This window comes from Desmodus rotundus, chromosome 12 (assembly GCF_022682495.2).
Source record: "Desmodus rotundus isolate HL8 chromosome 12, HLdesRot8A.1, whole genome shotgun sequence".
Taxonomy (NCBI): domain Eukaryota; kingdom Metazoa; phylum Chordata; class Mammalia; order Chiroptera; family Phyllostomidae; genus Desmodus; species Desmodus rotundus.
Window position 1 is genome coordinate 90,608,562 of NC_071398.1, and position 142,444 is coordinate 90,751,005.

At 46.1% G+C, this 142,444-nt stretch overlaps 6 protein-coding genes across 17 annotated transcripts; 4 read left to right on the top strand and 2 right to left on the bottom strand.

Moving 5' to 3' along the window:
- Positions 1 to 698: 698 nt before the first annotated feature.
- Positions 699 to 16,875, top strand: RNASEL (ribonuclease L). The gene is made up of 7 exons (XM_024551577.3): positions 699 to 801; positions 2,490 to 4,148; positions 9,569 to 9,654; positions 10,821 to 11,026; positions 11,853 to 11,985; positions 14,302 to 14,435; positions 15,113 to 16,875. Exons 2-7 carry the CDS (start codon positions 2,666 to 2,668, stop codon positions 15,270 to 15,272), a joined length of 2,202 nt encoding a protein of 733 aa, XP_024407345.2. The 5' UTR covers positions 699 to 801; positions 2,490 to 2,665; the 3' UTR covers positions 15,273 to 16,875.
- A 1,848-nt stretch (positions 16,876 to 18,723) lies between these two features.
- On the bottom strand, positions 18,724 to 109,288 carry RGSL1 (regulator of G protein signaling like 1). 11 transcript variants are annotated; one of them, XM_053916098.1, is made up of 24 exons: positions 109,124 to 109,288; positions 108,220 to 108,306; positions 97,630 to 97,761; positions 60,932 to 61,014; positions 57,563 to 57,637; positions 56,190 to 56,319; positions 54,576 to 54,680; positions 53,406 to 53,567; positions 51,317 to 52,284; positions 49,225 to 49,287; positions 48,578 to 48,800; positions 46,450 to 46,557; positions 43,385 to 43,493; positions 40,786 to 40,979; positions 39,282 to 39,399; positions 38,748 to 38,862; positions 36,360 to 36,489; positions 34,002 to 34,176; positions 29,395 to 29,533; positions 29,046 to 29,170; positions 26,700 to 26,809; positions 25,113 to 25,205; positions 23,982 to 24,048; positions 18,724 to 20,464 (listed from the first exon to the last, which is right to left on the bottom strand). In XM_053916098.1, exons 2-24 carry the CDS (start codon positions 108,233 to 108,235, stop codon positions 20,431 to 20,433), a joined length of 3,474 nt encoding a protein of 1,157 aa, XP_053772073.1. In that variant the 5' UTR covers positions 108,236 to 108,306; positions 109,124 to 109,288; the 3' UTR covers positions 18,724 to 20,430. The 11 variants fall into 11 exon arrangements, 7 of the variants coding, with proteins under 7 accessions (XP_053772073.1, XP_053772075.1, XP_053772074.1 ...); XM_053916099.1 differs by lacking the exon at positions 18,724 to 20,464 and adding an exon at positions 22,236 to 23,078 and having other exon boundaries at positions 39,282 to 39,396; XM_053916097.1 differs by lacking the exon at positions 18,724 to 20,464 and adding an exon at positions 22,236 to 23,078.
- LOC112297968 (transmembrane epididymal protein 1-like) lies at positions 70,908 to 71,681 on the bottom strand. Its single transcript, XM_024552898.2, has one exon. It carries the CDS (start codon positions 71,679 to 71,681, stop codon positions 70,908 to 70,910), a length of 774 nt encoding a protein of 257 aa, XP_024408666.2.
- Positions 90,032 to 91,022, top strand: LOC112297963 (transmembrane epididymal protein 1-like). The gene has a single exon (XM_024552883.3). The coding sequence runs from the start codon at positions 90,111 to 90,113 to the stop codon at positions 91,020 to 91,022; it is 912 nt and encodes a 303-aa protein (XP_024408651.2). The 5' UTR covers positions 90,032 to 90,110.
- Positions 101,405 to 102,428, top strand: LOC112296825 (transmembrane epididymal protein 1-like). Its single transcript, XM_024551586.3, has one exon. The coding sequence runs from the start codon at positions 101,517 to 101,519 to the stop codon at positions 102,426 to 102,428; it is 912 nt and encodes a 303-aa protein (XP_024407354.2). The 5' UTR covers positions 101,405 to 101,516.
- GLUL (glutamate-ammonia ligase) lies at positions 109,273 to 118,241 on the top strand. 2 transcript variants are annotated; one of them, XM_053916103.1, is made up of 8 exons: positions 109,317 to 109,429; positions 110,438 to 110,605; positions 112,012 to 112,190; positions 113,553 to 113,714; positions 114,952 to 115,098; positions 115,477 to 115,604; positions 115,803 to 116,002; positions 116,544 to 118,241. In XM_053916103.1, the coding sequence occupies exons 2-8, from the start codon at positions 110,520 to 110,522 to the stop codon at positions 116,860 to 116,862; spliced, it is 1,221 nt and encodes a 406-aa protein (XP_053772078.1). In that variant the 5' UTR covers positions 109,317 to 109,429; positions 110,438 to 110,519; the 3' UTR covers positions 116,863 to 118,241. The 2 variants fall into 2 exon arrangements, with proteins under 2 accessions (XP_053772079.1, XP_053772078.1); XM_053916104.1 differs by lacking the exon at positions 110,438 to 110,605 and having other exon boundaries at positions 109,273 to 109,429.
- Positions 118,242 to 142,444: the final 24,203 nt, after the last annotated feature.

The window sequence follows — 142,444 nt, forward strand, 5'->3', positions numbered from 1 at the left end:
AGTGCTAGGAACGTGATCAAGAGCAGAACTTCGAGAGCAGAAAAGAAACTTAAAAATCATATTACACGAGAGCACTGAGGCCCAGCATTGTTAAACAACCCGCCTGAGGGCACTCAGTTGAATAGCCACAGCTCTATAAATGATAAATTATAAATAGCCGCTGCTCTGGCTGGAGAACCAGGTCTCCAGAATGCCAGCAAAATGTCCTTTGAGGACAGTGAGTTGAGTGTGCCCAGACGGGTGAGGGAGCTTTGACTTCGGGCTTACTTCGCTTCACGGAGCCTCAATTTCATCCTCTGCAGGACTGTGACAGAGTAACTGGGACCATGTCATTTGTGAAGCAATGAGCATAGCGCCAGGTCACCAAGTCAGTGCTCAATAAATGTTTATTTTCCATTCGTTTCCTTCAAGGAAATAGGGGATTTGCAAAAATGTGGTAAGGATAGAGCTGGCTGCTGTGACCTGAAAGGCTGAGAGGTGAGCAGCGTGACCTCGGACATCAAGTTGGTCACAACCAGTCCCAGAAGGGCCACCACATTTTTCCTAGGAGTGTAAAAGTTCCATCTGCTTTTATACCCTCTAACCCGCGCCCCCCCCCCCCCCCCCAAAAGCATCTTCTGCACTGGCTGAGCCTGCTGGCGTGGGCGTGTGTATTTACTTTGCTCGTTGGTCACTCCTTTCTTGGCTCCGCCCCCCTTGGCTCGGGCGACTGTTACTGGAAGGAAGCTTTTACAGTCTGGCAACAGTGTCTGAAGATCAGGTGTGACAAAAAGCAACAGAGGAGGCATCTGAGTTTAAAAGGTAATTGAGGCAAAAGGAGGAGAGCTGGAAACAGCTGATAAGTTCTTTTCTTTGAAGGATTCCTTGGGCTTTGGGGACTGGAGGGGAAAGAGGCTGTGGGACTCCGGGAAAGGAAGGAAAGGCAGAGCTGCCCAGGACCCTTGGGTCCTGAGACTTCCGGAAGACACCAAGTTTCTGCCACAACCCACCCATTATTTATTCAAGTTGGCTCTGTTTACCAGCACCTCTGGTCCTACGGGGAAAATGAAACTGAAAGCAGGATAATGCCTTATGGTGCTTTTCCTGGGAAGTCTTTATTCTGTGCTCTGATATTTTTCCTTCCTTCTCTGCTCCTTTACTTAGACTTGCTGATCTCGGTTGTAACAGAAACATTTGGTTCAAAGCGTTCATTGCTGGGTGATTGTGCTTATGGGGCACCATTGAGTTAGACCGCAGAGGGTGGGGACTCTGGGACAGAGAGGCGAGGCAGCAGAGAAGAGGTTGTTCTGTGAATTTTGTAGCAGGTGCAGTGATGCTTACACTGTATCTAAATTGCTCGGGTCTGCTTGAGGACAGTTGCACTAAACTGATGCTCCCGGGTTCCCTGGTGTGCAGTGTGTCTACGCACATGCGTGGGGAGAACAGGACTTGCTAACGGCTTTTAATAAAGGGACAAAACTAGCCCTACCATTTACTGAAAGCCTAATACCTGCCACACCCCCTGTTTTAATGCACTTTATAAAGTTGACTGTGCTTATTGTTGTCCCCACTTGAGGGAACAGAAAACGGAGATGCAGTAAAGCTAAAGTTACACAATTGGGATGTGATAGTCTACAGTTATACGGCCAGGGGCTCAAACTTAGATCCTCCTGAGGTTGAGTCTCCACTCTTTACTCTAAACTAGTGTGGATAGGAGCACACCTGTGCAAAGCAGACACGCACAAGCCAGGGAGCGGTCTGAGAGCGGCCGGCCTTCCTGTGGCTCGAGAAACGTAAGTGGACAAAGCTACATTATTTTTTAATTAAATGAGCGTTCTTTTTCTTTCTTTTTTTTAATGAGGTTCTCCACATCTAGTCAGAGTATGTTTAAATAACATGAAAAGAAATTTATTAATATAGGTTGAGAATCCTAAAAACAGGCATATTCTTTGACTAGTCATTTAATTCTTTGAAATCTGTCATAAGAAATCTATTTTAAGATCTAGCATAAGAAAGCAAACTAAAATGAGATAAATTTGCTGCAGCAGCATTATTTAAGATTGTTTAAAAATTCTCATTTAAAGAAATTGTTTAAAAATTATTTTAAAAAACCGCTCAGTAATGGGGAAATAAAACAACAGAATGATGGCATATTACACAGCCATTAAAATGTTTGAAAAGACTTTATAATAAAATAACATAGGAAATTATGCATAATATGGCATTCAACGAAAACGAAGGATACACAGTTACTTACACAGCATAATCCCAAATGTTTTTTAAAAATCTATAGAAATATTCTTAAATATGAATGATGTTTCTGGGCAGTGGGGTTACAGAGTAATAATTTTCATAATTTTAATTAATATATATATCCATGATATTATGTAATACAAAGTTCTATAATAAATGAGTAGATGTATTTTGAGAACATTGCTAGTAAAATTCATTTCTCCAGGTCAAACGTTTCTGACTATTGTAAAATTACAAAGGACCTCTTTTGTCTCCAGGTGTAATGTCAGAAGACTCCAAAAGTATTGTCCTTCCTCATACTGCTGATCTGGAGCCAGATAATCCCTATTTAGGAGTTTTTAGAGCTCTGTGTTTCTTTGATCGAGCCTCAAGAAGATAACTTTTCCTTTTTTTAAAGAAAGGCAAAAAGTTGTAACCAGTGGTACTTACCGTCATGGAGACCAACAGCCTTCCCGACCCCCAGGAGAGACCCACACCCTCCAGCAATGGGAGGCCTTCAGGAGACAACAATCATTTGCTGATAAAAGCTGTTAGAAAAGGAGACATAAAGCGGGTCCAGCAATTGCTGGAAGAAGGGGCTGATGTCAATTTCCACGGAGAGGAAGGGGGCTGGTCCCCTTTGCACAATGCAGTAAAGGTCGAAAGGGAGGACATTGTGCGTCTCCTGCTTCAGTATGGTGCGGACCCCTGTCTGAGGAAGAGGAACGGGGCCACTCCCTTCATCGTTGCTGGGATTGTGGGACATGTGGGGCTGCTGAAACTCCTCCTTTCGAAAGGTTCCCAGGTCAACGAGTGTGATCACCACGGCTTCACAGCGTTCATGGAAGCCGCTTGGTATGGAAAGGTCGAAGCCTTGCGATTCCTGTATGAAAACGGAGCAGAGGTAAATTTGGGGCGAGAGACAATGGAGGATCAAAAGAAGCTTAAAAAGGGCGGGGCTACAGCTCTCATGGATGCTGCTAAAAGGGGACATGTAGAGGTGTTGAAGATCCTCCTTGATGAGATGGGGGCTGATGTGAACGCTTGTGACAATATGGGCAGAAATGCTCTGATCCACGCTCTCTCGAACCTTAAGAAGAGTGACGTAGTGATGAACATTACTCACATTCTCTTGGCCCATGGGGCTAATGTCAACGGGAGGGGGGAAGAAGGAAAGACGCCCCTGATTCTGGCAGTGGAACACGATCACTTGAATGTGGTGAAGATGCTTCTGGAACAAGAACACATAGAGATCAATGACACAGACAGGGAGGGCAAAACGGCACTGCTGTGGGCGGTGGAACTCCAGCTAATGGAAATTGCCGAGCTGCTGTGTAACAAAGGAGCCAGCACGGATTGCAGGGACCTTATTCAGGTAGCGAGGCGCCTTTACAACAGTTCCCTTGAAAAGCTTCTCCTCGACCACGGAGCCAGAGAAGATGATTGCCCCTCTGCTGAGGACTGGGAGCCTCAGAGCGCACACTGGGGGCGGGCCCTGAAACATCTCCACAAGATATACCGCCCTATGATTGGCAAACTCAAGATCTTCATCGACGAAGAATATAAAATTGCTGACACTTCGGAAGGGGGCATCTACTTGGGGTTGTACGAAAAGCAAGAGGTAGCTGTGAAACGATTCCACGAAGACAGCACTCGTGGCCAAAATGAAGTCTCCTGTCTGCGGAGCATCCGCGCGACCAGTCACTTGGTGACGTTCTACGGGAGTGAGCACCACGGGGGCCTTCTGTACGTGTGCGTGTTGCTCTGCGAGCAGACACTGGAGATGCACTTGGCCAAGCACAGAGAGGAAGCTGTCGAAAGTGAGGAAGATGAGTTTTCGCGAGACATCCTCTCATGTATATTTAAGGCTGTTGCTGAGCTACACGTGTTTTGTGGGTACACTCACCAGGATCTGCAGCCGCAAAACATCTTAATAGGTGAGTCCCCCATCGTCTCTTAGAAATGATGGGATCTTTATTGACAAAAGGAAAGTATTTCCGTGGCATATAGGGAAGGACTAGAGTAAATGTAAAGTATCCAGTGTGAGGGTTAATGCAACAAAGTCTTAATTAGAGTGCAGTCTCTCCTGCTTCCAGTTATAACCTTTCCTCCTCATGGAGGTCGCAGGTGCTGACGGAATACCAGCTCACCTCATATTCCTTTGGCAAATACAAACACAAAGCTATGTCTTCGATGGAGCCAGCTCCAGAAATTTGGATTCCTAGAGGGGTCTTTAAGTTAGAGAACCCTGAAGGTGTATTCCTTCAGACCAGGTGGCAGTTACTGTGAAACTTAATGGCAAGACTGAAGTCAAAACTGGGGACGCCAAGACAAGATTTGACACAGTGAAACAGACTCCAAGGGCAGAATAGCTAGCATCTACTGGTTTAAACCCAAAACGAACTACCATATTTTGCTGTGTATAAGGCACACCCACAATTTTGGCCCAAACTTGAAGAGAAAAAAATCTTCTGTTTTAATTCAATTTTTATTTATTTATATTTAGATGCTTGATTTTTTGTATCTAAATGAATTTTAGATACAAATTCATTTAGTATATAAATTCATTTAGTTATTTTGTATATAAATGAATTTTAGCTTTTATTTTTGAACATATTATGGTACAAGAAATTTTATGTGAGAAATAATTACAAAACACAAGAACAGATACAAGGTACAAGAAAATTTACGTACCGATATATGATATAAATATGATATAAATATCATAACAAATTTATGATATTTATGCATCATAGAAGGTAGAGACGTCTTCGTCACTGTCAATATCAGAAGTATGTCTTCTTCATTTTCTACATTACTATCCTCTTCTGAAGAGTCACTTTCCCCATCCCAGTAAATTTCATCCTCCTCAGTTCCATCCATAGCTTGCTGATGCAGCACTTTTTAAAACAACTTCACAACCACTTCCTCCTTGACACCATTCCAGGATCTTAGGACCCAGTCACAAACCTGGGCGATGGATGCTTTCTTGATGCTGCCTGTAGGTGTTAAATCATTACCAACTGACTGTATCCACTATGGCCTTTAAGGGCTTGTTTTCTGATATATCAAGAGTTTGCAGTTGGCTGGTTAGCCCAATAGTATCACAGCAAGTTGGGTTTCGAGTCTGCTCCAATTGCTTTTGCACTTTGTGTAACATGGGCTTTGAAGTGATCAAAAACGAGCAAAGCTGTTGTTCTTTAAGTAACCCTCCAGGCCTTCATGACCAGGCTTTGTTAAACCAGATTTTCGTGCCTTCTTCATTTGTCCATCCTTTTTCATGCACATGCACAATAACTCCACTTGGAATCTCTTCTGTTGGAAATGTTTTTCTTTTAAAGATGATCATAGGTGGTAGCTTTGTCCCATCTGCACAATAGGACAGAACACAGCGAAACGTGTTTTCTAATGATTGATGGTTTTAACGGCCACATTTTGCTCCTTTGGCACCCACAGTTCTGTTGGATGGCACATAAAACGTGAGTGGGACCTCATCCATGTTGGCGATTTGGGACAACTCAAAGTTGTAAGCCTTTCAAAGATTGATAACATGAGAATGAAATTCCAAAACTTGATTCTCATAGGCTGCTGGAAGTTTTGGGGCAACTTTCGTTCATGTCCTCATGCTCAAACCTTCTCTCTTCATAAAGTTAAAGCACCATTTAGGTGTTCTTGAGAAATCATCAATTTTTTTTAAGATTTTATTTATTTTTAGAGAGCAGGAGAAAGAGAGGGACAGAAACATCAATGTGTGGTTGCCTCTTGCTCTTCCCTAAATGGGGACCTAGCCCACAACCCAGGCATGTGCCGTGACTGGGAATCGAACTGGTGATGCTTTGGTTCATAGGCCAGTGCTCAATCCGGTGAGCCACACCAGCCAGGGCTCATCGATGTTTCTCCTTGTGCAATCCTTTTACCTTCTTCTTATATCCAACTTGGTTGAAACAGAGATCCCAGTTTGACGCTGCTCTGGAATCCAGGTCTTCACCTCCCGCTCCACCTCCGGCCACTTTGGAGGTTTCCCTCACATTGCCTTCTTCTGTCTTGGCATCTGAAGAAGCTTTTCCTCCTGTTGCCTCCACGATCTGATCACATTCTCTGTGGGAGGAGGTCCAAAGTGTCTCTCGGCACCTCTGTCACCATGCTTTTTAGCATATTTAATAACTTGTAGCTTACCGTTTGCAGTGTATGAAACCATTTTGACATTTTCCAGGGGGTTTTCCCGTAATTTCTCCCACCTACAGTGTCTGAGGAGGAATGTCACGCTGCTTACCATACAGTAATAAGCTAGGCCTCACCTGTCTTATCAAGTAATGACAATCAGCATCATCTGTCTTTCCCTGAGTCATGGGCCGAAACATCTTTCATTACAAGCTCACTGTAAGTTCAACAAAACCAATGATCATATTCCAGGGTATTATTTTGCATACAGACATCATTATTGCTTTCTGGAGTTACAATTCTAACACATAAGCATAAATAAAAGAATTAAAAACATTTATATTGATACAGAATTAGTACTACCCAAGCATAATGCACATCCCTATTTTTCCCTTAAGAATTTGGGCAAAAATATGTGCATTATACATGGCAAAATACGGTAAATGAAAGCAACATTGAAGGAAACAAGCAGAGCTGAATATAAAGTCCCAGGAGGCCATGTGGTGCCCTAGAAAGTGCCTTGGCTTTAGCCACTTTTAGGGAGGTTTGTAGCCTAATCCTGCTACTTTGTAGCTTAACCTCAGACAAGTCACTTAATTTTGTGAGCCTTGGTTTCCTCATTTTTTGAGCCTGATAATATCTCCTTCATATGGTTGTTATGAGGTCGAAGTGCAGTGTGTTAAGTAGGCAAGGCACCTGCATATTGTAGGTACGATCAAAGATGAGATACTTATCTAAAGGGTTAAGCAGACACCTAACCAACAGATATGCATTGAGATTTAAACTCAGTGTAAGGGAACAGGGCAAAAAGTGGGCTCGGATATGGAGAAGCAAGAATAGTATTTAAGGTTCTAAGAGAGAATTAGGTATACATAGGAATAAAAGTTAGGCTTGGCTTTTAGTTTTAAACTCCTTCCTAGTTTTAAGCAGCGTTGCCTGGGAGACTGACAAGGGCCAGAAACATGTGCAGTCCTAACAAGTGAGTCAGAGTCGGCCAAGGGTGAGGGCCTTCCTCGCTCTCGCCACCGATCTCGATGTGAAAGAGCCCTATATCACGCCCTAAAGAAAAATAACTTGTGGCTGCTTATTCTTTGGAATTTGTAGACCACCTCTTCTTCCATTCTTAAACTTGAACAATAAAGAATTGCTTGTATTTCTGACTCAAGGTGAACCTAACCTATACCACAGACTATTCCCTGTATGTAATCCTAAAATTGATTTAAAAAAGATGTTTAAATGAATTCATAGCTGAGATCAAAATAAAACAAGAATTTTTTTCAGAACAAAATTGTTGAAGAATCATAGAGAGGTCAAGCATGGACAGGGTGGGGTTGAAGATCACAGGAGCCCAGGTCAAATGCAGGAAGCTTTCGCTAAATACTACTCCTCAGAGTGGGAGCAGTGCAACACAGCACCACTCGAGAGTATGGAAGCCAGGAGCAAGAGAGGACAAAGGACCAGCTAAAAGACAGGTTGATGCATCAGTGGAAACTGGGAAGATCAAACCCTGTGCACTCCCTCTTCCCCTGGGACCAAGCCTCTATGACAGGCATGTCTATCTGCAGACAGGGGTACTACTGGAGGCACTGGGTGGTGGGTGATCTCAAGAGAAACAGAGAGCGATTAAACCCATAAGATTTCTGCTAAAGATCACTAAGTGGCATGTCCTAAGTTTCACTGTATCAAATGCAAAGCAGAAGCTCTGACAACTGCCTCCGTCCCTCCCCTCTGTTGTGTGGAATTAACAGAAGCAGCTCACAGGGTGCCAGGGATTCTCAACTGCATCCCTTAAATGACTTTTGACTGTAGGGTTTACAGTCAAAAATCACTTAAGATATTTGAGTGCCAATAGCATGAAAGAGATGCATGAAATGGAAAAATTTACAGGAACTACTATAAAGGACACATGGACAAAATCAAGGGGTAGGGTGGAGGTGGGGGAGGGAAGTGGGTTCAGCTGGGGTGGAGTAGAGGGATGGGGAGAAAAGGCATACAACTGTAATTGAATAACAATAAAAATTTTAAAAAAAGAAAGCAATGAACTGAATTTCAGAAATGATAAGATCAGGCCCACTCAAAACTAATTAAACAACTATTGCTCATTTGTACTCCAATGAAAACATGCATGATCTTCATGGATTTGTATATTCTCTAGGGACTCAGAAAATTCATGATCAATGTACTTAATAAAGAGTAATTAATGTGTAAGAGGCAGAAAACAATGACCTACCTGATTCTGAAATAAAACATATCAATTACTCCAAAAAAAAAAAAAAAAAGGAAAAATTTATGCCCAAAGAGACATAGCTAGCTGAGTATGTTAGGTTCCTATGGCTGCTGAAATGAATAATCACAAACTGGGTGGCTTAAAACAATAGAAACTGATTCTCCCACAGTTCTGGGGATGAAAAGTTTGAAAGCAGTTCTACTGGCCTCAGGTCAGGTGTCAGCAGAGCCGAATTCCCTCTGGCACCTGTAAGGAGAATTTGCTCCTCTCCTCTCCCAGCTCCTAGTGGTTGCTTGCTTTCCTTGGCTTATGGACACATCACTCTAATCCCTGCCTCTGTAGTCATATTATCTTATCATGTCATCCTTCTCAGACTCCATTAAGCAAGAAGCAGGAGCCACCTCTTGGGGGACAAATCACTGCCTTGCCCTCCTATCATCTTGTTCCTCACCACCCTCATCCACACCTCCCTCTTTCTGAGGACTCAGTGGCTTCCTCCAAGGAAGACAGGTTCTGAAGAGAGCAAGGAAGCAGAGACTCGTTACAAGCAGAGGGTGGACGCACGATGACTAATGACAATGTCATGGTGGGCTGTGGCGAGCGGGCTCCATTTGGTGAAGAATTATGCTAAGGCAGTCTTGGGTTTGGAGCCTCGTTGACTTGTTGTTCTTTGGCCATAGGGTGTCACCTTAATTCTGCTGATAGCTCCTTTATGAATCTGTGCCCTTTGCCCCTACCCTCTGGCTTGGAAAAATACATATGTAAGACCTGCTATTGGTGGATACTGGATAGGTCAAATGGCACAGTGTACCTAAGTGTTTCGAGGAGTAAATAGCAATGCAGATATAAGCCTTATTATTGCCTTCTTTAGAGATGAGATGGATTGCATATTGTGTTACATATTTATTTAAATGAATTATGACATGAAGAACGAGGATTTTCAATGCACCTCGACAAACTATCCCTTAGATTCCAAGAATGCTGTTCGCCTGGCAGATTTTGATAAAAGCAGCAAGTGGGCTGGAGAGCCAGAGAAAATCAAGAACGATCTAGAGGTAATTTCTGTAGTGTTTTCTATCTTTCTGCTTCTTTATTCCTTCATTATCTCATTTCCTGTGGCCAATGAGAGGGCGTTCCTATTTGAACCAGGAAGGAAAGAACTTTGAAGTCATTCCCCTGGTGCTTACTACCGTCACTCCCTTGCAGACAAGGGCATTTCTGTGGGTTGGTGTGGACTGCTTGTCGCTGTGGCTTCTTTCTTTGTCTCTTTGGGTCTCTTTTCTTTCTCCACTAGTTACACAAGTAAATAAATTGAATATTCCATACCCTTTCTCAAATGACCTCTAGGAGGTACCCCCAACACATCTCCAGAATTCCTGCAGGAGGCATTTTCTGCCTAAGGGCAAAGTAAACAGGACTTCTTTTCCCATCCCATTCAAACTCCAAAGAGGGCCGACACTAAGGCCCTCTGAAACACCCTGGAGGGATCCCCAGCTCGAAAGAGTCTAAGCTTGGCCAAAACACTGGAGACTCTGAAATAACTTTCCCCTGAGAAGAGACAGGGCCCAGCCTCTGCAGACTAAAGCTCCCCATTGATTCTAACCCGGTCAGGGCAGATTGCCTCTGGAGAATTCTCCACAGTGTTGAACTTTCAACCCACTGGACCAGAATAGCCATCACTGGGTCTGGCCTTGGTGGTTTGGTGACTCCAGATTTCTTGTCTGATTCAGGCATTCCTATGCTGGCTTTCTTCTCAGCCTTTCCTCCCTGCCATGGCCTAACCCTTGGGGCCATCACTGTGTCCTATTTGTCCTGGACTGGCTCCTTTACCTGCTGCCTGATGCAGCCCCAACCCAAAGTCCCGGTTCCCAGCTCCTGGCATTCCTCTTATTTAGGACCTTCTCTCCTTCCCCTGGTTATCTAACTTCCACCCATACTTTGAGGTCCAGCTCAAACCCCTCTTCCTTGAGGCAGGCTGCCCTGACAACGCTGGCCCAGGATTACCTTTTGCTCCTTATAAGCTGGAGCTGTGAGGACTACACACACCTTGACGAGTTCTCTATGCACAAACCTGTGTCTTCTCTCTCTAACCAGCCTGTGGGCTCTTCGAGATTCCCACATTTTCCACTTGCCCCTACCCTGCACCACACACTCCAAGGTTACCCAGTGGAGCGGTCATCATTCCTAAGCACCTTTGGCTTGATTGGCGGCTTTTGTGCAGGCCCTTGGGCGGCTGGTCCTGTATGTGGTAAAGAAGGGAGATGTCCCTTTTGAGACCCTGAAGACTCAAAGTAATGAAGAGGTGATTCAACATTCTCCAAATGAAGAAATTCAGAACCTCATTCAGCACCTGTTCTGCCCTGGGGAGAATGTGAAGGACCATCTGAGAGACCTGTTGGGTCATCCTTTCTTTTGGAGTTGGAAGAAGTAAGTAAAAGTTAAGCGTGTGTCACAGAGCCCCGGAATGGTGATAGTGAGTGTATTGGTGAGGCTTCCCTAGAGGAACAGAACCAACAGGAAATACATATACAACACTGGAGAGGGCAATCCGCTTCACTGGGCCCACTGATTCAAATGCCAATCTCACCTGGAAACACCCTCACAGACACAGCCAGAATAATGTTTAATCTGGGCACCCTGTGATCGGTCAAGTTAACGTGTAAATTACTCATCACAGTGAGGTGGCGTAGGCAGGAGTCAGGGTGAGAATCTGCAGACTCAGCTTTCCTCTTAGCTGGGCATTTCCTGGCTGTGTGTCCTTGGATTGGTGACTTAACCTCTCTGGGTTCTGCTTCTGTCTTTTGAAAGAGAGAGAGAGAGAGAGAGAGAGGGAGAGAGGGAGAGAGAGGTGCTCATCTCTTCTCATCACACAGAAATTTAATTTATTTTTTAAAAAATAAGTTTTTGTTCTATGAAACAGTTTCTTTTTAAAGATTTTATTTATTTATTTATTTTTAGAGAAAGAGGAAAGGAGGGAGAAAGATAAGGAGAGAAACATCAATGTGTGGTTGCCTCTCACACATACCCCCCTGGGGACCTGGCCCACAACCCAGGCTTGTGCCCTGACTGGGAATCGAACCAGCAACCCTTTGGTTTGCAGGCCGGCGCTCAGTCCGCTGAGCCACGTCATTCAGGGCAGAAATTTTAAAGACATAGTTTTACTACTTTTATGAAAAACCAAAATCTATCAGTGTTCTCTTTCTGGAAAGAGTGGAAAGGGTTGGAATGACCATGATAATTCTGTCATCCTCAGCCGCTATAGGACCCTTAAGGATGTGGGGAATGAATCTGACATCAAAACTCGGAATCGGAAGAGCAGGATCCTCCAACTCTTGCAACCTGGACCACCAGATCGTTCCAAAAGTTTTTACCAGTGGACCTCTAAGGTATGGACAGTTCCCAAGGTCTGAGAGTGATTTCAGAAATAAGAAGCTATGTCATGTTTTATGATAGCTTTTCTAAACTTTTTTTTATTCCATTGGCCTGGCCCAACCAACAGATGAAAGAGGGAATTTCCCTTCCCTTCCTCCCCATCTGGGTCCCCTCTTCCCTTTTGGGTCTCTGCCCTTCCTTTTAGAGGTCAAGTGTTCTAGATAGACTCCCATCTAGACTCTTCAGGGTAATCTAGTCCCAGCCCCTTTTTGCTTCTTTCCCTCAAGGCTTGTTCTGTGAAAAGGGGCCTGGCTAATGATCCTATTACCATGGTAACAAGAGCAGCTGATTAAATGGGGCTTAGCCCAGAGGAGGTGCTCCACAGAGGCCTTTCAGTCCAGGGCCTCTGCTGCCCAGCTCTGAGGACCAACACAACACACCTCCATTCTGCTGGACAGAACAGAGTACGAAGAAGAGATGATCTTCCAAATCCCTCTCCTTTTCCAGAAAAGGTCCACCTAACTTGAACTAAATATAGTGGAACATCAGAATTAGTCACCATCTTGGTCTAGGCAAGAAGCTACATTAGTATTAATTAGCACACATCTGTCAAGTACCAGGTATGTGCTAGGCCCACGGGAGGTCAGGGGTATACCTAGAGTATGACCTGGTCCATGTGGGGCCAGGAGTCACACAGAAACAGTGGTGTGTGATACCTGCTGGGTGCCCAGAGACAGGGGCACAACACTATGGGCGAATCCATAATCCTGAAGTCATCGAGACCAACCGCTTCCCTATCTTAGGCGACCTCGGACTGTGTTATTCACATACTTTGTTGTTGGGTCTCATTTTGCTTTCCTTCCCTCATTTGACTCCAGGCTCCACATCGCACTCATAATTGCTGGCTTAATGTTCATCTTCCTGCTCTCCCATAAATTCCATGAGGCAGAGACCACCCGTTATCCTCTCCGTTATTCTCTTCCTGACACGGAGTAGGTGTGCCGTGACTCTTTTTCACGTGAATGTCTATAAAACTTCAGCTGGAACTTAAACTTGTAGAGACAGAGAAATTCGAAGCCGGAGCAGGGGATAGCAGTGCAAGCTACAGGGCAGCTAGAGTTCTGAGGACGTTATGGGCGTCACCACAATTAATCCCTAAAACAACCTCGGAGGCCACTATCTCTGTTTTGTAGGTGGGCAAAGACAATTTTTCCAAAGGCACAGAGCCAGTAAGGGGCACAGCAGGACTGAAGCTGGGCAGTCTGGCTGCTGAGTTCATGCTAGAGGCACTCACTGCACCAAACTCTGACGCCATTGGGCCGACCAAGTCATGATTGCTGAGGACATTGAGGCTCAGAGATGCAACCCCAAACACCGGGGACTGGAAACCCGGAGATGAGCAGGCTTGGGAAGACTTTTCTGTTCTTTTATTCCTCAATTCATGAGTTATTCCCCCTAAACTGCATTGACTTATATTCAATTTTGATGAACTTCAAGACTTATATTTTTAAATTCCCATTTAGACTTTTTTCTGTTGGCTTTAGTGACTTGCCCATTTTCATGGTGGTATAATCAGTTTGAGGCAGCTCAGGTCCAGAGCCAAGTTCTCCGGAGTATTTCCTGCCTCCCTTCACTGGGCTGCCCCGCTGCCCACATACACATTGCTCAGCATTTCCCACTTGTGCTCTGCACACAGAACACGTGGGCAGTCTCAGCGGGTCTCCTCTAGTCTTGGTCCAGTCACTGGACACTCTTCCTAAGGGACCTATGGCTTCGTGGTTGCGGCATCTCGTTCCCTTACTCCAAACTCTTTCTAAACATGAAGCCACCTACAAAGCTGCTGGCACAAAGAGGAAGGCATTCATGTGACAGCAGTTGCCCCGGGGACACCTAGAGGCAAGGAGAAACCTGTAACCCCTTTGGAAATATAATTTTAAAGAAAAGAAAGCAGAAACCAACCACAGTCACTTCGGCAGCAGCTGCCAGTCCCGGGGGCAGCCTGGAGGAAGTGGAATCAAGTATGAACTTGGAAGGGGGGCTTCATGGATAAAAAGACGGGGTAGTGTGATAAGCACATTTCCTAGTAGGGTGGCCAAAGATTTTCTAAACCATGTTTTAATATATTTAATTTCTTATGAAAACAATTCACTTGGAAACCAGAGAGACAAATTTCAAGTTACCGACAGCACCACATCCAACACCACTGCAGTTAGCACTGCTTGTTGGATTAGTAATGTTAACACATGGTCAAATTTGCATTTTGCCTTTTTGTTTTCCACTAGGATTTATTTTGCATTGCTACCACATTTTTTTCTTGTTTTCTTGTTTAGATTGACAAATATGTTATGGAAAAAATGAATGAGTTTTATAAAAAAAACGGCAATTTTTATCAAGACACTGTGGGGGATCTGCTGAAGTTCATCCGGAATTTGGGGGAACACATTGATGAACAAAAGAATAGAATGTAAGCATTGTTTTCATTCTTGTAAGTCATATATGTAACGAGGAAGATTTAAAAATCCAGTTCTAAATTCGTATCTGCTATTTGATGGGAAGAACAAAATTAATTTTGATGAAAGAAAAGGAACTCCTCCCCTCTGCCTGGAAAAGGGTCCTCATCAGGGTCTTAAAATGAACGATGGACATAACCAGCAGGCTCTCGTCTTCCTTTTCGACTTGTACTGAGTCCCCTTGAACAGAAGGGTAGTGACTCCCTTGTGTGAAGAGACACAGGGACGGGACAGCTGGGTAGAATGAATGTAACATTATAAAAGTCTGCAAAGTAGTCCCATGTTAGTTAAATCAGCTTTTGCTGCCAAAAATGTTAGCTGCAAACTCATTTAAAAAAAAGTTGCAGTGTCTAGGGCTCTTTTTGATTTTTGGAAATGTAGATGAGGGATTGTAGAATTGTAGTAAGTCCATTTTATGGATAGCTGATACAACCGCGGTTCACAATTATCATGTTGCCAAAGTTTGCACAATTAGTTGAAGAGTCAGGAGATGACTCTTGCTCTGTCAGATCCCCAAGTCCTCATTCATTCTGCCACAGAAATCAAGGGGCACAGTGATCTCCAGGCCATATGCTATAAAGGGGGAAAGGATGTGGGGCATGGATGTCAAAATATTTACATTTCATTTCAGAATGAAGTCGAAAATTCAAGACCCTTCCCAGTATTTTCAGAAGAACTTCCCCGATCTGATCATCTACATCTACACAAAACTACAGAACACAGAGTACAAAAAGCATTTCCCCAAAACTCACAACGGGGGCGATGGTGGCCAGCAGGCTAGCCAGCTCTGAGTGCTGACCAAGCCTTCTGAGTTCAGCGGGGTCCTTATTAGCCATGTGGTCCTGGGCAAGTCCCAGATCTCTGGGCTTCTTAACCTACCTGGTTGCTTGTGAGGGATGACTTGGATGGCTGGTGTCAGTTCCTGGCAATGTGCCCAGCATTTCCTCCATTTTATAATTTTAAAAAAAGTATATGCCCAAATTACCCTGGTGCTTTTTTGGGGAAAGTTAGAGACAGGAGCTGGAAGAGCATCCTGCCAAGATTCCTCTTGTCTATTGCACTGAAGGAGTCAGTGCTTAAACCTCTGATACTGTGTTTTACACCAATTATCTCATGTAATTATCCCAATGATCTTGCAACATGGGTCAATATCCCCATTTAAGAACTGATGAACTTGAGACTCGGTTTGAACTACTCGCCCCAGACCATACGACTTGTACAGAGCGCCGTATGAGTGGAGGTGGTGTTCTTACCTCTCAGGAACGCACCTTAGAACTTAATTACTAGTCCAGGGATAGTTTGGATGAAACCTAAAAGGAATCTGTCAGAAAGGCTCCCGGTGGCTTCTTCACTCATTCATTCATTTACTCACTCATTCATTCATTCATTCTTTATTGAGCACAAGTCGAGGCACTAATTTTTTATGAATTTCGTTCCTTCTAGAATGACCTACACTGGTTTTCTATGGACTTAAGGCAGTAGCACTCAACCGGGGGCAATTTTTCCTCTCAGGGGCCATTTGGTAGTGTCTCTGGATGTTTTTGGTTGTCAAAGCTGGAGGGTAGGGGGGTCATTGGCACCTAGTACATAGAGGTCAGTGATACTGCCAAACATTCTACAATGCACAGGCGAGCTCCCCCACATCAAAGAATTACCCAGCCTGAAATACCAGTAGTATTGAGGTTGAGAAACTGCCTTAAGGGCCTGGGATACTTTTGAACTGGCTCGGGGCCCAGGCCCATGGAGTGTGCGGGCCATCTCACGTGGGACTTGGACTTGCTGTTTTGTTTTTGGATCAGTAGTGAGCCAATTCCAGGGTTGCCCCTCAGAAGTCCTCTGAACACCCTCACTTTCCACACACCAGTCTGGGGGCTTTTCTGACTCCTTGGCACCCAAAGCCACATCAGAGCTTGCTTCTCTGGCATATTAAGAAATATATTAAGAAGACATATATTAAGGATATAAGAAGATATAATAGAAGTGTCTTGTTAAAAATCTAATTTATATTATTTGATAAATAATACTGTGGAAGTATCAGAAGTCAAACAGCCATACTCTCATTACAATGATAAATGTTACAATTTCCATATTCTATCTCAGACTTTGTTCACATGAATAGGAGAGTTTTGAACAATGGACAGCCTAGTGTATTATTTCATTCTGATGCTGCTTTTTAAACTTACTATATTAAAAACATAACATCATATTGATTTATTGTAATTATTTTAAATGACTGGATCATGCTCTATCAAGTTAAGATGTCCAAGATTGTTTAAACATTTCCTTTTGGCTTATTTTAGCTTGTTTCCTCTTAGCAATCTGAATAACACTCCAAGGAGCTACTTTAAGCATGTAAGTTCTTCCCTTTATAAATAAAAAATTGTAGTTGGTACTTGAAATATATGAGATTTGTATGTGTTTGTATATTTAATTTTGGTTCATTGCAGGAAAGTTAATTTTAGAAAAGAAAATAAACGCCACCTAGTAATTCCAACTTGGAACAATTGCGGTTAAACTTTTGGTTTTTAAAGATGCATGTTCATGACATAATTATCTTAAAAATCATTGGGAGCTGTATACGATATTATTAATAGTAAATAAGTAATAAGTAATAGTAAATAGTAACTCATTGGGATATTTAAATATATATTATCAATAGTAAATAGAAAAATAGAAAAAGAAGAACAAATTAAATCCAGGGTAAGCAGAAAATTATAAATAAGAAGACTCAGAGCAGAAGTCAATGAAACTAAAAACAGAAAGTCAATAGAGAAAATCAATGAAACCGAAAGCTGGTTCTTTGAAAAGATCCATAAGCCATGGACATTCAAAGGATAGTAAAGGAATACTATGGACGACTCGATGCCACAAATTTGATAACCAGGAGCAGTTCCTTGAAAGATGCAATTTTCAAGCATTCACAAAGAGAACACAGACAATCTATATAGGCCTATATCTGCTCAAGAAATTTAATTAATGAGGAATAACTTTCCAAAACGGAAATCATCAGGCCCACATGGTTCACGGTTAATTCTGCCACGCATTTAAGGAATGTGGTTTTCTTTCCTTACAATGCCTTTGTCTGGGTTCGGTGTTACAGTAACACTGGCCCCACTGGATGAGTTAAGAAGCATTTCCTCTGCTTTTATCCTCTGACAGAGATTGTAGAGAACTGCTACATTGGGTGGAATTCAAAAGGGAAACCATCTGGCCTCCCGAGTTCTGTTTTGGAAGGTTATTAATTATTGGGAAAACCAGAAAGAAAGGAAGAAAAGAAATATTTGAAGCAATAATGACTGAAAATTTCCTTAAATTAATGCTTGGCACCAACCCACAGATCAGGGCGCTTAGAGAACACCAAGAAGAGTAACTGCCACATCATAGTCACACTGCGGAGTATCAGAGATAAAGAAAAAGCCCCTGCCGGTGTGGCTTCGTTGGGTGATGTCCCACAAACCGGAAGGACACCGGTTCAATTCCCGGTCAGGGCCCACGCCAGGGCTGCAGGTTCAGTCTCCAGCTGGGTTGTGTACAGAAGGCAGCCAATCAACGTTTCTCCCTCACATTGATGTTTCTCTCCTATTTCTCCCTCCCTTCCCCTCTCTAAAATCAAAAATCAAAATATTTTTCCTCAGATTAGGGAAATTTTCCATCATTACTTTTTCAAACAGGTTTTCTATCCCTTGCTCTTCTTCTTCTCCTTCTGGTATTCCTATTATATGGATATTGTTACGTTTAATGTTGTCCTGCATTTCCCTTATTACCTCTTCATTCTTTCTGAGCCTCTTTTCCTTTTCTTGCTCTTTCTGGGTGTTTTTTTCTACTTTGTCCTCCAGCTCGCTGATCCGATCCTCTGCTTCATCAAGTCTGCTTTTCATTCCTTCTACTGTGTTCTTCAATTCAGAAATTGTATTCTTCATTTCCTCTTGGCCCTTGTCGATAGTTTCTATTTCCTTTTTCATGTTGATATAGTTTGCAGTGAGTTCATTGTAGTTTCCCTGTAGTTTCTGGTAGTTCTCTTTGAGCTCAGAGAGCTCAGTGAGCTTCCTGATGACCATTGCTTTGAACTCAGTATCTGATAGTTGACTTGCCTCTTTTTCAGTTAGCATTGTTTCTGAGGCTTCCTCCTTTCCTTTCATTTGGGAATTGTTTCTTTGTCTTCCCATTGTTTGTGAGACTCTTCTTGTTAGCCTCTGCTTGTTAAATTGCTCTATTCTGACTCCCTGGGTTTATGGTATGAACTTCTATGGTAGAATGCCAATGGGATTCAGTGGTGCTGTCTCCTTAATCTCCTGTGCTCACTGGTCTTGAGCTGACGTTTATGGGTGTAACACAGTCTAACTCTGGTCTTTTCAGCACTCCAGGTTTTCTTGTCTCACCAGTTGGTGACTGCAGAGGAATCTGACCCAGGAACGCACATGGCAGTTTTGAAACTCTGGATTCAACCCTTTCTCAGGATTTTACTCGGTGGTTTGGCTGCCACCTGTGTCCTCTGATCCAAAAATCAAAATATTTTTAAACAATAAAAAAAAAGGATAAAGAAAAATCTTGAAAGAAGCCAGAGGAATGAATGCCTTATCTATGGAGGAGCCCAGATAAGAATTCCGTTTGATTTCTCTCAGAACACGCAAGCAGGAATCAAGGAGCAACCTGACCTGTCTATACCTCCCCTAGCTCACGTGTAAAACAAGTCTCCCAACTCCTCTCCCTTTTTGTCACAGTCAGTGCTCAACAAGGGGTCGCAAATACTTTAAAGCGTCTGCTCAGGAAGTGCATGTGATGGCACCGGAAGAAACTTTTCCACCTCCTATTAATTGTAAACATATAACTCCTCCAATGGCTACAGAGATGTGAGGAATTAAATAGGTCTGTGGACGTCCTGGCCACTCCCCACCTCCCCCCCATGAATCACGTGTCTTGTTGGAGGAAACTCGATCAGAATTTCCCCCAGAATTAACTATTCAACTCTACCACAACCGGTCTAGCACTTCCTTTATGTTCTGGGACGTTCAGGGAAAGGGTGGAAAGGACAGCAACCAGTGCCCCTGCCCCCAACTCCGTGCATTCGGCCTGTGGCATCTCTTGGGTCTCCAAACAGCCCTGAGGTAGTTAGTTTCTTCTGCATTTGAGACACAAGGGGGTTTGGACTCAGGGAGGTTAACTAATTCTCTGATGATCAGATCACATCGTTACTAAGGAGTGAAGATGGGCTTTCGCACCAACCTGCCTCAAGGAACTCTCGGCTGAAGGAAAGGCCTCCCAGCCTGGACTTTGTTGATCAGGGCAGGTTGGTCTTTTTTTTTTTAATCCTCACCTGACGATGTGTTTATTGATTTTAGAGCGGGCAGGGGGCAGGGGAGAGAGAAACAAAAACATCAGTGTGAGAAAGAAGCATTCATCAGTTGCCTCCCACATACACCCTGACTGGAGATCAAGCACACAACCTAGGTATATGTCCCGACTGGGAATCGAACCCCCAACCTTTTGGTGTAGGGGATGATGCTCCAACCAACTGAGCCACCAGGCCAGGTCTGGCCCTTGGTCTCGATCCAGAATAGGAAGGAATATTTCCGATAATCTCTTAAGTTGGAAATGACTTTTGGATTCCTCTGGGGAGCGACATAGTGTTTCTTGTGCCCTTATCTTTAAGAAGAGGATGGGAGGCCCACAGATTGTGAATGTGGACACTTTATTCTGGTTAATGATCTGCAGCCCTGGCTGAGGTGTGGGGGCAGGGACGGGTGCCCCAAGGTGCTGCATGCCGCCCTTCTCTGTGGTGACACTTGGACCAGTTGGAAGTACTCAACACGAGGGACACGTCCTTTTATACTTCTGTAGGAACAGGGGAGATTTCACGTCGCTCCCTGTCACACGTAACAGAAAAGGCTCCTCGAGGGGGAAGGCACCTCTCGCTCAGTCTCTCGTTTTGTTTTCCTCTGCCTCCTTCTGTCACTCTTTAGTCTGAATGGGTTGTATGAGCTTCCTAAAAAAAAAAAAAAAAGACCAGAAAGCTCTCTGAGCATCAAGAAAGATGAACAAAAAAGAAAATTCATAAGGACAATTAGATATTTCTTCTGTATTGTGCCAGCTACAACTGTAATTGATTACTGATTTGATCTCCTGGCAAACGAAACTCTTTCATTGACTGTGAAGTCAGCGTAACGGACAGACATACGCGGCAAATTCTGTTTCCTTCACTACACCCCCTAAGCCTCGCACAGTTCGTTTACTCACGCTGTCACTGCATACTGATGGGGCAGCCCTTACCTGCAGGGCACTGTGGCCCGTGTTGGAGGCGCAAAGAAAACTAGGATGTGCTCTCTGTCCCACAGAAGCACATGTTCTGGTAGGGGATGCACGTACACAAACAGGTGTCTCCAAAGAGGGAAAAAGCATGTTGCAGAGACAAAGAGTGGACGGTGAGAGGAGAGAGGAGACAACCAGGAGGTGTCACCACTGTGATACCTTTTGTCACCAGGTGGAGAGCAAAGGGCAGGGCATTTTAGACGCTCGTGATGCCGGAGGATGGGATGCATGAGTGGGAGAGGCGAGAGAGGAGCCTGGAAGCCTAGACTGGCGTCAGATTGTCAATGGGCCTGTATATGCCACTAAGGAGTTGAGGCATTTTCCAATCAGGGAAAGAAAGGCTGACAGCCCGTGAGGAAACTGACCTCAGTGCTGTATGTAATTCAAGACTTAATTCCGCCACCAACCTGTTGAGCAAGGAAAGGGGCCCACCCCTAGAGCCTCCTGAAAGGAGTGCCGTCCTGCCAACAACATTAGCCCCACGCGCCCGGGTCAGACTTCTGACCTTCAACACCGCCAGTCGGTCCTTCTGTGTTGTTTAAAGCCACCAAGATGCTGGTAGTTGCTTAGGGTACCAACTGAAAATGAACAGAGGGCCCAGGCTAGGCCAGCTTCCTTCGCCCCTCCCGTAGCCTTTTCTTTACAAGTCTGTGGCCTCTATGGGCCCATCGTTGGAGCTTTTCTTTCCCCCTCCTGTGTTTTCTGTCCAAGGTAGACCCAGGACCCAAACATAATTTCAAGGGGAAAAAGCTCAAAGCAAAGATTGCAAGTTTTGCTTGACCTGCATAGTAATACAAATATTTTAAACTTCTCATTCTTCTTTCTTCTTCCTTTTCCTTCCATCCTCTCCTCCCTCCCTCCTTTCTTTTCTTTCTTTTTTTTCCCTAAGTAAGCTGTCGCTGTCCCCCCCGTGAGATGTGTTCTGCGGTTCACCACACCCTACCACTCCGCTCTCTCTCATGCACTACTTTTCTCTCTGGTATTACCTGTCTGCCTTTGAGGGGTGACTGGTTCTGAGACACTAGTCTAAATCTTGCGTTAGAACATGCTCGACCTGGGATCGTTGAGGTGAGATGGTGAGGAAAGCAAAGGGAACGATCAGCAAGATAGCTGATCAAAGAGCGGGACTTGTTGCTGTTCGGGGTGGTCCTACTAAGTATCGTGAGGCCTCCAGCCAGCTTTCCCATGGTCTCCCTGACCTGTCACGGCCACAGGCGCACCCAGGTGATCTCAGTCTCTGTCTGTGAGCCCTGTCCTGACATCACACCACTTTTCATCCTTGGGAGCCTAGGAAATAAAGGACATCAGCACAGCAGGGAACGTTGGCTGGAAGTGGGACAGGGCTCCCCAACAAGCTCTCCAGCCTTTCCCCGTTCTGCGACAGCCCCTCAGTCAGCTCAGGTGGGGAGCTCGCTGATGACACTCTATCATTTTTCTCCTGATTTTCCTCAAAGGACAGAAAAATGGGCCTGATCACTCTAAATTATGAGAATAAGTTAGGCCTTCAGGCCAGAATTTTTCCAAAGAGTCTCTTTATCTAGTAATTGGCAAATGAACAGAACTCCTGGGAATAATGATTTCTTTGTGCATGAGAAGTTGCAGAGATGGTGACCACGGAATGAGGAGCAGCCAAAGAATCAGAAGTGGATGTTCTAGTTCAGGCTCTGCATTTACCACCCAGTGATCACAGGAAAACCATTTCCCTCCTGTGTGGGTCAGTTTCTTCAGCTGTATAAACATTCATGACTTTGGACGTGGTTACTCATGGGATTCTGAGCATTTGCTGAGACAATGGGTGGGAGTCGTTGTCCAAATGGGAGATCCTGGCGTGAAAAGACCCCATCTGTCATTGCTAACAAAACCAGCACCTTGCTTCCTAGGGTGTTTAATGCCATGTCCACACATCTGTTTCGGGATTCTTCAACCCGGAGCCAGGGATGGTCAAGGCCGTGCTGCTGCAGAATGAGACCGACACCCAGGTCTCCTGACCGCAGAGTAGGGCTCTGCCACGTGTCCACTGTGGGAAGACCACCTGCCAGGACCCCCCGGATCAGCGAGGGCACAGGTGCGTCTGCTTCTGCTCTCTGCCCACGTCTCACCCTCTGCGATCCGGTCCTGTCACATCCGGGCGGTCACCCCATTGGTCTTTTCGGGGAAGCTGGCGCCAGGGCATTGCATTTCTGACCAGAAGAGGTTCTGTCAGTGTCAGGAGGCTTCTGAGAGATCATGTGCCTCTGTGGGGGCCCTGACTAGATTATTTCTTCTCCTTTTTGGGGCCGGGTAATTTTTGTCTGAAGGAAGAGAGAAGGGCCAGTTCGCACAATGGTGATAAGGTGTTGTATTCTCTGCCAGTTTGTGGCTGTCACTCCCTTTAGGAATGGCGATGGTCTAAACCAAAACCCTTAGCCTTCAGGACAGGGCCCCTCCTTATTCTCACCTTCCTCCCCACGAGCTTGTAACCTGTGAAGATATACATTGCCTGTCTGAGCAAAGAGCTCCAAAGCACCTGGCTTGTTTGCCAGGCCCCAGCACTGGCCATTGGTAGCAGGGAAGCGCCAAACTCCTGTTGGACTTGCAGCAGGTCTGAGAAGGTAGGAGAGCTGGTGAGGAGACAAGGCCTACCGTTCATAGAGCCTGCTTCTGTCACCTTGATCTTCAAACAGTTCTCTGGCACTGGTTTCTACGATCCCCTGGGGATTCTCCCAGAACCCTCACAGAGCATCAGTCTCATTTCGATGCTTTTGCAGAAGTGAGGCTGAACCAGATTGTGACAGGCTCAAACCCTTTCTGTTCATATCATCAACACACTACTGAGCACAAGAACAGCTCCTCTTTCCTTCCCACCTTAGGCCCGTCCTAAGAGGGTGGAGTACTGGGGAAGCCGGCAGTAAAAGGCCATCTGGGACACTGGTCCTCCAGCAATAGTGTTCTGCTGGAGGAAGAAGGGTTAGGGGATGCAGCTCCCTGAAGTGGCTGTCCTAATGGGGGTGGGTGAGGGCACCGCAGGTCTCTCTGGAAGCAGCAAGCTCAATGTCTTGGTTCTATATGCCAAGGAGGGTCAGGAGGTGGAGCTAGGTCTCCGGGAAGTTTCACCGCGCGCCCCGCCCCGCGCCACCCCCCCACCCCGGTCTCCCATCGTGCACTTGGACAAAAGGGCTCTGCCCTGGAGAAGAGAACTTCTGGTGCGTGCCTACCCTGGGGCAGGACCCAGCTGCAAGGTGGAGAAGGCAGGTTTTGGCTGGGTCAGGTTGCTCGATGAAGCTGAAGACAAATACAGAGAAAAAACTGCATCAGAACTCGGGGCACAGACCCTTCCTGGAGGCCCTCCAGCCCAGGAGGCCGTCCCGGGACTGTTGCCGGCCGAGGAGCTGGGAAAACGCAGGAGCAGCAGCAATGCTCCAGGACAGTTGGGAGACCTGGGCTGGAGGCTGCGGTATATTTTTTTGCCCTAGGAGACATTTCGTCTGGGTGCCCAGGTCATGATGCCAACCCCGCTGACCCAGGGGAGTAAAATAAGGATATGAGGCCAGATGAGCCCTAGAAACACTGAACTTTAGGGCTCTTTGCACCCTATGGACCATGGGCAGTGTTCCTTAATGCCCCCCCCCCCCCCCACAGAGCAGGGAGAGGACACATGCAAGTGGGGAGGCTGGGCAAGCTGGCATCACCGAGAAGCAGAATCTCCATCATGGAAATAGAAGCTGACGATGGACATAAAGGTTCGTTGGGAGAGACCATGGGGCAACCAAGGCAGCTTTTGCGTTTCGGAGGGGGACTGACTCCCAGTGGCTGAAGGTGGGGAAGAAAAAGGATGTAGCATGGCCCTCAGATGGGAGGGTAGGACCAGAGTGTTTATTACGGGGGTGAGATGATCGGGAGCAGGAGCCTCCAGGAAGCAGGAGGTATGAGACGAAGGTCCTACTGAAGCAGCAGGTGATCTCAGAGGGAGGGGAAAGTCACCGCTGGGATGTCATGATTGCCTCTTAAGAGAGATGACACTCCATGCGTGGGAATGGGCAGATGAGCCTGAAGTAATATCCAGAAGCTTGAGTTACCCACCTTCAAGGGGCTATAACAGACTCAAGAAGATATGATTATTCTAACAAGGGCTGGGCACAGGGCCCTGAAGGACAGTCAGTCAGGAGACCCACTTCCCACCCCATCCCTGCCACTCACAGGCTGTGTGACCCTGAGCCAGTCACTTCATATTTTGGAGATTTCCGTCTCCTCCTGGCCAATAAGGAGGCTGGCCGAGCTGGCCTTGGGGTGGCCCTCTCATTGAGTAGTGGATTTTTGGTATTAGTGGGATTCCGAGCCCAACTCACAGTTCTGGACTGAACTTGCCAATATATCTCGCTGCTGAATCCGCAACCATTCAAAACCTCTGAGCAAGGAGAATCTTAAGGTGGTATACTCTCCTGGGGAGAGAAGAGGGGACGCATTAAAAGCCTTTAGAGCAGGGGCTAGGGACTCTTTGGCTGCCTCTGGGGGCATTTTCTTGCTCCCTGGAGTGTCATTTACCTGCCCTGACTGCCCACCTCCCTCTCTTTTCCCTCTTACTGTTCCTCTCCTCTGTGCCTGCCCCCAACTCTCATCCTCAATCAGCCCTTGCACCTGCAGGGACACTGTGGCCCACACGGTGAAAAGATGACTGATTTCTGTCTGCTGATGTGACATTTCCTAAGCAGAGACAAGGTTAAGAAGCCACGTTCCTGGACCATAGGAATGGTTGCAACCCGGGGGGTGGGGCTGATGTGTTTCCTACTGAGGTAAGGACCCTCTTGGGGAGCTCGAGGGGTAGGAGCCGGGCTCCAGAGCCACAGTTGCTTCCCAGAGATGGATTTAGGTCTCCAGAGCCCCAAAGAAGGGGGTGGCATGCTTGTTTGTGGGGGCTGGAGTGGGGGCAGGAGTGGGCATCTGGGGAAAAGGACAAGAGCCTGGGCCAAGTGCTCAGCTCCATCGTGGGACAGTTGGCTGCTGCTTTTAAAACTCTTGTCCTTTGTCCACATTTTGTTCTGATACTGAGGCTGTTCCCAGGGGCACAGATCTGTTCTCTTTGGTTCCTAGAACTTTCCACTGTTGAGACACCCAGCCTCGCCCTTGCTGGGCATTGTCCTGAGCACCCTCCCTCTCTTTAAAGTTCCCTTTTGTCCCCCTTATAAAAAATCCAATAAAAAATAAACTATTGTTAAAAATTAAAAAAATAAAATAAAATTCCCTTTTGCTGAAGTACTGGTCTCAGTGCAGGAACTGGAAAAGGGACTGAGTGTAACGTAACCGCTCTGTGCAAAGGAAACATATATATGTATGTCTTCAAACACAAGCTGTTCGAAAATGTATAATATGTAATGTAAGTAATATATATTGGTAATATATGATTAACCATACCGTTGATCACATATCTCTCAAAATCACATCACCCAGAGGTAATCCTATAAACACTCTATATTTCTAAGTGTTTCCCCCCCTGCTTTCATAAAATTATACCTCTGCATAAAGATCTATATGCAAGTATAGGTATTTACCACAGTTAAATCATACTCTACACCCACTTTTTGATTTTCTCACTGAACAGTATAATATGGATGCTATTCAGATGGTGGGCTTTGTGGAGCCAGTTGGAGTGGGGGCTTCTTAAATGGGGTAGAGCGGGGCCCCTCCACAGAAACTGTGACCCGCGTGCCCAGAGGTACCCTGGGGAGCTGCCTATGAGGAGGGGGCACCTTTTTGCCGGCACTGAGAGCCTCAGATAAAATAGACTTTAACACTTCTCCCAGGGCCCAGTGACCAAGATGCCTGGCCTGCCTGCAAAGGGCCCCCCTCTGAGTCCCACGGGGGTGCTGGGAGCCTGCACCTTCTCTTCATGAGTCCCGTTGGCTAGAGTACGGGGCTGTGGGTCACATGGAGCTTACCTCCACTCCAAGAAGGGTACTGGTACGGGGACTTAGGAGGAGTTTTTCTGTCCTTGAACGTCTTCCCCCTGTGCTGTAAGTAAGAGCGGGTTGCCCTCCAGAAACAAAACCTGTGAGAAGAATGGCTTTGGTCACAGGGAGAAAGCCATCAGCGAGGGGCCCGCAACATGGAGCACGGGGAGCTGGGGAGCCGGCAGAGCCAGTCCTCATGGAGCAGGGCTTCCCGCAGAGGAGAGGAGGGCCCTTCCTGGCTCCAGCGAGTGCCTGGGACAAGCAGTGTGTGGGGGCTTCTTCCTGGATCACCAGCGAATGGGGCCTATGAAGAATCTGCCACACACCCCCTGGTGGGCTCGCTTGAGCCCAGACTCTGAGGTCCCTAGCCAGCCCAACCTGGTGCAGCCAGAGCATCTGGCTGGCCTCCCTCGGTCCCGACGACCCCTGGCTTACATCCTGCCCCTTACTGAGACCTCCTTCCCAACAGTCCTTTCCCTGGACCGAAACCTGGCTCCATGCACGAACTCAGTGGCACAAACTCACTCCAACCTGCCAATTGCCACACCCCTGAGACCCACACCATGCTCTCCATCTCTTCCTCCTCTGCTGCTAGCCCTGTGCTCTCCCTCAGTGTGCCCTTAGACTGGCTGGACCCCTCGGACGCTCGTCTTGGCTTTATTTTCTATTCTGCCTTGACTCTGGTGGTCTTTACCGCTGGCCTCTTTCCTTCTCCCCAAGGGATACCCTAACCCAATCATGTTGGTTTCTCCCATTCCACCTGCTAAGCGGGCGTCCCCGCCGTCATGGACCTCCCACTATGCCACAGATGCATTCTGTATGGTGTTTGAGAGACCAGGAGACCTGGTTTGTAATCCACTTACCAAGTGGTGCCACTTAGCTAGGCATGCCCCTTAACCACCCTGAGCCTCAGTTCCCTCGTCTCTAAAACAGGGGTTATCATACTTGGCACCACCCACCTCAGAGGGTTGTTGAGAAGTTCACCAGAGATAACAGAGGTGGACACAGTTTGCACAATATAAAACTCTCCATAAGGACATAGGAAAGCAAGTAGAGAACCAGTTGTATGAGGATTAGCATCCAAAGCCTCCCGGAAGCACCCCTAGACAGGGATGAGCCCTGGCTGACTCCAGCCGGGAGGAACCTATCTTTCCCAGGGACCTCTGGTCCTCCGGAAAGTTTCAGGAGGAACTGCTGTTTAGTCGTGGTCACTAGAAGTAGGATCAAGTCTAGAATCAAGTGCTAGATAACGCATGTTTAAAAGGCTCAACTGGTTATCTTAAACTTAGATTTGTGTTTAATTTCTGTCAATCCTGTATTAAATAATTTGTCTTAGGGATTTAAAAAACAAAGGTTGGTGATTGGCAAGCAACCTTTACACTTGTATATTAAGAAAGTTAACTTAATATATTATTATTATTTGTGGGAGGGGAAACCCCCTTAGAACTGGAATCACAGTAATAATCTCAACATCCCAACTCGCCTGGCCTGGGACCCTTTCAGCCAGTTGGCCTGTGGTCACTGTCACCCAGGGCACTGCCATTCATCATGTGGAAGGTGTGAGCCGGAGCCACAGTGGACCACAGGCATGGATGACCAACTGGGAGGATGCAGGCGAGTCTCTCAGCCCACACCCTGACAGGACAGCTTAGGAACCAGTGGGCCCTAGCTGCACTCGCCCTGCGGGTATGTTCTTTCCTTTTTCTTTTCTTTTTCTTGTTGTCGTTTAATTACAGTTGTCTGAGTTTCCCCCCCTGCCACTTGCAGGTCTTTTCTTTGCTTCAGTTTTGGTTTTGGCCCTCACAATCTCCTTACCATGTTGTAGGTTTGAGTTGCTTGTCACATTTTGCTACTTCAACCTTTGGAGACAGGACAAAAATCTGAATTTCTAGCTCCTCTTGAAAATAGAAGTATCTAGCAACTGCGCCCCTCCTTGGAGTTGCGGAATGTGGGCCTCACAGAGCAAAACTCTTCTGGCTTAACTGCCCCCATGAGGGTCCTTGAACAGGAGCACAGCTGTGTCAGCCTTGACAGAACTGCCCCCAAGTAGCTGTGGTCCACTGTCACCCTTAGGTGAGGAACCTGTGCCTAACACCAACCAACATCCTTGTTTCAAGCCAACGCAGGGAGAGTTGGGGGCCGGACCCTCTGATCCCCCATCTTCCTTGGCCTTCTGTCCTCTGAAACTGTGTCCAGTGTGAGCGTGTGAGGGAGGAAGTGCAGTGAGTAGAAGAATACACCAGCATGGTTCCCATGAACATGGAGACTGGAAGAGAGAGCTACAGGAAGATAAAAGTGTTTTCCCCACCTGGTGAGCGCAGAGGAGAGAGTTACCTTTTCCAGAAGTACATAATGATGGGGAAGAGAGACATGATGGCCCCGTGGAAAATGCTCCGGTCGAGGTGGCCCTCTGAAATGGCAGCAAGGATGGAATCCTTCTGGGCCTCTGAGATGTTCACCTACCCACGGAGTGGGAGCCTGTCACTGGCAGAGGCTCCAGGGAAGGCCCCCACAACCTTTCAGACCACCCCCTCCCCAGATCGCAGAAGCCTTTGGTGGGGCTTTAGGGAAGGACATTCAGCTGACCCAGGACTTAGGAGGTGCCTGACAATTAGCTTTTGGGGCTCTTGTGGGGAAAATGGTCCCTGGTACAACACCAGAGAGGAGTGGAAGTGCCCCTCACCCTCAGCTTTGGAGGGACCTCCGACTGCAGGTAGAGGTTTAAGATGATGCTAAGTTTCGACCTCATCAGGATCACATCATTCTCGTTGTAGGCCCGGTTGACTTGCAGCACATGAGCTGAACTCACCAAATCGTTAAATCTGAAAGAGGCAGTAAAGACGAGGTGAGCTCTTTGCCAGGAAAGCAGGGACTAACTGGTGCAGCCAGGCCAGACCTATTTCTGGCCTGATAAAGACAGGGCCAAATCCCGGGCTGGCTGTGACTTCATTCATTCAATCGTAATTCATCTATCAGCAAATACTGCTTGAGTGCCTACCACATGTCAGATAATACACCAAGTGCTTCTCCAGGTGTATTTCTTCATCTCCCACCCCCTTATTTATCCCATCCTCTCTTTCTCACCCATCCTGGCTCTCTGAGTGCTTCAAGGGCTAAGGGCTCTCCTGTGCTTTCTTTCTCACCTGTGCTGCCCCTCTCACAATCACCACCATTCTCTGAAGCAACATACTCCTTTTATTAAATGTTTTTGGGAGAACCAAGATGGCGGCGTAGGTAGACACACTGCGCCTCCTCGCACAACCAGAACTGACAGAGAATCGAACAGCAAGGGGGACCAACACCAAGAAAATAGAAAATAACCATTCATCCAGACTGGTAGGAGGGGCGGAGACGGGCACCGGGGTGGAGAGGACTCGCGTGGCTGTGGCGGGACTGAGACTGGCGGAGTGTGGGACAAATGGCGCAGGCAGTCCGAGCACTAACAGACCCTGCGGCCCCACATCTGCGCAGATAAACCGAGAGGGCCGGACTCAGAGTGGCGGAGAGTGGGGCAGGCAGAGCAGCGGGTAGCACCCCGCGGCACCAAATTTGCCCACAGATAAACCTGACGAACGGCGGGGAGCAGACCGCGTAACCCAGGGCTCCAGCTCCAGGAAATAAAGCCTGAAACCTCTGATTGAAAGCGCCCCTGGGGGTTGGGGCGGCAGCAGGAGAGACTCCCAGCCTCACAGAAGAGGTTGTTGGAGAGACCCACAGGGGCCTAGAGTGAGCACAGGCCCACTTACTCGGGAACCAGCACCAGAGGGGCCCAGTTTGATTGTGGGTAGCAGAGTGAAGGATTGAAATCCGGAGGAGAGTGAGGCGGGCGCCATTGCTCCCACTCGGCCTCTCCCCCTCGTACAGCGTCACAGCTCAGCGACCAGCGTTACCCCGCCCTGGTGAACACCTAAGGCTCCGCCCCTTAAAGTAACAGACGCGCCAAGACAAAAAAAAAAAAAAAAAAATGGCCCAAATGACAGAACACTTCAAAGCTCCAGAAAAAATACAACTAAGCGACGAAGAGATAGCCAACCTATCGGATGCACAGTTCAAAGCACTGGTTATCAATATGCTCACAGACTTGGTTGAATCTATTCGAAAAACAGATGAAAAAATGAAGCCTATGCTAGGAGAAACAAAGGAAAATGCACAGGGAACCAATAGTGATGAGAAAGAAACTGGGACTCAAATCAATGGTGTGGACCAGAAGGAAGAAACAAACATCCAAACAGAAAAGAATGAAGAAACAAGAACTTGGAAAAATGAGGAGAGGCTTAGGAACCTTCCGGACGCCTTGAAACGTTCCCACATCCGAATTATAGGGGTGCCAGAAGGAGAAGAGGAAGAACAAAAAATTGAAAACTTATTTGAACAAATAATGAAGGAGAACTTCCCTCATCTGGCAAAGGAAATAGACTTCCGGGAAGTCCAGGAAGCTCAGAGAGTCCCAAAGAAGCTGGACCCAAGGAGGAACACACCAAGGCACATCATAATTACATTACCCAAGATTAAACGCAAGGACCTACATCCAAGATTACTGTATCCAGCAAAGCTATCACTTAGAATGGAAGGGAAGATAAAGTGCTTCTCAGATAAGGTCAAGTTAAAGAAGCTCATCATCACCAAGCCCTTATTATATGAAATGTTAAAGGGAGTTACCTAAGAAAAAGAAGATCAAAAATTGGAACAGTAAAAATGACAGCAAACTCACAGTTATTAACGGCCACACATAAAACAAAAACGAGAGCAAACTAGGCAAACAACTAGAACATGAGGGTTGTCATTAAGGGAGTGGGAGGGGGAGAGAGGGGGGAAGGTACAGAGAATAAGTAGCATAGATGATAGGTGGAAAATAGACAGGGGGAGGGTAAAAATAGTGTAGGAAATGTAGAAGCCAAAGAACTTATAAGTATGACCTATGGACATGAACTATAGGGGGGGAATGTGGGAGGGAGGGGAATGGGCAGGATGGAGTGGAGTGGGGGGGGAAATGGGACAACTGTAATAGCATAATCAATAAATATATTAAAAAAAAAAAGAAAAAAAAATGTTTTTACCATCACAAAGTATACATAACATAAAATGTACCAGTTTTGAAGTGTACAGCTCAGTGGCACTATGTCCACATTGTTGTGCAATCCTCTCCACCATCATCGCCAGAACTTTTTTGTGTGCCCAAACTAAAACCCCATTCCCACGAACCACTCATTCCCAATCCCCACCTCCCCCAGCCCTGGCAGTGAACTTTCTGCTTTCTGTCTCCTAGCAACATACTCTTTCAGTAACCATCAACTGTCTGTCAGCTAGACCTTATCTTGATGTATGCACACAGCTGACTTTTCTCAGGCTACTTAAAATCATAACAATTGAAAGTCTTCCTAATAGTAGAACACCAGGTTTTCCCACATCCATTCATGTATTCAATCATCAAACATTTATTAAGGGTTTCCTCCGTGCCAGGCACAGTTCCAGGAGCAGGGAGTGCAGCAGCAAACAAAGTCCAGCTTTCCAGGAGCTCAAGTCAAAGTGGAGAGAAGAGGCATAAGACAATAGGAGAATAATTAAATATCTGGCAGAGGCTAGGAAGACAACAAAAGGACACGATGGAATTGGGAAGGGGGTGGGCGCTGAGGAGAAAAATGAGAAAAGAGACAGTCATCTGAAGCCAGCTCCATGGGCGGAGAGAGCAGAGTACGGAGCCACAGCGCTGGAGCCTGGGGCGAGTGGCCAGGGGCAGGGGCTGGGCTCCGTGACGCAGGTAGGTCCTGCTCGTGTTGGCAGTGGGAGGAGGTTTGGACTTGATTCCAGTGGGGAGGGAAGCCACTGGGACGTTTCAGGCAGGAGAGTGCTTTAACCTGGCAGATACTGTTAAAAGGTTCCTGGGCAGCTGTTCAGAGAACGGTTTGTAGGGAGCAAGTGAGAAAGCAGTGACGAAGGTAACAGAACTGGAGCGGCAGTGGCAGGCTCTTCACCCCAGCTGGTATTCCTTCCTGTTCCCCACCCGCCTCCCCCTCACACTGTTTAAAAGACAAAATCTCACCAACCCCTCCTCACTCTTCAAAATTCAGCCTAGGTGACCTGTCTCCCGAGGAACCACACCTGAGGACTCAGTTGTCTAAATGCACTTCTGGACTCCCCCATAGCACCCAGCACCCCACTTCCTACCTTTATTTGTGTCTTTTCTGCCATCCCCATTTCGGTGGGATCTTGGCGGATAGAGAGCATGTCTTTTGGCATTTTTGGTGTATCCAGTGCCAAAGCCAGTGCCAAGGACAATCAAGCAATCCATAGTGTCTGTGGGACTGAGCTAAGTCCCTCACCGACGCGCACAGGAATGCCCTCGACCCTAACTGAAGTGCTGAGTGACCAGGGCTCTGCACCTTCCGCCACACACACCGGCAGGGCGACTCTCTCTGCACTGGCGGTATCTTCCTTAGTCCACGCTCACGTGTTTACAACTGGCTGAAGCAGACACTCACTGAGAGTTCTTCACGTTTCTTCCCAAATATTTCTGCCTGTTGTACTTGTTACTGTAACTCGTTATTTGGGAAAACTAACAAAATACAAACATGAAAATAAAGGTATTTGTTGCTTCTGTGAAAACCAGTTGGAATGCTTCGGAATGTTCTAATAAAGGCAAGTTGCTTTCTTAAAATCTGTTATTGAGTTAGACGGGGCGAGGCAATTTCAAACATTGCGAAGACAAATATAAAAATCCAGAATGATTACGTTGGTTTGCAGTAACCTCTAAGTTCTGGCCCCACATGAACGAGAGAAAAATTATAGTTAGTAGATAGCACTATAGGGGTAATACGTACAAGAAAAGCATGTGGACCCCCAATTAGTAGAATGGCTTTGGCTTTACATCAGAAGTTTGACAGGTGAGTGAATGCACATTAATGTTTTAACTTAAAAATATCTGTTTAATGGCATGCCTGCGTGTGTACACACACACACACACACAAACTTGGTCATTGTAATTCCTTGCTTTAACTGAACAACTGTTGGTCCACCGGTGCTACAGAAGAGGACTTCTACCGTATGAATAAACGAGCAAGAGGGCTCCCCGTCCTGGGTAGGGGTACGTGCGTTTTGATATTGGGAGCTCCAGAACCACGAACAGCTCCTGGGGCCCCCCGAGGACAGAACGCTGGAGACTGCCGCCGCAGTGACAGCACGCAGTGAGCTCTTCAGACACCACTCTGTGCCACCTCCCTCTGGCCACCCTGGCATCGGCTGGGAGGTCCTAAGCGAGGAAAGCCATGGGGGAAGGTGAGATGGGTGACTTACTTCTGTATTTCAGAAAAGAAATATAAATCATTCATGGCAAAGTTGACAGTGACAATCCTGTGGCCAAATATGCGGCGCTTCATGAGGGGTATGTCTCCGTTCTCATCTGCACTCCGGATGTTTGGGTGATGCCCAGGTGGGCGTCCCGGTGTGTCTTTGGGTGGCGGAGAGAAATCTGAGGGAGAGAGAGGGAGGAATTAGCAATCTGGCTTGGGCAAGGCACACTAACGCCTGAAGCCACCGATTTGGGCACACCTAAAATAAGGAGACTGTGGACCCACCTTTGGGCCCATTGAAATAGCGATTCCCTCCCAGGGCTCAACCTTGTCCTTGGACTTGAAGGACTTCCGGAAAAGCCAACTGCTCAGATGGTATGACAATGTCAGTACCAAGAAAAACAATCAGCTGTGTATTGAAATGTGTCTTCCTGGGGCTTGTCTAGTAGAGACAGAAGCACACTGTAGTTATGCCAACCCCTAATATTGCTGCAGGAATTAATATGCAGAGGTGACCTTCAAAATAGAGTGTGTGGTTCTAGTGATGCTTCTTCAAGGTTTATCAGGGAAGTAATTTAAAAGTAAACTGGGAAAGCAGTGCAAAGAAAAAGCCAAAACATGAAGAGTAAAGAAGTTAATTAAGACACAGAGGGTAGGAAGCTAGAGTAGAAACGAGATGGGAACGAGTAAAGAAGAGCATAGAAGCTTCTAGGAGGTTTGGGTTGTGTGTAAGAAAACTAAGACAGTTGTTTTAGAAAATTTCTTGACTAAGGTACATTCAAAGCAGTCCATTCAGAGGGCTTCAGGGCTGAGAAGAGAACAATTTTGGGCTGGATAGGACAAGTATACGCTAGCTCATTGCCTGGCTGGGTTTAAGAAGCTGTGTAATGCAGTTCTAGAATTTACTATCCCTCCCATAAATCCTTTACTCTGGATATCTGGGCAGGAATAATTGATGTGGGTGCGGCGCTCCCTATGGGGTGGGTGGGATCCTTTTTGATGGGAGGGTAACTACAACATTCAATGAGCACCTGGCACCATTGTGCCCCAGACCCTGTACTGGTCCTCGGGTTACAAAGCATCAGGCCCGTCCCGACTATCTGACAGTCTCTATTTATCTGTGAGACTTGAGTTTGAGGGTGAAAAAAACCCATCTCAACAACAGTGGAAATTGATATGATAGGGATTTTAGGAAAGAGGGTGCTAAACCCCTCCAAGAAACCTAGATGAGCGATATGTTTATAAATCTTCTCTGATAGGGGTGGGGGAGGCCTGATTTGTATTATTTGCCAATTTCTAGAGCAAATACTCCTACCACGATTGATTTCAATCTATTAAATGGCTTGTCGGCTGGCTCATAAAATACCTGAATGTTTAACAATTGCCTCTCAGTTGGACTAAGGTCATCAGGGTGGACTTTTTTTTTTTTTTTTTTTTTTTTAAGAAAGACCCATTCATATGCTGGCTACAGGAATTAGGGCCTCCCTGCTGTTATCTTTGGGATCACTCATCACAATGATGCTGTAACAGCAACAATGCTGGCTCACCCATTTGCAGCACTTACTGCTGCCAGGGGTAGTGCTGAGAGTCTTTACATATATTAACTCGCTTAATCCTCACGACGACTCTACGAGATGGGCGCAATGATTTCCACGCTACAGATGAGGAAACAGAGGCACTGAGGCACTTTCACAAGGTCCTTCAGTTAGAAAGTGCCAGACTCAAACCCAGAAAATCTGGCTCCAACACCCGTGGCTCATTCTCTGCCTTTCCCTCAAAACTGGAGATGCCTTGAGAGCCGGCCTTATGCTGCATGTTCACTACTGTGTCACCGGCACCCTGCAAAGTGCCTGGCACAGCCTCAAAAAGTGTGCTGAATGAGTGAATGAAATAATTTAATAAATCTCTCCTGCAACTAAGCAACATAAGGACATAGTTTTGTAAAGATCTGCCCTGACTGGTATAGTTCAGTTGGTTGGAGCATCATCCCACAAACCAAAAGATCGTGGGTTCAATTCACAGTCAGAGCACATGCCTGGGTTTCAGGTTCAGCCCCTAGTCAGGGCTGGTATGAAAGGCAACCAATTGATGTTTTTCTCTCACATCAACATTTCTTTCCCTCTTTCTCTCCTTCCTTCTCCCTCTCTCTAAAATCAATGAGCATGTCCGCAGATGAGGATAAAAAAACAGTGAGTTCTCACATTGCTTTGGACTGGTCATTGTCCACCTGGGCTTCTTTGCTGGACCCCAGGCTACTGCAGGCATGAATGACACAGAGCCACAGCCCTGCAGCTTGTTATCTGGGCTACCCCTGTTGCCGAAATGTCAACAGGGAAGGGGAGGAAATAGAGATGTGACTTACTTTCCTTGCTATTGTGTATTTCCAGGTGAAGAAATTCTTCAAATTCCGGACGTAGGCTGACATCAGATATAAATCTGCGGTACTTGCAAAAGCTCTTGATAAAGCTGACCATTTTCAGCCAGCATCTCTTCTGGGGAAAGAGAGAGGGTATGACATATTCTTTAGCACAGCTGCTGTCACTGAGAGTCAACTATTTGCCTGAACTTGACATTCGTTACATGCAATTGTCAGCTGTTAATTGCATACAATACCTGATTTAAAAGGAATAATTTTACACAATACAAAACAATACCTGATTTAAAAGGAATAATTTTTTTGTAATCCCCACCCAAGGATATATTTATTGATTTTAGAGAGATAGGAAGGGGGAGGGGGAGAGAGAGAGAGAAAGAGAGAGAGAGAGAGAGAGAGAGAAAGATTGATGTGACAGAGAAACATTGATGGGTTGCCTCCTATACATGCCCCTCCTGGGGATTGAACTCGCAACCTAAGTATGTGCCCTGACCAGAGATTGAACCCAGAACCTTTGGGTGTATGGGACAATGCTCCAACCAATTAAGCCACCCAGCCAGGGCTAAAAGGAATAATTTTAAGCTTTAAAAGCACAGGAAACTCAGGTCAGAGAACTTCTATAACCTTCCCCAGATTAAGCAGCTGCTAGGTGGAAGATTCCAGCTTCATCCAGGTGTACCTGGGGCCACGGGCAATGTTCTTTCTACCACAGGTTTTCGACAGTGGGGATTTGGGACGCAGGGATTGGGAGGGGAGGTGTGAGAGCTACAAACAGGAAGAAACACCGCACAGAGATGAGCACGACTCACAAGAAGGGGGTTATGGCTCAGGCAGATTTTGCCAAGTTGAGGAAATAAGGAAATGAGTAAAACCATTTCTAAGCAATAACAAATGAAAAGTATCATTAGATGCACACACTCATACACACACACGCACGTACACACACATTCATTTTGAGTTTCTTCATCCATTTCTCCACAGATACCGAGTGACCCTTCTCCAGTTCATTTACCCCTTGAGAAACTGATGTTGAGAGCCACAAAGCGTCCTGTTGGTCTAGGTTAGTTGTCTCATTCTGCAGTCAGGAACCTCAGTAGAAGCACGGCTTCCGAGAGCCAGTGGTGAAGTGCAAAACCAGTGGATTTCAGATCAGAAACTTTCACTACGGAGCCTGGCTTCCCCCTAATTGTGTAGTTTGGGTCAATTTAAGCTGTGTGTCCATGTCTCCACGTGTAAGACAGAAACCAGAGCTGTCCTGGTTGTGGTGAGGGTTGGTGATGACAGGTGAAAACCCTAATACAGTGCTCGGTGCAAAGTAGGCATATGTACATGTTGGTTTCTTTATGTCTTTTTCTTATCTAAGAGCAACAGAAAGACCTGAAGTTAAAACGAAGTGTCCTGGCTCTGGGTGCAGGACCCTTTCCAGTGTCCTACCTGATCACTCCTGGGACCTTGACATGGAGTTGATTTACGTGTGGAGGAAATGAAAAGAAGAAAGGCCGGGGAAGCCCATTTTTATATCTGGAGTGTTGGATCAATGGGCATGGGTGTTATTCTCAGACATACCTGTGCCTGATCTTTGGGGTCAGAACTGGGCTCGAGTTTTTCTAATACAAAGTAACTCCATAATACATCGAGCAAGTGGTTACATAAGAGATTATTTAACATGATCTATATTTTCTCCAACCCTATGAAGACTTTCCTGAATAACAAACCCTTCTTCTCCTTCTTCCCTTTTTATCTCCTCCAATGGGAGAAAGACTTGAGCAAGGTGACTGATGAGTTTGGAAGAAGGGAGCGACACTCCCTGTCTGCACCGTGCCCTTGTGTTCTCTCTCTGGGGGGTGCTCGTCTGCAGGACACATGTTCGGCCTTGCCTTCCCCATCCAGGAAGGGGCTCACCCAGGTAAGTGGGGAACTACCTTATTCCATGATTCCATAGTGACTGGATGAATAAATTTAATTTGGGTGCAGAGAGAGTATTATCATCCCCATTTGGCTTTATGGTCAATCCATGACCTTGAGTAGCTTTCAGCAATAGAATAGAACGGAATGCAATGCAATGCAATGCATTATAGAATAGAAATAAATGAAATAGAAATGTAATAAAATAAAATGCGAAAAACCCTGACATTTTGACCTCCAGGGGTCCCTGTATCTGTCACAAAGAGAGTGAAGAGAGGGGCTTCCTTAAATTCCCACTGTAACAACTTCTCTGAGACTCAGATTCCTCCTTTGTCAAATGGGGTTTTAAAAACCTACCCCAGTTGTTTTAGGGATTGAAACAGCTAACAGTGAAACTTTTTTATGGTGGACAACGCCTAGGCCGTGATTTTCCTGTCCCTAGTGTCTTGTCTTCATGGCTTCCTCACTGACCTGGGATGCCTGTAGTTGAGTTGCTGTCGGCTTCGAGGGCTTCCTAGGCAAAGTTCGTACTTTGGTTTGCACTTCTTGCGGATAAGCTGGGAACAGCTCTTGGTATTCTTTAAACCTGCCAGATGGAGGCCAAGAGTATCAAAGAAGGCCAAAGTCTGGCACATCAAAGCAACAGTCAAGGTAAACCTACCTCTCCTTTGGAAGAAGTGGAAATTGGGGGATGTTGAGATATTCAAAAATATTCTTCTTACCATTTCAATCCTTTGCTAACGTCAGTCTGTCCTTCCCAATTATACTATGTTGTGCCTTGTTCAGGCAAATGGACAACAGTGTGTGTGTATGTATGTGAGAGAGTGTGTGTGTGGCAGGTAGGTAGGTAGGAAGAGGGTTCAGGGTGTGTTTGGCTTTCCTTTTGTAGGGAGGCTCTGACAATAAACTCTGTGAGTGGATTATGGGACTCCTTGAGTCACGTGACTCTGAGGAACCAATGAGCAGCTCCAGAAAGGCTCACCGCCTTCACCAAGCAATACTCACCACTTTTCTTCCAGAGATTTCATGACATAGTCCTGAAGCGCTAACAACGGGATTGTGCTGACGCGGCGCATCTGAGCAATTTCTCTGACGATAGGCGCATCGCACTGCAGCATTTCTTCTAGAAAATGACAGAGGAAGGGAGGGAGGGAGGGGGAGAAAGGGGGCGGCAGAGACAGACAGAGAGGGAAGCCATCATTTCCTTGTCTACCATTTCCAAGGTAGCTGGTGTTTTTTCATCTTAGAGTCTTATAGGTCCTTATTTGCAATCTGGTTGGACTCTGAGCCCTCCATAATTTGTTTGAAAATCTCAAATGCATTTTTGGAATGTTATGTGCCAGTGTATTTGTAGAGAAAATACTGTCCTATCCACTCAAATATCAGATACTTGTGCAAGGGAAATAAATGTTTAAAAGACTCATTTCTGCTGCTAGTTTGAAGTTTGGGGTTTAGGAAGATAGCAGAAGAATAAAAGATTGAAGTTAACGGCTGGGGCAGATGGGATTTCCAAGATTACAAATACGTACTGGAAGGGCAATAGGGTTTTTGTTCAAAGACTGCGGCGTTCATCAGCAAGAGTCGACAGCTTGCCAAGGGCAGTATGTGCTCACGCTTATTTCTCTTCCAGTTCATTCAGAACAATGCACAGAACTTGATATCCCGAGACTTAACCGATATTTCTTACAAGATTTGCCAATGTTACCTCTTTCTCCATTTTTATAAAATCTATAACCTTATCTTGGTTTAAGGACAAGCAAAACACACCCACAAACACCATCTGTGTATCTGTGTCAAAACAGGAGGCTTTATCTTCATCCCTTTGCTGTAGATTTGTTTACCTCCAAGGTGGGATCAAGCTCACCCCACCTTTCGTTTGCCTCCAGACTTAGAGGTCAGTGCTTCACGTGCAACCTCTGCTTCCGGCGAAATGCATTTACATGGACCAGATGTACCCTCCCACCTCAGACAAGAAAACGACACAAAATTTATGAGGATTTTCAGGGAGTCAGTCCTGCTTCATGGCACAACTATCTTTCTGCCCTAAGAGGGGTGGACACTCCTATATTGTCCACAGAAAACTCTCACTTTTGGATCGAACTCCGGTCTAGTGGATTTGAAGGTCAAACAACTTGAGTTTGAATTCAAGTTCCACCAATTGGATACGTTAGGCCCTCTGTTTCATTTTCCTCATTAGTCAAGTAGAGCTATTTATCCCTACTTTATAGGGATTACATAAAGTCCTATTTTCAGGGTGGAATACAATTAAATAAGAGTATGTATTTCACACATGAGGGCAAGTGTCTTGCACTTGGCTTTTTTTACTAGTAATATACTTCGGATTTATTATCGTCCTCTGCTTTCACGGTCCCTCTGTCTCAGTACTGCCCTGTGTGGCCACTCCCTTATTAGGCTCTCTCAGGGGACTCACTTAAGACGGGCTCTTTTCCAGACCCTTCTAAGATACTAAAGGGAGAGGCAAGCAGTATCAGCAGAAGAGGCTGCGTACCAGGAGGGAGTTTGCCGTGGAAGAAGGTCTTCATTATACTCTCAATGATAGATTTGCAAATCTTCTCATCTGCCTCAGTGCTCATCTTCTGTACAGCTACCAGGAACTGGAGAGCACTGTCGGCCTTCCGTTCTTTCAGGAACTCCGCGAAGAACTCCAGCTGCTGTGTGTTTAGGAGGACTTCTGTCAGGTTTCTGGAAAACATGAAAGCTTCGTGGGTGGAGAGAATGGCATGGTACCCTGGATTCTGGTCCAGTAAAGGAGTGGGCAAGGGCTTCCCCCAGGCTGCGGGGCCTTTGACCATGTGTGAGGATCAGGGCGAATGAATTGGTTACTCTGTTTCTTTGGAGATAAATTTTTATGTACCCATCCTAAGATTGTTTCAATCATTTGACAACCCCCATGGAGGAGGAGGAGAGGTATTTTAAATCAAATAATTGTTTTTCTAGAAAAACCTCTTTCTACATTATGGATATAAAATAACCCCTAATGGGAGTCACTTCAGTGAGGTGGAGCATGAGTGACCTGCAGTTATTGATCAATATTTCTAAATTCCTCTGCTGATTTCCTTTTTCAGAATTTCTTAAATATAGGTGCCCCTAATGTTTCATCCTCAATCCTTATGCTTTCCCACGCCCTGGGTAATCTGCCTCCTCCCTGATTTCCATTTTTAGTGAGATGAAGAAGTGGATTTAATGATCATTGATAATGGTGAAACTATATTTCTGGTTCACATGGGCTCCACCTCAAATTTCACTGCCCATGGAATGTCATCTTTGTGTGGTAGCTATTTTTTAAACTTCTCCACACATACCTATGAGTTGTTCATCTTGTTCTTCCTCCTTTCTATACCTAACTCATTCAGTATGATGTCAGCCACAAATTTTAGAGATATCTGTTACCAGACTGAGACAGTTCCCTTCTATTCTAATTGTAGTGAAAAAATTTTTATCCTAAATGGGACCTGGATTTGTATTGAGATAATCATGTGGACTTCTCCCCTTATTTGATTAATGTCATATTATATTAATTGATTTTTAGATATTAAATCAATCCTGCATCTTGGGATAAATCCCACTTAGACATGCTGTATATTCTTATTTGTATGTTGCTGGATCTGTTTTGCTAATGTTTTGTTCAGGAGCTGTATATGTATGTGTGTATATATATATATATATATATATATATATCTTCTCTCAACTATTCTTTTTTTTAATTCCAAGATATTTTATTTTTTTATTAGTTTTTTTATTGTTGTTCAAGTACAGTTGTCTCCATTTTCCTCCTACCACTCCCCCCGCACCCCAGCTATCCCCACCTCCCTCCCCTGATCCCACCCCACCTTGGTTTTGTCCACGTGTCCCTCATAGTTGTTCCTGAGAACCCCTCACCCTTCCCCTTTCCCCCCATTATCCCCTCCCACCTCCCCTCTGGTTACTATTAGTTTGTTCTTAATTTCACTGTCTCTTATATTTTGCTTGCTCATTTGTTTTGTTGATTAGGTTCCACTTATAGGTGAGATCATACAGTATTTGTCTTTCACAGCCTGGCTTATTTCACTTAGCATAATGCTCTCCAGTTCCATCCACGCTGTTGTGAAGGGTAGGAGCTCCTTCTTTCAGTTGCTTGAAAGGGAGGAAAACCCTCTCTATTTACTCGTAGAAGAGAAAGAGGATTTATTGCCCCCTACGAATGTTACTAGTCACTGAAAACATTCTTCTGGGAACTTTACGCAAATATTCTGCCAGTGACTTCTGACTACCAAATTGGTGTGTGCTAACGCATGCTTATCCTCTACGAGAGAACTTCCCATGTAGCCAGTGATTAAGAGATACTTACTGAATTAACAAAAAATTAATGACTGAAGGAATGGCATGGCTTACAAGAAAATTATAGTCAAGAAGGTAGAAAACATACCTAAAAAACTAAAGACCAGTACAAGATAGTCCATGGTAAGTGCCTGGGGCTGAATTTTAGGGACTGAGTGTTTCAGAGGAGAGGGCAGTCATACATGCGGAGGACCTTTTGTGGAGAGGTGGCATTTGTACCAAGGCAAGTGGAATAAAGGTGAGTGGGCACTCCCGACAAAAGGGGCCACAGAGTCCTTGTTTAGTAGGGTGACTTTACCGGAGGCTGACTCCCGCATTGATTAAAGGGGCAGAGACATGCAGCAGGAAGCAGGTAGGAGGACTGTGCACTGTAGAACACAATCCAGGAAACACAAATACGCGAGGATCCGCACACACAGACGTCTATTACGGCACTACCGATGGCAATGAAACATTGCAGATGATGTCAGTGTCCGTGACAAACAGTTAAATAAGTCGTGCTACCTCCAAGCTGTGGAAGGAGGTAGACCTATACATACGGACACGAAAGGATGTCCATGATAGCTTATGTTGAAAAAGTTATTGGATAATATATACTGCATGGTGCCAGGGGTAGAAAATAAACAAGGATTTAAAATACTAAGTATGCCTGTGCCTGTAAGTGTGATATATGGGGAGGAGTCTGGAAACTAACCCACAGGAAAGTAAGGTCCTGCAGAACTCCGGGACTGTGCCTGGAGATGCCGTTGCAGCCAGATCTCACGTCTTACCTGGGTCTTAGCGACGGCTTCCTCACAACAGTGGCCTTTTTCAAGAAGGAGATTTTCCTTTGTGTGGATGAATGTACCCTTGGTTGTCTCAAAATCTGCACTGTAAGATCTAATAAAAAGTCACAAAGTTGGGCAACACCCCGAACATTGCAGAGAAGAAGGAGGGACAAAGTAGCAAGGACATTTCCCAGACACTGAGTGGAAAAGCCAAGTCCCCACCATTGCTGCCCTCTTAGGCCACTGGTGCTAGGGATGCAAAGGACATTAGGGCACGAGAGACTTAGGGATGATTTTACTCCGAAGCTAGTATCAGTCTGGGCTCTGTTCTTTAAGCCTCTTGGCTATCAGGCCTAGGGCCCACCTTCCTCAGAAGACTGCTGAGACCTAGTACATTACACTTCTTATTTGAACACCGAATGCCCCGCGCCCCTGATCAGCCATTTAGACCAGACCACACTCTACATGAAGGTCTTCCCAGGCACCTCTGCTACCCCATCCTAAACCTTCCACCTGCCCTCTGGAACGCCTCCTTTGTGGTTGGCAAAATTCTCACAGATCCTTTCTTGACCTCTTCATTAAGAGTCGCCCCGCCCCCCACCTTCTTGCTTTAATAGAAACCATTCCCTTTCCTGGGAATGGTTCCACAGCAAGCTTCTCAAGCGGCCCTGTCACACCATACACAACCTGGGCTGGGTGTCTGGTCCCCTACTGCCATTTAGAAACCATTCTTTCTAAACACATGTTAAAACGTGACTATTAAATAAGATAGACTCCAAGAATTTTAGTATTCAAAGAGCCTTTTGAGGTTGTTAATACTGTAGAAAAAAAACATTGGCTTTTTCAAAGGCAGGGATAGTATATTACTTGTCTCACCCCTCCAGAAATTAGAATGTGGCCTGGTTACAATCAATCCTTTAAACCATTTATTAAACAGAACATACTCCCCCCGCCCCCAACCCCCACCCCCCGCCACACACCACCACAGGACACTTTCGTGTGGTTGGTATTACTTTCAGTGACAGCTTACAAAAGGACTGAAAACAACAGAAACACATACTGGATTTAATATGTAACTGAGAAGGTGAAAAAGTAAAATCCAGACTATGGAGGACCAGATATTGGAAAAAAGTCAAAAGAAACCCAAGAAACCTCCCAGTAAAAGATACCTAGAAATGCTGGATAAAAAATAATGCACTTTTCCACTCATAAGTAAGTTTGTAAGAAATTAATACAAGACACAACAAAAACGTTGAGATGCGAAGCAAAGAGAAGGTTGCACCAGAAGGGCGAGCTGCCCCCAAATCTTCGGCTGCCCTAGAGGCATCTGCAGTGTTAAAGCCGCCATAGGACGGAAGACAAAGCCACGGGCCTTTAGAAAATGGGCAAAAAAACCTTTTGTCACTGCTTTTACTTCCAATACATTTGACAATTAGGACAATTGCCACTGAGAAATACAGCAAAGCTTTTTGGCAGACTCTCAGGACAGAAGATGACAAAACCTACAAAGCATCAAAGGAGAGGAAGCCCTAAAAAGCACCCCAGGCTTTTAATTGGGACCCCCCAAAGCAAGGAAGATCAGAACTAGCTCATCCATCAAAAGGAATGAAATTAGCTCTGAACCAGCTCTGTCCCTAATGGATTAAGGTTATCTGGGTGTGCTAGTTCAGTGCATGTCTAAACTAAAAGCAACCTTCTCTGGAGGAAAATAATGTCACCCAGAGCCTCAAATTATCTCTACAAATTTGTACCAACAATGTTTGCAAATAAAGCAGACATAACAAGGTATTTAAAAAGACAACCAGCCCTAGCTGGTGTGGCTCAGTGGTTGAGGTCCAGCCTGCAAACCAAAGGGTCATTGGTTCAATTCCCAGTCAGGGCACATCCCTGGGTTGTGGGCCAGGTCCCCAGTAGGGGGTGCTCGAGAGGCAACCACACATGTTTTTCTCTCTCTCTTTCTCCATCCCTTTCCCTCTATCTAAAAATAAATAAATAAAATCTTTAAAAAATAAAAATAAAAATAAAAAGATGACCAAAAACCAAGGAGAAAAATGGTATTTGAAATAGACAAGGGAAATCCAAATATGGACTTTAAAATTACTATTATTAATTTAGATTAACTAATTAAAAGAGAAAATGTCAACATAGGCTGACTATTACAAAAAGAAAAAACAGAAATTCTAAAAACAAAATGTTTAATGACTGAAATGTAGAAAATTAAGAATTAATGAATGAATAGAATGATAAATTATAGATAGCTGAAGTAAGAACTACTGAAGTGGGGTAAGAGCGAAAGAAAATATCCAGACAGAAACATATAGAGAACAATATGGGAAATACAGAATAAAGCATATGAGACACAGGGCATGTGGCTGAAATGTCAAAAATATGTGTAATAAGATCACCGGAAGGAAGAAGAAAATAGAACGAGGCAGGACAGATATTTGAAGAGATAATAACTGACATTTTCCTAAAACTGGCAAAGGACATCAAGTCAGAAATGCAAAATGTTCTAAAACTCATTCTGTCACCGAAGGGCATGGCCTGACTCAAGGTTACGTCCTCCCTAGGGGCAGCCACATGCCCTATGAGTCAATGCAGATGTACAAAAGTCCCCTGACTCAGTGAGGGACAACCCTGAAGGGTTGCCTGGCTTTTGAGCCTCCTAGGGGATCGGCCCAGGTCCAGTGTCACTGCCTGGAAGTTCAGCATCTAGCCCCGCCCACCTGTGCTGCCCTCATTCCCTTACAGGAGCTGTGCCTAAGCACACCCCCAACCAAGCTCCTTCCACACATCTCTGACTCCAGGGGACTTCACAGAGGACACATCTGCATTATTTAAAACCCCAGAGTAATACCCAGGCAAGGAGGTGGGAATAATTTATAATTTCCTCTCATTTATGATTTTTCATGATGCCCTCCTATGGCTTTGTAGGAGGGAAAAAATTACAACAATAAAGTCTGACCACCCCTCATTTCAAGCAAAGCATGGTTCCTGTTTTGGCCTGTGGCCTATTGGGATTTTTCCTTATCTGTCTGTCTCCAATCTAACTAAGTTTACACACCTACCGATCTTAGGCGCCTTTTCACAATATATTTTGTAGTCTTCGCTGATCTTCTTTATGGCCACCTTTGGAAACTTACAGCAGAGCTCCTCAAAGGACATTTTCTCTATGTCTGTCAAGTAGAGAAAAACAGGGGAGAGTCTAGTGGACCGCTCTGGCTTCAAAGATTCATGTACTTTTGTTGACGGTATTGCCTTTAAAATGTTATTTAAGCACAACAATAGTGTTTTATAGGAACGTTTACACACAAGGAACACAAGTTCCGGAGGCCAAATCGGAAGGAAGGAAATACAGCCTCCCCTCCCCTCCAGGATGGGAGGGCTCTGCCCTTCTCAGAGACACCTGACCCATGGAGATGTTCTGCCTCATCACACATACACGTCCTGGAACTCTCCAGGGTAGCCTAGTGCTTTCTGAGTTATGCTGCTGGAGTCCTGAAGGAATCCTAGAGGGACTCACAAGTGCCAGTTGCCCTTAAGTCAAATGCCAACGTCATCACTATCACCTCTCAGCCAGGGGTACTGGCTGGAAGTTGTAAGAGAAGTGGGCTATCTCTGCAAGGGATCCAGGTTTCTAGTCGTCCCGTGCTGAGCCAGCTCGGGCATGCTTTTCACCTCTCTGGCATTCCTGTTCTCGTAGGAAAGCTGAGAGCATTCTAGTTCTGGTGCTCTGGACGTAGCCCGAGTGGAGGTGTCCACCTACCTGGCAGCCAGGGCCCCAGATAACGCACAGGAGGCCCGGAGCAGGTCAGGCTGTGTTCCAGAACAGCAGTGGTGGGTGAGCTAATCACGTGTGCTGGGGGGCAGGGGGCGTCTCTAGGGAGGATGGTTCCTATTCTCTCCAGCCATCCCTGACCCTCCACAGCCACTAAAGAAATGCCTGTTGCCCTGTATATGTGTGGTGAATTTACCAGCTACCCACCCTTTCTTCCACTTCTCTCTTGATTTCTGGGAAAGGTTCTGGAGTGTTCAGGATTTGGAGAGAAGGTGAAACCCTGAGGTAAAACAGAAGGCCAGCAGGTGATGGATTTAAATAACTCAGGTTCAAGCACGGCTCCAAGGGGCCCGTGTCCAAGGTGTCTTGTTTTGTACCTGGGGTGCACTGTGCAGTATAAGGATTTCAAGAGTTGAATGTTACATTTTTTTAATATAATCGAGCAAGTATTAATTACTGAACAGCTGTTTGCTGTGTAAATGCATTACCTCCAACCCTCTCAACAGCTCTGCAGAGTAGGGGCCACAGTCTCCATCCCATAAATGAGGAAATCAGAAGCAAGGAAGTACAGATTCTATTGCCTCAGCTCAAGGAGACAAGGTAACTTGCCCAGGCTCACAGAGCAAGGAGTGGTGGAAATGAATTTTCAAAGCCTTTGTTCACTCCTACTCTATCTGCATTTTCCAAAGTGTAGGTCACGACTCACTAGTATGTCAAAAACGAAATAGAACATGACAGAGAAGATTAGAGTCCATCTTTGGTTTGTGAAAATATTTTTCTATCTATAGGCACACACACATATACTGAAGTCAAATGTATTTATTGTGCCTCCAAGTTTGAGAAATACTGCATTACTCTGACTGCCTCAGCATAGAAAATTAAAGCAATTTGCTCAATTTGAGTAATGATGGCTGACATTTATTGGACTTGAACTACTGCCAAATGTTGCCCTGACAGCTTTCATAGATGACCTCAGGTCATCTTCACAATGAGCCTATTATTATTCCAAAATGACAGATGAGAAAACTGGGGCCTAAAGAGAGGTTAAATCCTTGCTCAAGTTTACAGAGCTCAGGCTTGGACATGACCCCAGACCTGGTGGAGAGCAGAGCCTGGTGCTCCTTAGCACTTCTTCCCACCACCCAGGTGGGCTGGGGTGTTATGTTGGGGAAGGAGGGTAGCTGTTAAAAACAGACCCACAGAAATGCATCAGACTGGACTCTGGGGGAGGGCCACTTACCCTCTCTGAGCCTCAGTTACTCGGTACTCACCTCAGGTTAGTTTGAAGAGCAAATGAGGTCATCTTTGCCCTGCCCAGCACTGACACACAGCACATGATCAGTAAGCGTTACATATTAATATTTCCCAGTTGCCTATATGTAATAGCCAAAAAAAAAAATTGTGGTGACTGCCCTCACCTGCCAGAAACACCGGAGACTGCAGTTCTACCCGGAGAGACCCGCCTTGCCTCAGGTCCTCAGAAGCTAGTCTGTGCCACTGCAGAGAATCCATCTCTTCCATGTTAGCCAAGCCCTGGCTTAATGCCAGGGATTCCTCAAACCTCTTATAGAGAAGGATGTTCTCTTTTTTGCTTACGGATTCTCTCTTATGCCACCTGGGGCTGATGAACTTGGCCTGCGTCTAAGAAAAAGGGGGTGAGGGACAGACAACATTTGCTACAGGAACTAGACAAGGACCAAGATTTCTCAAACAGCCCGTCCTCCTGTGTCTCCGTGTCACTCGGACTTAGGCTGAGGGTTTTCCGTCTGATCGGAACCATTGCTCCTTGACACACCAACCCCCTCGCTTTCCTCATCAAACCCACTTTCTAGAAGGGGGAGATTCTACATGAAGGTGACTTCTTCAAAGTCAGCTTCTGCACTTGAGTCTTTTTCCTTGAGCGGTTTATGTTCAGAACATCAGGGATCCTGTCAGCCCCCAGCTGCCTCAAGGGGGAAAAAACCACACTTCCATGTACTTTCACAAATAAGGCTTCCAAAAGAGCAGTTTCTCTCTCGTCTTCCCTCCACCTCCTGATCCCTCCCCAACTCAAAGCCCCTCCTACTGAGAAAGTGAGGAACCAGTAGTCCTCTTCATCCAGGAATTCGTCGTACCAGCAGCTGAGCATCTGAAACCCAAACACGACAGAGTGTCAGGAGGCGGTGCTCAGCTTGCAGCATCTCCCCCGCCAGTGTTTCCGTGGGACAGAACAGGCTGCCGCACCTGGACTCTAATTTGGAGACACAGTGGAACAGCAACCATTGGTCGTGACCCATCAGGAGACAGTCCTTCGCCTTCCTAAATATGGCAGCTCATACAGCCTCTCTCTGAATCTCAGAGGATAGTAACCGACATCCGCTTAAGAAGAGGTGCAACACACAGTTTACTGGACAGTTGTTTGACATCTGGTATATTTTTGTTTCTTTCCAAAGTACTATCAGATTTGATTCTCAAAATGGTCTTGAAAACCAACCATCTCCTTTTGGAGTGTCTACTTTTAATACGTCCGACTTGAAGACCTTAGCCACTCGTGAAGAATATTTCATCATTACATTGAAATAAACAAACAAAGAAAACCCAACAACAGTAACATCAGAAACCTATGAGCTAGGGCTTAGCTAGGCTTATACATCTATACTCCCATGTTCGTTCATGTATGTATTTGACAAATATTTCCTGAGTGCCTCCCACGTGCCAGCCACTGGGCCACTGCTGGGAATACACAGGTAAATACGCTATGAGCCTGGCTCTCAAGGAGCTCACTTTCTAGCATGATGAGCAGCAGTGTGATGCATGTCACCACAGAGGTGTGAGCAAAGTCCTCAGGGAGCAGGGAGCAGGGAGGAGGGAGGAGGGAACACTTCTTTCATAAAGCGCAGGGGGCCTCTGGGCTTCCGGCGCTGAAGAATTGCGCACAGGAGAGCTTGGGCTGTGGATCCACTGGACCTGCCTCACCCAGATTGGCAGCCCTGGGTAATTATGGTGTACTGGAAATTGTGCTGGACTGAGAGCCAAGAACTCCTGGGTTCTGACCCTGATTCCTCCACTAGTCTCCTGTGTGCCTTGGGCTAATCCACTTACCCTCTCTGAGTCTCATTTTCCTCCTTGTACAAGTGACCACAATACTACCCTATCTGCCTCACGGAGGTGTGAGGAAGCCTCAGGGAGGTAATGTGCTTTACAAGGTAAGTACATTACAATGCACTAAGTAATTTGCTATTTTTATCTACCTGCCCCTCCAAACCTACTGTCTACCCTTTGCCACCTGGCTTGAGCCTTGGGAAATTAAACTGTACACACCACATCCACAGGCTCCCTGACCTCTGGTTGGGTTCATCCAGCCCGGAGTCCCGACAGGAGATGGGAAAGCAGGAGTAGAGTGCGCTTGGGGTGTCGACTCCCCCTCGTCCCTTCTAGCCAGGTCACTGCGGACTGGCTACACCCCCCTACTGACCATCACAGCTCCTGCCAGTTGTTCCATTCCGTTTGCTCTTTCTCTCTTGGTTCCAGTAACTACTCCCTCTCCTCCACTCTTCAGGCCTAGGAGTGACAAAGGTGACCCACCCTTCTGGCCCTGGGGTATCGCACTATCCTTGGTGGTTTCCCTACCCTCATGCCCACTCCCTGGTAATCAGTCCCTTTTATTGGATGCTCATTTACTCCCCAACTGACTCTGCCATTTGTTTTCTGCCAAGATCTTGACCACAGAATAGTCCAGCAATGGGCCGTACTTCCTGTGAGGCTTCAGGACGGTCTCCCGCTTTTATCTAAGGTTTTGGGATTGGCCATTTCCTTGATGGCTAATCTAGGAAAGAAAGACCCTACATTTCAATGCATGATGTTCAGAACAGTTATTCAAACTTCCCTCAGTGACACACTCTGAGGTTCATGGCTTGGGGAGACTCCACCTAAGGGGGAATTGAAGAAGGAATAAAAGGTGGATATTGACCACTCCCCCACTTCCGTTCTACTTTGGAGTTTTGGCTGGATCTTGGGAATTTGTACAGCCTACTCCTCAAAAGTTAACCAACTCTTCAATAGGTGAAGGGTTATATGGGTAATTATGCCCTTAACTTAGTATAGATGACCAGGTAGGATTTTAGGTCAGTCAACCTAATCTTCCAGATACTGACCCATCACTGTAAAGTGTGACTTACCTGGCAGATCTCCTCCTGGGCTCTGAGTATCCAGGGGTTCATATCCCCAGAAGGGAGCAGCTCCTTCAGGCCTTTGATGGTTTGGCATTTGAGTGGCAGGCACGGACCAATCTGCTCATTCAGATAGAGCTCACAGATTCGGTTGCCCAGCATGTGCCAAAAGAAGGAATTCCCAGTCTTCCTGTTGGTCATCTGGACACTGAGCAAATGATGCAGGTCATGCCAGAGGTCCAGGAGCCGGAGCTCCACTTCCAAATTCAGCTTCTTCAGGTGGTCCCGGAAGGGGCCCCCTGCACAGGCATCAGCGCACAAGGCCCAGTGGGTGTACCCCAAGGAGAGTCTTTGCTTGATGGCCTTCTTGATTGTCATCCGGGGGTAGTGACTGATGATGGGAGTGAGAGTTCTCAGGTGGGCAGAGAACTTTGTCTCAAAGAGGCCCTCCATGTGGGGGCGGCTCTTGGCTCTCTTCTTCATCTTGGACTTCCTGGCACAGAGAATATCTTTTTCCAGGGACCTGGTTATTCTCTCTGTCGAAGAGGACTTTTTCAGGGGAGGCATTTGTATAACTATCTCTTCCTGAGGGCAGATCTCCTGGGAGAACATACAGTTGGTGTCCGGCTTCGTATCCAATTCTAGAGACCAAGAGGCGTGACCTATCAACCGCCACATCTTCCGCTTGGTCTTCCTGCTCGAGTACTGCTTCGGGGGGTGGTGGGAGTTCTTGATGCTCATGTTCTCAGGGAGCCCCCCTTCATGGGTGCAGCAAACACTGCACAGGCGAGTCTCATATTCTTGCATCAGTCCCTGGCACGACTCCTCCTTAGCTATGATGGTCCTGGCATGGGTGTAAAAGTTGGGGAGCCAATAGCTCTGGATTTTGAACAGAGCCACTTTCTGCATCTTGCTCAAGGTCTCCCTCCTGGTGGTTGACTGGTTGGGATGCCAGATGGAGAGGTTCAGGAAGGACTCTGGAAAGAAGACAGAGAGAAAATGATCTGGCAATGGTGAGATTTTAAAAATTTTTCCAAGGTTTTTTTTTTTGTGTGTGTGTGTATAGAATTTCATTTGTTCCTCATGTAATTCAGGGTTGGGAACAGGTCAAATGTAGCGTGGATATGTGTTTAGGGTTTGCTCAGCACAGTGACCCCTTTCTCTGATCACCTTCTTTCTTTCCCAAATAAAGAAGTCATTCTATGGGATTCATCAGGTTATTTTTTGGACCATTTTGTGTTATTACAGAGAAAAGTAAAAGTCACATGAAAACATGTCTAAGAACGAGAGATGTATACCTCTGAATGGGATTTCTCAGGCTCCCATCTGACAGGAGGAAAGTCTTTGGACTGGATAATTTGAAAAAGTCCTTACTAGCCCTGATTTTAACGCCATCAATTCTCAATGATCTCTATGAATAAAGAGCAGTGTGACTAATCCCAAACGGCAAGTCTTCTGGAGCACATTTGTGTTTGGGTGAGCAATGCCGCCTCATTAAATGCATGCATACACACAAACATACATAATACATGTATACACACAAACATACATACATGCAAGCATGCATACATACATAATAAAACGGATGAAGGTCTAGAGAAGAAGTTGGCGGACTTTTTCTGTGAAGGACCAGCTACTAACTAATTTAGGTTTTGTGGGCCCCTAGAGTCTCTGTTGCACACTTGTCTTCTTTAACCCTTTAAAGAGATGAAAACAGTCTTAGCTCAAAGGCCATGTGTACTTCGTTTGGCTTGTGGGCTGTAGTTTGTTCTAGAGAATCCCAATTCAAAAAAAGAAGTCAAGCCCTGCAGGCTCAGAAGGTGGAGGAGCTGTTCAATAACCTTGTTCCAATTTCTCTTCACTCCATGCCACCAACTGTCACTGGCAAGTAATATCTCAGCCTCAGGACAGTTGGTCTCTCTCATTCTGCTCCCCTCCCGCCAGTTAAGGGTTGGGTTTCCCACTGGGGTCCCTGAAACACAGAAGGTGCAAAGGGTGGCTGTCTGCAAAGCGGGAGACTGAGGGCTATCAGACACAGACAGATTTTTTGGCTCCATCTCCCAGGGATTTCACTTCAGATACGCTTCATAGTTCTTACTGATGTTCACGTTGCAGAGAGTCACCACCCGTGAGCCCTCCTGAAGATGGGTGGCCCTCAGCACAAGGAGGAGAGACAGGTAGTAGTCTCTCAATCCCAGGTCCATCTCATCTATGCTCAGGATCTTCTCAGCAAGGATCCAGAAATCCACCAGCTCTTCACCTACAGAGCAGACAAGGGAGACACAGAGCTGCACCCCAATCCTGCCCCGTTGGCGCTTGCACCGGGGTGTGGCAGCTGATAACCCCACCTCCAGCCTGCTCTACTGCCTCCAACATCACCATTAGCCACTCCTGTGGGTTAAAGCACCATCTCCAGAAATGTCCTAATATGGGGGCAGATGGGAGTCATGGGGAGAAGGGACTTAATGGATAGGGATCTTTTGTGACATTTTTATTGTTAGAAAGACTGTCACTTTAGGGCAATCTGCAGAAAGGATCGTAAGACATTTGAGTCTGGTCCCAAAAATAAAGATCAGAGGGAAAAAAACATTTCCTAGGCAGCAGACCCAGAGTAGCCAGCAGGAGGACCCTGGGGCCAAAAGGTGCCAAAGGCCACATTCCCTGCTTCACAACTTTGCCAGAGCTGAAGTCACTGTGACAGACTGAACAATAGCCTGCCCAGTTCTTTCCTCCCTGTTACCTGCAGATCCAAGAGGTCACCCTTTAACTAGAGCTCGTCCCTGGGTAAAATGTAACGTTACGGAACCGAGTGTCAGCCAGTGCAGACTGGGCACCTCTTCGCACTCATCAACTGCTGGGCCCCATAGGGCAGAAGGCAGTGCATCCCAACACTTTTGCTCCAGAGGCTTATTTATTTGCTTGCTCCTTGTCTGCCTCCCCACCATTGTGGCAGCTTTAGGAAGGGGACTTATGGCTCTTGTTCACCTTTGTACCCCAACTACCAGCACAGTGGCTGCCATACAGTGGCGCTCAATACCATTGGTGAATGAATGAACGAATGAATGAATGAAAGGGACTCTGATTGTGTTTGCCCTAAACTATGGATCCCAATTTTTAAAGACTACCCAAACTGCATTAAAAATCATTTTTTATATTCCCCACAAACATATCAGTAAGCAACTCTCAGTAACTGTCAGTAAGTGCTCTGGGGCTCCCTGGAAGCTGTTAAGAACTTGCAAAGGCCCTGGGAAGGACTACAGGAACCCACCTGCACTGCCCTTGAGGTAGGTACAGAAGCGCCACATCCCTCTGACCCCGCCAATGCATTTCTGCAGTAGCCACTGGTCTGCTTTTTTCCACCTCATCATGTGGGCTGCCAGGAGAAATTCACGGTAAGAGAGAGCGAGCGAGCTCTGACCCCGGCCCCTCTTCCAGCCTTGCGCATGGTCAGACCCCCAATTTGCTCAGTATGAGTGAGGAGAAATGGTGGACAGGCAGATGAGTTGGGCCCTCACTGTGTGGTGCTTTTGAAACTTGGCACCAGACCCTCTAGGGACATGCATCAAGTGACACATGAGGGACCCACAAGCACACATACAATCCAAGATCAAAAGCACACCCCAGCCAAGGCCCCTTGTCTTCCACGGTCCCCAGGTGACAGTGATTCTGTCCATCCAACTTTCCCAATAGATATATTACAGGAGGGAGATGAGCATAGCAGGGTTTTTATTTTTACAACATTTTACTCAGTGGATCCCCTGAATCTTAACCTTCCCCAGAAGGAACATGTTCAGTTACCTTTGGTTAGTTGAGTTGGTTAGTTAAAGTTACCAATTCAATCTTAGATGGAGATTTCACTCATTCATTCTTCCAACAAATATTTATTACATATCTACTAAGTACTAAGTACCATTCCAGGTGTTTGGGATACACTAGCAAACGGAACAAACATCTCTGCCCTCAAGGAGCTTATATTCTAGTGAATGAGACAATGAACAATCAGTATAATAAGTACAGTATCCAGAAAGGTTGAAGGTTATAAGCACTACAGGAAAAAAATGAAAAAGTAGAGCCGGGTAAACAGGGTTGGGAATGCTAGCGCAGGAGTTGGATGAGTGGGCACTGTGGTCTTCATGGAATAGGAAAGATCTTTATAGAGATTTAAGGAGGTGAAAGAGAGCCTGTGTGGATATGGAGGAAGAGCGTTCCAGGCAGAATGAAGAGCTAGTGCACAGCCTTGAAATGGGAATGTGGCAAGAATACTTGAGGAACTGCAAGGAGGCCAGTGTGGTGAAAATGGAGTGAATGGGGAGGGGAGTAGGAGGAGATGAGGTCAGAAAGGAAATGAAGCCAGGGCTCTGGGACCTTAAAGGCCCTTGTAGGGGTGTTGGATTTCATACTGAGAAAGAAGCCACTGGTGCAGGGGTTGGGGACAGCCAACAAGGGGAGTGACATGGTCTGAATTCAATGTTGAAGGGCTCACTCTGGTTGCTATGAGTAGCAGAACAAGAGCAGAAACTAGGCGTCAAAAATTATTTCAGTGGTCAGGTGAGAAACGATGGTGGCTTTGACAATGTGGTACAATGCGGGTGGCGAGATGTGTTTGATTCCGAATATATTTCAGACAACTTTGTTATTAACTTCCTCGTTTATAGATGCAGTGAGACAGAGAGCCCAGCCCATTTAACTTCTGCTTATTGCTCTAGGTACCAATTTTCCAGCCTAAGATTTCACCTATTGCCACACAACACAGGCTGAGCCACCTGCATGCCTAAGGCCACAGAGGTGGCCGCTATTTGTACCTCACTGTGGGACTAACAGGCACAGCACCACTATGCAGCCTGGCTTTCCATATTCCCCCCACATATACCCCGGAGCTTACCTCCTTCTGGGGAATTAATGAAACTGATGAGCTCTTGACAGAGAATGTAATGGAAACATAAGTTGGTTTTACAGAAGAAAGGTAACCGGTATTTTTCCAGCCAGGTCAATAATCCTGAGTACTTTGAAATCTAGAATCCAAACAGAATAGTAACAGAAAAGAGAAATGGAACTGAACTGCTAAGAAATGCAGCTTAGCAAGGGCAACAAATAACTTCACGTTTGCCATAGCTGGTCCAGAGGAGAGGCGTGTTGATTAAAAATAGAACCTGAGGGGACTGGAGGTTTGGGCTGAGGTTCCCAAAGGAGTGAATGGATTGGTAGGAAAGTAAAGGTTTGGGCTTTCATCAAAAAAGAATTCTTTCTTATATCTGGGTGAAGTTGTTTTTAAAAAGATCTAAGTCTCACCGGTGGAAGAGAAGCAGAAAGGACTTTGGTCTGTGGTGCTGAGTCATAAACCCTACTCAACTCGCTTCTTTGTAAACACGTTTATAATTCTGTACGGGCTCCCAGCCCGCATCAACTGCACAACATGTACAGAAACACACAAAGACTCACATGTGACATCATCGAAAGTGTGGCATGGATCCCTGAGAGGTTGAGCCCCCAGAGAAGTGAGAAAAAAACTAAAATGTGTAAGTTTCGGAGTTCTGCTAGGAACACCAAATATAAGAATTAGAGTGGCATGTCTCTCTCAGTTCTCCAGTTGCCAGAGAAAAACAGAACCTTTATTGTGAGCATGACTTAGTGTGGTCTTTCTGACCCCACCTGCTGCTGGGAGGGCACACGGAAGCCACCGGCAAGTCTAAGGTCAATTCGGTGGAAAAGGGTAACAGGAAGGGGGTGAGGAGTAAAAGACAATGGACAAGGGCAAAGGAAAAAGATATAAAGAGGGAGACAATCTCTGGAGGAGAGTGGTCAAGCAGTTATTAGGAATTGCAAAGTGGCATCTTACCTTGAGCTACACTTTATAATGCAAATAAGTACTATGCCACCCAGGTGGGCTGTGACTTCCTTTCCCAAGCCCATGGCAGGCAATGCCAATCAATTCCCAGACTCCTCTGGCTCAGGTGTGGCCTCAGTGTTCTTCCCAAGGCAGCGCGCTTCAAGCATCCACTACCCAACAGGCACAGTGAGCATGAGAGGTGCATCCCATTTGCTACCCAAGGATTAGAATATAAAGGAAAGGACTCACCAGCATCTCTTGCCCAAGTGGTAAGAATGCACAAAGGAGAAATGTCTACCTGGCTTGACACTGCTCTCTACTCACCTGTTCTACAGTTTTTCCTTCTTGGTTTCCCAATCGCATTGCCAGTTCATCTCCCTCTTCCCCCACTCCAAGCCCTTAGCCACGGAAGTAAGATCCTTACTCACCAAGTCATGAGGGATTTCTGGCCACAAGCTCCACTCTGCGTTTTCAACTGTATAAAAAGGTGTCTGACCAAAGACCTGCAAAAGAAAGCCAGGAGACAGCCAAAGCGGTAGAGCTTCTCTTCACGAACACATCACGGTCCGTCTGTGGCCACGGGGGCAGAGAGGGTCCATTGCTTTCCTACTTCAGGGCACATTCATTCTTAAATGTATTTCACTGAATCCACTTTTCTTGCACAAAAATACCCAAAGTAGACTAAATTGGAAGGTTTGTCTATCTTTTGGCTCTGCCCTGCTCTGAACTGGGAATTAGTATCTTGCCTGTATGCAAAGCACTCGATGTTAAAAGGTGTTGACTTTTGTTTATTTTGTGTATTCATTGGCTAAAACAGAGACCTAACCCTTTCATAAAGAGAAACCACTTCGGGATGGCCTGAACTCAAGCTGGAGAAAGTGGAGAGGACTGAGGCTATGAAGATTAGGGGTATAAGTTACTTACAGGGGCATTAAGAGTGTCCAAAATTGATAGATAATTCTAGGCTACTGTTGTCCTTTGTCATGAAGCCGAGACTGTGACTAGGCAACGGGCTCTGAGATGGATGGATAGGGCTTCTGTGCTAAGCTCAGCAGTCTCACCATAGGCACCAAAAATGTCTCAAAGTGTCCCCAAAGTATTTGTGATAAACTGGAGGGACTGAGGCCCCAACTTCTGGCTGAGCTCTCAGCACATCACGTCAGTCTGACCATCTCCCAAGACTGGCGGTCCCAAACTTTTTGTCCGTCTCAAACTTTTGTCCGTCTGTGGTCCTTCCTCCTCTCCCCTTTGTCCTCAGCTGTGAGGTGTCAGAGGGAGGGGACAGTGCTGCCTGCACTGCACAAGTCTCAGTCTATAATAGAGACCCTGTTCTCGGTGAGCCCTCCTCACTCTGCACCGGTGTGCGTCACAGCAACACGCCCTGCCTGGAGTGCGAAGCTGCCTTTATGGGATGTGTGGTGGGGCCGGTGAGAGCACGTGGGAGGAATGCGTGGGAGCAGTGTCACCACGTGACATTTGTACCCAGAACCACAGACCTGATCGGCCCCATGTGACCTCAGGCAGGTCATTTAACGTCTCAGATCCATCTGTCAGAAGCAAATGATGTGGACCTCACGGGGCAATTTACCTAGACATGGGTAAAATGACAGCCGTGTTCAATATGAAATACTATTGTCTACATGTAGGACTCAGCTACCTACCTGGCCAGGACTTTCTTATATTCTTGGCTGCATTCCACTTCCCACATCACTCTCTCCATTTCTAGAACATTATTATGGGCTTCTTTAATTCCAGAACTCACTAACTAAAATGTCTTAAGATTACTTCTGAGACCTTTCATTAAGACACTGGCAGGGGCAACAGAATGTGTGAGGATCACCCAAAGAGTGGCTCTCGGACGCCCCTTCCTCCTTCCTCTTTGTTCCGTGTGCTGGGTGGCATCCCCATCCTCCCAGGCATCCAAGCCTGTGACCCCAGCCCCTCCCTCTCTTACCACCTCTCCCCAACATTCAGACAGTGCCAAGGTCCTGCATTTTGCTTTGTAAGAAATCTCTCCTATCTGTCTTATCCCTTTGCCTTTCGATCCTTCACCCTTCCCACCTGCACTGTTGAGAGCATCTCCTGACTGGTCTCTCTGCTTCCACGGTGGTCCTGACAACCCTACCCACTCCCAGACTTCTGTAGCAATAATTGTCTCAAAGGAAAGTCTGAGCGTGTCACTCTGTTGCTTATGAGCCCTTAATGGCTCTCTGTGGCCTTCGGGGTGACGTCCACACTGCCGAGCACGGCCTGCCTGCTCTCGCAGCCCCAGCTCGGCCCAGTGGTGCTGCCTTAGCTCTTGCTCTCACAGCAACAACAGCCTCTCACCACTTTCCCTCCAGCCTTCCTGAGCCACCTAGGGCCGTAGCCTTGGGCTCCTCGATGATTTGACTTACTCTGTTCAGCCTGCAACGCCTTTGCTTCTCTTGCTACTCAATCCCCCAGACTTCCCTCCCAGTTCTTTAACCGTCACCCTCTCTCCAATTCTTAAATACCACATCTTCTTTCAAGACTTGGCCTGTCTCACCCTCTCGTAAGCCTTTCCTGACTCTTTCAGGTAGGAGCAGTCTCTCCCACCTTGTACCCCTCTGCCTCCTGGAGACTTCTACCGTGTCACGCACCTTAAATTTCTCCCATTAGACTGGGAATTCCTTGAGGGTAGAAATGGTACCATTAATTATCTGTGTCCCAATATTAAGCCCATTGACTGGCACAAAGCAACCACCCAAGAAGTGTTTGTGGGGTAACACAGAGTGTTTTTTCCCAGTTAAATAACATTTTCCCTTTTAATGGGCAGCATTCCACAGGAAACAGTGCACTGAGATAAGCCACAGTTTATAAGGCACCAGGGTTACGATATAGCCAAAGACGTCAACCGAAAGGGATGCAGGATTAGTCTAGGTTTGGGTTTAAGAATATTTTGATGGCCCTGACTGGTGTAGCTCAGTTGGTTGTGCATCGTTCCACCAAGCTAGAGGTTGCCAGTTCAATTCCCGGTCAGGGCACATGCCTGGGTTGCGGGTCAGTCCCTGGTCAGGGGCATGTGTGCAAGGCAATTGATCGATGCTTTTCTATCACATCGATGTTTCTCTCCCTCTCTTTCTCCCTCCCTTCCCCTCTCTCTAAAAATAAATAAAACTTTTAAAAAGAGACTATGTTGACATTTGACATTCATTTTAGTTGCATAGATTGAGAAAATATTATACATAGGTTGGGTTTCTGTGTACAGAACAACTCAGTAATTTTTGCGTGCCAAACACCTGGTAAGGGGAGTAGAGCACAATGAATAACCCACAGTCCTGGCCCTGCAGGGCTTCACAATCTCACCATTCAGCGGGGAGACACACCTGTTAAACAGAGGAGAGCTGCCAAGTGCTAAGGGGCATAGAGGCAGGGAAAAACGAGCTCCTTAAGAAGAACAGGTTTAAACAGATTTGAAAAAATGGTTAAGACGTTGGTAGGTGGAAATATGCAAGCTAAGAACACAGTGAAGGAGAGGGGCAAAGGAGGGGGATTGCCAGGTACTCCCGAGGGTAGGGCCCTGGTTCCAGCAGAAGGTGTGATGGGCAGGCAAGGGCAAATTAATCAGGAGGCTGAGGATTTGGGTTTTGATTATATCAATCATGGGAAGCTCCTGGAGATTTAAAATTCTGATTCATATTTCTTTACTTAAATTGAAATGGTTTTGATTTGGTAAGTTTATTTTTATTTTTTTAAAAAAGGCACAAGGCTCAGCGAGATTCACTACTTGTCTGTGGATGAAACATGCGGATTTAAGTCTGAGTGAGAAAACTTACCGGAAGAGAAAGAAATGTGTTGAAAAAATCGGCGAAGACTTCATCCTCCAGCAGAATTACAAGATTTGTAGAACCAATTATCTCTACATAAGGAGAAAACAAACAAACAAACAAAAATATTGTCCGCATGCACCCAGGCTACACTCAGGATGAGAAAACGAAGCAATTGAACGAATGGGTCATTTCCCAAGTCTCAGCATGGCCATGGCCTTCAGGGTCATCTAACTCAATTTCTCCCCAACTCCAGGACTCTTGTCTGCAATACCAGTCTGCTTGAACACCCCCGCTGTGGGGGGCTCACCCTCTCATGGGGCTGCCATTCCATTTAGGAAAAGAGAAAATCGTAAGGAAGATTTTTCCTACTGTGAACTCCCTTCCATTATCTTCTCTCCATGTGTAGAAATTCTGTCCTCTGAAGCTTCTCAGAATCCATCCCAAATGCGTGAAGATATCACAACCTGCCGCTTATCTCCAACCCCTCTGGCTCGTCACTAAGCAATTCTTCAACCGTTCCTTGCATGGCCTCCTTGCCATCTGGTTCCTCTTTTCTTGGCCAGCATGTCCCCCACAACTCAAGCACCCCACCCGCTCGCCAGGGAAGGGCATAGACAACTGTTTCCCGTATTGTAGGTTCTATTAGTGTGGCCAGAAGTGGGGTTAGCTTTGGGTGATCATTACGCTACTAACTCCACCGTCCTTTATCTATTCAGTCCCTTTTTAGAAAACAAGGGCAGGAGTCTACATTTATTCCAGTCAAATTACAACTTGTTGCTTTGGTCCCAACAAGACCTTTTTTGAATATCGATCTGGTCATGCAAAGTATTTTTTATTCCTCTCAGGCTCGATCATTGAGCTGCCCAAGTTCATCTGACGGGACACAGGTTCACTGTCACAAAGCCAAGCAAGGACACCACAGGTGGACTAGGTGACCCCTGTATGTTAACTCTAATTCACTGCCTGTCTCTTAGAGCGCAGTGCTCAACTAGTGAACGGTGAGCTAATTGTTCTGTCAATGGCCTTACATTTTCCCGTCATACCTGAAGTGTGTAATGAAAGACTTGTAAAATGTACAACCTAGATACCGTACACTAGTCCTATCCCTCAGCCCGGCTGAGCATCTGGGTACCACTCATCGTCTCTAGAGTGTAGTTATGACAAAGTGAGAAAACGAAACAATCCTTCAGTGACTTTTCCCGATGACACTTGGTGATTATTGTCGCCATGTAACAGAAATAGAAATGAAAGCACAGACAATCAAACACTACTGTAACAGAGCATGTCAGTTCTTGCCCTCTGTTCCACAGATATTTTTTTTTGCCTCTACTATTGTAAATTTTCTTAAAAACAGAGATTCTTTATTTCAATCAGCAAACTCAGATTCTTCAAGCCTCAGCCCATAGTAGGCAGGCCTCCCTTCCCTCTCCCCTCACCCCACCCCTTAGCCCCAGCGAGGGGAATGGAAAATGAGAATCCAAGAGGGCGGCTGCCAGGGCAGGCTGCCTTCAGTGTGCGCTGAGCCCAGGCCAGCCACCGACCCCTCCCTATACATGAAGCCCTGCAGTCACTGCTGAAGGCAGCAGCGTCGCTGACCCCCAGCCAAGGAATGGATTGAGGGCATCGTTACCCCTCATGTAAACCCCACTACTTCTTGGGTGCATCCTCATGTTTAATTAGACTTTCCATAGATGTTATAAAAGAGGAAGTAAACAGTATCTATACAAAAGAAGCTAATAAAGACTTTTCGCATCCACGGTGCCTCCTCCTGTTGACCAGCCAAGGCATTGCTCTTTCTTACACATGCTCTGTACTCTCACTTCCAACCTCCACGTCTTTGTTCTCGCATTCCCATCACCTGAAATGTCCATTCAACCCCAGTCTGCTTCACAAACCTCTAGACGTTCATCAAGAATTAGTCTACAGCCCTGGCTGGCGTGGCTCAGTGGATTGAGCGCTGGTCTGAGAACCAAAGGGTCGCTGGTTCAATTCTCAGTCAGGGCACATGCCTGGGTTATGGGCCAGGTTCCCGGTAGGGGGTGCTCGAGAGGCAACCACACATTGATGTTTCTCTCTCTCTTCCCTTCTCTAAAAATAAATACATAAGATCTTTTTAAAAATCTTAAAGAAAAAAAGAATTGGTCTACATATCATCTTCATGGTGAGTCAGGCATGGGAGCAGCTACCACAGTGGTGAAACTGACCACTGGCCCCCAGCAGCATCACGTTCATCTCCCCACCATTACAATGGGCACGTCACTGTTTTCATCCATCGATGCACCTGTCTTCCTCACCAGACGGAACTCAAAGTGAGAGGAGGGCCCTTGCCTTTTCATCTTTCTTCCCACAGGCACTAGAAGGGTTTGCGCGACGTCTAAGTTCTATAAATGTTGCATGAATTGCTCTTTGAAGAGAAGGTCTTCGGTCTTTAGGACTTCTGCTTCTCTGTCATTCACAAAGCCTGGCATGGATTTGTTTAACGAGATTATGAAGGCACCTGAATACAGGAAAGTGGGGCTTGACAGAAATTTCCCAACTCATTGTGTCCCATAACTACACACGCTGCTGGTGACAAGGGGCTTGGCGACGACAGGGCTTGCCATTAACAGGACAGTCTCAACCGGGTATGGGAATGAGGCTCTCCACATCCTCCCCTTCCTCATCCTGTGATTTCTTCATTCCTGTGTTTCCATTCTCACCTGTTCTGCCTTCAGACTTCTCAATAAGTTGGGAAGGCTTTCGACACTCGTTCCACACCATAATAACACTGACATGGGGACAAAAGGAATCACTGGATAATCCCAAACCTCATGCCAGCCTTCTACCTGGAGGAGGTAGGACACAGGATGGCTGCATCTGCATTTTACTTCCTCCCTCTTAGTTGCCTTAGTTGACTCATGAATGGGGTCCTGTCCTACCTTCAAAGATATGGTGGCATAAGGTGGCGGGGTGGGGGGCTAGGGAAAAGAAGAGCAAAGGAAACAAGGGCATGAGTAACAGAAGAGCCACCTGTGGTGTTCCTGCATGACTTGGATCTGTTCGCTGTCCGAAGGTGAGTGATGTGCCTTATTTGGGGACTCACAGCCTGAGAGCCCTCCCTCTCAGAGACTCACCGACATTGCTCATTTTGCTGTGCTCTTCCTGACACTCTGACAGATTAGGGGCAGAGCGGGTCCCCATCCTCAGAACCCCGCTCTCTTGAGAATGCACAGCGACACCTATTGTTAAGGGTTCCAGATTCTATCGGTCTTTTTGTGACTCGATCTCCTGGATCCCCTCCAAGGCATCAGACTCTTCCTACACGTAGGCTGTTAAGTCCATGCTATTTTGTGTACACTGACAGGTTCTCTGTCACTGTCATCCAATTACAGTTCAAGTCCCAAGTTTAAGTTCTGTCTCTTTACCCCGACTTTGTGCTTTGGGAAAGCAGGGATCTGTTCAGCTATTTCTAATGTGTCTTTTGGGTGTAATATCCTCCTAGAAATTTAACAGGTACTCAATGAATATGTAATAACTTGACTTGTCTGTCAGATAAGCTGGAAAATTCAACTGAATACCCCAGTTTGTTTTCTACCCCTTTCCCTCCTTCCCAGATAGTTTCCTCTGGTTGGCCATGGGTTACTTCAGTTTCCGTTGGCTTTGAAAAGTGAGGCAATAAACATTAGCTAAATGCCTTCTATGAAGAAGAAGTGAGGTTAAGGGTTTATACGAGGTCTGTCCAGAAAGTATTCAGGCACATACTATGAAAAAGAAATTTATCAAAGAAGATACAAGATACAAGAAACATCATAGGACAATGATGCCTCAGTTCCCTTCAAAGCAGGCACCTTGGGACTTCACACAGTTCTCCCAGTCACCATCAGCTGCCCCGTCGTATTTTCCTGAATCTCACCGATGGTCTGAAATCTCTTTCCTTTCAAAGATGATTTGAGTTTCAGGAAAAGCCAGAAGTTGCAGGGCATCAAATCCGGGCTGTAGGGGGCTGAGTCACCTGGGTAATTTGATGTTTTGCCAAAAAGCTCTGCATAAGATGTGATGTGTGAGTGGGTGTATTGTCATGATGATGCTGCCAATCACCAGTTGCCCATAGCTGAGGCCTTCTGAGTCATCCAAATAGTCTCCGCAGAAGAATGTTCAAGCTTAATGCAAAATTGGATGCAGATTTGTTGCTCTGCTCACTCAGTCATTTTGAATGTGACGGCCGCACAGTACACATGCTCACTCAATGGTGTCTACCGCCCCCACTGACTAGTACAGTGAAGTCATCATTGTTCACGCATGTGCATTCCAGTCCACTTTCCCTGGCTGCCAGGTTACATCGATGTCTCACAAGCCATTCTCGTTATATTAACAAAGGTTGGACTTTTTCTGGACAGACCTCGTACTTTGTCCTCATTCAATTCTCAACCCTACAAAACAGATTATTTTCTCCTTTCCATCGAAAGACAGTAAGTGCAACACTAACATTTGCCTCTGCCATTTGATTCAAGAGCCCACGTTATTTCAAATATGCCAGTAAATCAAACCTCCTTTTCGCATAAAGTGAATTTTAAGGGGCTTAAAAATAAATTCTTCTTCCTCACATTGTGGACTTCTTCACAATGACCTACTTTTCTATGATTTAGGGTACATGTAAATGAGCCCAAAGAGGGTCCTGCATATTGGCCGGGTCAACAGCAAGTGCATTTAATGGGGTTGAGTGTTGTTTTATATTGTCTTGGTGGTTTCTGGTGTTCTACTGGGGATCAGAAATCACTGTGTGGGTTTGGAGGAACTACGGGTGCCAGAGGGGACCAGACAGTCCCTCCCCTGCCCCAGCAGCAAGGGCACACTTGTCCTAAGCTCAGCAATCAGACCCTGCCCAGAACTTTTCATCTTCAAGGCGTGGGTGCCTCAGGAGCTCAGGGGCAAAAAGAGATTATTATACGGTGCCTCTGACCACACATGCTCAGTGGTGGTGGTGCCAGCAGCAGTGGCCCAGTTGGGACAGCCACAAATGCTGAAGGAAGATGCTGTAGTTGAAAATGAGCATGATTTCAATGGGAGGAGGTGCTAACCACCAAAGTACATGTAGATATCATCACAGCAGTTACGGCAGTATCAATAGCGGGATGGCCCAACCCACAGGGTCTTTGTCGTGGCTACTGATCACAGGGTCCCTTGGGGAAAAACATGGGTGGGTAGTCCACTAAGACTACTTGAGAATAGAATTTCCATGGGTGGCAGGAATTTGGGGCTGATCTTCAATGATGCGCCCCAAACTTCTAGAGCAGCTTCTGTCATGTGGGAGTGCTCAATAAATATTTGTTGAGTCAATGAAGTAATACGAGTATGAGCCTTTAAATAATGAGCCATTATGGTAGAACATTGGGTCCTTCATCCCATTTTTCAGTCCTGAGTTTCAAAAAATAAAAAGCTGCCCTGGCTGGTGCAACTCAGCAGATTGAGTGCCAGCCTGCGAACCAAAAGGTGGTCGGTGTGATTCCCAGCCAGGGCCTGGGTTGCAGGCCAGGTCCCTAGCTGGGGGCGTGAGAGAGGCAACCGAATGATGTCTCTCACACATCAATGTATCTCTCCCTTTCTTACTCCCTCCTTTTCCCTCTCTCTAAAAATAAATAAAATAAAATAAAAAATTTTAAAACCATTTTGCCTTCTAGGAAGAACATTGTAATATTTTTCCAAGTATTTATTGTGAATCTTCTCCTTAATCTGTGACAAAGAGACCCTGCTGCCCTTTCAGGGTGACTGTGCACTGAGGTAAAGGAGGTGCCCAGAGCTTTGGGAAATCATTGGAAGCTGGCTCTGACCCAAACACAGCTAGTAAGTATCTGAGCTGAGATGTGAACTCAGGCCTAATTCAAAAACCATTTTAAGTCCTTACAAGGATTTTGTTTGTTAGGTTTGTAAATATGCCTTGTTAGGTATTTAAAATATTTAAAAGAATCACATTTTAAAATTGTAATGTGAAATGTCTAAGGAATTTTAATTTCCAAAATATGGAAGTGGTATTTATTTCAGAAAATTTGATTCATCAAATATATGATTTTATTGGAAAATAATGAACATGTGAAAGCAACTTTAAATTACTGCATTTATAAATAATTTTACATGTCAAGTTAAAAGCTTAGCAATTAGTTTGTTAAATGTGTATTGATATATTGAATATTGATTACAATACAAGCAATTGCAAGCATGTTTTGTGTTGGCCTAAGGTTCCCCCTCAATCAATAAGAGGCCATTAGTAATCTTCTGCCTCCAACTTGGAAAGCAAATTATCAAACTTTCCATAAAACAATTTTGTGTGGCTCTTCCTTAGCCTCCCTTCCTAGGGGCCAGGAACTCAGTATTTTTCCCTGGTAGCACTGAGCCATGAAATCCCATCCCTGGAGCAGCAATGCCAGGTTAGGTGTCTGAGTACAGGAATTTTACAAGACCTCAGAATGCCTGCCTGAACTCCTCTAAAAAATTCCTATTTATCCTTCAAAACACAGGTCAGCATTAAACCGACACTTCCTCTGTGCTACTGTACTAGATTCTTTCTTTACTCATTCACCAACTATTTATTACATGCTTATTATGTGATAAGCTAAAAATGAACATTTTGATGATTTTCATGAGTTGGCTAAAAGTACTCATTTTAGCTCATATTTTGACACTGTTGTGTTTTTGAGATACACACATATCTATATATCTATGTATGTCTAGATATCTCCATATGTGTCTGTTTATAGATCTATAAATATAATCTGTATCTATTGATTAAATACAATGCTTCTTCATGTCCACACATCTAAGTGTAACAGGAAGCAAACAGACTTTCCTTATAATTATGGATGCCTGGATAACACTTGCTTCTGTATTTTTCTTCCCTCCTCTTCATCCCTCCTGCATTTCTATTAAATTGACAGTTCAATACTAAATAGAGAGCAAGTGCCCTTTTCCGGCTCCTGTAAAGATTGTGCCCTCTGGTGGAGAGAGGTGAAGATGACACCTTTCTCTCCAAAACCTTATTTGTTTTGTTTGGTTGGTTGGTTTTGGGGGGGGTGGGGGGGTGGATATTGTTGTTGTTTTGGTTTTCCCCAAATTTACCTTCAGTTCATTGTACATTTCGAAGGTTAGGATTACTGTCGGAGTGCTCATACAGATTGTGAGGTAGGAATAAGGTCCTTACCCTCCAAAGAGGAAGGTGTGTCTTTCACCGTTACATCAGGGCCCCACTAAACACCCTTTGTGGCTTTGTAGGCCCCGGCAAATATTTATTATTTTACTTGAAGGATACATGTTGTAAGACGTAATATTTCTAGGCATTACTTGACTACAGAATGAGCTCACCAGTATCTAACAGGACCTCAAGAGTACTCAGAAATGGGTCAGATCTGTCAACAAGCAGCTCTGGTATCTCTTCCACTTCTACCTTTGTAGAGTGATAATATCGCAAAATATTATTATGTGGCCTTTGCTTTTCTGCCTTTGTATATAACTTCCCCTAATTAGTGAAAGATATTGTCTCAAGATGAGGTCTGATTATAACAGCAAAAAAAGTATCATTTTTTTAGGTTAAAAAATGCCCCCCCCTCAAAATGCTCTTAATATCAAAAAGAAGAGGAGGCCTGAGTGATGTAGCAAATTTTTGCCGTATCACGGGGAGAGGATATAGAGGAAAACAGACACCCCACCACCCCAGCTTCAGGTCACTGGAGGAGGTTCAACTAGGCTGCAGGCAGGAGAAGCTGCCAGGCTGGGCAAGGCCTGGAAAGACACCCAACGTTGTGGGGGGAGAAACAAAGAGACAGCACCAGAGGGTCCAGCCAGGAACATGACAGAACCTACAAGGGAAACTGCTGACCTCCACTGGCCACCAGGACCAAGAAGAAGCGCAGAAGCTGAACTAAGGGCTGCAACTCCACAGGCCTGGAAGCCCAGCTTCCTCAGACCTGCAGACACGGTGTGTACTGCACAAGTGAGGGCCACAGAGCTCAGGGTGGCCAGGAGCCTGGAACCCGGCAAGTGTCTGGAGAGGCTGGGTCATGGGAGTGGGCTCTTGTGGATACAAGGGATCTGCCTAATGCCAAGCCTTAAACTACACAAATGAACCTACTCCCATTGAAGGCAGAGCTGCAGAAACCTGGACCACCTTGCCGGCATGGGGCCAGGAGGGTATCTTCCATTTAGAGACACTGGGAGCCTTCACTGCTGGAGAATCCCAGGGCGCTCTCAGGCAGCAAGTCCAAATGGGGACTGAATGCCACCGTTTTTACAGCTGCAATCTCAGAACGATTTTTGGTGTGTGGGCTCCCTCCACGGGGGATGCTTTGCAGACAGCTGGGAACCTGAGGACTATTTCATTTCCTTCTCCAGTGAAGAGGAGCATTGCTGTCTGATCACCCCAATGGTGTAAGGGGTAAGCCTTCCACGGAGAGCCACATGCATGCCACCCCACTGGGTGAGACACTGCTGAGCCCCATCTAAATGACACTGGGAAGCACCTCTTCCCTTTGCAATAACTCAAAATGCCCACCAGTCTCCCAAACTAGAGGGACCCTTAACAACCAGGCAATAATTCACCCCTGACACACCTTAACTTTTGAACCAGAAAATTTACAAGAAAGAGAGGGAATCATCTAGTTCTCCTGGGAACTAGAAGCAAAAGGGAAACCAGGAGGATGCTCCTCTAGAATCCCTGCCGTAGCCTCACTCAGTCCTGGGCCTAGAGAGTTTAGTCCTGATGTGACTGGGAGAAAGGGAAGCTTGACAGATGCTCCATCTCCTGGGGACAGCCAGGAGAGAAGCAGAATGGGTGACAGAGACACACTGTTTTGCAATTTCCCAATAATTCAACTCTACTCTTCAGAATTCCAATCCTCCTCAACACTCAGTATAGCATTATGTGACCCAGCAAAATGACTAGCTACCTGTAGGCCAGTTTGTTTGAATTTTAGATTATCATCTATAAATTGACCTGATAGGGCATTGTAGGATGAAAAAGAAAAGTATGTGAAATCAGTAAGTTATTGGGTTGTATTCTTCATGCAAACCATAAAAAAGTGGGTCCCGGTGAGTCTGCCACTCGGAAATGGATTGAGGTGTGCACAGAGCAATGGGCTGGACTATTCAGACAGCGGACTACACGGCGGGAGGCAGAGGCAGAGAAATTCCGGAAGCAGACAAGCCCTTCTGAGCCCCACTGCGTGCAGCATGTTGCTCTGTTCTACCAGACCCTGCAGAGGGAACTGCCTCTAAGGATCATGGGGATGGTATCCTGGTATCACATAGGTCCAAGCTTACCAAAACGTATGCATTAAATATGTGCCTTTTTTTTGGTATATTAAGTACACTTCAACAAAGCTAAAAAAAGGGGATCTGACTTTCCTTTTGACAAATTATAAAGCAACCAAAACAAAGAACTCAGTAACAGTTCTCAGAGTTCAATGTATTCAAGATGGCAGTTCCGACTTAGTATGAGTATGGAAGAGGTCCAGAAAGAGGAGGGCCGAGGAGGCAGTCATCATGATGTGTGTAAATTGTTACGATGTGCTAAATGTGACTGGTTGGTATTCCGTGTGGTGGATGCCGGGTATTTCTGGAGACCCAAAGGCAGGACTTAGCACATCCAGCTTTACACTCTCCTGGAGGGCAGTGAGGAGTGCGGAAAGGGGCGGGGCGAGCAGGCTTCCGTGGCTGGAGTTGAGCAGAGTGAGGGGAGGTAGGGGAAATGCTTAGGGAGCTGAGGGTGATGGTCACAGTCACACACCTCTCATGTGTCTTTCCCCTTTCCTCAGCTCACTGCTCAAATGAGACCGAGAGAAGCCAGCGGGGAGAGGTGGGCATGCCGCCCTGTCTTCGCAGAGTCTGCTGCATCAGACAGGAAGGAAGAACGCCTGGTCCTCCTCTCTGACAGCTCCACTTGCCTCCGATTTCTCAGCCACGTGCTCCAGAACGCGCAGCTGACAGGAACCATGCTGGGCTCGCCCAGGGTCAGACATCAACAAATGTAACGGTACCACCAAAAGGAGAAGCCATAGACCCAGATCATGACCATGGCAATGAAAGCCACATGCCAGCAGAAGAAGGTGGTGACAAATATAATGTCGTTTTTGTCATCGTCCATCCATTTATGGCCCGAGATTGGTTTGTACAGCATAAAGCCTATCTGCATCAGCCAGGAGCCGATCATCATATACAAAAAGGCCTTCATCAGCCAGAGCTGCGGCATGTTGGGAGCCCACAGCTCTGCGACAACCACGAGCATCAGCAGGAAGATGGCCTGGGTGAGTAGGACGTGAGATTGCAGCTCCACTCCTTCTGTGTCCTGCACGTGAGACACCATCAGGAGCAGAAGTAGCAACACGCCCAGGGCTTGGGCGCCTTGCTCCAGAGCGGCGCACCTCTGGGGGAGCAGGTTCTGGCTCACCACATCCACACACCCGCTCAGGAAGAAGGTCATATACATAGTGAGATGCTGCCACTGCTTGCGGTACAGAAAGTTTTTCTGATAATACATCTTGGTGATGAGTACAAAATGCCCAGGAATGCTGTGCAGCTCTTGGGCTACTAAAATGCAGGCACTCAGTATCTTCACCAACCCAACATAGTATATTTGCTGCAGCCTGGACCATCCTCCTTTGCTCCAGGGACGGCGTGGCACATACTGAACGGGGCAGTTGCATATCAAGGCCCTGAAAACGAGTCGTGCATGATAAAGCCCATAGAAGAAGAGAGAAAGCCCTGGGTACAGATGACCCTCAAAGCCTCCCATGGCACTGAGGGCAGGTCTGACCAAAGGCAGAGGCAAGAGGCTCTAGAGTGTGCAGAGAGCTTCCTGAGCTGACTTATATCCTCTATCCAGCTCACTGCATCCACATTCAGAAGGGAAATGGTTTTGGAAGAAACCCAAACTTAGGGCGGGGTGGGTGTCATGGTTTCCGCTCTGGTCTTCTGCTCTGGTTCAGTGATAACTATCCAACCATTTCCAAACAATAATACAAGCTTATTCTCCAGCACAATGCCTGGGCATCTGCCCTTCTCAGAGACTATGCTATGGGTCCCTCTTGCTTCTCCTCCCGCTTGTTCTTGATGCCAATGCTATCTTCCTTACTTCCCTCCAAAATTCACAGAACATAAGGAAGAATTCAGAGGAAGCATGGACAACACACAATGTAGAGTACGTCCCTTACGAGTCCTCACATATAACCTCATACAAATGCTAGGTACAAATGCATCCCCTTGGGTATAAATAGCCTTCACAGCCACAAGTAAACATACACGGTACCCAATTATTTGAGAATTGTCAGGCAAATGTTCACTCCTGAGAAGCCCAGATTAAACATTATTTCTAGGTGAATCTATGGGATTTGCATTAGAATCTGGATTTAGCAAAGTAGATTACTCACACCAGTATGGGTGGGTTTCATCTGATCAGTAGAACAAAGGGCAGAGGAAGAAGGTAAATTTGCCCCTTTTTCTTCCAGCCTGCCTACTAAGCCGGGACATAGGTCTTCTCCTGCCCTTGCACTGGGATTTACACCATCATCATCCCATTGCTTTATGGATAAAAATCCACATCCTTGGAATAAGCTTGAAGGGTCCTTTGCTTTGTCCTGACCTCATTTCTAGTCCACCTGCACCATTGTCTCCAACCATATCAGAAGCTTCCCGTTTGGTCTGGAATGTTCTTCCCATTCCACATTCTTTATCTAGGAAGCTCCTTTCTCCTTTAAGTCTCAGCTCAAGCACTGCCTCCACCCAACTGGGAAAGATACCTCTCTCTGCAACTTATAGACATCTCTGTTGTTACCCTTGTCACACTGTTTCAACATTCTTTACTTACTGGGAACTCTTTGAAGCTGGAGACCATATCCTGCATTTTTTGTCTCTGTAGAATCTAGCCCCATGCCTAAGGGTGCTCAATGAATGTTTGATGGAGAAATGAATAAATGTATGAACTACCAAATGAACACATGGTCTCTACCCTAAAATGCTTTATACTCTAGTTATGAAGACAGAACAGATACATACAAATGACACAAGGTCATCAATGCTAAGAGCTAAGCTGTGAGAGCAGAACAAATGACCAGAGCTCTGCAATTCGAGGAGAACTGGATCTTTGACTCCTTCATCCTTGGACATAGGAGATGCAGAATGGAAGGATGTGGATGACTTTGCATAACTTTAACTTCTCAGCCAGAGATACAGGCCCTTTTGCATAAGCTAATGTTTCTCAACCCTTTTCTAGTCTTTTTCCCCACCTAAGAAACTTTTTTAACACGTGTTCCTTTATCACCTTCCCTCCGTGAAAATTTAACATCTAAAATCACGATTTCTTTACCCTGTCGGGGGTGATATTGTCCCCACTGAGGGTACATGGTGTCAACCAAGGGCAGAGTGTGATCCCTGCAAAGAGCCTGGTGATGCAGCGCAGAGCTTATATTCAGAGATTGTTTACCTTTCAGCAATGCCAAAAGGATTCATTGGCACAGGTAGACCAGAAGGCCTCAGAGATTCTACCAAGTTCCGCATGGGTGTCCCCCAGAGATCTCCTGTGGGAAAGTCCTGGTATTTAATTAGGAACCTAATCTAATTAGGAATCTAATTTAATTAGGAAACTAATTTAATTAGGAATTTAATGTAATTAGGAAACTAAGTGATTAGGAAACTCGTGTTCTATTAGAGACAGTTGAGTGACAATTGTTCTCCCCTTACTCTTTTCTAGCCAATAACAGGGCTGACAATGATATATGAGAAGGAAGTGTCATCTGAAGGGGTGAAAGGAATAGACACATCTCAGGTTTGAGGGACCTATAACCAAAAATAGATGGAATGCAGATCAGAAGACTCTGCTTGCCCAGATGTGGCAGAAGCAAGGCTCTCCCTCTGTTGAGTCAGATATACCACTGACGGGACACCCACTGAGGACAGGGAGGGGGCAGGTGGCAATCTCACTAACCAACATTGTACCAGCAAGGCTGCCACCTGAGGCAACCATCCCGACACTACTGTAGACACTTGCCCACTCACTGACTCACCCCCAGGGACAGAGCCTGGTGGGCACAGGTGTGAACCTTGCCATTCATCATAATCATCTCAGCAGAGCTTCTTAAAGATACAGAGTACTAAGTTTTCATCTTGAGCCTAATGAGTAAAGTCTCTGGGTTGGGGCCCAGGGGTCTGTGTTTGGAATTATACTTGTCTGCCACCACTGATGATTCCAATGTAGGCCATCCTTTTTCTTTTAAGTTTTTAAAAAAGATTTTCTTTATTTATTTTTAGACAGAAGGGAAGGGAGGGAGAAAGAGAGGGAGAGAAACATCAATGTGTGGTTGCCTCTCATGGGCCCCCTACTAGGGACCTGGCCCACGACCCAGACATGGGCCCTGACTGAGAATCAAACCGGCGACCCTTTGGTTTGCAGGCCAGCGCTCAATCCACTGAGCCACACCAGCCAGGGTGAATGTAGGCCATTCTTCACCTGATGCTTGGAAGCCACAGCACCAGACAAGGAAACACCACCCTGGTGCTTAGGCTATACCTGGGCACCAGCTCCCTGCCCTCACTGACCCTCAGATTCACCCATGAGTGTGGGGCAACATCTTTGTGAAAGCAGAACCCAGTAATGTTTACCAAGAGATACTACAATGCAGAAGAAGAGAGCGTAGGGAAGGGAGGAGGTTAAGAGAGGGATGAATAGGGAAGGGATGAATATGAGAGGGAGAGGAAGGAAAGGTGGAAGGGAGAAAGAGAGATTAAGAAGGCTGAGAGACAGCATGCAGAACTCAGCAGAAAGAAGACAAAGAGGGTGAATGCAGCCCTGACCCAGAGATGGGAAAGGCAAGGAAAAGGGAAAGCAAAGGAGCCAGATAAGTAAAAGATCCTCCTTGTCCAGCCCCTGGGAGACACGATTGGTCAGTGATTAAGAAAATGAGGAGTCTGACCTGTGTTCGAGACCTAGCTGCCAGTTGCTAGGTAGATGTTTAAGATGAGGTACTTATCTTCTCTAAGACTTATTCTCCTCGTAGGCAAATATGGAATTGTGGGATTTCATAGAATGTTGAATTTAAAGCAGGTTATAAATATAAATGACTTTAAGTTGGTCCTCTTAGGGCTGAATGAGACCACAGGGCTTATTTGAAACTGAAGTCCAGAAAGAAGTGACTCCCAGGATGTCACATGGTTAGTGTCTTAGTTGGTAACAAAGTATATGCTGAGATAGTCACAAGCTGGCTGTCCCTGAGAAAGACAAGAAAATCCCAGCTCTGCATGAGGCAAATGTGGAAGCTGGCCAAAGCTCTGAGCCCCACTTCCCAGCCAGCCCCTCAGCTGATGGGGCCCCAGGCTGCAGGAGAGCCCAGCTTTCCGGCCAGCTAACTGTGGGGATCTCAATCTATCCCATTCTGCCCAACACCCCAGTGGTATTGTCAAGAGAAGAGGCCATATGAGGGGTCCCAGGATTGGGGGACAAAGAGAGTCATCATCAAATAAATGGAAAAGTCTCTGCAGAAGCATCTCACCCTAAGAGAAGCTAGGTGCCACACACTCGCCACCTGCCATAAAATGCCCACTTGAATGTGTCCTCAAGACTAGATGCGAGCGAAGAGATGGGAAGAGATGTGAGCCAATCAGTTACTTCAAACGCTGGGCTTCCTGGTAGAAGGACATGTTGGCTGAAGGGGGAGTGGCTGGTCAATATGGAATCCAGAAACACAGAATTTATCTGTGTTCTTCATCCAGTACTACCCAAGAAGAAAGACTATTTGGGAGAAAATAAGTACTCTATTATAGAAGTGAAATATTTCTGGAAAAGACAATTTCTCAAGCTTTTCCTTTAACTGCTTTATTTTTCCTACAAGTTCATTTAGTCATCTGTGTTCTGAGCTAAGTTATCCCTAGCTGCTCTGATCCGGGGAAAGGGGTGGGGGTGGGGCACTGGTGGGAGGAGGGTGATGGTTGGTGGGGGAGTAATTCAGTCACTGGAAAGACATGTCCTCTAATGTTAATGAGTCGGTTGGCCTTCTGGTTTATATATTAGCGTCAATTGGCCCTTCAGAACCCAAACAGACTGATAAAATTGAGTCTCTGGATCTGTAAAGCCAAGGTCTTGGTCCGACTCAGGATTTGTCCTGCCTTCCTGTGAGCCCCAGTCCTGCACCACCCCCTTCCTGCCACCCCAGCCACAACAGTTTTCTAATACTGCCCAGATCACATCTTTGCATCTAAAGGGAACAGTAGCACCTTAACCCACTGTACCAAACATGTATTCACCACCGAGAATCGGCCGGACATCATGCTCTAAGCTAACATGAAAAAGAGGGAGACAGCACAGGCACCCATCCCCCAACAACTCAAAAGCAGTGCTGATGCCTGAGGGGCAAGGCCCTAGGGGGGACCTGCACCCCATGCCGAGAGGGTTCCGGCTGCGCGCAGGAAAGAATTCAGGCGTGCGTCCGACAAGAGGTTAAAGTGGAAGCAAGTGTGTTATTGCACAGAGAGGACGGACAGGAAAAGTCACTCCATAGACGGAGTAGCGGACTGTCCTTATGAGAGACTGTCTCTGCAGGTGGAGCTTTTCTATCTGTTTGCATGGGAAATTGCTGGTATGGGAAAATAGAGACTTGAAAAAACACTGGGACTAACTTTAAGCGTTATAAAGTGTATTTTGTGGTCTTTTTCCCCCTCCATGGTTTGGGTAAACAGTAAGGTATGGGTTAATCAATTTTTACAGGAATTTTCTTTGTTCCAAAGGCTCCTTATGGTCTGCTTGCATGTCTGGTCAGGCAGCACATAGCAGGCCTCTGACTTAACTCTGTTTGCCTTTAGTTAATTTATATAGTTCTCATGCCCCTCTCCTATATTAGTATCTTGCTACCCAAAGTGTGACCACTAAGCCAGCCATGTCAGCATCACCTGCAGTTTGTTAGAAATGCAGACTCTCAGGCCCCATGCTAGACCAGCCAAATCTAAATCTTTGCTTTGCTAAGATCTCTGGGTGACCTGTATGCATTTAAAGTTGAGACGCACTGATCTAGTAGAACAGACCCAACTAAAGCCATCCTGTATTAAATTTTATGATGAGGGAATAAACCAGGTATGGTAGGAACAGAGAGGAGAGTGTGGTTAATTCTGATGGAGACGTAAAGATTTGTAATGAGAGTAACAAGAATCAAGATGGTGGCGTAGGTGGACACACTGCGCCTCCTCGCACAACCATAACTGACAGAAAATCGAACAGCAAGGAAGTCCGACACCAAGTAGGTAAAAAAGAAACATACATCCAGACTGATACAGCGTCACAGCGCAGCAACCAGCATTACCCCGCCCCGGTGAACACCTAAGGCTCCGCCCTTTAAAGTAACAGAGGCGCCAAGACAAAAAAAAAATGGCCCAAATGACAGAACACTTCAAAGCTCCAGAAAAAATACAACTAAGCGAGGAAGAGATAGCCAACCTATCGGATGCACAGTTCAAAACACTGGTTATCAAGACGCTCACAGAATTGGTTGAATCTGTTCGAAAAGTAGATGAAAAAATGAAGCCTATGCCGAGAGAAACAAAGGAAAATGTACAGGGAACCAATAGTGATGCGAAGGAAACTGGGACTCAAATCAATGGTGTGGACCAGAAGGAAGAAAGAAACATCCAACCAGAAAAGAATGAAGAAACAAGAATTCAGAAAAATGAGGAGAGGCTTAGGAACCTCCAGGACATCTTGAAACATTCCAACATCCGAATTATAGGGGTGCCAGAAGGAGAAGAGGAAGAAGAAAAAAATTGAAAACTTATTTGAACAAATAATGAAGGAGAACTTCCCTCATCTGGCAAAGGAAATAGACTTCCAGGAAGTCCAGGAAGCTCAGAGAGTCCCAAGGAGCTGGACCCAAGGAGGAATACACCAAGGCACATCATAATTACATTACCCAAGATTAAAAATAAAGAGAGAATCTTAGAAGCAGCAAGAGAAAAGGACACAGTTACCTACAAAGAGGTTCCCATAAGACTGTCAGCTGATTTCTCCAAAGAGACCTTACAGGCAAGAAGGGACTGGCAAGAAGTATTCCAAGTCATGAAAGGCAAGGACCTATATCCAAGATTACTGTATCCAGCAAAGCTATCATTTAGAATGGAAGGGAAGATAAAGTGCTTCTCAGATAAGGTCAAGTTAAAGGAGTTCATCATCACCAAGCCCTTATTATATGAAATGTTAAAGGGACTTATCTAAGAAAAAGAAGATAAAAAATATTAACAGTAAAAATGACAGCAAACTCACAGTTATAAACAACCACACCTAAAACCAAAACAAAAGAAAACTAAGCAAACAACTAGAACAGAAACAGAAGCACAGAAATGGAGATCACATGAAGGGTTATCAATAGGGGATTGGGAGAGGGAGGGGGGGGAAGGTACAGAGAATAAATAGCATAAATGATAGGTGGAAAATAGACAGGGGGAGGGTAAGAATAGTGTAGGAAATGTAGAAGCCAAAGAACTTATAAGTATGACCCATGGACATGAACTATAGGGGTGGAATATGGGAGGGAGAGGGTGGACAGGATGGAGTTGAGTGAAGGGGCGGAAGAGGGACAACTGTAATAGCATAATCAATAAATATATCAAAAAAAAAGAAATTAGTAACACACACACACACACACACAAAGATTTGTAATGAAATTTAAATTGTACTGGCCAGCAATTCACAGATGGGGAACAGAGAGTAGTTAGGAGCATCCAGGAATGGAAAATGGTGAGAACAAAGCTGTGAAGTGGGTGAAGCCATGGGCAGAGACAGCCTAGAACAGCCTCGGAAAAAAGTCTTTTAGGAGCTCCCAAATCTTGCCCTGGGATAGACAGCGCCACTTAGCCCATAGGTGCTGTGCCGTCCTTTGCATTGACCTGGATGAGAAGCCCCTCAGTACCCTTGTCATGAGCCCCCCACACTAGATGCCGATCAATGCGTGGACAGGGAGAGGCCTCTTTCCAGGACCTGGCCCTTCGTGACCTTTTAGGGACCATATTTGCAGTCAACAAAGGTGCCGAGTCTCAGATCTCGGGCCAGGCCACCTGGTCCCTGGCAGCAACTCTGTAGAATGACCTTGGTAGGGAGTGGATGCACAGATTCCCACCGACTTCTAGCCACCCAGCCTCTGGGGAGAGGGCTTCCCCCACCTCATGTTGGAAGGGAAGGTAACTCTGGCGAAAGTCAAGGAAGTAACGACAAATAAAGTGAAGGGACCAAGGCAGGAGTCTGAAGGCTGTGCTCCAGGCCTGGCCTGGCCTCTAGCTGGGTGACCATGAGCCTCTGGGCCCCGGACATGAAATGGAGAAGGTGGGCCAGATGGTTCCTGGGGCCTTTCCAACCCCGACAGCCTGGATTCTCCTGTGGTGCCTTCCAGTTTGAGAAAGGTCTGCCATTTGCCCCCTTTTCAAACTAAGATTAGATTGTCTTGGAAATCGCTTTCAGTGTCAAAATAAAACATTTTTCATAGGGACAATCTCCACCCAACTCACAAGGGCATCTGGGTTAGATTGCCCATCAGAATTACATTTATGGGGAAATACACACACACACATATGCACACATGTATATATGTGTGAATATAAATTATGAAATGGATATTAAATATCTACCAGGCGTTTTTCTTGACTGCTGAGTTGGGCACCAAAGACCCAGAAGCTTGAGTTCTGGCCCAAAAGGTTGTCATACATATTTGGAGAAATACGACATGTATCAGTAAAGAAGAAAGGCGTATATAATTCCATAATAAAGTGTCCCGTTAATGACAATTGTTAACATTTCACAGTGCTAAACCCTTTATGGGAGTTGTCTCATTTATTCCACACAAATCTATCAGGTAAGAAATTGTTTAGAATGGTTTTGGCTACAAATAGAAAACCCTGATTCCACTGGCTTAAGCATTCAGAAATTTATTTTCTCTCTTAACAAGAACTCCAGAGGTGGTTGTACAGTGACTGAATGGAGTCATCGAGGATCCAGGTTATTTCTAGTTTTCCTCGCTGCCCTTCTCTTTGGCCTTGTCCTCAAACAGGCAGCCATGATGGTCTCAAGATACTGCCACACTTCCAGATGTCCCTTACAGCATGTCCCGGGGTGGCAAAGAGAGCTTTGTCTTGTGTATAGCATATATGTATATTCATGATGGAGGCGGACCTTACCAGACACCCTGGAGCAGGCTTCCGTTCACATCTCCCCGCCTGGACCTGGATCTCATGCCCACACCTACACCATCGCCAGCCAGGGAGCTGCAGTGGGCTCAGCCTGCTTCGGTCCCTGCAAACATGGCTGGTGCCCAGGTCCACCTCGTCTGATACACAGGAGAGGGAGGGTAGCTCGCAAAACAAAAATCGGGGTTCTTTAGGGAAAAAGAAGAGGCAGATAGCTGTTAAGAAGGAAAACAAATAATCATTTCCATTTTACAGTTGAAGAAACGGAGGTTTCCAGAATGTACTTGTTCAAGGTCACACAACTTGTAATAGCTGGAATTCCAAACAGAGCCCAGACCCTGGGGCACATTCCAAGGCAGGTCAGAGTCCCAGCCCCTGCAGCCTGGCTCCTTTCCCTCCCAGGACTTCTGTGATTTGCTTTCCTCCCTCCTCCAGGGCGAGGACTGTTTTATTCACCTTTTCATTTCTCTTTTGCCCCACTCGCTAAGGCCATGCTTACTTGTTTTTACCATAAATCTCCACCTACTGTCCTCATAAAGTACATCCTCTTCTTTTGGCCTCCTTCTCGGCCTCATCACTGCTCAGAACTCAGCCCGATTACCAGCAAATATTCAGAATAAGTAAGAGTTCGGACTTGGGACCCTAACAGCCTGAAGTTTCGGTTCCAGCTTTGCCACTTACGACCCATGTGACTTCGGTCAAAAGACGGAACCTATCTGAGCCTTTGCCTCCTCACCCATAACATGAGGATATTCACCACACAAGGCTGTGGTGAGAATTAAATGAGATACAGTTTAGCACAGCCTTCAACGAACTGGAGTCACTGTTTTTGATTACTGAAATAATGGAATAAAAACAAAAACTCACATTTTCAGTTTCCTGAGCTTTCTCTACATGATCTCATCTGACCCTCGTAACTGCCATGTTTGGTGAAGGAGGCCCCCTCCCTGTGATGGCTGGGGAAGCTGAGTCTGAGCGGGGTAAAGAGCCTCTCTCTTCAGATTCCTCTATTACATTCTATGGTACTGACTGTGTGTGTCAGCTGACCTTGCTTGTGTGGACCGTCCCTGTTATGGGTTGAATTGTGCACCCCCCATTCCTATGTTGAATCCTAACCTCCAGCACCTCAGAATGTGGCCTTATTTGAAATAGGGGCATTACAGATATAATTACGTAGGTTAAGATGGTCATACTGGAGTAGGATGGGTTCCTAATCCACTAGGATGATGTAATTATAAAAAGAGAAAGACTGGGCACAGATATAGGGAGAACGCCTGTGAAGATGAAGGCAGAAAGCAGGCGATGCTTCTAGAAGCCAAGGAATGCCCAAGATTACCAGCTAACTTCCAGAAGATTGGGGAGAGACATGGAAAGACCCCTGACAGCCGTAGAAGGAACCAACCCTGCTGACCCTTTGATGTCGGACTCCTCAGCTCCAGGACTATGAGACCGTAGGGGTCTCTTAAGCCACCCCAAGAGGACAGAGACACGATGCAGCACTCTTGCTGTTGCCATGCGCCTCCCCTCTAGAGTCCGAGGGGAAATGCCAGTCTAGTCCCTGCTCCAGCCGGCAGGGCCTTTCGGAGGAGGGCCACTCTAAGCCACCACAGTCACTCTGTGCGACCTCAGACGTGAGTTCCTCTCATGGCCCCAGGACCATGTCTCTCCCATTCAATCCTATCAGACTCCTGCTGTCCCCTCTGAGGTCCCACTCAGAAGAGTGATATCATCAACTTCCAGCCAAACCCGAGTCTCATGCTTGTCTCAGCCCCCAGGGTTTCCCCAGGGCTAGGCTGCTGCTAAGCTTTTTCACTTCCTGAAGAAAGGTCCTCCTGACCCCTTATGCTGCAGCAATTTGTGCTCCACCAGGCAGGGTCTGCATTTACAGGAAAAAAAAGAGAGCTGTCCACCCTCTTGAGAGGTAAGGAAAACCCAAACTTCTGGAACAAGAGGCCTAGTGGCCACTCTGGCAGTGCGGTTAGGGCAATACCTTTCATGCCTGGCCAGACCCACCCCCCTCACGGGCCATGTTGAATTTCTACGGCTGCCCACACGTGGCTGGCCCTGCATCTTTTCCACGGTGGAGTGGGACTCTTAACACCTGTGGAAACTCACCTGGTACCTCTGTTATCCCAGCCAGCAGCTGACAACCTAATGGAAACCTATAGTTCTGAATGCAGATAAAGCCCAAAGTCACTGCTCGACAAACATTTCCTTTGCCTCTTCACTCCCTGCATCTGTGCACCTGCCCAACTGCTCTGTGTGGAAAGCCTCAGGATCAGAAAGGGTATTGAGTCACGATGTAATAATCTAAAAAATTCAGAAATGGATGCAAACTCTTGCGAGAGCTTTCCTTATAAACTGGAACACGTGACCAAAATAGGATTGCCAAAGAGGGGACTCTAATCTGGGGCTAAGGGGGACTTAGCTAGCTGAACTGCTACGGTCCTGCCAGAATGGATGGCTGCTTCTTTCCCATAGCTCTCCGTTTACCTATCATTTATTGACTAGCCAGAACCAGATGGCATTTAAAAGGAAGTGAATGGCAGTAACAGCTATTCTCTTCTAGGCAACAAACTCTGTAGCTAGTGAAGCCTCACAGTGAGCATTATCCCCATGTGACAGGTAAGTAGTCAAGGTTCAGGGACTTGGCAAAGGTCACATAGCCAGGAGGTGAAAGGTCGGAATTCAAACCCAGGTCCGGCTGAGCCAAAGCCTGGTGCTTGCCCTCTCGGGCCCCGACTTACCACCCAGACTGGTCAGAATCTCAGTACTATATGTGACAAGGTGAATCACCACCCTAAGTCTAAAGTACCTGGCTGGGTGACTATTTTGTCAGCCTGATTCGTAGGAATGTGAGAGGCTTGCAGGCCCCTTCCTGAGACACGAGAGCCTACTCCTAGTAGCCAGCTGAGAACGCTGCCTAGGTTTCTGCAGAAACAGTCTGTTTTCGAGCCAGCACCCAATGCTCTCACTCAGGAGACCTCCTTCTCCCTGCCCCTCCTTAAGTCCCTAACGTGAGCCCCAATGTCCTGCTAATCTTTACCCCCAGAACTTTATTCCCAGGATTGTCCTAACTTGGGAAGAAACGGAAGGGTGGAGACGGTATAAAAACACACATGTGCTTCTCGTTACATAGTCTGGAGCCCAAGTTGTCGCTTGCCCAGCTTTGACACTCGAGTCAGAAACACAGCACATAGGCCGGAAAATACAATGAATGCTACATTCCCACCATGTCCCTGATGGCTCAAGATCTCTGGCTCCCTCGTGACTCATCAGACCCAAAATAAATGCCACAGCCTGGCACTCAAGGTCTTCTGGTAGCTTTGTCACCAGGTCTCTCTACTCAAGTCTGGTTGCTCCCAAAAATCTTCTGGCTTGGCAGGAATCCTACTCCTCCCCCAACCCCTCCTTTGGTGCCTTGGCTGATATCTGAAACACCCTCTCACCCCCATGCTCCTCCTCTGATGCTATCATTTAGGACTCAAAAGAAAAGACTCCAAGAAGCCCTTCCTGACCAGCCCCTGGGCTTACGTTCCTTTCTGTCAGCACGTATTCAGTAGGCCGACACTCCCCAGCACACACCGTGGGCCACTTCTTTGGCCTGCAGCACACACTGAGCCCTTTCTGTGGGCTTGGCGCTGTGCGGAGTGCTTGGCATACTGCCCTGCGGCCCTGCCTCCCTTTGTTAGAAATCTCAAAAGGTTGTTCATGCTCCTGTCTCAGTTCCCGTCCTCTCAGCCTCTTTTGAGCCAACTTCAAACAGACTCTCGGCCCCACCCTTCCACTGAAATAGTTCTCTTCAAGGAGGTGGCAGAACCAGCCCCATGGGGAAACTGAGCTCATAGTAGGAGATTTTCCCTGGACTTCCCAGCCGCTGCTCACACTGTGCGCCACCTGAGAGATCACTGCTCACCTCTACCTGTGCTGGTCCTGCCAATATGGTTAAAGGGGCAGCTCCCACCGAACTTCCTGCATACGGCAGTCTTGGTTCCTTTGGACCTCCTTTGTGACATCTCAGTCCCCCTCCCAATGGGGCTGTTTGTGTACACCTTATTTCCTCTAGTGGAACATGAGGGCAAACCTTGTAAGCGTGTAAGAGAAGACTGTTAAATACCTACGGGGAGCAGGTTCCTTGGTATTCAACACATGTTTTTTGAATGAGGAACACACAGGCATCACAGAAGATGAAATCTTAGGTACCTGCTCCAGAGCCCCTTGTTTGCAGCTCCAATGAACAAGATCTGAAGGTTCGCGGGTACCGAAAGCACATACTGGCCCGTCTCCAGAGGGCATCTATCCCGTCCTGGCTTCGGCTTCAAAGTTCCCCCTAAGTCCTGGTTGCAGGTCTCTTGATCTTTCCCTGTTTGCTCATTAAACTTCATTTGAAACATGAAAAGATCCAGGACTGAGTATTTCTTCAAGGCAAGGTTTTCTCAATGCAGCAACGGCAGATAAAACCTAAAAATAGTGCAGCGGATGCCAGTTCAAGGCCAGATACCTGTAGCACCTGTTGAGGCCCATGACCTCTGTTCACAGATGACATCTGCGGTCAGCTTTGGCGGTGCTCAGAATATCAGGACGAGTAGATTATGTCTCTCAGAGATAGTATGAGTCTTCAAGGAGTTCCACAGCTCTCCTTCTGGAAACCACCATTCCTGTGAAAATAGTCTGGTTTGGAGTCCTGGGTGTGGCTTAAGGTGATAATTAACAAAATCGGCCACCATTTTCTGGGTTCTCACGTGTGTCAGGGATTGTGCTGAGTGTTTTTATTTTCATGGGTGTCTCTTCTAATCCTCGTAGTAACCCTCGGAGGTGATACTATTGTTGACCCTGTATTACTTAGAAGGAAAACGGGGCTTACAGAAATTAAGTTACTAGACTGAGATCTTACAGCTATTGATGGCAGAGGAGGTGACCAAGCTGAGATTCCACCCACAGCCGAGTAGTGCTCGAGTCTGCACTACTAACTACCTTACCCTGTTGTTTCCTAGGATACCTCAAAATGTTCTCATCTTTCTTAGCAGAGAGAAAACACACTGACCCCTAACGGCTGCATTCGGTGGGGCTACTCTGAATGAGCTATCAGTGATTTTTACTAAATTCCATATATAAACATTCATGTTTTTGAGGAACAAAAGAATAGAGGTTGTCACATAAACTATTGGAACTACGAGAACCCAAGGACAACTTGGCCTACCGGACATGCCTATGTAGCAGGCCAAGGTTCCAGGATTTAGCAGGATTATTTGTCAAGCTAGAGCCGGAGGGGTAAGGAAAGCTGGGGAACACAGAAACACAGTAATGTCACCAACTTCAAGTTCCCATAACCGTCAATTCTAACAGACATTTCTTTGTTTCAGTGGAAATTTTAATTCTAGCAAATGTAAGTGACTCATTCCTATGGAAATATTTTTAAAGGAGGAACTGGAGTCAGGAGCAAAAAAAGGAACATGGAAACATAAAATAAAATGTTAAAAATAAGTCCAAATAGCCCTGGCCAGGTGGGTCAGTTGGTTGGAGTGTTGTCTTGTGCACCAAAAGGTTAGATTCCTGGTCAGGGCACATACATAGGTTGCGAGTTCAATCCCCGGTCGGGGAGCATACAGGAGGCAACTGATTGATGTTTCTCTGTCACATCGATGTTTCTCTGATCAAAAGGGCGGCTCCTTGCCATTCCCTGAGACTTCAGACTCCTTACACTGGAGCTGCCCCATTCAATACAACGGCCACTGTCCAGAGGGCTAGTTAAATTTAAATGCATAAACATTAAAAATTCAGTTTCCTATTTGCATTGGCCACATTTCAACCATTCAGTAGCCACAGGTGGCTAGAAATCATCCCATTGGAAAGCACAGGGTATAGAAAATTCCCATCTTTGCAGAAAATCCAGACTTTGCAGGGAAATTCCAATGGGTCGGCTTCACTGATTGTAGCCCACGCTGCATCCAGGTTTCAAGGGACCAACTAGCAGACTATTCACACCATTCCCAGATGCTCAAGCCACAAACTAAACCTAGAATCTCAGGGAAGTAAACTCCTACTGATAAATGGGGCTCAATCAACGCTTCCATTTCATTTTAGTGGTCAAACACCTTTAGAATTCATTCACATCCATGCTCCCCACACTCCTGCCAATGCTGAATCAATTTCCTTTCCCACCTCACATCTTATACCTCCTTGTCTGGGCTGTTACTGGATCTCCTGTTACGGACATGGAGGGTAATGAGGGTGGTGGGAGTAGGTCCTCCAAAGACCGGGTCCCCTGGTGCCAGAACTCTCTCAGGTGCTGTCATGGAAAGGTATTTCTACAGAGAAAGACTTTTTCTCTCAGGTAGGAAGAGGGCTTTCTTCTATCAGAAAGCAAGGGGTCCTGTGGAATTGGGGAGTTGAAAGTTTGCAGCCTCACCTGTGTCCCCATCCCAAATCTCAGGGTCCCACTGTTTCTCCCACATGTGCCCCTGTCTTAGCATTAGAGACTGGTGGGGCAAGCATTCAGTCGGCCCTGCCGCCCCACAACCCACACAGTACAGCACTGCGTTCTTAACCACGTCTGTCTGCCCTGCAACAACTGGAAATGAAAGATTCCTTTACAGCTGGTATAAGAGTTTTTGAATGAACCAGAGACTAAAACCTTCCCTGAGTTACTGGCAGTTTTCTAGACCGTATCTAAGGATGATTCTGAATAACCTTGAACCTCCCTCATCACTGAAATCTTCTAATATACACTCTACACATCACTCAGCATGGCTTTCATTAATTCTAAATAATCCCGATTACTGTACATTTCAATATTTTATGTGAGTGTCTGCTATTCTTTTAACTATATTGTAAGCTTACGTGGACGATTATCTCAACAGCATTTAGTAAATTCATGTTTCTAAACTCCTGAGGACCTTCTTGCTCTCTCTGGCATATTAAGCCAGACAAGAGGCAGTGGCTGGGCCTGGGGACCCTCAAGCATGTGGGCTGGCACGTGGGGGAGGCGAGTCTGAGGGGAGCCTGGCCATGGAGCAGCCAGACCAGGAAGGGCCTCCATGGGCCCCTGTGCCGCAGCTGAGTTTTCCTGGTGAGACAGCTCCCCAGGTGCTTGGTGCCCACAGATTCAGAGTGTCTGCCAGCTCTGCTAATCATTCACCCCCTTTGGCTCCCTTCTCGGCTACCTGTGGGCAGTGTCTGGTTGGGATGTGTGATGTGTGATACCTATCTTCAAAGTCAAGATCAGGATGTTCATGTTTCAATGAACAACATGGAGCATTGGTGTCTGGCCAAAGTCGGGGTCTGAGCATCCCACATGGGACCCGAAGTGGGGCTCCTTGTCCTCATCCGGACCACTTCCAACTCGCCTTGCTGTTGGGTCAGTGCCACTATTCTCGCTCCTCCTCTGACCCTTGGCTCACAGAGGCCAGGAATGGTCAAGAAGTGGATCACATATGGTGGTCAGGAGACTGCCTGCTTGTCCTTCACTGTCTACTATGCCCCTTAGACCCACAGTTCTGACATGCTTTTGCACAGGCTCTTTGTGATGGTAAATACTTAGTGGGCAATGGACTTGGCCGCACAGAGAGCCACTTCCAGTCAGAGCAGCTCAGCGATTTCCCAGAACAAAGGCAAGAACCAAAGAGAGTCCCAGAGCTTCCTCCTCCATGGCCCGCTCTGTCACAGGGTCGTACTCATGGCTGCCCTTCATACCTCCCCTCCCTGAGTGTCCAGCTCTTCGAAGTTTTCTGGGTGTTTTGGCCACTAGCTAAAAGGGAACAATTGGGGAATAAAAAATCACTCCTTTCCTTTCAATAATCTCCATGTTTTCTTCTTCCTCCTTTATTCTCCTTTGCCTCCTCCTTTTCCCATCCCTTTCTCCTCCTTCTCCTTGTCCTCTCCCCCATCTTCAGGGAACACAGACACCAAAGCTCTTTCTTTTCTCTAACAGAGAAATAGAAGCTCTGTAATTAGGGGGAAATTGGACTGGAATCCTGGTCTCGCAATTTCCAGTCATTTTTTCCATTTCACAACCATGCGTCCTGAAGCTGAGGCTCGACAGCACAGTGGTAACGGAGGGTTTCGTCAGGTTTGGGATTGCAGGTGCTTGTTTTCATCCCATTTTTGCCTACAGATTTTTCCAAAAAATTTTTTTGCGAAGGCTATGTATTAATTTTGCATTAGCTTGAGTGAACTTGCTGCTATAATAAACAAATGTAGAAATTTCCACTGCTTGACCAAAAAAGCTTATTGCTTGACCACATATTGTCCAAAATGAGTGTTTCTGACTGTGTATAGGCCTTTTAGAAGAAGTAATCCAGGAAACCCTTCCATCTGTTCCTTCCTCAACAGCATATGACTTTCAAATAAGCTGTTATGTCCTGTCTGAAGCCAGAGGAAAATAGCACAGAAGAAGAGAGTATGCAAGGGATAATTTTATGGGAGAGGCCAGAAAGTAATATAGGTATAGCATTTCCATTCATACTCCATTGGCTGGAACTCAGTTGCAAGGCTGCATCTAACCGTAGGCATGGTGGGAACTGTAGTTCATCAGCATACAAAGGAAGCAAAGGAAATGAACACAGTGAATTGCTAGCCAATCTATGCCACACTTATGGAAGGAAAAGAAAAGAAAGTTAAAGTTATAATGGAATAAGGAAGGCAAGTCCCTCTGTAAAGCTATCCGAAGCTCTCTCTCTTACAGCATTTTCACACTCAAATCCCCATTCTCCCATTGATAAGAAATGGCCTTCATCCTCAAGGGTATGGACAGACTGAATTTTTCTGACATAAGTTGGTGTAGGAAAAGGAGATATGTGGATGAGACTGAGGGCTCAGAGGCTGTGACCTGGGTGTAAATTCTCCTCCTCCCCACTGGGGGCACTCTTAGCATGTGGGTGGCGCTGCCTCTCTGCCCCACAGCATGGCTTAATACAGTGAGGACAGATGATTATGGTGAAGACTGTGATGTCCATATGGTTCACGTTGAGTGATGAACTTCCTCTCCTCTTAGCACAATTACCATGCCCAGAGAAACTCCTATTGCGTGTACCTCCTGCAATACACCCAGAACCATTTGTGCGCCCAGGGCATGCCTCACATTCCCTGTACCTTGTTTTCTACCATCACCTCTAAATGGAAACTCTTGCCTTAGGTACAGTCCCTCAGAGGCAGCTGGTTCTCATCTAGTGCTTAGGACACTTTCTACAACAGCAAATGTAATTAAAGAGAAAATAAAGCCGATGAGCTAATGCACATTAACTATAAGTAGCTTACTAAATCTACTTGTCTCAACATCTCTGCATTTTACCAAGAAACTACACTTTAACGTCCCAAAATTGATCTCAAAGGTGGCTTTTCGGGTTCACCTATTGTCCAGTGGAGAGAGAGTTGGGGGCAGGTGAGGGGCTTTCTGGGTGGTTCCCCAAATCTGCCTGTTACAGAAAAATAAAGAGGCCAGGCAGGTGCTCAGTATGTGTATATATGAGTTCACCCCCAAATATTTATAAACTTTTGTGTTCAGGAAGAATATCTTTGCTTCCAATATACGAACAAAGATACGAGTGAGGAATCTTAACATATGTGTAAATATTTGTGAGTAACCCCAGCTTTATCCAGATAATCTCCCTGTTCATGCACCTCTCCACTGCTCCTCCATGCACTGGGGCCGGGCAGACATGGGAGGGACAACTGTGACCAGCAACATCTCAGAGGCCCAGATGCAGAGCTCATGGGAACACATATCCTCACAGGTGCATACTAGGAAACATCCATCTTCCTTCTTTGGCAGAAGTCAGTTAGTTCTCAGTGTACTAGAATGGAATGTAGCAATGAGACTCTCCTTGCCAAAAGTATAGGCTCCTGTCCAGCACTTTCCATTCTGTCTGGAGCAGTGGGCAGAGAGAGATGATAAAAGTAGGCAGACATTAGCTCTTTATTTAACAGTCCAAACCTCGAGGGCATCCTCAAAACAGAGGAGGACAGAGAGGTGCTAAGCTCTGTTTTTCACTCCAAAATCAGACAGATCTGTAATTTCATGGGAAAGTTCAGTGGTCATATATACCCAGGGCTCTATCTTTTCTCTTATGGACTGCATCAGGCAACAGTGGTCTTTAAGGCCAGGATAGTCGGTGACTCTCTCCTGAATTCTTCCTGTCCTCCCAGGACTAAGGGAAGACGGGCCAGGCTGTGGGAAATAGCCTATGGAGGTTGGGTGAAGATAGTGACTGGCTCCCTCTTAACAGTGTACGTGGTCTTCTGTCTTGATGATGGGATGGTATTGATGAGCAGAGAACTGCCGCCAAGATTTATGTACCCCAAAGAGTGGCAGCACCTCACCATGTTCATCCTCCTCAGCCTCAGTGGCTGTGCAGATGTTACGAGCAAGAACCTGCTGCCTCGGAGGTGTGTGCTCCTAGAAAGAGGTGCCCTGGTGCTGACCTTCCACGTGCTCCTGATGCTGTTTGTGTCACACGTTAAAGATTCAACAGGGGTGGAGCTGCAGGTGCATTGCCTGCTCATCTTGGTGGTCTTCCTGCTGATGCTGGTGCTGACTGTGGAGCTGTGGGCTCCCAATGCATTTCTCCTCTCACTGATCGAGACCTTTCTGTTTCTGATGATGGGCTCCTGGCTGGTGCAGGCCGGCTTCATTCTGTACAGACCAGTCACTGGCTATCCATGGCAGGATGATGACATCAGTGACATCATGTTTGTCACCACCTTCTTCTGCTGGCACATGATGATCAACGCTGTGTGCCTGTTGGGAATCTATGGCATCTCTTCCCTTTGGCACCATTTTTGCAGTCCCAGCTTGAAGCTGACCAGGCCCAAAGAAGCGCCATACTGCACGAGCACTGGAGGACCCGTCTACACTCTGCTGCCAGAAGGGGAGCACTCAGAACACGATGACCAGGCTCAGGCTCGGCTCCTCCCAGACAGCTCACCCTGACACAGGGCCCAGGATGCCCAGCACACTGCCCACCCCACCTTCCTCCTTGTGGGTTCTCTCAGACATGTGCACTGAAATCTCTTTGGTCCCCAGTGAAGGGAACGGCCATGAAGGAGAACAGCTGGTCTCCATCTGCTGGTACACGTCCTGTCCCTGAACCTCTAATCACTGAGGGGATGAGGAGAGAGGGGGCTGAGAAAGGGATGCTGACGGGACTGGAGTGGTGGGGGGAAGAGGACCTGGGGAATAGAGAAATGTGCAGGAAGAGGCATGTGGTGAGAGAATGCAACACAAGGGGGGCCTTTCACGGGCAGAGCAGAGTCCAGCAGTCATGCCATCTACCAGCTGCTTCTCCAGGCTTTTACTTGAGGAATAAAGACTTCTTTCTCACAAATCAGAACTGCGATGGTAGGTGTTTCTGTTTGCCAACTAAAGTGATTCACCTTGTGAAAACAGATAGGGTATAATTCACTTCCCCCACCGGGCTGAAGAAATAAGAATCTCATATATATATTTAATTTTGGTAGATTAGCATTGTTTCAAATTTTGCACATAAAGTGGGAATTCATACTTTCATATCAGAGTTTTTCAAATCCCCATAAACCAAATTTCCATTAAATGCTACCACAGTTCTTATTCTTGACTTCTAATCCAGCCAAAGCAAGGCCTGGCTACTCGATTACCTCCTACCAGCCCCACCAGCAATCCACTGGATTCTAACTTAGCCTGTCCTACATGTGTGCCTTCGCCAAAGCACACTGCACACTTTGGGAAAAGCCATCCCCAGCCACATACTAACTACACAGTGTAATTTTATATCTGGCATTAAATCTCCTTATACTGCTGCCTCCGAGAATCCTTTCTCCAGAAAATTCTCATACGCCCTTTTGATCTGGAACTCTTCAGCAACTCATCTAAATCTGTCCTATCTTTCCCATGCTGCTGATACATTCTTCATCCCGCTTCTCACAGTGTCTCTCCCAGGGATATTCTGCCTTACCCCCGAAGGGTAGTTTGGTTAAGATCAGAGAATTTGTCATATCCCAGTCACCTCATTTGCTCTGCATGTTCCACAGGAATACAATATTGTCCTCTACACATAAGGAGTAAATTGCTTTAGCAGCTTTCATCATACACTCTAAATATCAAATAATTAAAGCTGTGGTATTGGAGCGAGCAAGTAACAATGGTCTATAAATCAACATAGTGTAATGTAATAGACACTCCAGAAATAGAATATATAGTGTGAGAATTACATATATATGTTAAGAACGGGCTCCTCGATTAGTGTGAGGAATAACTGGCTCTCATTTAGGGGGAGAAAACCCTTAGTTCCCACCTCAGACAACATACAAGGAAAGAATCATAGATGGGTTGAAAAGTTAAACATAGACTATCAAAATGTTTTAAAGAAAGGTATTTTACAATAAAAGACATGAAAAACTTTCTTGAGCAAGAAAAAAATCCTGAAAAGAGCTTTCCCATGACTAAAAGACACAAGAAAAAGAAATGAAAGAAAAGGAACCCTGTGAAGAATATTTTCAAGACATTTAACAGACAAAAACAATCAGTACCCAGAATATATAAATATGTTCTAACATTGACAAAATTCAGCTTAACAGAAAAAATGGGCAGAAGATTTAAATGGCTATGTCTCAGAAAAGTAAGAAATGGCTAATAAACATACACATATATGCTAACCCAACCAATTTTGGAAAAAGCAGGATTAAGTGATATAGGATCTTGCCCTGGCTGGTGTGGCTCAGTGGACTGAGTGCCTGCCTGCGAACCAAAGGGTCGCTGATTCGATCCCCAGTCAGGGCACATGCCTGGGTTGCAGGCCAGGTCCCTAGGAGGGGGCATGCGAGAGGCAACCACATATTGATGTTTCTCTCCCTCTCTTTCTCCCTCTCTTCCCCTCTCTAAAAATAAATAAATAAAATCTTTTAAAAAATTCTTAAAAAAAAAAAAGAGTAATGTAGGGTGTTTTTTCACTGTCAGGTTGTCAAAAAGTGTCAAAAACATTAAGTAAATGATATTATCCATCGCCAGAGAAGACATAGGGAAAGGGAATTATCATACACTGCGGGTGGCAATGTAAACTGATCTACGTTTTCTTGAAGTCAGTTTGGCAGACTGTGCCACAATTTAAATGCATATATCCTTCAGACAAACAATTCACTTCATGCCACCTGCAGTGGACATCTGTCACCTGAGGCTAATGACCTCTTTGAAACAGCCTCCCAACATTTTGATCAGTCTCCATATTGTCAGGCCTACCTTCCTGGTAGATTTTTGTTTTTAATCTCTGGCCTCCCTTGGAGCTAGCTGGGGTCCAGGCATGTTCCCGATTAGACACACCTACTTAAGACTTGGACTCAGAAGTGAGCCATGCAAAGAAAGGACCCCTGCCCGGGGTTTCTGGTCTGTAGCAGGGGTACTGGCAATAACGGCAGCCTCTGTTTTCCATCACCCCGCTGGTTTGCCCCATAAACCAGTTCTGGGGTGAGTGCCAGAAGCAGCAATCTATGCCCATTTCGACAGTGCAGCAATTCTGGGCATTGGTCCTTCAGAGTTAAACTGGAATCTCCTTCTCTAGCCCTCTCAACGATTCTGTGAACTAACCAATTTATTTTAATAAATTTCTTTCCTTTCAACTAGCCTGAATGGACTCTTGCTGTCTGTAGCTAAGAACTCTAATACAGTTTCTTTTTTAGAAATACTCATACATGTACACAAAGAGCAGGTACAAGAATGGTCACTGAAGCACAGTTTCCATAGAGAACTTCAAATGATAAGTGTGTGCCAATAGGGGAATGGTGAAATGAATTATGAAGCACTATTCAGGAGCTAACAGGCACAGGGGAGATCTGTGTGTCCTGACATGAGAAGATCTCTAAGAGGAAGTGAGAACAGCTAAATGCAGAACACAGGGCATACCTGATCCAGGTGTGGAGGCAGGTGTGTTCTTGTGAATTTCATGAGGTCCTAAATTTTCTCCTGACACCTGTCAAGAACGGTTAGGACCATAGGGCAACCAGGAGAGAAGGCATGTTGACGAGTGTGGTGACTTGTTTCACTTAACATACCCCCTGCCCATACCAGGATCTCCATTTGAATAATGATGCAGGTGGATTTTAACCTATACCTAATGTGACCATATAATAATTTAGCATTCAAACCTAAATTTAGCAATACTAATTCTTGCACCTGGACAAGAAGTAAAAACTAAACTGCTCCAGACAAATGGGGACTTACAGTTGCCCTACTGGTAGCCTAAAAACAGACATGCTGTATATATTCTTAGTTTGTCCCCCTAATCCATCTTTCCCATCCACCCTGTTCCCTCTCCCAGGGGACCACCCTGGTCTGCAGCACATCGTTGAGCCCCCTTATCCTCTGGCTTCAGGCAATGCTAAGCCATTGAAGAGCCCCAGCAGGGGAATGGAGAAGAGAGTGAAATTAGGGGTTTTATTCTCTTAGCTCCTGTCTCTGGGGTCACCTCAGGCTGGCAGTACCCCAAAACCACGACACCATCAGTAGTAGCTTCCAAACTTGGTGGCTTAAAAAATGGAAATTTTTTCTCTCAGAGTTATGGAAGATAGTGCTTGTTCTTTATAAAAGCTCTCAGGTAGCCCTGGCTGCGGGGCTCAGGTGGTTGGAACACTGTCCCATACACCGAAAGGTTGCAGGTTTGATCCCCAGTCAGGGCAGGTACAGGGAGGCAACTAATCGATGTTTCTCTCTCACATCGATATTTCTCTCTCTCTCTTCCTTCTGCTCTTTCTAAAATCAGAAAATATATCCTGAAGTGGGGATTTAAAAAAAAGTCTCAGGTAGAATCTGTCGCATGTCTCCCTCCTAGCTTTGGATAATTGCTGGCCATCCTCAGCTTCCCTTGGCTTGTAGATGCATCCCCCAATCTCTGCCTCCATCTTTAGGCATGGTCTTCTCCTCTGTGTGCCTCTGGGTCTCCAATCTCTCTCTGCCTTTCTCTCATAAAGTCACATGTCCTCGGATTTAGAGCTCACCTTAAATCCAAATGATTTCATCTTGAGATCTTGATTATATCTGCAAAGACCCTCAGGCCAAATAAGGTCACATTCATAGGTTCCAGGGTTAAGACTTGGAGATATGTTTTTAGAGGCCACCACTCAACCCATGACACTGTCCCTGCCGATACCGGGAAGTTCTGTCCTATGTCCCTTGGGGCCTAGAGGCAGTAACAGCTCCAAATATTACTCAACTATCCCTTGTGGCCTCCTTACACCCTACTTAAATAAGAGGTGCCTTTTTATGCCCTCCTTGATGATCCCAGTTTGGGCTGCCATCTATTTGCTACTGGACCCTCTCTGAAACATGAGTAGGGTAATTAATTGCAAGGAAGCCAGACCTTTAAACAGAATTCACCCCCAGATATTTGGAACAACGACAAGAGAAGAACTTTTACAACTGAGTTTCCCCAAAAGTGAACATAGAGTGAAGGAGATTAATTTCATAAACAGGAGGGTAATAAATTAAAGGGATCTTCCAAATTCAATCAAGATGACCAGACAATTCATTCATTCCTTCATTCATCCAAAAATCCTAAATAGCTATTATTTTCCAGGTACTGTGCAGAGGTTGGCAATACAATAATGAGAACAATACAAAGGCGTACACAATTATATTGTGATGTACAGTAATGAATGAAAAGAAGATTAGATGTTGTGGTAAACAGAATTCTAACATGGTCCCCAAGATTCCTGCACCTGGTGTACGCACTGTATAAGCCCCTCCTCTTGAGTGTGAGTGGGACCAGCAAATATAATGGAATGTCACTCCCATGATTAGTTATGAATCAGTTGCGTTTGAATCAGTGAAAAGGGAGATTGCCCTGGATGGGTCTGACCTAGTCAGGTAAGGTCTTTGCAAGAAGGTGAACCCCCAGGGAAAGGCACCTTTGTTGGCCTGGAGGAAAGCAAACAGCCAGGTCATGAACTTCCTATTAGGGGGCACATAGCCAGGAACTGTGGGCAACCTCTTGTTGCTGAGAGCAGTTCTTGACTCACAGGCAACAAACAAACAGTCCTGGAACTGTAAGGAGCTGGTTTTTGCCAGCAATCAGGGAGCTTACAATAGGATCCTGAGCCTCAGATGGGAATCAGAGCCCCTGAAACCTTGATTTCAGCTTGCTGAGATTCTGAGCAGAGGGCTAAGCCAACCCACACTGGATTCCTGACCCACAGAAACCATGAGATAATACATTTGTGTTGCTTAAGGTCTTACATTCATGTTAATTTGTTCCACGGCAACAGTAAACTAATACAGGTCTTATTAGTTTTGGGTGAAAGTTTATCCAGCACCGGTCAGGGATGAGAAACACTAGTTCATTAAGATGTGTGGTCTTGTCACAAAATGGGCATGAGAAGCTCCAGGCCCATTAAGTTCTTATGCTCTATGTCTATAATCATAAGGCAGCCTTTGTGAATTTAGTTTCCTGGACCCCCGAAACAGTGGCTGGGACAGAGTGCAGGAGAATTCTAGACTTTGAGCTACTGAAGGCAGAGGAGGAGGTTGGGTGGGAATAATCAATGTAACCCTTTGGATGTTTGCCACATCAAAATTCATAGCCAGGAATTTAATTTACGAGCTTTTGTGGAGCTCTTGGAGGCTTGGTCGACAATGTATATTAACTAACTGATTAAAAAACAGATAAAGCCTTAAATCATATTGGCTTAACACAATGGAAGGGTATTTCTATCACACTCCTAAAGCCAAATGCCAGTATTCCCAGGCAGTAGGCAGCTTTTTGCTTGGACTTTCAGAAGCCAGACTCCTCCCATCCTGTGACTTTGTTCTTCTCCAGGCCTTACAGTCCTCTGTTTTTAGCCAGGGTGAGGAATAGGAGGGAGGTTGCTATGGCCCACCGCCTGACGTGGTGTACGTCACTTCCACACACGTTCAACTGGCCCAGACTTGCTGAGAAGCTGGGCAATGTGGTCTCTGGCTGGGCAGGAACTTCTTAGCAACCTTCTATATTGTCGGAAGGGAGTGAGAATATTCAGTGGTCAGATAGCAGTACCTCCCACAGGGAATTTTGAAATTCACAATGGGGATTCCCAACTTGCAGAATTAAGCACCCTAAACAAGAGGGAACAAAGCCTAACTCCTAATTTTGGGATGCATATTCTGGTTTGGAAGAGAAAAGAACTATGGGAAAACAGACTGAGGGTCCCTGAGTTCTGTCCTCAGCCCAGTCAGACGGGAAGAAATAGGTATAACAGAGTATGCGCTTCCACCTTGCCAAAGGTTTCCAGAAGAAAAAATTTGCAGCCGTTGAAATGTGGCTGTTGAAAAGTACTTGAAATCAATTATATAAACAGTGAAACCTACATCATGCTTATGCAGTGAAGTATAAAGCTCACAGTATAGAAAATTTCAAAGAGGAAAATTATGAGCTGGTGTGCCAGGAAAATATGTATGTCCCTTCAAGCTAAGAAATCAGAAGATCTTTTTCCATCTCTCGTGAGCTTTGTTCTGGTACATCAGTGACAAACCCAAGGCTTAGAAGCCCTCACTCGAAATAAGATTAAAGTTTGGCACAGGGTTACGTGCTGGGTCTGACCTTGGGCCGATTTCCAGGAACACGCTCTGTGTGGTTCAGCTCCAGCCCCCCGCTGCCAGCCTTCTCTCCTCCTACGATGCGTCTCTGCCTTGCTGCAAGGTGAGTTGCAATCATTTTCTAACGATGGCCTCCCTGCACAGAAAGGAGGTAAATTAAAAGGTGGTGTTAGCGCCATAGTCAAGTCCCCAACCAATGAGGTTATCATGTGGCTCTCCAGATGCCATTTCTGACCAAACTTCTGTGTCCTCCATGACCTCTTCTTTGCACTAAGACTTTGACATTCGCCCAACATGTCATTCTACACTGTCTCTATTGGCACGATCCAATATGGCAGCTGCTGACCACACGTAGCTGTGCAGCACTGGTAACTAGGTTCGTCTGGAGTGAGGTGTGCTCACACTACAAAATGTACGCTGGAGCGTGAAGACTTAGTGTGAAATAAGGAATATAAGATATTTCATTTATAATCTTCATAATAACATTTTTTTAATTGGGTTAAATGTACTACCTCATTAAAACATATCTCACCTTTTTATGCTTTTCTACTGTTGCTGCTAGAAGATTTGAAATTACGCATGACATTTGATTACTACAGAAGAGAGGCAGTCGAAATAGTTTTCCATGTCTGTGCTATATGTTTGAGTGGGTGTGGTGGTTTGTGCCTTTAACAAAACTGTAAGCTCTCTGAGAATTGGAACTAGGTCATACACTATTCTTATGTCCTGCTGCACTCAGAATTCACAGAATCTACTAAGTTCATGTTTCCTAAACTCCTGACGACCTTCTTGCTCTCTCTGGAGTATCAAGCCAGACAAGAGGCAGTGGCTGGGCCTGGGGACCCTCAAGCATGTGGGCTGGCAGGTGGGGGAGGCGGGTCTGAGGGGAGCCTGGCCATGGAGCAGCCAGACCAGGAAGGGCCTCCATGGGCCCCTGTGCCGCAGCTGAGTTTTCCTGGTGAGACAGCTCCCCAGGCACTCGGTGCCCACAGACTCAGAGTGTCTGCCAGCTCTGCTAATCATTCACCCCCTTTGGCTCCCTTCTCGGCTACCTGTGGGCAGTGTCTGGTTGGGATGTGTGATGTGTGATACCTATCTTCAAAGTCAAGATCAGGATGTTCATGTTTCAATGAACAACATGGAGCATTGGTGTCTGGCCAAGGTCGGGGCCTGAGCAGGGCTCCTTGTCCTCATCTGTGCCACGTCCAGCCTCGCATTGCTGTTGGGTCAGTGCCGCTGTTCTCTCTCCTCCTCTGGCCACTGGCAACCAGCTCCTGGCTGCCAGGAACAACTGGGGAGATGAGTGTGGGAGCTGGTATAAAGTCTGCTGCCCCCACTTTCCTTGGACCACAGCCTCAAAGTATGAGAGGCAAAATTAAGAGTGGCCAAATGCAGCCGCTCATGAGGCCTGCAGACCACACGTTCTCTGGCCCAGCCCCACTGATACCTGGAGGAGCAACAGGCCCTATGCTTCCCCCAGAGCAAATCTGAGAACCAGAGAGAATCCCTGTGGCTCTCCCCTCCCTGACGCACGAAATCTGCCACTTTGACTCTCCTTTCTCTAAGCACTGAGCTCTCCACATGTTTTGAAAAGTCACCAAAAGGGAAAAACAGACAGGAAAGAAAGATATTCACTTAGGTACAACAGTATCTGTGCCCTTTTGTGTTCACTGTAATAGCAAGTTTAACATTCAATTTTTTTCTGATAAGGGGTATGACGTTCAGCGAGTCAAGGGAGAACTGGGTTTAGAATCCACATCTCTGACCTCCGGTCAATGCATTTTCCACTCCCTCATGCTGCCTTCAGAAACTGTTTCTACCTCTCAGGGGTGACAGTGGTCACCTCCAGGCTATGGGATTAGAGACAATGTTAAATGTTCTCCTTTTTGTTTAGATATTTTGTCTAGGTTTTCTACAATGACTATGCATTGAATAAAAACACCTGAAATTAAAATTTAAAATATAGCAAATTCCTTCAGAAAGCAACCTTACACTTTGTTTTTTCTACTTGCCCTCACACTCAAATCCCCAGCCCCACCAAATCTCTCAATAGCAAGAGGTAATCTGAATTACTGCCATCCCCAATGGCAGAGAGAGACTTCATTTGTCTGGAATTAAGCAGACAAGCAAGAGAAGGAATATGCTCAGAGGCAGTACTGTGTTATCTGGGTGTGAATTCTCCTCCTCTCCACCAGGGGCGCTGCCAGCCTACAGGTGCCACCTCTCTGCTCCACGGCGTTGCTTGTACTGTGAGATGGATGATTTCGCCGGTGACTGTGATGTTGGCACAGTTCACGTTGAGTGATGAACTTGCTCTCTCCTCAGCACCAGAGAAACTCCTATTGCATGTACCTCCTGTAATACATCCAGAACCATTTGTGGGCTCAGGTCATGCCTCACGTTCCCTGAACTTCGTTTTCCACCATCCTCTGCCCTTTCCTCATCTGGCTGTCACCCAGTATCTACAACTCTGTCTCCGAAGGTACATCAGACACTAGTAACAGAGAAACGAAGCTGATGGGCTGATTCACATTAAACTACAAATGGCCAACACCAGCTCACTGGAGCCACTCCTCTCAACAGTATCTGCATTTTAAGGATCGTATCTTAACCCTTTGCATCAGTTAGGGCTGCATCGTGGGAGCACAGTGACATGGAATATGGATGTCCTGTGGTGATTAGACCTTACACGTTTACACGTTTGTAGTGAAGAAGTCTGTGGACGGCTGTTGCCTGTCTGCAGTATGGTGGGCCTGTGGTCACTTCAGGTCAGTGTGGCAGAAATCAGGAAGTAGTATATGACATGCAAGTAGGGAAGAGCAAGGATACACCAAAACCCATGAGGACAAAATGGAGCCTGTGTCTGCCCCTCACCACCTCATACTTCAGTGGCAGGAGACCTGCAGAAAAAGCTGGTGCCCTTCACATTAAGAGCTAAAGGCCTGCCTGGCTGCTGGCTGTGCCTAGGTGGTGAGCCAGCAGACCAGTAGCAGAAAGCACAGGCTGCAGTAGTACCTGGCGCCTATACCTTCAGAGTGTGCTTAGGGTGCTGCCTCTGTCTCACCTTCAGATTCTCAGGTGAACTTCTATTTTAGCCAGCTCAACCTAGAACCATACAGGGAAGGGAATTCTGGGAAACAGGGCTCAAGCTTAGGTTTATGCACTGCAAAACTAACACTGTCCCCCAAATCATATCAAGATGTAGTCTTTTTGCTCCTGTAGAGATGTTGAAGTGAGGGCAGCAGGTGGAGCACGGATGTGAAGAGGTAAGGGGAAGAGATGAAGGGAGCTTTCTTGGACATTTTCAAGAATGTGTTTATAAGAGAAAAGCCAGGTAGACGAGAAAGTATATATTATGTAGTTATACATCCAAATGTTTATAAATGTGTGCATCAGGACAGAAAAACCTGACAATTGGACCCACGTTATGTCTGAGGGGTACTGAAGGGTACTCAAGGGTGTGTGAGTGCCCAGGCTTCCTCTGGATATCACAGCAACCCCTATCCCCACCCCATGGTCCTCTCTCCTCCTGCTCCGAGTGCTGGGCAGCACAAGGGGACAGAAGCCATGGGAAAAAGGGACAAGTGCGACCAGAAGCACCTCTAGGGCCACAGAGGGGAGCCCCTAAAAGCATGTTCATTAACTTTCTTCTTTGGCAGAAGCCAGTTCCCAATGCGCTAGAATGGAACAGAACAATGAGGCTTTACATCACCAAAGGTGTAGGCTTGATTTGAGAAACATTTCCTCTCTGTGGGGGTGCAGTGGGTGGGGTGAGATGATAAAAGTTGGTGGAAGGCAAGTCTTTCCAAAGCCCAGACCTTGGAGTGGCCCCAGGGGGTGTGGACGAGCTGACTTGCTCTCCTCTCCTTCCTTAGGCAGGTCTGTAGTTCAATGGGAACCTTTATTGGACACGTGTACCCCGGGCTGTTTCTATTTTTGTATGGACTGTATCAGGCAATAGTAGTCTCGAAAGCTGTGCTTCTCAGTGACTCTCTCCTGAATTCTTCCTGTCCTCCCAGGAGTAAGGGAAGATGGGCCAGGCTGTGGGAAATATCCTACAGAGGCTTGTTAAAGATGGTGACTGGCTCCATCTTGATAGCTTATGAGATCAACTGCACTAAAGGCGGGCTGACCCTGATGAACAGAGAACTGCCACCGAGATTTATGTTCCCCAAACAGTGGCAGCACCTCACCATGTTCTTCCTCCTCAGCCTCAGTGGCTGTGTAGATGTCACGAGCAAGAACCTGCTGCCTCGGAGGTGTGTGTTCCTAGAAAGAGGTGCCCTGGTGTTGGCCTTCTATGTGCTCCTGATGCTGTTGGCGTCACATGTTCAAGATTCAACAGGGGTGGAGCTGCAGGTGCATTGCCTGCTCATCTTGGTGGTCTTCCTGCTGATGCTGGTGCTGACTGTGGAGCTGTGGGCTCCCAATGCATTTCTCCTCTCACTGATCGAGACCTTTCTGTTTCTGATGATGGGCTCCTGGCTGGTGCAGGCCGGCTTCATTCTGTACAGACCAGTCACTGGCTATCCATGGCAGGATGATGACATCAGTGACATCATGTTTGTCACCACCTTCTTCTGCTGGCACATGATGATCAACGCTGTGTGCCTGTTGGGAATCTGTGGCATCTCTTCCCTTTGGCACCGTTGTTGCAGTCCCAGCTCGAAGCTGACCAGGCCCAAGGAAGCGCCATACTACACGAGCACTGGAGGACCCGTCTACACTCTGCTGCCAGAAGTGGAGCACTCAGAACACGATGACCAGGCTCAGGCTCGGCTCCTCCCAGACAGCTCACCCTGACACAGGGCCCAGGATGCCCAGCACACTGCCCACCCCACCTTCCTCCTTGTGGGTTCTCTCAGACATGTGCACTGAAATCTCTTTGGTCCCCAGTGAAGGGAATGGCCATGAAGGAGAACAGCTGGTTTCCATCTGCTGGTACACGTCCTGTCCCTGAACCTCTAATCACTGAGGGGATGAGGAGAGAGGGGTCTGAGAAAGGGATGTTGACGGGACTGGAGTGGTGGGGGGAAGAGGACCTGGGGAATAGAGAAATGTGCAGGAAGAGGCATGGGGTGAGAGAATGCAACACAAGGGGGGCCTTTCACGGGCAGAGCAGAGTCCAGCAGCCATGCCGTCTACCAGCTCCTTCCCCAGGCACAAGCGATTACCTTTTACCTGAGGGAATAATGATTTCTTACCATTCAAAACGGAATCATTCAAGCGTCATCCTGATAAAGAAGGGCAGGTACTTCTGTTTGCTCACCAAAGGGGCATCATCACGTGGAAGTGGCACAGACAGAATTGGTGATTGTTTCATACAGGTTGAAACTGCGGTCTGTTGCCCCCCCCCCCCAAATGTTTTAGGATTGGCTTAATTTCAAATTCAAATGAATAAAGTGAGACTTACTAATGCTTTAATATAGTAAAACTGCAATTTTTATATAATCCAAATGTTCTGTCTCTCCCCAACTTCATACTTTGGTACTCCTATTGCAGCCAAAGCTTACCTATTTCACCATCGTCCCCTTGACACATGTAATTTACTAGATCCTCCCCAGGAGTCTTGGCAAATTTCATTCTCTTGCATCTCACGGAAAGCCATCCCATAATCACATTTTTCTCATGTTAGGAAAGCAGCATAAGACCCACCCCGACCTTTACCCCACGGGGCACCCCCAGGGAGGCCTTCTCCACTCTGACTCCTTTCTTCTAGAACTCCGAGGCACTAATACTAAACCCACCTGGTTAATTTGTTCAAACAGCTGACATTCTTTGTTCTGTTTCTGAAATCATGCCCCTTGGAGAGGCCTCTCCTCACCACCTAAAGGCCAAGGACTTGGCCATATCAAGTTACACACTTTCCTATGGGTGAGCTGACTATGATATGCTTAATAAGGGCGTATTTTTGTCCAGTATCTCTGCCTACCCATTCCTTGTAAAACTGTTGCCACACAGGTCCGAGGTTCTGTGAAACTCTGGGAAACACAGTCATGCTAAAACCTAAGGCATTTCCTGAGTCATGAGCCCACTTTCTTCCTCATTCTTGGGACAACAAAATCCCCTGTTCTGTATCTGCACTGTTTACTGTGTTAATTGTTTTTTAATCCTCACAAACGTTTCTACGAGGAACAACCTCCGGGTTGACTTGCCCAAGTCTTATAGTTACTATGAGGCAAGACAGGAATCCAAGGGCAGGTGTGTCTGACTCAAGCTAGTGACTGGCCTCTGGGTCACGGTGATTTTGCTAGTGGCAATGGAGAGGGGAGTGATTCTCAAAATGAAATTGGTAGAGACAGAAAAGAGAAGGACAGCAAGCCACAGAGCGTAAATACGGTAGACCCCCGTAAAAGTCAACTATGTCAAACTTTCTGTCCACTACCCAGCCCTGCCCCCGCAGTTTCCTTTGAAGAGAGTCTGCCTGACTCTCTGGCTGGGTCTTACATTTCTGGGCTCAGATCTGAGGTCTCAGGGTAAGTAAGACTTGTTTGTGACCAAGTTTTCTGATCCTTGCCCCTGTTCCCTTAACTGTTGGTTCCTAGACTCTTTTCAGTGACCTTTCTTGGGGAACCTCCTTTCTCATCACCTCTCATACACACTGATGGGAGAAGGCTTAGAAAACCACACATTCGGCACTGGCCAAGGAGCTGAGTTGGTTTGAGCACTGACCCAACACACCAAGGTTGTGGGTTCGATGCCCAGTCTGGGGCACACGTAGGAGTCAACTGATGAATGCATAAATAAGAGGAAAAACAAACTGATGTCTCTCTCTCTCTCCAAACAAAACAAAAAAAACCCCATGCATGCTGCTTGCTTCCCATTTCTAGTCAGTTGAAACCTAATTTTATCATTATAAACGTCTGGTAATCAATTGATACCCCCAAGGTAATATCTCTTAAATATCCAGTATAGTTATTCATTTACTATATTTGAGATGTGCCAGGGAGGTCCACCCCTTGAAGGCCAGTCTAGAAACTTCCCACTCTTCGGCCTAGAGGGGGACATGTAATTCTCATAAAATCCACCAGAGGGCACTATGTTCACACCACCCCAGCCAAACCTCTGGATCTCCAACCTGGTAAACAAGTCTCTTAACAACCGGTTTAAAAGTGGGGGGTTGGGAAAAGGAGGTCAGGAAAAATACAGAACCAGTCTAAGTTAAGTATTGCCCAAGCATCCAGAAAACATACCCCAGGGCTGTTTGTTTCCCATTAAAATTTGGCTTGTGAATGTGAAACACACAGGGACTCAAATCAACTACAGGGATGGGGTTGAGGGAGGAAGGCCGGAGGATCCCGCCGCGGATGTCTTTGGGAAGAGCGCCAGCTAAAAAGGGCACACTCTGATCCAAGTCATGTTTTGACCGCAATGCTCAATCTCCTACATTTTGTCATAAGCTTCAACAATGCTCCCATCAGCCCAGAGAAAACAAAGGTAGATCGACACATACATTGAGAATAAGGAACAGACTTTATCTATGAATATCCCAGTTTCACAAAACAGTGAAACTAGCAGCAGAGTATTGAATAGGAAGTATGATCCGCAAATTCCTTAGAACCTGCCATAAACCCCTTTTGGTTTCTGGTAATCTAGCTGTTCACAAAGAATATACTGAATGTCCACAATACGGAAGGCACCAAAACCCACAGTGTAGAATTTAGAGGTCCCTGCACTTGGGACTTCCCTCAGCGGGTACAGTAGGGATTTGGGTATTCTAGAGGTGCTGGCCCAGGAATGCGTTGTCCACAGCCTGACACCACAGAAAGGGGAAGAAATGGGCTCATGCGGGAGTTACACCTTGGAAACACACGGGCTGGGAAGGACTGCGCTGCAGCGACTTCGGCAAGCTACTGTGAGTTACCGAGGCCTCAGTCTCCTCATCTTCAAGACAAACAAATGTGAAGATCTAATTCCAGAATTGCACAGCTTTAATTTTCTCAGTAAGACCTATTTTCCCATGTTGTTAGCTAAGATGAACTTCGTTCTTCCCAACTCTCCAGGCAAAGTTTCCTATCGGAGACAAGGCTTGGGGTAGGGCTCAAAGAGACCCACACCTTCAGCCCTAACATGCAGTTTGGGAACTGGAGTTTCTCCTGTATTCGAATGCTTCCAAGGGGCCTTCAACGAGACTCAAATCAGGGTAGAGAAACATAGCTGAGATTCGAACTCCTCATTTCCTAATATGAGCTTAAGAATATCAAACAATCAGAAAAGATATAAAGAACAAATTCTCTGTGTTAGGTACTGAATTGCGGTAAAACCAGGTCTTTCCTCCTTTAATTGTGTAGTGAAATTTGAAAGCTTAGCCACCAGCAGCTTCTTCCCTAAATCTGGCTTAAGAGTAATGACATTAACTTCCAAGACTGTTTCTTTTCTTCTTTTTGATTTTTGTTTTAGCAGTATATGATGGTTTCTTCTTTTGGAAAGAACTGGTGTTAGTTTATTTAAAAACAAAAATAGTTTACCATTTTTGGTTGGGTTTCCAGGGTATTTCTGAAGACTGGGTCTCAGCTATGTGTCTTTAGCCTGATTAAAGAGCTATGTCGAATGCCTATTGAAATCATTCAGGCATAGGGAAAACTCTCCTTCGCAAATGACATGTTATGGCTGAAGGTTTGAGTCTGTTTGAGCCCTACCCCAAAGCTTCTCTTGAAGAAGTGCAAGGCAACCATGCAGAACCCCGAGGAAGGCATCTCAAACCACCAGATTAAGGGCTTCCTACCTGCAGAGTGGAATGGGTTCTTCAAAAGAGAAACTGAGTGGTAAACTCACAGGTAAAACCCATCCAAGACAAGGTCTTTATTTCAGGCAACAGAGCAACACTAAAGAAATGCTTTCAGTCCCTGGCTCACTCCTTGGATTTGGAACAAATTCTTTACCTAAAATATTGCTCTCCCACTCCACCTACTCCTTGGACATAGCGACTCTATGCTAAGAGGCAAAAACCTGACTTCAGAGAGGGTGGGGAACGGGGGGGGGGGGGGGGGGGGCGGATTTCAATTTGGGGAAGAAGAGGAAGGAGAACAGAGGGCAGCGGACACAGCAAAGCCAAACTGGATGAAACAGGCTGTTCTACTTTTAACTTCTCCAAAAGTAGTCTGGGTTTCTGGGGGCGAACCGGTTGGTAACAGGCCGTTTTCTGCTTTTTCTTCCCTCATATGCTTTTAAGCTTCACTGGTCGACCTTGGACCCGTTGGAGCACGATTTCCGCTGGTTAAGTAAGTGTAGGGTGGACCGAGGAGGATAAGCCTCTGGTTCCCTCCGGAAAGACTCGGCAGTCATGTATTATGTTGCTAGCCCTCACAAAGCATGTTCCTGGTCATGTGAATGGATCAAAGCAAATCCACTTCCATTCTTGGAAAAGCAGCGGAAAGCCCTAGTTCTCTCGTGCCACTGCCTGTGTGTTCAACAAACATCACTTACTGGACACTCTATCCTGAACACTACTGGGTCAAACAAGATGAAAAAGCTACTCGAGGACGTTAAGACACCCAGCAAATAGGATGCCGCAGGCTAAAAAAACCCTACACTTGCTTGTACTATTCCACTTTCCATTATGTTTGCCATCCCCACCTCGGGTGCTGGATGGAAGTGATGAGTGTAATAGAAGGCTCTGGATTATGCTTAGGCAGTTTGGCATCTGGAAATCAACATCTTTTTACACGAGAACATCACCTTTCACTTCCTCCACTACCTGTCTTCAAACACTTAAACTCAAAGCTTTACAGAAAGAAATGGAAGGAAGACAGCTGTTACCAGGTCTAAGCCCACTCTCACAAAACTAACAGTGGAGCATCACAGAGTTAGAACGTTGTGTAGAATAGGTTGTTATGGCAAAGAATCCAGTGTCTTCAGATTGTTTTATCCTACATTAATCATATTACTGTTTTCTAAACACTATGTTCCAGGTACTATCCTACTTTATTTGCATATATTGCCATAATTAATCCTTACAGTATTTTGCAGACAAAGAAACTAAGGTTTCATGTGGTTAAGTCACTAAGCCAGTACAAAGCTGTTAAGAGGTAAAGGCAAGACTTAAACCTAGGTTTGTCCGACCTGAAGCGCAGCCTTCAACAACCGCATGCAGCACTGAAACAATACGGAACCCCCTACACTGGCAAGGCGCTCTGCCCCGTCCAGAATGCCACCCATCCGAAACACACCCAAAGCCCTTTTGAGATGAGGGCTGCATCTGTCATTTTCAAGCACTACAGTGTTAGACACACTCTTCAAGGGGAGGGATTTTGACCAAAGAAGCCAAGTTGTGTGTGTGTGTGGTCACAGGCAACATTTATTTTCCATATTTGTGGTATAAAAAATAACCAGAAGAACAAACTTCCTCCTTTCCTCTTCCAAAGGCACTGAAAATATGACTTGCTTGTCTTCGACTAGAAAAATCTCAAAATCTCAAACACTGGGGATCCTGAGAGATGCAATCAAGGCCAGATACCATCAGGTAGATGTCAGGGAATAGAGAATGATTAAGTAATAGAACTGACATATACATATGTATCAGTATATATATGCACATACACATAATAATTCTGTATCTGGTGAAGACCTCCATTTCATGATTGTGCTCACCTACACGTTTTCTCCGCCATCACAGCAAGGCTGAGGAAGAAGGGGTACTGATTCCCATTTTCCAGGTTAAAAAGAATGCGCAAGAAATCACCTGAAAGCAAAACCAGGAGGATTTGCTTAAGGAATCCTACATTTTCTACCCACCCTAGGAGTAGGCAAAGACCTCCTGTTCCTTTCAGCTGACCTGGGGGAAAATTTGCATTCAGAATTTCAAATCTGATGGGCAGCTCTGAAGGTCCTCTCTTGAAGACCTTTATTTGCAGACAAGAAAACTTGGGCCCAGAGAGGCTGATGAGACGCTTGCTTTAGGTCTAACAGAAGGGAATCAGACAGGTCTCCTGACTTTGTTTCTGCAGCTCTCAGGGTCCTCTTTCTGGGACTGATACTATAAACACGGCACACTGATTACAAAAGCGAGGTCGCAGACTTCTGGTCGCTTCCCCAAACCCACCGAGAGCGGGCTCTTCCAGGCCTATCTCCGCAGGCCCAGGGCTTTCCCGCCCTGCGCCCTTCTCAACTTGGCACGAGCGCTGAGAAGGGGGCTGGAAGCGGGGTGGTTCTCTAACAATAAAAGGCAAATTTATGTTCCGGTGGGTCAGAATTTCCTCAGGGAGCTATGGGGCATGCAGTAGGACCTCCTGAAAGAGAGGACTCGTTTGCAACAAGATCCAACCTGAAGTTTGCAGGGGCGGAGGCTGCGGGCAGCCTGCTGGATGCTTCCAGACCCGGGTACGGGCTCCGGGGACGCTCAGCGGTGGCGAGCGAGGGCGAAAACAGGCGGGGTCCTTCCCGGCAGGAACTCGCCCCTCCTCTGGCAACAGGCCCTCCTTTCCGCCCCGCCCCTCCTCTCCCCTCCCCCTACCAACACCCCCTCCCCTGTACCCGCGCCCCTCCCCCACAGCCCTTACCCTTTCTTTCTTCCCGGGCGCGCTAGCCCCCTCCCCGGCGGCGCCCGCTCGGCTAATCGCCCAATGGCCGCGATGCCCGGGCGCGCATCAGTCGATCCGCCCCGGCTGCCCGCCGCTGGGAGCCAATCAGGGCGTTGGGGGCGGCCCGGGCCGCCGATAAATGGTGCCGGGCGGCGGGCGGCCCTGCAGAGCCGAGGATGGGAGAAGAACTGAGGATTTGAGTTGCATTTCCAGCTTCCTCTCTTCTCCTCCTTTTCGCACCTCGCTCTCACGGCCTGCCCGCCCTGCCGCCTGCTCGCCCCCTAGGTAAGCGGCTTTCCGGCCGGGGGGCTCGGAGGTGACGCAGGCCGCCCCTGCCGCCTCCCGAGCCGCACCGCCTGGCTTTGGGGTTCGGCCCCTTCCCACCTCCTAGTTGGAGCCTCGGCCAGCGGGCATTCTCGCGGGCCTGCGCCGCCTTGGCTTGCGATGGGTCTGGGTCGGCAATGGTGGGCCCCGCCGGTCGCCAGGATTGGAGGAGGGCGGGGACTTGTTTTGATCTTCCTTTGGCTGCTTGCGGCCCAGAGCGCCGCCCCTGGAGGTCGCTCGGCGGTGTAGTGTGCCTGGTGGATGGAGTGGCCGGGTGGCTCCTTGTGGGAGCGCGCCCTCTTTCTCCGCGGTGGCAGGCCTTGGCAATAGTCATGATCTTGATGATCTTCTAGTCGCCTCCGTTGAGACGAGTGACCGTGTTAGTGCGGTCAGCTCCGGCCTCGGTCCCGGTGACCTGCCACTGTGACTGAACAATGGGGACCTCGGGCTGCGGCGTGCTGGGGGCTCAGCTAGTGGAGAGACCTGGTCGGGCGGGATAGGGTCGGCGGCTCGCTGTCCTCCCGCCGACGTCCCCGCGCCCCCCGCCCCCAACCTCGGCCCCGGAGGGGGTATGGCGCCCTCGGCCAGGCCCTGAGATCCCGACCGGGGCCCGAGGGGCGGGGCGCCAACTTTCCAGACATTTCAGTTGGAAGGGGTTGCACTCAAAGTGGATTATCCCAACCGCCCCGGGGGTGGCACGGGGGGATCCTCCCCCAGCCGCAAATCTACGAAGAAGGCAGCGAAAGAAAATGAAGACGACCAGGAATCGCGGACCGTAGACCTCCCCTCCAATTGCTACGGCTTTGTCGCCTATTCTGTGAACTCGGGAGAGAAATCGCGACTCAAGATTAAGACCTTGAGCCACCAGCCTGCGTTTTCTGGCACGTCCCGGTGTGATCCCGATCACTCTCTGACTCTCTCGCCCTCTCCCGCTTCCTCTCCATGTTCGATTCCCTCTCCATGTTCAAGTCCCTCTCCATGTTCGATTCCTTCTCCGTGTCCGACTTCCTCACCCCGAAAGCTCCGGTGCGTGGACCAGCGAGAGCCGGACATGGAGGACAGGCGCGAATGCCACTCCAAAAGGAGAAAGGCCAAAGAGTGCAACCCCAAGGATACGCTTGACCTTATGTGGCTGGGGTGAGTGAGGAGTCGGGGAGGACGACCCCGAGCCAGCTGCCGCTGCAGAAACAGCTCAAAACTGAAGAATCCCATTTTTCTACCCACCGGGTCAACTAGCTAAGCACGCGGTGGCACCAGTTGATAAGAGTAAACAACTAGGCTGTTGGTGACCAGCTCATCTCACAGAAGAGAACAGACCATCTGGCACCGAGGCTCTAGGGAGAAAGTGTGGCTTGATGTTGGGGAGTAAAGTTGGAGACTGGGTTGTAGCTATTAGTGGGAGCTGGAGGATCAAGGGATTGTTCCTTCTGGGTTTAGTAGGTTGGTATGGGATGAGGGGGGCATTTGACCACCAAGCCTTCTAGACTCGCTAGGCGAACACTAGGCAAAAGGCGACTTGACAGATGAAATCCTCTTCCCTCCAGGGATGGGTGAAGCTGTTGGAAGAGGCAGTTATGTTTTCAGCTGGGTAAACATGGACAATTGCCCATAGAAACTTTGTCACTGTACTTCAGAGTTGCCCAAGTCATAGGAGAAGAACAATATGTTCCCTTTCTAGCCACCCTGGGCCGCTGACAGGGGAGGGAGGGACAGAACCGTTTCCTCTTGGGTTTTGTGGCTTCAGAGTGTCTTCTCTTTCCGAGGTTTTGTGGTGATGGCTTACATACAGTTTCTAGCATGCCTCCGCTTTTGAAACTCCACATTATCTTTCATTTGGAATTTTTCGGTGGGAATTTCCTAATTCCTTGAAAAGCTCTAGTGGAATCTCAGAATGTCATTCCTGAACGAGCACTTTGGCTCCAGCTGATGGAAATAATGGCAGGGTGCATCTGAGAATCCAACTCCAACCAGCTATTCTACATCTTGGTGATAGAATGACTGCAGTTCTTTTAAAGGAAGCCACCAGCCTCTGAAATCTAGCTAGCCCCTTCATCCTACCTCCCATCCAAATATGTGGGTTTTTTCCTGAGGGTTGAAGGAGCCTTCAGTAATTGACATGCCCACTAGTATGCCAGGCAAAAAGGGCAGACTCACCCCAAAACCACAGCAGCCAAGCCTTTCTGTGGCTGGATTTTACTGGTATTAGGAGACCACATCTGTTCAGTAAACTTGTGTTTCTGAATGTCTCTATCGGCTTTTTTTGTGTTGGGTTTCTTCCCCTTTAGTGTCTTCATATTAAAAAAAAATTCCCCTGCCTTTGCTGCACTAAGAAAATAGAGCTTAGCACAAGTGTAGATTCTAGTTTGAGGAAGCTTATAAAGAGATTTTTGTCTAATCTAAAACTTTAATCCCCTTGAAAGCAGAATAAATAAATACACCATTGAGTCTGTGACTTCTTGATTTCATTGTCCTTATTCAAGGAGTCCTACGGAGGATCACTTTGGAATTCACGTTCTTAATTTTTTTTTTTTTTTCCTCGCCAGCACATCTTCCACCATGGCCACCTCAGCGAGTTCCCACTTGAACAAAGGCATCAAGCAGGTGTACATGTCCCTGCCTCAGGGCGATAAAGTCCAAGCTATGTATATCTGGATTGATGGTACCGGAGAAGGACTGCGATGCAAGACCCGGACCCTGGACAGTGAGCCCAAGTGTGTAGAAGGTGAGAGACGGCAGAGTGGGGAGTACAGGCCGGGCAGAAGCCGTGTTGGGGTGGGCAGCAGCTGGAGCCCAAGCCTCTAGATTTGGCTTCTTTATTTTCTGTTTGGAAAGCTTTTCTAAGGCAGGGCTTTTCAGGCTTCATTCAGTCAACACGAAGCTCCTACACTGCCTCAAAGCAGGGCAACAATGGGCCTCTTTCTTTAAATGGAATCTTGCGTGTAAGCCAATATAGAGAAGACAAAAGACGAAAAGTCTGCTTTGGGGGGTAGAGGGGGGCTCAAGACTGCTGACTTGGGTATCCTTACTTAGTTGGCTTAAGGCCCCCCGGGAACCCCGTTGAAAACCACTGCTCTAACCTGACTGAGACACCTACTGTACAAACTTTAAATAACTGTTTTTGAACTCGTATCACCGGGGTTCTAGATGGCAAAGCAAACACCCTGAAGTGGTGTGTCCATCACACTAGCCGTTCACTTGCTTTTCGTTGTTGCCACTTTTGGAAATTTTTAAATCATCTGATTGCCTTTCCCTCTAGCAGTTCTGGTATGAGTTGTAGCCCTCATTTTTGGGGGGGTCTAGAGTAAGCCATAGCCCTCCTCCTTCCGGAAAGGGATCAGAGGAGAAAAATTGTCACTTCTTAACTACTTTAGGATAGCTTCCTCTTCTGATAACTTCACTCGAATGAAGTGAAGATCATAACGTAAGGCATCCATTGTGCACCTGCTGTGTGGCGGGTATTAGACAGGCACTGGGCAAGCAAAGGTAAGAGTCTGGTCTCCACCTTTGGAGATCTCGGTCAGCCAGGGAGAGGAAGAAAAACCGGTCTTTAAACCTAGCGGGTACAGTGGATAATGATGTGGAAGCCTCCTTGAACAAGTCACCCTGCTGCTTGTCTGTGTCCTCATCTATAAAATCAGGACATGGCTTAAGCCATGGCCGTCCGTATACTCAGTTGGGGAATGAATTAGAGAAGGAAGCAACACACATGGTCTAGTGGGGCAATCATGAATCTTTGCTTCTCCTATTTCAATATTTTAAATGATGACTGACTCACTGCTGATGTCAGAATATTTCAGTGTGTCTCCTTGTTGTGCAGTGGTCTTATCTGGGGAGGAAATAATCATTCTTGGATTGTTCTTGTGACTGTTAATTCTTTTAAGGAAGTAACGCAAGGGTCTTACTGGAACTCCGGACCGTGGGGCTACGTGCTGACGTCAGGGGGTCCGTAGTGGCAGTCATGCATCAATGACTTTATGCAGAAGAGGGTGTAGATCTTCAGAGGGGTAAAAGCGAGTGGGGGGTTGCGTGCTTGCCTGGGAAGCTGTGCATTTTTAACTTAATTTTCCCTGTCTGTTGACCCCAGAGTTGCCCGAGTGGAATTTTGATGGCTCTAGTACTTTGCAGTCTGAAGGTTCCAACAGTGACATGTATCTTGTTCCTGCTGCCATGTTTCGGGACCCTTTCCGCAAGGACCCCAACAAGCTGGTGTTCTGTGAAGTCCTGAAGTACAACCGAAAGCCTGCAGGTGCGTGTAGGGGAGATGTGGGCTCCCCCAATTCATGAATGCTGTAAAGGAGAGGGAGATGATACTGCACAATTAGTAAGAAAGTTACATGTGCCAATAATTGAACAGTTTGACATCGTCTATTGCTTGCTGCTTCATTCCAGATGGCTAGTTTTCTTCCGTCTGTCCCCTGACTAAAACATAAGCACCTTTGTTCATTGATAACGTACATTTGCCTCGAGGTCTGCTCTAATTGCCCCTTTGGGGTTTGTCTGGTGGGCCTCTCGCTCCCAGTTCTCAGCCACTTATCTTTCGAAACTCAGCTGAAATCTCACTTATGTGAAGTCTCTTGCTACACCTTGCCAGTGCGACCTTTTGGCAAGTCACTTAATGACTCTGGACCTTAATTGCCTTTGTTTTGAGAGGCAGTGTTGGATGGTGGTAAAGGACGTGGGCGCTGATGCCAAGACAGTCATGTGTTTCCTGGCTCTGCTGCCTGCCTTGTCACCTGGGCAGGCCACCCAATGTCTCTGAGCCTTGTTTTCTCACTTACAAAAGTGGAGGCTTATAATAACCTTCCAGGTTGTTACAAAGACACACTTGTGGGTTTTCCTTCATATAGAGCTCTTAACGTAGTTGGTAGGACATTGGTAAGCAGCCTATGATAAGTTTGTGTTTGCTTATTTTAAAGTCCCCATCCAGCTTAGAAATTGTTTCCAGTTGAGCTCATCTCATTTGAATGTTTTTCTTTTGCTCCGGCCAATAGAGTACTTAACTCAGCACTTCATCTTCTCACCTGGAATATAAGGTTCTTGATACACAAATGATTTCTTTCAATAAAAAGTATAGATTTGACTATAAGAGCCCAAGAGACTAGGAATAAATCTGACTCTAGAAGCAGCTGTCTTGCGAATAGAGGATTTAAGTGCCTGGCATACGGTACTCAGGAGGTGGCCAGCGTGCCGATAAGGTAAAAACGTGCTCTGTTCTGGATCCACTGTCCTGTGACTTGATTTTAACTGAAGCCTTTCGGAAACCTCCCCACAAATGCTTAATTACAGCTTCTCCCATTTTCCTCTTTTACGCAGATGGGCCATAGAAAGGTTCACACAGGCTCAGGGTCAGTTCAGCTTTTACTCAGCTCTTAGGCTGCGTGGGTTTGGAAGAACTTTGGTTTTTTCCCCCATCAGCACCGAGATTCAGTATATTTGTCCATATGTCTCTAAAGGTGTATTGACTCTGTTTTTGGTTTTTCTAGAGACCAACTTGAGGCACACCTGTAAACGGATAATGGACATGGTGAGCAATCAGCACCCCTGGTTTGGAATGGAGCAGGAATACACTCTCATGGGCACCGATGGACACCCCTTTGGTTGGCCTTCCAATGGCTTCCCGGGGCCCCAAGGTAAGTCCTGTTGGCGAAAGATAAACCTGCTCCTCCTCCCCAGCTGCTTAATTGGCAAAGAAAGTCCCTTTCCCCAGGGATGGTAGTGATTCCTTGTGGGTCAAAAAGCTATGGGAGTGTCCCTAAGACTGGCTGAAATAATACTTGCCCTCCAGTTACACAGATCCAGACATGGATGTTTAGCCATTGACATTGAGGGAAAACCTTGGGCTCCCCTCAGGTGGAGTCCCCTGCCTCACTGCCCTCCTCCAGGCGAAGGCAGGGTCAGTGGTGATTCCAGGGAGCCAGTGTTGAGAGCTTTCTGATGATTGACGTTGGACCGTGCTTCTTAGGTGGCAAGGGGTGTTCTCTTAATATTTCTGCCCGATGTCTCTGCAGGCCCGTACTACTGTGGCGTGGGAGCAGACAGAGCCTACGGCAGGGACATTGTGGAGGCTCACTACCGAGCCTGCTTGTACGCTGGCATCAAGATCGCGGGGACAAATGCTGAGGTCATGCCTGCCCAGGTAAATGGCTCTAGTCCACCGCTTCCCCTCCTGTAGGCAAGTGGGGACTTTTGGTAGCAAGGGCTACTGATGCTCCCCTCCCTGATCCAAAACCTAAGAGGTTGGGTGGACTAGAGGTGAGAGGGGATGGGGTTTTGGAGTTTCTGAGGGGGGTGGACAGATGGCTTTATTTTCAAGGCCATCCTTCTTGTTCTCTAGTGGGAATTCCAGATAGGACCCTGTGAAGGAATCGAGATGGGAGACCATCTCTGGGTGGCCCGGTTCATCTTGCACCGAGTGTGTGAAGACTTCGGAGTGATAGCAACGTTTGACCCCAAGCCAATTCCTGGGAACTGGAATGGTGCAGGCTGCCACACCAACTTTAGCACCAAGGCCACACGAGAGGAGAACGGCCTGAAGTGAGTACCTTTCCCTGCCAGCCCATCTTCTTCTCTGGGCAAGAATACTTGCCAAGGATTTTATGTTTGCGGATGAGTAAGCCAGACCTCCCACTTTGGATCTTAGCTTTTTCCACTTGGCTTCAAAAATTGTCTTCTCACCCTATTGTTATATTCCTATTTGAAAAGGGCCAGAAATACTTTAGGAATAAGGATGCTGATAGGGAAAAGTTGACATAGATTAATGGCATGTGAAAATCTTTAAGAACCAAGTAACAATCCAAGTCTGTGAATGAACTTAATGCTTATAGGTGGGAAAAAGTCTTTGATTAGGATGTTTCCATTCAACAAATATCGTCTACTGTGTGTCCGGCGCTGTTCTGAGCACTGGACACACCAGTAACAAGGCAGGTATTTACTGAAGCCATGTTGAGGTGAATTGGAAACTGCAAAGTCTTTGATAGAGAAGTCACTCCATTCTTGGTATCCGTGCCTGCTCCCACCCTGGAGAGACAGATTTCGTGGTGACAGGCCAGACCCTCATCTTTTGTGTTTCCTTTAGATACATCGAAGAGTACATCGAGAGGCTGAGCAAGCGGCATCAGTACCACATCCGAGCCTACGATCCCCACGGGGGCCGAGACAATGCCCGACGCCTAACTGGATTCAACGAGACCTCCAACATCAACGACTTTTCTGCAGGCGTGGCCAACCGCAGCGCCAGCATCCGCATTCCCCGGGCTGTCGGCCAGGAGAAGAAGGGTTACTTTGAAGACCGGCGCCCCTCTGCCAACTGTGACCCCTTCGGGGTGACAGAAGCCCTCATCCGCACGTGTCTTCTTAACGAAACTGGCGAGGAGCCCTTCCAATACAAAAACTAAGTGGACTAGACTCGCAGCCATTGAACCCCTTCTAATTCTTCATCCCGCTCCCACTCTCGCATCCCCCCGCCCCAATTGTCATAATAGCCGTAACTCAAAGGGCAGAACATCAAGGTCTTTTTTTATTCCTCCTGCCCAGTTAATATCTCTTGCTTTTTTTTTGGCCAGGTTACAGAGGTCAAGTTCTTAATCTCTTCACACACACACACCCTTTTTTCCTCCCTATCACTGAAGCTTTCTAGTGCATTAGTGGGGAGGGGGCGGGGAAACATAACCACTGCTTCACTTAATCAGATGTTTGTCCAACAGGCGTTAGCTCTCCGACAGTGAGTGTAGTGTTTGTGAAGGGAGGGGAAGGACCTTTTTCTTCTTTGAGGTAGCTGAAGGGGGTTGGGGGGCTGGGCTTTTCCTCTGTGGCTAGGTTAGATACTCCCCCTTGGTGGAAGTTCCATTTCTTAGAAGGCTGTAACCAGATCTCTCACGGAAGTGAGAATTAGGAGAGGGGAGGGCTGGTGGCAGGTAGGAAGGTTCCTCTCTCTGTGCTGTGCTTCCGGGCCCGGGGCTCAATGGCCTCACTTGAAGACAAGCTCAGCCCAAAGGAATGGGATGGATCATACTACCTTAGAAGAAAAAAAGCTCTCATTCCTTGGTCCTCCACCTATAACAAATCAGAGTAGTATTTTTATATTTAAATGCAAAAACAAAAAAATTATATATATATGGGTGTGCGGATATGTGTGCTTTTTCTAAAGGAGAAAAACCATTCTGGTCACCAGGAGCCAAATTGGAGGCTAGTTAGAAAAAGGCTCCTTTTGAGTAGGGGGTGAGGGTGGAGATGCTTGAAGAGTTGGTTGTTAGGGGCTGTGAAACCCTCTCTAGCTTTTAAGGGTTTCTCTGCCCTGCCCGCCCTTTGGGAGGGGGTGGACACTAGCTGGTTAACAGGAAGAAGCAAGGATGGCAGCCTCGGTCACCCGAGCCCCCTGGCTTTGGTGTAAAGACACACGTGTGCACAGGGGTTTAGAAACAGGAGTTGGCTGGTCAACTTGAGCATGTATGTTACTGACGGGGTGATGGGTTCTTTTCCGGGGGACAGCATGTCACTAAAGCAGGCCTTTTGATATATTAAAAAATTTTTTAAAAAGCAAAATTTAGGTTTTAATCATATTGGTAGGGATTTGAAGACTTTGTTTTACAGAATTGCTCGTTTGCTTCTGCTCTCCCCTTCTCTGCTTTTAGAGGGGAGGGGACAAGACTGGGGTCAAACACTGGTAATTTTGTATCCTGGTGTCCGTTCTGAGAGAAAATATTCCTTCATTAAGATTCCAAGGAGGGTTTTTTTTTTCTTTTATAATAAAAAATAAACCCCACCTTCATCTCTACATCCTACCGTTCCTGGCTGTTTTTGTGTTGGTTGCGGCAGACCAGCTGTGGGGTTTTTTTGTGTGTTTTTTTTTCCCTTGCTCTGACAACTTCTCATTGCCATGTACAGTATGTTCAGAGTTAGATAACTCCTCGTTGTAAACAGACTTAACTGCCCAGAGCAGCTCTAAATCAACCTAACATAAGAGCTGACTTGATTTTTTTATTTTTTTAATCCCTATTTGCCATTTCATTCTCTCCTACTACAGACGGGGAGATTTTTAAAGAGGCAAAGTAAGCTCGGGTTTACCTGTTCTTAGAGTTAAAAGTCTTGAGTCATTGCCAACCAGCTCTTCCCTGTACCTTGGGTATTTGGCAGCTTTGGATTAAGGCACATCCCAGCCCTAGAGTTTTGTAACGGTACACACCCCTCACCCACCCACCCAAGCCCTGTGCTCCGGATCTTGGCTTTGATCTACCATGCTGTAACATTGTTTTGAATACCCCTCTGGCTTAATTTTACAGCATCCTGAAGTATTTTGTTATTAACAGGTATTGAGTTCATCCTCTGCCCAGCTGCCAGTGATTCATCTCAATAACAAATATTGACCACATTGCTACCCTGGTTAAAGCCGTCTGAGGCTGGGTGTGCTTGGGGCCAGCCAGACCGGATATGTCCTGGATATACCTTTACTTGCACTAGACCTGTGAGCTGCTGCTGATTCCCCCAAAAGCTTCATGTTGACACCTCTGTGCCCTTGCTCTTTATCCTGGAAGTTCTACCTTATCCTGGCTTATTCCTATCTTCAGTTCAGTTCTACACCAGGCTGGGTAGAAGCTCCCTCCCGCTCTATAGTGCTGTGCCCATGACTTCTAGCAAAAACACTCATCCAACACTCTAGCCTAAGATAGTGTGGGCAATAGTAATTACTGTCTTTAAAAGGTAGTATCCTCAGTTTCAGTGTTACTGGGGCCTGTTACAGCAAACAAATGACACTTTGGGCAAGTGCATATTTTGCTCAAGTCTTAGGTATTTTTTTAGGTTTTTCTCGGATGGTAGGTCCTTAGTCAATTGGAGTTCTTTGTCCTCCCCCCAGCCTTTCCTGGGTCAGCCCTACACTTCTTGGAGGAGAGTGTTGGCGCACAGTGCAAGTACTCGATGGAGGCAATGACTTGAGCACTTCGTGTTTTTTTTGTTTTTGCTCATTGTAACCAATTGCCTGACAAAAATTACATGGAAGAGAATTCTAAACTAAAATGACTTAGGTGGAAACAACTAGAATTAGTTGTCTAGGTCACAGTGCAATCCCCTTGTATTTCAAAGACACTAGGTTACATGATAACTTTATCAGTGAGATTACACGATGACAGCCAAGCCTTCAGCCTTAGAGAGAGGCCAGTATTCACACACAAAAGTTCTCCACATTAAGCAGGAGTTATCCTTACATTTCATCCTGCCGGTCATTGGATAAGAGCTCAATGATGACAGCGCAAGCTAACAGGAATGGTTCCTGCCAGGAGCCAATTAACAAGTCAGATCGCTCCCGGGCAGAATGGCACGCTCGCTCGTGGACAAAAGAAGTTCCTAGGCAAACACTTGGTGCTAGGGCTTCACCAGTCTCACCAAAGGCTGCACTTACATCATTCCAGCTGCTGCTTGGCCCTTATACCAATAAGGTGCAAAGTCTGCAAAGTAACTTGCTACTCCGCTGAAAGCTCATTACTCAACAGAACTTTCTGACAACCCCATGGAGATAGGGATCCTATTTTTCGTTCCCAGGACTGTATCCCCAGACCTGCCATGGTGCCTGCAGTACGTATTTAATGAGTCCTTTTTCAGTAGCAGTTTTTACAACTAACTTTTGGGTGGTGTCAAACCCTCATGAGGTCTTGGCGGTTTGGCTGTGTTGTAACCCTGGTCACGGCACTAAGCAAAGTTCTGTTGTACTGAGCTTTTAAGGACTGCTGGCTTGGTGAATTCTGGCTAAAGGTGGGCTACCAAGAGCCCACCTTGTGTTGCTTTATGAGTTATAACTAATAGAAAGTGACAATTCATCATGTATTCCAGGGGTTTCCAATAAATGGCTACTGTAAATAGTTTGAGTGGATTAAAGCCTGTCATTTTACAGCCTTTAGCTCAGTCACCTACCACTCTTTTTTTTAATGTCATACTTGATTTTATAATATTCAAATATGTGTTCATACTCACAGGTACAATATAAACATACTATATTTGGGTTTATGCATATATATGTACACATTAGGTACACCATACAGGTATCCTACATGAACCATTTGCCAAAGAAATAATACCGTATGAAGGAGAAAGGAAGCAGGACACAAAAAGAATTCACTGGGCTGAGAAGCTGTCGCTAGGAGTGGGAAGGCAGGGCACAGAAAGTTATTGTTATTCTTAAAGCGTGGTTCTATTGCAAACCCATTCTAATTCTGCCCTCTCCAGGGATTTATAGACAGGAGGTCCTCGGGCACTGTCAACTCTTTGTCTTTAATTCATCTCCCAGATCCCCTCTGATATAAGGGAGTGGGTGGTGTCCTAGTCCCATGTTACAGAGGAAGTGTCCATGCAAGTCCTGTTATCATTTGATGAATTGCTTTCAGCAGGTTGTCCTCTTCCTCCTGGGTCTCAGATCGAGTTACTTGCATTGTCTTGAGAGTGTAACTTGTCTCAGCTTGCTCAGCTCGCGCAGCTCCTCCACCAAATGGCCTCCTCAGCACGTCTGTTGGCTTAACCTCCAGTGGATACACACTTACTAACTCTAAACTCTGCATGGAAGCCTTTCTGCATTTGCCTTTCAATAAAGATTTGGAAAAACTGCTCCCTTGTGACTATTATACTGCTCTATAGGCATTAAATGGAAGAGGTATTCAAGAGCCTCCAAATTTAATAAATAAAATGGGGGCCAACGAAGCACTATTTGGGGTGTTTTGGTGCAAACATATGAATGAAGAGGTCAAGGGAATGGAAATTCTTCTTTTCCCCTTCATGTCTCTCCTCCTCCTATAGCTAAAATAATGTCATTGGCATCAGCAAGCAGTATGAGACTGCAGGTCCTATTGCTTGGTATACTAGCTATTCTCAAATAGGTATTTTTTTTTCAATAGTTGAAAACTATTGAAAAACATAGTTTTTTTTTCTGCCTTAATAATCAGGATCTGGAAGCCAGGGACATCATCCCGGGGACAATTAAAATAATGCATTTCTAGAAGTTTGAAAATACTCATATGGCCTTGCCCCTTTGTCTATACAACTATTGAAAAAGCCCAAAAGCTGGGGTGGACTCTTCATTGTGAACTGAGGGCCCCAATTTTACAAATAATAAAAGCCTAAGTACTCAAATAATACTGTAGTACCATAAGGGGAGGGAGGAGGTTTTTCATAGAAGAAATGAACCCTTGTCCATACATTTGGAGCTATTATTAGGAGAAAGTGGAGTAGAAGAATCCACTTCCCCAGGGCTTCCTTCACAAGAGAGTATCACAAAATAAATGTAATGGGATTTTTCTCCCCAAACGAGCTACAACCAGATTCATTCCAAGGTGGGCGTGGGATCCAGAAACTGCCAACCTCTTAACATTTTTATAAACTAGCTCACTTAAGGCACTTATCCAAGTAAGCCTTCGGTAAATGTTTGTTGAATTAAATTGTCAGAGAAAGGTCACTAGCAGTGTCACTGGCTGAAGGAAGTGAATAGAAGTCTGGGGTGGGATGGGGGTGAGGGGCAGTTATTCACAAGCATCAGTCTTAGATGTTGATGGTTCCTACTCCTACAGTTAACTCAAAATTCCCTCCTCTTCCTGATCCCAAATGCAAGATGAACAGTTTATTCTTTCAGGTTCCTTTCTTCCCTTGGGAGGAAACAGGAACATACTTAGGCTAGCAGGCATTAAACAATTTACTTCCACAGAAATTTACATTATCGTCACAGAATCAGTCTGAGATGAGTTAGGGACATCCCTGAAATTCCCTCCAGATTTAGGTCCATCCATCAGCTGCCTCTCACATGCCGCCAACTGGGGACCTGGCCCTCAACCCAGGCATGTGCCCCGACTGGGAATCTAACTGGCAATTTTGGTTCACAGGCCTGCACTGAATCCACTGAGGCACACCAGCCAGGGCTTAAAATGAAGCATTCTTTGGAGGAAAAAAGACTTATGAGGCAACATTTTCGTATGAGTAGTAATAGGAATATTCAACCATAAAGTGATTAATGCTGGTTACTGCTTTCCCTTTCTCCAGCCCCCAAAGCAGGAGGCTGTTCTGGGAGCCATCCAGGGAGCCTGGAGCAGGGAAGAAAGGCAATGTCTACAGGGGTCAAAAAAGCCCAAAAGTGTGGGTTTATGCATGTGAAGTTGTTTCTCAGACTGGACTCCTATAGGCCTTCCGAAGCCAGCTGTTTAACATCTGCAAGTCCAACCCTGCATGCCCCTCTGTGAGATGGCTCCCTCCCATCGAAGATGCCCTTGGCAGTCACTGGAACCCCATTTCACCTGAATTTCAATGTTTGGAGAAGACAGACACACACAAGGTGATTGATTTCCTCCTCATCCTAGGCTAAACTTTCTCTAATCCTTAAAAAAATGACTTTAAGGACAAGTTCTTCTGCTACTTAAGAAACACAGGCGAGTCCTCAACAGAAAGGATATAAACCCAGAAACTCCCCAAAGATTTCTACATTCTTGCCACAGCAATCCCAGGAGGGACACTAAGGGGGCCACATTAATATTTCTGCCTTAATAATCAGGATCTGGAAGCCAGGGACATCATCCCAGGGACAATTAAAATAATGCATTTCTAGAAGTTTGAAAATACTCATATGGCCTTGCCGCTTTGTCTATACAACTATTGAAAAAACAATGAACACTTTCAGGGCCTACTAAATGCATGCGACTATTGCAAAGTTTTTAGGAGAGATGCTGACTGAGAATTCTAGCAATGGTAACAGAGGGTGGAAGGAATGGAAGATTCTAGTTCTAGTCCTCACATTATGTAACCATTGAGTCTCTCTTTACCAACACCCACTCCCTCCCTTGTGTCTCACATGCTTTTCCTTTTCCTTTGAAGGGATTGGAAAGCTCCAAGACCTGACTGAGTTAGTCTCAGGAGAGACTTAGATACACGTCCTGCCCTTGAAACATGTAAGTCCTCTCCTGCTGATCCGCCTTGCACAGAGTCCAAGAAAGCCAAGAGGTGCCAAGCACCAGGTGTTTTCTTTTGACTCTGGTTTTCCCCCAGCCTGGCATGGCAGGCAGCAGGAGCTATTTTGCTTTCATAAGCCATATTATGTAACTAAGATCTTGAACAGTGATGCTGAGCCAACTTAGAGGTCACAACAGAAGGGGGTGGGGCAGAACGATCAACGAAATGGAGAGAGAATAGGGAAAGAGAGCAGGAAGGGAGAAGGAGAAGGGAGAGAAAACAGACAGAGGAGAGAGTGGAGACAGACGGAGATCAGAATTTGTACTACTTGTTCATATGCCCTTGGTCACCAGTGACAAGATAGGCTACCTGAAAAGTTATTTGCCCCTTATTTTAACCGGACGAAGGGGCAGTTCACAATCTGGGAGGAGCTCGCGGAGTGCCAGCTGCCTGCAGGCATCACCCCAGGGCTCATTGGTGTCCCTGTTGGGGACTGCGGCAGGCAGCCTGGTGTGGTGTAGTACGGAGTGTTCCTAGTGGAAAACAACAAGCATGACATTGTCTGCGTTCACCCAGCCTCCATGCCGACTACATGAGTTGGTGAGTGAGGAAGCCCCAAGGGGCCTGGAGACCTGAAGCCTTTTTCTTCAGTATTTTAGAAGAGGCTAGCCCACTAGGGCTCACTTCCAGGAAGTTGAATATACACCAGGAGCCCGTGCCGCAGATACTTGTTTTGGGGAGGCAGCAAAAGTTATGCTCAGCAACTGAGTTTGTATTCGCCAGTAAGCAATTTATTTAGCACAGGTTTGCTGTAGGAATTTCACAAGCCAGTAGCAGGAAGGATAATATTTCTTAATAAGCAAAATTTAAAAATCATTTTACGAACAAATGACAGTTTAATCACACTATTGTTCTAGGCAAGGGGAGGTGAAGAATAGAGTCCAAATTTAATATAATGTGTACCTTTTTATACCAGGAGGCACTCGGGAAAGCCAGCGTCCTACCAAGAGCTGATTTGCAGCTGCCAGCACAGAAGTAAAAGTCCTCTGTTGCTAGAGCACGTTGCTAGGAAACAAAGACGCCAGTGTTGGTAGGCAGGCTGATCCCTTCCTAGGGATTTCACATGAGGCTTATCACCACCATCTAAAAGGAATGTCTCATCAGGACAGGAAAGAATGTCCAAAGGGTCTTTGAAGAGTTTTTAGGTTAGGGAAGAGTCACCTGACCCAAACTGAAAGTCTCAAATACTCCCCGAAAACTCAGTATTTATAGCCTAAATGTCCTCTGGCCGGAGTTGCATCTCCATGTGCTCTTATAGATAAGTTCCCGGTGAACCCCACAGCTGGGCTACTGACTGCTTATCAATGACAGCAGATGTAGAATGATGACATGACTTACTTCATTCTTACATACCAGCAGTGTGGCATAGCAACATCCTGACACAACTTAACTTCACACACATCAAAGCGTCACTGGGTTCTTTGTTCCCTAGCAACGTGCTCCAGTAACAGAGGACTTTTACTTTTTTTCCCTGGCAGCTGGAAATCAGCTCTTGGTTGGACACTGACTTTCTTGAGTGCCTCCTGGTGTAAAAGTATGGACCCCAAGAAGAAAGAATCATTTGATTTGATGAACCCCGAGTAGGAATTTAGGTGCTGGGATGGACTCTTCATTGTCAACTGAGGGCCCCAATTTTATAAATAATAAAAGCCTAGGGACCGTTTGCTGGTGGAGACTACTCTTACGTACTCTGTACACAAGGAAGAACCTCAGCCTGAACTTTCAACTTGTCCGCCCTGTTCCCTGGTGGTCTAGTCTGAGTCAACCACTGCAGGGAAGCCCTACATTGGTCTTTTGATCAGTGGCCTGAGACAGGCCCTATCCAATCAGAACTGCACATCTACATCCTCATTTGCATCTAAACCAACCAGTCAGAAGTGCTCTGTGAGGACCAATCGGAACTGCAGGATTCAGACCAATCAGAAGTGGAAGAACTTGGAAACTATATTTGCATAAAATCGGACCAATTGGGAACTTGGGTGGGAGGAAACTTTGTAAGAGGCGGCCTCCCCTTTGGTAGCACGCATTTTTGTTTTTTGCTAGAAGATTCCATCGTCTGTGGGCTTCAGGAGCTGCTTCACGTGATGTGGGTCTCTCCTCTTCTATTCGAGTTCCAAGCGTAACAGCGTCCGCTCTTTTGTTTTGACTTTTTATGACATGCCTCAGTCTTAGTCTAGAAACTGTTCTCGCTGCCTGCCCCTTTGCGTTCATTTCAATATTTCTACCTCAGGGAAGCTGTTTTTTACCGCAAAGAAGCTGTTTCTACCACAAGAAAGCAGGTTCTTTCTACATCCCTCAGGGGAACGGGTTTTTTCTACCTTCCTTGGGGGAGCGATTTCTTTCTGTCTCCCTCAGGGCAGCTTCGGGGCTCCCTCGTTTTCTCCCAAAGTGGAAGCCTCCAGTTGTGTTTTAATTAAAACGGACTGGGAAGCGACTTCCTGCAGGGTTGGACAGGGGAGAGAAGAGAGGAAGATCTTGAAGGGACTATGTCATATCCATATGGCTTCCCTTTGTGATCTGAAAAGATTAAAACGGAAGGACTTTGAAAGAGCTGCAGGGGCTAAAATGGCGAGGTGGATTAAGGAGGAAAAGCAACAGCTTGGATTTTCCATCATGACTCTGTTTCCCAGGCTTCCCACATCTAAATGCCAGGAGCCAGAAGGCAACCTGTGGCATCTTCAGGAGAGCCCTAAAAGGCAGGTGGGAAGGAGGTTCGAGTAAAGAAAGGAACCTGGAAACGAAGGATGATGTCCTTCGGAAAAACGCGTTTAGAACCGGAAGTGGCGACCGCTGTACAGCTACTGTATTCCTTGCCCGTGTAAGTTTCCGCATTTCAAAAGGCAGACGACTTATTCCCACGCTGTTTGTTTTGAATTGGTGGGGAGGCATTAGACTCAGCGAGAACTCACCTGTCACCTCCCTTCCACGGTCTCCTCAAACAGTACAACCATATAAAAGACGGTCCTCTGAAATTCCAAACTAACCGCAGAGTTCTGCGCTCTAGTGCCACTGTCTGTGCGCAAGGCCAGAGAGGGGGGAGGCTGAACTCGTAGAATCAGGGACCCCTCACTGTAGGCCTATCTGCGTAATCTTAGGAGGAAGGGGAGAGGGAGTATGTATTTTTAAGAACCATCCCACGTGACTCTTCTCCGTCAAGTTCAGGAAGTACGCATTGGCTTGGGGATGAGCAAAGCCCTGGTGTTTCCTTCTAAGGACCTGGGCTCACTCTCCATCTGGCATCAACTAAATCTCCTCGAGTCATTTCTGTAATTGGAGAGTGCAGGTCATACTAGGTACCCCTGGAGCTTGTTGCTACAAAGCCTAGCCTCCTCCCTCACGCTTTGGAACTATTTTGGACCACCCTATGAATTGATTGATTGCCCAGTACTAATTCCATCGAATCCCTCTCCCTATTTTTCTCAGCCCACCCAGAGCTTCGAACCTCATCCTTTAGTGCAGGTGTCTCATACCCGTGCTACTCCACATATCCTCTAATGTGGGCCAGTTCTTCCTTCCTTTCCCACGCCTGACCCTTCTTCCTCTGTGTGCTCTGAACTCCTGGCTTGTGACCTGCAGACTCTATTGTGCTAACTTACTCCTTCCATTTCATTGCCTCGACCAGAATCTTCCATGAAGAGGCTTTTCCTTCAGGGTTAGCTGGATATATGGGTCCAGAGCGTTTAGATTCCCAGGTATCTCTGAGGTCTTGGCCCCTCCGCACCTCCCAAATCTCACCTGGTCTCTTCAATCTCTTTCACTGGCTCTAACATTGACATTTTGGAGAGTTTCTAGGGCTCCATCCTAGACTCTTTTTTATGTAAATCTCTCCCCAGGTAACCCTTAGTTTATATGACCCAATTATTACCTCCAGTCCAGATCTCTCCCTTGAGCTCTAGACTTTTAGATCAGACTAGGTACTGGGTAGCCTCACCTGGCTGTCTAAATAGGTATGTCCAATGTGGAGCCCTTTATTTCAAAGCACCCTTTCTAAGATTTTTTCTCCCCATTTCTTTAGTTCCATCCACTACTATTGCCCCAAACCTAGCAATTAGTTTTGATATTTCTCCTTTTCATTTGGGGTGTTGTTGGGGCCCAGAGCAGGCTGCTCCGAGATACCCCACATGGCATATTGATTGTCTGGTGTTAAAATCTTAGAATTAGCAGGAGCTGGAAGAGCTCTCTTGACTCTCTGTCTCTCTAAATAGAGAAAATAAATCTCCATGTGAAAGGCTCCCTCCTTGCTCCTGAGGGCTGAGAGACAACGTTATCACAAGAGTTACAAAATCCAGCGTCAAAAAAGCCTGTACGAACCTTGTAATTGCCTTTACTAATTTACTACCAAGCCGAACCTTGCTTAGATGCCTTTCTAATGAGCACTAACTTTCTGTGTCCTGTTGTCAATTTCTTACAAATGTATTTCCTCTTTGTCTAAAAACCATAAAAAGATATCTAGTTCAATCATTTATTTGAACCTCATTTTATGATCTGAACATCATATTGTGATTTTTTTTCCTGTCAATCTAGGCTTGTGTGAAATTTATTATTTTCCAACTATTCCAGCCATAAGACCTAAAGAAGTGGTGGGGGGGCACGGGGCGCAGGTGAAATTATCTGACTCTTTAACAGCATGCTTTCTCCCCATCTTGTTCATCAGGAAATCCTGTATGTTTTCCTTACAAATAAATATATTGTGAATCTTTCCATTTAAATCCATTTCCACCATCACATTCCTAGTTCAAGTCACAGTCATCTCTCATTTCTACTTTAGCCTTGCAAATGGCTTTTCTCCTTCATAAGCCCTACTTAATGTATTCCCAGCAGCAAGGAGAGTAATCTTTCAAAAACCTAAATCAGATTGTGCCCCATCTCTTCTACAACTTTTTAATGGAAAACGATTGTTGTGATGAAATTCAACCTCCATTCTTTGCCTGTTCGGCCCAGCATTGATCCGACCCTTCCTATTTTTACTTCATCTCAGACCGGAGTGGCTTACCTCCTGCGCTCAGTCCCACGGTCTGCTTTCTGCCCTGTGACCGGTGAGCGTGCCGTTTCTTCAGTCTGAAGAGGGTCTTCCTCAGGCTCCAAGCAGAGTTGTCCGATTCTCATAGGTCTCAACTGTCACCTTCTCAAAGAAGCCTTTTCTGATCTCACTATCTAAACCCTCTGCTGTGTCTGTTTTATTCTATCACATCAATCTTAAAATTTCTTTCACCACAAGTATCAAAATTAGCATAACATTACCATACTAATCTATTTGTGTGTTTATTATCTGTGTTCCTTACAATAATTATTATTTTCAATGTGATGTACTGAGTTTGGGATGCAAGAGTTTGGGATGTGGAATTAAATGGAAGGCCTACATTAATTTTTGGTCTTGTTACTTACCTGTTATGTGATCTTGGCAATTTACTTTCTCTGTGCCTTATTTTTCTCATCAGTAGAATGGGGTTAATATGGCATTATAAAGTGTTTGTTAGGATTAATGAGATAACATCCATACAGATGTTCACATTCACAAAATTATATGCCAAGTAAAATCATTTTAAGAATTGTTTAAGAAGCCTCTGTACAAAGTTTTTCCCTTAATTCCCACCCCCTCACCTCGTTTTTTTTTGCCATGAATCAAAAAAACGTTCTGGGCACGTTCATCATGCAAACCAGTTGAGTGGATGAACACAAGAGCCCTCACTTTTGGAGAACATACTTCAGGGAAGGCAAACAAAGCTTCCTGAACCCACACAGGGAAACATTGCCCGCCGGACAAGCCCAGTGAGGCCCAGGGAGAGCATTAGGGAGATCTGGTGGAGACAAGGTCACATTTTAAAGTAGCTGCATGCCAGCACTGGACTTGGGAGGCTCAGAAATGGGGCTGGCCATTGGAGGTTGGGTTGTTTACTGATTCGTTCAAAAGTCTGTGTGGCTTTCCTTACTCCTAGGAGCTAAGCTCCAAATATAGAGACATTATCCTGTTGCATCTAAATTCTGACTTTCTCCCCCTTCCTTTAGACCATGTCTATGTGGAAGGTAACTTTTGTGTAAAAGGAAAAATAAACACTAGACTTGAAAACAGAAATCTTGGGTCTGGGCACTGGTTCTGTCACATACAGTATAGAAGGATGTTCTGAGCCTTTCTGGAAGATTAGAATCACTGGCAGTCTCTCAGACAATGTTAGGGGATATGAAAACTGGGAATCCCTTTGGGAGGGGAATTTGGCAAATCATTTTTTGCCAAGCACATATGCTTTTGACGGCAAGTCTCTAGGAATGTATGATTGCAGGTGTGCATAAAAACATGTACAGGAGGGGTCATTGCTCCATTATTTATATTAGCAAGTTACTGGAACCAACGGGTTAGATAAGTATGGCCCATGTATATGAACTATGCAGCTGTTAACAATAATGAAGGAGATCTGTGCATACTGATAAGGAAATTGGAGCTATACTGTTAAGTGAAAAAAAAACAAGGTGCAAAAGAGCATCTCGTATTTTACTGTGCGTGCGTGCACATGTGCGTGTGTAAGCACACACACTCAGAGATACACATTCTTACCTGGTTGTAGTCATAGATTATTCCTGGAAAGATTTACAAATACTGGTAGTAGTGACTTACTTGAGACAGGAGTAGGAGAGAATTATTTGTGGTTGTTTTTCTCTACAGTTTGAAGTTTTTAAAAAAAAATTATGCATCTATGATCTTTTCAAAAAAAGAGTTTACACTTTTCAGCACCATGCGCTGTATGTACAATGGCACTCACTGAGTCAGTGAAGATGTCTAACCCTGTTACCGTTTGGGCAAGGCACTTCATCTTGCTGAGATTTTTCATCACCTCTTACGTGGTTATAATGTTGTACAGCCCTCAGGTCTAGGTCAGGCCACTATGTGGACATGCCAAAGCACGTGAGTAGGGAACACGGCCTGACAAATGCTTGCCAATCTCCTTTTCTGTCCCCCAACCACAGGTAGCGTCATCAGCACGTCATCCTTCATGGCCTGGGTTTCCTTTCTTAGGCCAGGAAAGTTGCTGTGGATGCCACAGCTATTTAAATCCACTGACCTTTCCTGCTAAAGTCAGTTCCATCTTAGGGGATAGAGATGACTAAGGTTGCTGATGACATGTGTTGGGAGGTGGGGCAGGGGTGGGGCAGTGCCTTCATCAGATCCATGTGACCTACTAGCTCTCGTGCTCTGCAAATTTCTCTAGATAGAGATGACTGCCAGCCTGGCTGGTAATCTCGGAGAAGATAGAAATAGCCGCGGCTCGTGGCTCCAGCTCCCACCCTCTCCTTGGCCTGAAGTCCTTCTCCGCTATTGCCAGAGTTTTAATTTCCTTCATTGCCTTGGCACCTCAAGTCCTCTCCTGAAGGTCATGGAACTTTGTCAGAGTGTCAGGGTTGTGCTGACATGCTTTCCAGAGGTCATGGTCTAAGAACGTAAGAACAGTTCATTCTCCCCTTAAGAGGCACGGTCAGAATGTCATTGTCCCGCCTGCTTCCATCAAGCCAAGTGACCCCACCAAAGGAAGTCATGTGATTTAACTCCTTACCGCAATCTCCAGGAGCTCCACCTGCCCCCACCCCCATCATAGAATCTGAAGAAAAGTGGTGTGTGTGCTAACTCCAGAGGGTGAACCCACTCCACACACACTGCTACAGCCTGTTGGAAGAGAAAATGCCCTCTGGAATTGTGCTGAACTTGCTCAAGGTCGAACACCTGAAAGTTTCCACAAAGCTTTATGCAAATGCTACTAATGCATGAGAAACAACTTACATGGAGCTCCTCTTGATCCTTATAGCTTTCATGTATAAAAACCTTTCATGAAGTGTTTTGTTTATCAGTGAGGCTGGGCCATGGTGCCCAGATGTTCGGTCAAACATTATTCTGTATGTTTCTGTGAAGGTGGTTTTGGATGAGATTAACATATACATTGGTGAACTTGGAATAAAGCTGTTCACCCTTAGTAATGTAGGTTGGCTTCATCCAGTCAAGACCGACTTCCTTCAGCAAGGCTTGACCTGCAGCTCTTGTTTGAATATCCAGCCTGCTGGCTTACTCCATCAGACTCTGGACTTACCAAGCTTCCACAGTCACATGAGTCAATTTCTTAAAATTAATCAAAGTCTCCCTCTCTCTTTCTTTCTTTATATCTGTCTATAAGATTTGCATTTACAATTTTGTCCTATGAGCAAACAAAACCTGTTAATCTTTATCAATATCTTAGCAAAGTCAAAACAAAGAAGAGCATGTACTGTAAACACTAGAAAAATATATTAAATGTTAAAATTAAACGATGGAATTGTGGTTGGTTTTCCTAATGTTTCTAAATTTTTAATAATGAAAATGCATTTTATAAATACACATTTAAAATTAATTTCTTAACAAGGAGGTTTATGTTATGACAAAATAGAATTTTTAGGTAAAAACAAATTTTAAAGTAAAAACCAAAAAAATACTAGTGTGCTCGCTGTGGAAAGACAGCTTTGACTCAAACAGTCCATGCCTCTCTTTCAACCAGCTGCTGCCGCTGAGACCTCCCTCTAGGTGTCTTGCTGTCGTCACTCAGGTGTTCCTGGAGAGAAGGGCTGCGTGTCTCCCCAAATTCAGATGTGACCAACGGTCCAAGGGCGGGCCAGCTATGTGCCAAGCTTGAGCTGCGTGCACTCAACCACAGCTAGTTTTCCTCTGATTCTCTCAACTCCTCTACATGAGAGGTAGGTCACTCTCACTTGACAGATGAAGGTGCTGAGCTTCAAGAGGTAATGTGTGTGTATGTCACTCACTTAACGATGTTCGACTTTATGATGTTGCAAAGTGATGCGTGTTCATTACAACCTGTACTTTGAATTTTGATCTTTTCCTGGGCTAGTGATAATCAACCCCATACTGTCTCATGATGCTGGACAACAGCAACCAGCTGCAGCTCCCAGTCAGCCACGTGACCACGAGAGTAAACAGTCCATACTCTACAGTGTGCCGTGTTGCCAGTCGTTTGGATACTGTGTTCTCTGTTTTTGCATTCCATCTCGTTTGCCTTATACCGTCTGTGTCTCCTGCTTCTGCTGAGAAGAAGTGGAAAGTAGTTGTGAGGCAGAGCCCGCATTTGAACCCTACTCTCCTAACTGTAGCCCCAGAGTTCTTGCCTCTATGTCCCGGTTATCTTTCCCAGGGTCCCAGGATGTGTGGGAGAGGGCAACACCAGAAATCTGGTTCAACTTTTATATTGGAGGGGGTGGGATGTAAAAAGGTGCTTAAGAACAAAAGTTCTCATACCATGTCCTGGGTCTTACCATCTCCACCTCACCGAGTCTCCATGGATTCCACCTTACAACTTCCTACTCCAAACCAAGAGACAGGAGGACAAGGCCTGTTTCCCCCTTAAACATGGCAGAGACTGTAGGCTCTGACCTTCGGCCAACACCTCAGCCCCTTCCTGACCTACAGGGTGGGCCTCTCCCCTTTATTCTTCCTCCACCATTTCTTTATTTCACACCAAGGAAGCATCCTTCTCACCTGCCTCCATCAGAGCAAGAGTGAGGTGGGGACATCCTGTTGACATTGAAAGGAGGTGGCAGGCAGGGAAGGTGGGGATAATGGAGGAGGTGGCTTGGAGAGTGGAGAGAAAGCTGCTAAGTAGATCAATGGAATGAAAAGTAGTGGTTAAAAGCACAGACTTTCTATAGCCAGATTATGCGGGTTCAAATACACACTCTGACCCTTTCCTATTTTTTGTGTGGACTCAAGTGAATGGCTTTGTCTATCAGAATATCGCCACATATGTGCTCTGTGTTTGCTTTTATGGTCCCCAAACTAGCTGTGTGACTTGAGTAACTCACTTCCTCTCTCTGACCTTCAGTTTCTTCATTTATAAAGCATGAGGGTTGGATAAGGTAACCCAAATTTCTTTTTCATTTTCAAGTTTTAGACTTCTGACCTCTCCTTAATCATTGGAAAATTGTGTGAAGTTTCTCTCGAGGTCTGGCTCTATAGAGTGTCATTTAAATGATCCCAGTATCCTTGTCCCTCAGTCTCTATCCTTATAACTTTATGTCTTTGGACAGTACAACTCTTGATTTTTAAGATAGTCTAGTTGAAGTTCAAATTCTCTGGGAGATTCTAAAAGCAAAGAAGATGGGAGGATCTTAATAGCAAAAAAGGGCCAGCAGGCACCCTGGAAGGGGGGTGGCAGAGGGGCACGGCTGCAGCCTGCTACACCTAAAATTCCCACTAGTTTGCCCCTTCAGCCCTATGGCTACTTCTCTTGCCTAGACAGGTCTACCTTTCTTTCTCCTTTCCTCAGCTCCACAATGTTGTTAAGTTGCTACCATATTTGTTCCTTCCTTTCACCGCCAGACTTTAGGATATGATGGTCCACCCCAGATACCTGTGCTGCCAGGCCACCTGGCCACATCCCCACCCCCTTTGGCTTCTTTGAGATGCTCCACCCAGTTGAGTCCTTCTCAAAATGCTCTATCCCTTTAGTGTCAGCGGCTGCCACTCTCATATCTTCTTTGGTCTCCTTTGACTTTGAAACAACCTCTAACCCTAGTCTAGCTGACCTTTGGCCAAGCCCAGGCTGAAAGAGTGGGCAGGCTCGGGGAGTCTCATCAGGGGAGATTTGGTCTCTCTGACAAGACCAAGATTGCTCTGAGGAGTATAACTCAGAGAGTTTAGATGTCAATAATCCATTTTGAGGGTGCGTGACATTCTCTTCCGTCTCCTAAATTCCTTTTTCCACCTCACAAATGCCCCCTTTCCTTGCCTGCTTTTGAAGCAATGTTTATGGAGCTGCCTAGGCAAGTTCAAAACAAACAGCTGCCAAAGCCCCACCCCTCCCCCTGGTGCACTTGCACTTGCTGCTGCTATAAGTAGAATGGGATCTATAGCCCCAACACTGGAGTCAAGTTGCAGATACTCCGGCTCTGCCCTGTGTTTTGCCTAAGGGGGCAGGCTCCATTCCGTGTTTTCCTTTACCTTGGAGGGCTCTGTCTGAGGGCCAGGTGGAGCTGGCCCATGCTCTGGGCCTGGTGGTCCCAGGGGAACTTGGAGTAGAGCAGCAGTTCTTTTACATTTCAAAGCCAGGCTAGGCTAAGAGCTTGGAGGCATCTCGGTTCTTTCCCAAGGATGAGCCACTCTCAGCCCCACTGTGCTCCTTAGACTACCTTTGTCAGTATGGACCCAACTGCGGGGCCTAGCCCCAAAGGGGCTTATTTTTCTCACGTGAGAAGTCAGAGGTAGCTGCCTGAGCTACACATCAGTGTCAGGGTATAATTAACGTACCAAACACCTTATATCTTTGTGCTTCACTATCTTTAGTAAGTGGCTCTTCTTGTGGTCTAAAGATAGCTTTTGCACCTCCCAGCATTATTTCTGTATTCTAGGCAAGAAAAAGGGATGCTTGGTGAAGGGCAAAAGGCCAACGTGGCACGTAGCCAGCTGTCTTGGCCCTTTTACCGTGCCTTCCGGCAAACATCCTCTGCTTGTATCTCATTGGCCAGCACCATGTCACGTGGCTGTCCCTATGTGCAAAGGAGACTGTGAGGGTTTTAAGTGAAGGACTCTGACACCTAACATCAAGTCAGGGTTCCCTGAGTGAAAAAAAGGGGGAGACACGGATACATTGTAGGTAAGTAGCCCTGTCTGCCATAATTGGGACTCCTCCCACAGCACCCCCAAACAAGTTCGCAAATACTTCCAAGTCCCAATTCTACCGCCATAGATCATCTATGCTCCCCCCATACTTGGATGGTACAGCAGAGCAGTTAAGAGTCTCGACTTGAGTCAGAAACTTGTGTGTTCATATCCCTGTTCTACACTCACTAGCTTTCTGGGTTGCTCCAGTCACTCAGGGCCTCCATTTTCACACCTATAAAGTAGGAATAGTTAATTGTACTTCTAGGGTTGTGGTCAGTATTAAATGTTTTAATAAATATTTAGCCCATGGTACATAAGAAGAACTCCACAAATGTAAGCTATTATTATTCACTTGCTGTATAGATCATACAGAAATGTATTCTGATACCTCGTTTAAAAGTGAGCCTGCTGAGCAAAGATGCTGCCTTCTCTTCTCCACCACTTTTAAGTATGAAAGCAACCTCTTTAACTAAACAAGTGACCCATAAATTCACTTGCCTTGTAAACACTGAAAACCTTACAGAGAACGCTGAAGGCCTCTGGCAACCCCATCCCTTCACCATGCCTTTTCCCAATCCCTGCAAGTGAACGTTGTCATCACTTTTTATTTTTCCTTCAAACCTTTTCCTATGCATTTCATATAAACTCGTGGAAATATAAAGCTTAAAAAATTACACTTGTATCATATTGTATGGATCATCCTTCAACTTCCTTTTCTTCCCAATTCAATCATATATCTTGGCAATCTATTCTTTTATTAGGTGTAGCTTTCCCAAGTTGTCTTTTATTTTCTTTTTTCCAAATTGCTTCCTGGTATTTCCTAATATGGATATGTAATACTATATTTATTTAGTGAATCTCCTATTCACCATTACCTAGTTCATTTCCAGTTTAGGCTATTGCAAAACAGTGATGCAACAGTTATCATTGTACAGACGCCTCTTTTGTGCATGTAGTTACCATAAAATGCAATTTCTGGGTTTCGGTATGTAAGCACTTTAAATCTTTACTAATGTTGCCAAGTAACCCTCTACTCCCTTGCAGGAATAGCTGTATCTAAGAATGTGTTGGGTTTTGTGGTGGTGGTGGTGGTGGTAGTTTCTAATCTTCATTTAGATCTACTTGTGAGCCTAGTCCAGTCTAAGTTAGGTAAATGTTAAGTTGCACACTCCAAGATTTACACAGAGAATTTGCTATATTCTGACATCTTTTTAGACTGTTTTCTGTGTTAGAAAACTCTTTGTGTTGAGGCTAACTAGGCTCTCTCGCTCTGTTGTTATACTTTGGTCCTTTTCCGCCCCTAAGACCCAGGGAGAACAAGCCTAATTCCTGTTTCACATGATGTGCCCAGCCCGTATCAGGCTGGAATTCCTGCTCCCTCCCCCGCCATGCCCATTTAAAATTTTTCAGGGCTTTTGTGCAGATAAATGAGATAATCTTTGTGAAAGTAGTGTGAGTTCTTTTCAAGGTTGGAATGTAAGTATGGCAACAGTATGTTCTAAATTTTTAAGGACAGATTAGTTTTCTGGTAAACTCTTATTTCATACTAAGTTTTTGAATATGTAGTACAGTCCCATGGCTTAAAACTTCAAAATTACACAAATGTACACACTGAAAAGTCTTGCTGCCACCCTTACACCTCACCCTTGCAGTCTCTAACTCCTTTACCCACGCCCGCCGGGAGCCGCTTCAAGGGGTTTCTTTGGTGCCATTCAGTGAGTTCTCGTTCAAGGACTCGCAGAGGTAGAAATTCCCGTGTTTTCCCACTATTTGCCCCCCCGTCCCCACTGCCCCTCTCTTCTTCTAATTCACATTATTATATTGAAGATATTGCCACATGAGGCCACAGAGTGCTTCCCAATAACTACTTTTAACTCTTTCTAGTATGGAAAAGTTTAAACTTAGAACATAGAAAGTTCAACCTCTCATAATCTCTGTCCAGCTTCCACAATTATAGATAATTTGTCAATTTTAAATTTATTTTTCTACTTTAAAAATGTTGTTGTAGTACTTTAAAGCAAATCCCTGCCAGCATGTTTCCATGTACAAGTTTCTTCATTATTTTTAATGGCTGTACACGTGCTCATTCATATAAAGATATGTCCCATAATTTATTTTAACATTCTTCCATTGATGGGTATTTAAGTTGTTTTCATAGCATAATTGTGTTGATAAAAAGGAATTGCTATATATATATCTATAGATACATAGATACACATACATGCATATACACATGTGGTATAATTTTTTTACTATTTAAAGACTTTATAAAAATAAATTCACTAATCGAAAAAGGAAACCCTTTATTAGTCCGTGGTTTCAATGGGGAGTCCATGAAGTGTACTCACTGCAGGGTTTGAGCAGTGCCATGGAGGCTGCAGAAGCTCGGGGTTAACTACCTGCCTACCTTAATGCTCTTCTCACATTTTCACGATTAAGAAAGCTCTGGATTTCCCGAATCCTGTCTTCTGTTTTCTTTGCAAGGCCTTTCTCAACTCACCCAGAATTTTCTCCAGAATGTCTCAGTTCAGCTCTATTGATATATTGGGCTGCATACGTTTTTGCTTTGGGGGTCGTCCTGTGCATTGTAGGATGTGGGGCACCATCTCTGGTCTCTACCCACGAGATGCCAGTAGCCCTCCCCACTCCCACTTTCATTTTGATCATCAAAAATGTCTGCAGGCGTTGCCCAGTGTCCCCCAGGGAACAATCTGCGCCCTTGAGCGTTACTGCTGCTGTCTTACAGCAAAGGGAGGAAAACTGGACAAGATGGCAAACAGCACACAGAGAAACCTCTCAAGGTCTACTAACTAATATCCAAACAAGGAGAACAGTTAGACTGGATTATGCTTCTGTTTCGTTTTCCATTTCAGAGCCAATTGCTTCTTTGTTTAACTAAGAAGTTCTAATTTACTAGTTTAAACAAGGCTTGAGAAGAGAAGTAGAAGCAGAAGGCTAGTGAATGAATTTACTAATTCCTCTTTCCAGCCAGTGACCTTGGTTGATATTTCTTAGCAGTGATATATCTCAAGCACTATTTATCTTTTTACCTCTGATAGTCATATTTTGTATATTTATTTTGTGATATAATGCCTTGTTTTCCATTGAATGTCTCCGAGTGAACTCTATGAAGTTGAAACATTTTTTATGTGACTTGAATTTTTATCCAAGTTTTTATTAATTTCTGCATCAAAAGGTCTGTGTTTCCATCTCTGTGACTCTCAGAATGTGCATGCGTCTTAGAACTGGCCACTGACTTCAGAGAAAGTGGAAGAGGAGTCTGAAGGAGTCACTTTTATCTTCCTGTTGGAGAAACAATTTGTCTTGTCTGGAGAGGGAAGAACGGAACTGAATTTTCCCAGCCTAGGATATAAACTAAACATGCTGTCAGGTGCCCAGAGACCCTGCCTAGCTATCAGGGTCAGTTCACTTGCCTACTCTTCTAAGAGGTTCCTGGACATACTTGCTAAGAAAAACTGTTTTTTCTCATACTCTTGCTCCTACAGTGTCCTTTAGGACTGCTGACATGATGAAGTGAGGACATATGTCCCCTTTTAATCTGGCCCCTCTATTTGGCTGTGAGCATGAACCCACTCATATGTATCCCTATAATTCCTAGTATTCGTTACCTTACTTGGTTCATACTAGCTGCCAAATAAATCTCAGTTTAGTTTGAATTGGTTAAATAATTGAACCCTTTCCTCTCAACCTTCTGACTGCTTGAGAAATATGTATTACTTATTCCTTTTGGAGTTTATACATTTGGGATATTCCTTCTATGCCCAGAGAAAAACATTCCTGTTACATTCAGTGAAAGATGACTTTCACCACCACCATTATCATCACTCTAAATAAATACCTCTCCTGTGCCAGGCGTTTTACACAGAATCTCATCTGGTATATTGCAAAGTAGGCGTTCTTACGCCCGTTTTTCAGATGAGTTAGAAAGCTGAAGCTCAGAAAGGTTGAGAAACTTATCCAAGGTCACCCACCTAGTAAGTGGGCAGGCTAGAACACAAACTGGGATCTCTGGTTTCTAAGTATCTACTTTTTCTCATCCTAGCTGGTGTGGCTCAGTGGATGGAGCGCAGGCTTGCAAACCAAAAATTTGCTGGTTTGATTCCCAGTCAGGGCACATTCCTGGGTTGCCTACCGGGTCCCCAGTTGGGGGTGTGGGAGAGGCAACTGATAGATGTTTCTCTCACATATTGGTGTTTTTTTTCCCCTCCCTGCTCCTCTCTCTAAAAATAAATAAGATTTAAAATAAATATCTGCTTTTCCCACTGTGTCCTTTCACTACAAGATACAGGAGAGTTTCTGGGGAAGGTCCAATGTGGAGTAAAAGCTTTGGTTAAAGACGTTCTTATTTTATCCCCTAGCAGAATATTTAAAACCTTGGCGGTCTCTGAGATTTCTCTTCCACAGGAGAGAATCCATTCTCTGTCAGGGTTGGAGGAACACAGGCCTCCTGCCTGGATAGTGAGTTTGTTCACAGTAACACGTGGGTACATTGGAAAGGTCATCTCGGGAAGTAAGACCCTTGTGGCATGTTCCAGCCTTGTTTCCTCCTGTCCTGGAGGTCATAGCTGTGGCCTTGTGCAGGGAACAGTTTGGAACGGAGTTTCTGTGGCCCAGTAGGGAGAAGTTAGGGTGGGGCCAACCCTGCGAACATCAAAGCCCAATGTCGTTTTCGTGGTTTCTGCTCAGCAACCTCTTGAGCAATTCTTTTTGTAGTTTTTTTTTTTTTTCTTTACTCCTTTGCTTCTGACCTATCTTGGATAAGGAAACTATGAAACTTGTCCAAACTAAGAGAATTTTGAGAAGAGGGTACTCCATGTGTGGCTAAATAATTGCAGTGGGCTATCAGAACTCTTCTGCAAAAACCAGGATGCATGGTTTCCCTATTTTGGAGGTCCTATTTCCATCACATTTCAGAGACCCAGCGCTGAGTGCCTCTGACATCCTTAAACACAGAGACCACACCCGTACAGGCTGGCTGGAAAACCTCATGAGGCAGAAAAACGGACGGGGCCTTTCCTAAGCTGCAGGACCTTGAATGAGCCACTGAACCTCACTGAAATCGGTTTTTTCATGTATATAGTGGAGGCAGTGGTGTTTAACTCAAGAAGCTTATGCGGAATAAATATCACAGGTACTACTCATGGTGCATAGTAGTCCCTTTCTCAGCTGGGTTGGGGGCCCTGGTCGCTGGTTGGAGTGGTAGGGACCACTGGGTATCCGGTCCAAGTTCAAGAGAATGCCAGACACATTGAGAGGTGATTTGAGTTTCAGGTTCCTGTAATTTGAAGATTCTTGGCCCAATCATAGTTAATAGAAGTGAAGTCCACTTATTTTTGTCCACCAGCTGGGAATGAGGAGAGAAACAAATGAGAGAAGAGAGTATTATAAAACATGCTCCTCGTGCTGCCCTGGGGACAGGCCAGTGAAGGGTTGCAGGGAGGCACTGACACAAGCCTCCCTCGTGACAACTGGAGATAAAATGGAGCTAATCTCGGTTCCTTTGTTTGCAGTTGCTACCAGAGCAGTGAGGATCTGAAGGAAAGAGCTGTGACCCTAAGCTTAGGGCTGGAGGAGGCCCCTGTTTTGACCTTTTACCTGTTTCCTGGCGGCAGGCTTGCAGGTCTCCTCATTCAACAATGCTCTTTCGGGCCCCCGAGCCCAGGGAGCATTTTCTAGACTAGTGGGAGTTTAGGAAAGACTGTTTGGCACTGGGTTTCCTTGTTAAGATGCACTGCACCTTACACTTCTTGTCCTGAGGAAGGAGCAAGGGGGCCCTGCTGCCTGAGACCTATTAGTTTGCTTAGAAGGTAAAATGCTGAGCCCAGTGCTTGCCTGGTCAATGCTGACTTCCAGTTATGCTGAAACAGCTCAAAGATAGGCAGTGTGATGTCTGTTCCCTGAGACTAAGCTGAGAACACCATGTAAATGATAGTCACAGATTCCATCCGAAGGGACAAGGACTCAACTGACTCTGGTTACAGGCTATTGGAAGAGCCCAGCACACAGCTGGGCTTTGGTTGGTGCCCAGGGTCATGGAGGATGTCACTCACTATTCTCTTCTTCCCTACCTTGGAGCCCCTTCTCAAGGCCTAGAATTGTCTCTGTTCTCAGCACTCCAGGCTCCTAGCTCTTCCAGTGGGATGAGAAGCAAATGTGCTGAAATGCTAGAAGGCACATGGCTGGGCTGCTATTTCTGGCTTGGGCTGAACTCAGAAGTCCTAGAAAGAATGTTTCTGACACTGCTTATCTTCTGAGAATCCATGAGGCTTAGGGACACACTCTGCCTGGCTGTGCTCAGTACTCAGTACTTATTTACACAACAGGCTTGCGGACAGTTCATAAGAGAACAAAACAGACTTAACGTTCCTGCTTCCATTGGGTTGATATTCTAGCAAGAGGAAGACAGATAATAAATCAAAAGTATAATAAATAATCATTTAATGTTAGAAGATGTTAAATGCTATGGAAAAAAGAAACAGTAGAGTGGAGTAAAGGGGATCAGGAGTGCTGGGGAGGTTGCAGTATTAGAGCCATGGTCAGACTAGATGTCATCGTCGAGAGGGAGATTGCAAAGACTTAAAGAGGTTAACAGGTTTAACTTAGCTTCTATCTGAGGGAAGAGTGACAAGGCAGAGGAAACTGCTAGGGAAAGGTACAGAGATGGGAAGATGTCTAGCATGTTCCAGGAACAGCAAGGAAGTCAGTGTAGCCAGAGCAGAGGGAACAAAGACGAGTGTGGTAGCGGAGTCAGAGAAGCGGCAACTATGGGGGAAGCATTGATCCTACAGGGCCTTGTAAACCTTGTGGAGACCTTGGTTTTACTTTGAGTGAAATAGAAAGTCACTTCAGGACTTTTGAGAAGTGGATGATCCGATATGTTTCAGCATCTCTCTGGAACGGTGGCAGCCTGCTTTCTGGATATTTCTAAACCCCCACATAACAACGGACAGAGAAGCTGGAATGAAACTAAAAACCCTTGGGTGACATTTAGCTCAAAACTATGAGGGAAGACCCCCTAAAAAGGAATTTATTTATAAAGAATTGTGTATTTATTCTTACATGTTTAAACTTCAGTCACCTTCAAAGTACTCTCCATTAGATGCAATACACCCATTGAGTCTTTTTTCCCACTGCTCAAAACAGTTTTTGAACACAATTTTGATGCCTTTTCGTGTTTCTGCCATTTTTTATTCTCACCTCTTCCACATCAGAAAAGTGTTTCCTTTTGAGGAATTTTTTCACTAGGGAAAACAAAAAAAAAGTCACTCAGGGCAAGATTGGGTAAATAGGGAGGGTGAGGCATAGGGGTCATGTCGTTTTTTGCTCAAAAACTGCCGAACACTCAGCACAGTGTA

Coding starts and splice junctions, on each gene's coding strand:
- LOC112296825 (XM_024551586.3), top strand. CDS start 101,517: ATGGGAACCTTTATTGGACACGTGTACCCCGGGCTGTTTCTATTTTTG.
- LOC112297963 (XM_024552883.3), top strand. CDS start 90,111: ATGGGAAAGTTCAGTGGTCATATATACCCAGGGCTCTATCTTTTCTCT.
- LOC112297968 (XM_024552898.2), bottom strand. CDS start 71,681: ATGGGAGGCTTTGAGGGTCATCTGTACCCAGGGCTTTCTCTCTTCTTC.
- GLUL (XM_053916104.1), top strand. CDS start 109,284: ATGGTGCCGGGCGGCGGGCGGCCCTGCAGAGCCGAGGATGGGAGAAGA. Junction 115,099..115,476: donor TGGCTTCCCGGGGCCCCAAG/GTAAGTCCTGTT, acceptor ATGTCTCTGCAG/GCCCGTACTACTGTGGCGTG. Junction 115,605..115,802: donor CTGAGGTCATGCCTGCCCAG/GTAAATGGCTCT, acceptor CTTGTTCTCTAG/TGGGAATTCCAGATAGGACC.
- RNASEL (XM_024551577.3), top strand. CDS start 2,666: ATGGAGACCAACAGCCTTCCCGACCCCCAGGAGAGACCCACACCCTCC. Junction 4,149..9,568: donor GCCGCAAAACATCTTAATAG/GTGAGTCCCCCA, acceptor ACTATCCCTTAG/ATTCCAAGAATGCTGTTCGC. Junction 11,027..11,852: donor TTCTTTTGGAGTTGGAAGAA/GTAAGTAAAAGT, acceptor TGTCATCCTCAG/CCGCTATAGGACCCTTAAGG.
- RGSL1 (XM_053916097.1), bottom strand. Junction 48,801..49,224: donor ACTGGTTCCTCACTTTCTCA/GTAGGAGGGGCT, acceptor CCTTTTTCTTAG/ACGCAGGCCAAGTTCATCAG. Junction 29,534..34,001: donor TTCTTTTCTGAAATACAGAA/GTAAGTCACCCA, acceptor TGCCTCTTTCAG/ATTTAACGATTTGGTGAGTT.